We start from the raw sequence: 144,179 nt of genomic DNA on the forward strand, positions 1-144,179 counted from the left end.
TGCATACATGTTGAATGAATCAATGTTGTATAAATGTTTTAATGAGTAAAAATAAAACTCACTTCAGACCCCACTGAGGAACATCCCTGGGCTCCAGACTCCTCTAGCACCTTCCCTTTTTTTCTGAATCCCAAGTGATTCTCGGCCAGCAGTTCTATGGGAGACCCCTAGGGGTTTTTCCCCTCCATGTCTACAGAGCACTCTTGGCCACTTTTGAAGAGTGAGTCTCACCCACAACCTCAACCCTGCTCGTTCAGACTTAACCAGTTCCTTCTTTAACTGGTAACAAGTGCTCTAGGGTCTGGGCCAGTGGACCTTGTGTGGTACTGTCCAGTATCGACCTTTTGTGAAAGCCTCTATGTTCTTATCCCATGAGCCAGGAACTCAGGATGGGCTAGGCAACACACCTCAACTCTCCACCCAAAAGTGAACTCTGCCTCAGCGGCATGTCCACACAGCACTCTCATCTTCCCCACCCACTTCTCCAAAGCAGGTCCCATCTCCGGACCTGTGGTCAGGGCTCCTGTGGTCTCAGAGGCAGCTGGCTCCCCGTGGACAACCGGGTGGAAGCTGCATTGCATTTTCTTTCTGATTCAACCTCCAATGTCACTTCTCACTCTGCTACATTCCATTAGTGAGTCACTAAGATTGGCCCAGACTCAAGGGAAGAAAACACTCAATAACACAGTATAAGAATTTGCAGAAACATTTCAAAACCAACATACCCACTAAAGTGGAGTTGTCTGTCTTAAAGTTGTCTTATGATGATCAGACACTCAGAACTAGTAGTTGATGTTTTAGAAAAGCAAGAAACCTCTCATCATGTCCCTGGTGTACTTATCCTCTATAACCTGTCTCCGGAAACTGTAGCGGTGGTTTGGCAGGTGGAATAAGATGGGTAGAAATGACAGGGGAGGAGACAGTCACGACAAACGGTTTCACTCCCTAAGAAAGTTCACGAATTCCTTTTCATTTAGGCACATAGCAGCCAAATTGTACACATACAAGCATCGTTATTTATTTAGTGCCTGCTATGGGAGGAAAACAAGAAGTGTGGTTAGACAGAAGTAAGCAAGGAGAGCATCACAGATGTCAGGGAGATAAGGCACCATTCTAGAACTTGGCTTCCACTGGGATGGGAGCTGTGAGGGTTGTGTACAGAAATGGCATGATCTGAGTTGTGTGTTGAGATCCAGCTGGTAGGGCAGAGGCAGGCTCAGGGAGACTGGTGAGGAGGCTCCTAGAACAATCCAGTTGACGGTGGGAGGACTGGACCATGGTTAGCAGTAGTAGAATGGTGACAAGTGTTCTGGAATACATTTGAAGGTAGGCTTGTGTCTGCAAGCTTGCCTAAGTTTTCAGCTTGCAACCTGGGATTCATTTGATAAACAGATGTGACTCCTGAAGCAAGAGATGTTAAGAGGTCATATCTGGCCTTAAAATATAAGAAATGCAAAAGTACATTAATAACTTGGAAATAAAGCCACTCATTACTTATGTAAAGAATTATTTTTACACAAGTAAATCCAGAACTGAACAAATTTCGGTTTGGCCATATGCTTTTTCCTCTCCCTTTCTTCCTCTTTTTAGTACCGCATGGGGTTAATCCAACCAGATGTTCTTACTTATTTATAGAAGTTGCTCCCCAATGAGTTCTTCTAACTCCAGGTAACAGCTCAATGAAGTGCACATAACACAACATTTTTGCATATTCAGTCTTATGTGACAAAGGATGGGAAGAACATACCTAGGTGTGCTCCCTAATCTATTGAATCAATAAATGAAACACAGAAAAGATTTAGAGAATCAAGGGACTAGCAAAGCCTTTAAGGATTGCGCAGGTCTTGTGTAAAGGTCAGTGAGGATATAGACATAGAGGCTCGTCCCTGCCTTACAGAGCTTTAGGCTAGAACCAGAGCTGGTTAGCAGGTCCTTACCATGCACCTGTCAAGTCTCATGATGTGAGTCAAATCACGTGAGGGGTCCAGAAGAATGGTTTACATAAACTTGCAATTGTTCAAATGCAATTTTCCTGTCTGTGGCTTCAGGTATCTTGAATTCAACAAGCTGCAATCAGGCAAATCTTGTAATCACAGAATTAACTGAAAGAATTCACAGCTATGGAAATATCTGATTGTTTTCTATTCTTACCAAAACTTAATGTCACATTTATCTAATAAGGGAATGATACCTGTAATTCTGAAATGTTAAAATCATGTGACTGTTTTGTGACTTTATTAGTTGGATTTGATTTTCATGGTGGAGTCTACAGGCTATTTATTGGCTATTCTTTAATATTATAGGAATAGATGACAATCCCTGTTATGAGGTTAGATTTAGGTAATAGTCTCTTAAGAGTGTTACTAGTTTAACAGGCATACTTTAGAAGAGTGATTCCTTAAGTTATTTCAAATAATTAGCTTGATTTTGGGATGACTCTATATTCTTTTTTGCACATTAATGTTAATCTAGTTCAGATAAAAATAAAATTCACTTTCTAAAATAAATTTTGTAACAGTTATAAAATGACTTAAAATAGTGGAGTGTCATAAGATACAGATTAGGGATCACTGCTCTTCAGAATGCATGGGAAACGAATGATTGAAGTTACGTCATCACAAAAGCCACCTATCAGTGCCACCAGGTTTTCAAAAAATCTTTTTTATACTTTTTTGGTATTTTTTATTTATTTTCAGTTTCTTTTTATTATAATAAACATATTATTTTGAGAATGAGAAAAAAATAAAGCTTATCTCTTTAATAGCATAGTAAACGGCCATTCTGGTTTCCAAATCAACCTCTTACCAGTTAGGCCAAGAATCACTTCTTCTAGGTCAGAACTACCGTGTTTATTGACAAAACAGCTGTGAGGGGGAGACTGGGCCACAGATCTGGCGTCTCTTCATAGCTCACAGTGCAGGCTGAGAGCCTGGATGTGCTGAGCCACCTGACCCCAGGGCTTCATAAACTCCAAAAGAGACATCACCATCTGCCTCCCTTACATAACACACTACACACTAGCACATTAAGGCAGGTGGTATGAAGAAGGTGTGTGCTTCAAGTCAGACAGACAGAAAGACAGACAGGACCTTCTTGGTTTTCTCATCTGTGAATGGGGACAATAATGACTGAAGTGTTGCCAGGATTGAATAACATAAAGTCGGCAGAGCAGGCAGCACACCGAGGGTGCTAAACACATAGCAGCTACTATTATTGCCCTGTGTCCAGATCAAACAACAAAAGCTAAATTAAGCAACAGAGTAACAAGCAAGGAATATTTTATTGTACACATTTTCTCAGAAAAACCCCACAAAAACAGAACCCACAAATAGGAGCAAAGGACAAAGATTTTTAGCTCTCTGGGATCCGTAGGGCACCATATCTTATAGAAACATAGCTAGTACAGGGACAAAATGTACTATTCAACATTGCCCTGACTCCCCAGTCAAAAAGGCTATAGAGAAAAACACTTAAAGTGGTATATTCTAATGCAAATTTGTCGCACAATTAAACTTCAACTTACTCAAAGAGTTGCTGTATAATAAACTGCAGAAAATAGAGTAGGCATTCAGTAATCTGCTCACAATGAATAAATATAGCATGTCTTACTTATTTGTTAAGCCTCACATTTATAATGAGCAGATGGTTTATCATTAATAGTAACTGAGTTTCTTACATTTTAAGAGATATCAGATCCAGTAATGGAAGTAGAAACTAATTTTTAAAAAAACTGATCTTAGAAAATAGTTCCTTGGGTGTGAGCCACTATCGAGTTTATTACATACTTGGGCCAGTTTCAACTTAAAAATGTGGACATGAACAAACTGAATTCTGTACAGAGAGGACAAAGTGACACCGTCTAGACCAATATGTTTGTTTATATCCACCAGGAGCAGGACAGGACTAGGACATAGCAAACAGAGATTTACAATGAAATGAATAATGTTTCCACCTATTGCTATAGAGATATCTCCATCACCTGCACTAATAAAGGGCAACTTAAAAACATGTTTAAAAAAGAATCGGCATTTTCATGTCCTATACATACTAGGGCTAAGCATAAGGATCTTCTCTAACATTCTATATTTCTTAACCCCTGTTTGTACAAATGAGCGTGAGTATCCCAGGAATGGAAAAACCAGTAAACGTTACTTGAAGAACTATCTAAAGTGACCCGTTTAAGAGGAACACAGTAAAGTAAGGCAATAACTATACGCCTAGCTGTACTATCTTTATGTGCCCAAGTCAGTAAAATTGAGAAAATAATTTTTGCCCACCTCTATAGAAAATATGCCCTCATTTGCTGCTTAGTTTGTGACAGAGGCAAGACAAGGCTGCCACGTGTGTTTTCATACAGAAAAATGGTAACAGGCTCAGACGGAGAGAAGACAACACGGAAACATCTCCTTTCCTTTCCCGATACCACACTCTAATTCTTTCTTAAATATGCATTTCCTCCTTGATTTATATTATTAGCTTAACCCCTTGGGAGGCACTATCACAATCTTAGTCTCTATGGAGCATTGGGGTTCTTCATTAAAAAGTTTTTATAAAATAAAAAGAAGTTTGAAAGCTATGGCATATTCTTAGCAGCTGTGATGTTCTACTCAGTCTACCACAGACATTTAAAGTCACATTTTACAGAATAAAGAAAAATGGAACCACAGTTCAGTGCTCTTCATTGTGGAAAAGAATTGATCACATTCTATTTTCCTTTCAGGACTTCATAAAATCCCCAGGATAGCACCTTTGTGGGGCTGAACCCTAACTGAACACAAGTCAACAGTCAATGATGCCATTTAGAAGTTAGCATCACTCGATTTTCCTTCCAGATTATATTAGTAATGTACATTTTGCAGAAAGCCTAGGGAAAGTTTTTAGAGAAAACAACTTTTTCAGGTGATATAATACAAAAATTACAAGGAGCAACACACCCTTCGGTCTTATTTCTGAGGCAAGTCAACTTTCTCCGCAGATCATTCTAAAACAGGGTGTGCCTGACCCCATCCCTTTCCCGCAGCATGTGTGTCCCTTCGCCATTTGGCATTTCAGTTTAACTGCCTGTCAAATGTTACAGTTCCTCTGAGCTGCTGTTAGACACAGGGTGAGTCCCTTACTTGTATCGGGTAGAATAACGTCGTCTTCATACAAACCCGACAGAGTAACACAGTAGTGAGCCTCTATCAATATCCATCAGTCAGACTAACAAAAATATTGTTGCTATTTTTAAATTTATCCTTAAAAAATGTAGGCCTCTCTCCATTCACTTCCATAGCCATAAAGTGATAGATGCATGTATTATTGTTAAAAACAAACAATAAATATCTGAATACTAAAAGCAGGTGCCCCTTCTCCTACCTCTTCCCCCTTCTGGTACTAAGTGGCCAAAACCCTTTCAAACACCATTTGATACAACAGATTTTGCAAGTTGTTATGTAACTAATATAATTAATATTAGTTACAATGACTACAAGTCAACATTGTTTAAAAAGCTTTGGAGTTCTTGTCTGAGGTGTATATTAACTGCCACAATATCATGGGGCTCACCCTGAACTAGAAATAGAAAGTGTCTCTTAGGAGGACTGGGCTGTTCCATGGAACAGAATGATCATTCCCACCGCACACAGGCTGGTAGCTGGGTTTTCCATCAGTCATTACTAACTGCAATGACAAACAGTCAGGCAGCTGTGTGACTCCCATGGTAGTGGCAACACAAAAGCATTTTGTCCTCAGAGCATGTGTGAGGGGAAGGAAGAACTTGGACTGCTTGGTTAATAGAGGAATTCACTCACAACCACCATGAGGTTCGCCCATGGCTTACTGCCCGCAGGACAAACAAGTGAAGTGAGCCAAATACTAGGTGCAGATGGCACTGAAGAGAACAGATGTCTCTAATGAGTGTCAATAACTAAGTGTAAAGCAGGTGCCCGCCTGACTCCTGCTCCCACAGCAGCCACAGGGCTCGGAGGCCCAGCAGGTCCAGGGGAATGTGTGCGTGTACTCACAGTTGTTATAAGAACATTTTAGGCATCAACTCTTTAGTTCAATATTTTTTTCTCTAAAACTCTATTTGCTAGATCAATCTTGTCCACATCAGCTCACTGTTTGTGAGGAAGCTTTGCTGGAGGGATTCCATTCTTCGGGAACCACAGGTAGGTCCACAAATGCCCCAAAACACATCTTTACATTTTTTTTCCTTTGAAAAGTGTTGATCTGTGTTTAAGTGGCTCCTGTTTGTCCACGTGACGGTGACTGTGGTGCCACAGGGAAGGGTGGCGCTTGTACCGGCTGCCGCTGGGAAGGTGCAGACCTCGCGGCTCCCGGGTCAGTGTGGAGAGAAGCCGGTCGCCAGGCTGCAGCCCACCACGGGCGTCATGTCCCATATCTGCAAGAGAGAAGCCGCCGGGAGGCAGCACTGGTCACCTGGTCTGCCCGTGAGAGCCAAGACTGACACAAACAGGCGTGGGACTGGAGGGCCAAAGGAGCTCATTCTCTGCTTTCAGTGCAAAACTGCCTCCTGACACCAACAGTGATAAAACACTAAACGTGATGAAAGTTTCTCAGTAGTATCTAGACACCTGAAAATTACATCATAATGATGTTCTACTATAGTCTATACCTTATTATGAAATAATATATGTCATATTTTCACAACTCAAGAGTGGTACTAGAGAGGAGAACCAAGATGGCGGCATAGGTTAATGCCGGAGTTTGCTGCTTTGAACAACTACTTCAAAAGTGAAACCAAAAAACGGAAGGGACATCACCCAGAACCCCAGGAACGCTGGCTGAGTGGAAGTCCTACAACTAGGAGGAAAGAGAAACGCACACGGACACTCAGAGGAGGCGCAGTGGTGAAGTCAAATTCTGAGGTGCGGAGTGCGCGGAGCAGGCTGGCGGCGGAGGGCGCGGTTGTTGTTTTCAATCGGGAGGGAGTCGCAGACTCTGAGCACCAGATCCGGGCGAGTCTTTAGGGACCCAGACTCAAACGGGAGAAGCGGGACTGTCTGGCTTCGGTCAGAGCGAGTGCAGCTTTCTCTCCGAGCTTTGCAGCGGTTGCTGGGACTCAGAGAGGCAGAGCCCCTGGGGACAGGACTGAGAGCCGCCATAACTGCTCTCTCTGGCCCACCCTGTTGATCCTGTGCGACCCGCCCCGCCCAAGCCCTGCACACAGGCATTTGCCGGATAGCCTCAGGCAAAGGCTAGATTAGCACCTCCCTAGAGGACAGAAGTTCTCTCACTGCTGACACAGCTGATTCTCATAGCCACTTGGCCTGGAGGTCAAACCCTCCCTGGAATTAGCTACAACAATCAAGATTTAACTATAAGACTGCGAACAAAGACCACTAGGGGGTGCACCAAGGAAGCATAACAAAATGCGGAGACAAAGAAACAGGACAAAATTGTCAAAGGAAGATATAGAGTTCAGAACCACACTTTTAAGGTCTCTCAAGAACTGTTTAGAAGCTGCCGATAAACTTAATGAGATCTACACGAAAACTAATAAGACCCTCGATCTTATATTGGGGAACCAACGAGAAATTAAGCATACACGGACTGAAATAACGAATATTATACAGACGCCCGACAGCAGACCAGAGGAGCGCAAGAATCAAGTCAATGATTTGAAATGCGAGGAAGCAAAGAACATCCAACCGGAAAAGCAAAATGAAAAAAGAATCCAAAAATGCGAGGATACTGTAAGGAGCCTCTGGGACAGCTTCAAGCGTACCAACATCAGAATTATAGGGGTGCCAGAAGAAGAGAGAGAGCAAGATATTGAAAACCTATTTGAAGAAATAATGACAGAAAACTTCCCCCACCTGGTGAAAGAAATGGACTTACAGGTCCAAGAAGCGCGGAGAACCCCAAACAAAAGGAATCCAAAGAGGACCACACCAAGACACATCATAATTAAAATGCCAAGAGCAAAAGATAAAGAAAGAATCTTAAAAACAGCAAGAGAAAGAAACTCAGTTACCTACAAGGGAATACCCATACGACTGTCAGCTGATTTCTCAACAGAAACTTTGCAGGCCAGAAGGGAGTGGCAAGAAATATTCAAAGTGATGAATACCAAGAACCTACAACCAAGATTACTTTATCCCGCAAAGCTATCATTCAGAATTGAAGGTCAGATAAAGAGCTTCACAGATAAGGAAAAGCTAAAGGAGTTCATCACCACCAAACCAGGATTATATGAAATGCTGAAAGGTATCCTTTAAGAAGAGGAAGAGGAAGAAAAAGGTAAAGATACAAATTATGAACAACAAATATGCATCTACCAACAAGTGAATCTAAGAATCAAGTGAATAAATAATCTGATGAACAGAATGAACTGTTGATTATAATAGAATCAGGGACATAGAAAGGGAATGGACTGACTATTCTTGGGGGGGAAAGGGGTGTGGGAGATGTGGGAAGAGACTGGACAAAAATCGTGGACCTATGGATGAGGACAGTGGGTGGGGAGTGAGGGCGGAGGGTGGGGCGGGAACTGGGAGGAGGGGAGTTATGGGGGGGAAAAAAAAGAGGAACAAATGTAATAATCTGAACAATAAAGATTTAATTAAAAAAAAAAAGAGTGGTACTAAGTATAAAATAGTTACTTTCAGTTTCTGTGTTAGTGGGAATTAATGAAAAAAAAAAGTGTGGCTATTTCTTACAACTAGAAGCCTTCTGCCCAGGATGGAAGGAAAGTAGCACAGGAAGGAATGGCTTCAGCAAAGGATCAGCCATGGGATCAGCGGGGAGGAGAAACCCTGGGCTCGCTCAGCCAGATGGCGATGGGGGTGCCAGGCAGAGGGAAATGCCTTGGGAAGCGCCAAGGCCGAGTGCGTGGAAACTCACAGGCATGCAGTTTGTGACTGCGGATCTTCAGATGGCTATAGGTAGCTTATGAAAGGGGAAGATGAGCTTGCCAATCAGAAAGTGAGGCTGGACTAGAAATGTCATGCTCATTCGCAGCATGGCGAGGGAGCAATCTATGCTGAGATGTTAACTGGGACAATTATTCAGGTTACCTTTACAATGCGATCGGTCCCACAGGTCACCATCAGTCCCCTGGCAACATCCATGGACATGTGGGAGATGTTATGTTTTCCTTCATGAAAGGTTGCTAGAGAAGTCCGACTAACAAAGAGAAAAGGGACCATTCAGAAGTCACCTGACTGTACCTAGAGCTGAGGGACACGTTTTCTTAGCAACAGAAAGGAAATATAGCTGCTCTTGAACAACATGGGTGTGATGCACAGGTCCACTAATATGCAAATTTTTTCAATAAATACATCCAGTACTATAATGTATTTTCTCTTCCCTACAATTTTCTTAATAGCATTTTCTTATCTCTAGCTTACTTTGTTGTAAGAATACAGTATATAATACATATAACTTACAAAATATGTGTTAAACAACTGTTTATGTTATTAGTAAGGCTTCTGGTCAACGGAAAGCTACCAGTAGTTAAGTTTTTGAGGGAGTCAAAAGTTATTTGTGGATTTTCAATTGCCAGGGGTTCAGCACCCCAAATCCCCACATTGTTCAAGGGTCAGCTGTACTTACAGAGCCTTTCACGTAGAAGAGAAACTGCCTGCATGAGACCACACAGTGTGGGCACGAGACAGCTGCAGGCTCCCAGACCTCTCTGCTGCCAGGGAGTAGCACTCACCGACCAATGGTGCCCACTGGCTTTCCCACTCGGGCCTCTGCCAAGGTTTGCCCATCTACTACTTTCAAAGATGACTCACGGGAAGGGAACGAAAATGATGGTTCTGCCCTAGTGGAACTGCCTGAGTCAGGACAGAATGGGGGACGGACAGAAATGTCTGAACACAAATAGTTAAGAACTGATTTCTAGGTCAGATCTTGGTGGGGGGAAAAAACCATCGGTCTCTAGAATTTTCCCAGTAATTAAATTTCCACACACAGGTGAGCAAAGCTGAGAGCATTCAATGCTTCTGGAGAGAACCAGCTGGCCACTGCGGCAGTGTGCACATGGCCTTCACCCCACACAGCACCCGGAGTGCTGGGGGCTCAAGACTGGGCTGGTCCTAGCAACATCATTTCTTGAAGTTTTGGGGAGAAATCTATCTTATGTCGTAAAGAGAAAAGGGACCATTCAGAAGTCACCTGACTGTACCTAGAGCTGAGGGACACGTTTAGGATCCTCTCTTTAGACATCGCCTATGAAATTGGGAGACACAAACATGTGGGCAGGAGTACATCTATGTCACTTCCTGTTTCAGGCGCACAGTAAGATTGAGACATGCAAACACTCACTCCTCATCCTTGATGGAGTCATAGCAGGAGTCACACATGCGGACCTGGAACTCGAAGCCCATGACGGGGTAGCTTGAGCGCTTGCTGCTGCACTTCCCACAGACGGCCTGCCCGCACTTCCTGCAGTGGTGCTGCAGGAGGGAAAGGAGGAGTTTCACTTTTGCTTTAATGCACAGGGTTTCCCTTCAGAGCAGGGGAATGGATCGGAGTGGGGAAGTCTTGCCTTGACTTATAAACATTCCAAGTTAATGTAGCAGTTAACAGCCAAAAGGTGGGCAATTGCACTATTTGACAAGGATTTCCAAACAACCTTACTATATCGGTCAGAAACTGCTTTTTGTTCATTCATCTTGTGCCTCGATGTCAAGAAATATTAAAACCAAGTTCAAATTCACTTAGCAGCCCAACTGATTAGAGAGTTCAGGAAGGAGAAATCTATTCCTATGTCAAAGGAAAGTTAAGAAATAAGGTTTTAAATTTAATATGCCCTCATTAAGAAACCAACATGCATAACCAGACGTTTTACTATCTCTTTTAGTCTTTCAATTGTGACTCTGGAAATAAAGCTTCAAGAACATTCCAAAATAGTTCCAGTATTATTACTGATTCGGACATACTTTTTTATACTGAAAGACCTGTTCATTTCCTCTGCTATTAGCTGTTAATCATAAACGTAAAATTAACCTCTTCATGTTTTTAAAAGTAGGGACTTCTTCACCCATCAACTACATGCACTAGTTTCCACCAGACACGCATTGTTAGAAATAGCTAACGAAACAATTCAGGTACCATTTTCAGAGCATTAGAAAGTTTTAAGTGCTAAAATAATTCCTGCATTGCCTGACAGTCTCATATTAGACCTTGCAGGAGTACAATTTTGTAAGTAAAATCCAAGAGAGTTTATTACCACCCACAAGTTTTAGGCCAATGCTTCATAGCGGTGTAACCAGTAATAAAATGAGTACATTCAGCATTCCTTTTTACTTACTTGCACAAATTCATATTAAACCTGAGTGAGTGGCTACCTTCAAATCTGCCATATATATATTTGTAGAACTTTAGTATATGTGCATACCTAGTGAGAAGAACATCTTTGAAATCTATAGGCTATTTTTAATTTAAAAAACAAAAATTATACTTGAAAGATGCTTAAAAATATTACACATGCTTACTAAAAATATTCCAGGTAGATTTATGTGGAACAATTTAGGAATGATCTAACATTATTAGAGCCACAGTATTCCACTGAGGGCTAAATTGTTACTTTTTATCAGTTTGTGAAAGCATGAGGCTTGTATGCCCTAATTCATTCTAATTTGGTGTTCGGCTACTATGAAACAGTGACCTTAACAACAGTCCCAAAGGGAAAGATCTGTATCTATTTACCAGCAGGCTTGGGTTTTCTATGCATCCCCCTCTTCCAGTGCGGGACCAGCCATGGACAGTTAGGGGACTGTCTCCAGTGCAGGACCAGCCATGGGACAGTTAGGGGACAGTCTTCAGTGAGGGACCAGCCATGGGACAGTTAGGGGACAGTCTCCAGTCCAGGACCAGCCGTGGGACAGTTAGGGGACAGTCTCCAGTGCGGGACCAGCCATGGACAGTTAGGGGACTGTCTCCAGTGCGGGACCAGCCATGGCATAGTCTCACTGGCCCGAGGAAAGGTCTTGCTCATTATCACCAGTGATGGTCATATAAAAAAAAAAAAAAGTAAGAATTAACAGCACTTCTGGAGAAGAAGTGTGATTCCGAACAAAATAAGAATTACACAAAAGACAGAGTACACGATTAACCCGGTGGTGACTCAAAGTTGGTTACGTACCTGTCTCAACCCCAGTGTCTTTGTGTCCCACATCTGCTTTATGTTCCAGAAAAAGGGCTGCTCACATTTCTGGCAAGAATCACTTTCTAACCACTGAGGAGCCTGGAAGGAGAGAGAGAGCCAACGTCAGTGTGGCCGCATGTTTACACTGGCGTTTCAGAAATTCATACGATAGTTCTAAATATGGTCGAGGTTAGCATTTTTAAAAAGTCTCAGTATTTTATAGCTATTGCCATACTCACTACTATGTGTGTGTTCTGAGTAATCGTTATCATTTTAGTAATGTTTACAGAATTGTTCAACTTTCAACCTAGAGATATGAGGAAATTATTCAATTCTCATTTGAAGTCTTAGAGTTGTCTTTGTATATTTCTTTTGTTATGCCAAATTTGTTTGAAATTATTCAACCAGTTGAGCAAAAACCCCTTTTTACAGAATCTGGCAAACAACCACTTGGGGCAGCTGGTGGTACCACAAGGTACCTGACAGGGGAACCCCTCTCGCTGGGCACCAGGTCAGACAGATTTTCCACCCCCCGGCCCCCAGCCTTGCCCGCTTCCTCCTCTAACCTCTTCTCTGCTAACGTCCATGTTCCACACAGCAATCCCGCCGTCCGAGGAACAGGAGACGAGCTGCCTCGTGAGCTGAAGGTAGCACAGCGCCTGCACCCGGTCACTGTGGATGACACACCAGCACTGGCCTCAGTGTGGGAAACAGACAGCCTCCAGGGAGGCGCACCTCCCTCCCCCGTTGGAACCAGCCCTTGGCATGTCTCACTCACTCTGTGGGACGGGAATATGGACTCCGGTGTAAACTACCTGGCATTCTCTAACTTACCATAAGAATAATAGTTTCTACAAAACAAACACTACTTTCAAGTTAATCTTTAAGAACTGCAGGTCAGAGATGATGACTCCAGTTTTCTGGACCAATCACCATGATTTCCTTGTTAGGTGCACACGGTCTACCTCCTTGTTCAGAAACAAAGAACAAAGGAGGTGTAACTGCCTTGCCTGAACCCAACCATAACAAGTGGTCACACACTACAGAGGTTACTGGTACACTCATGCTCACACGTGCACACATATACGTGCTCACAGTGCATACACATGTTCACACATGCACACATACGCACATACACATGCTCACGTGTGCATACACACATTCACACATGTACACAGGCAGATACCGTGGAGGCTCTGGGGAACAATCTCCTGGCCTGTAGGCTTGAATGGAGACTGTTTCCGTGGCTACTTTTCGGCTTGACTCTGGTTATGGTGGACGGTGACAACCTAGCCAACAAAGGGGAAAGGGTTCCTTTTCCTTTCAAGACCAGATGGCAAGAGCCTGAGTATTACACCGTCATAGCAATGGCCAGACGACTACATCAAACCACATGTTCCTTCTTAATGAAATACATTTTATAATTTAAGAAAATGAGTTAGGCATCCGATTGGAGAATGGCTTAGTATCACATGACACACACTTCCGTGGTCAAAGTCCACGCCTGGGCTCCAGGCCTGAGCAGCTTATTTCAACAGGGTGACTCGCTGGGAGAGACATGTGGGAAGTGCCCTTTGGACCAAGGAGGAAGAAAACCCTCTGCTCTTCGTTTCCCTTTTGGCTACAGAACACCAGACACTCAGGACTATCAGAAAAGCAGTTAAAAGTGGTCCCGGTCAGCCCTCTCAAATGGCCGTTTTGTAAACAGTTTCCCGTTTTCCCCAAACTCGGGTTCTCTCCCCACCCCCGAACAGTCACGCACTGGTGGCCCTGGAGCAGGAGCGTGCGGCCCTTCCTTCCTCCGATGTCCCACATGATGATGCTGTTGTCAGAGGCTCCAGAGAAGAGTAACCGCTGGATGGGGTCCCACCAGAGGCAGGCGATACTACCTGGGGGCGAGGGAGGAGGGAGAGAAGGAGAGAGGGAAGAGGAGAGTAGGAGGGGCAGGGAGAGAGAGGATTGGTTAAGTTAACTCCATGTCAGGGCACACACATCTGACAGCTGAAGACCCAACTAGCACAGCTGAGTCTTTCAGGAAACATGTGTCTTCACTGTACAATGGGCCATTCAACGCTTCATCACGAGTCATGAGAAGACACAGCAATCCACTCTCCTGGTCGTAAGACTAAAGTCTTCAGCTGTACATCAAAGACGTACAAAAGGGCAAAGATGTTCCAATAAACGGTTCCTTGTTCCGTACCACAAAATTATAAAACAGCTGTTGAAAAGACTATAAAAAGCTTTTGAAAAATATAGCCATTGACATTTAATGAGAACAGGCCGTTAAGTTTACTGTGGTCATCTCATAGAAGCTAGAAAGCTAGACTACTGAAGATCTCTGGGACCTTGCAGGCAGTTTTACAGCCAAGATGCCTATGTTTGAGAAAATTATGTGTCTTGAAGGAAAGGTTTGCAGGTATTTCAGAAATTTAGGTAAAAAATCCAAATTGGCTAAACTTATCAAATTAGATAACCCTTGAGAAAATCTTTCTTTCTATAGATTTCTCTCTCAACAGAATTCATTATTCCAGTAACTTGCTTACCTAGAAGAAAATGATTAATAAACCTAATAAAACTGAACCAGTCACACGAGCCCATAATATTTTATATAATTCAAAGCAAACAACACAAGCGGTTTCTCACAGAAACTTAACAAAAGTGTGTGTGGGGGGAAGTATTCTACAAAACTGGCTTCAGGCATAATTTTGTATAAATCCTGACCTTGTTTAAACCTATGCCCCACACACTTTAGCTAGAGGCTTAATAGCAGACAAACATGATCTTTCTATACAAACATGACTAAGCAGTTGCCAGAACCCACTCTAACCTAGCAACCCAGAGAACACTTACGAGCCCGGAGTCATGAGACTCTTAGTCATAAACGGAAAGGGGTGTCCTCAGGGCTGTGCTTTCCTGCCCACGTCTACTCTAATTTACTGTTCTTTCTCCTTTTTTCTCTACAAGGTCCCTGTCTGACAAACTTGATTTCACCTAAATAGATTGCTTAGCGTGGAGAACATTTAACTTGTTAGACTTAAGACACTATTTTCATAAAAGTCCATCATTAATTCTTTTTAACAACCCCCAATTCTTCAATCTAAACCAGATGGCCTCAAAGCTTCTAATTTGTTACCGAATACAGCCAAGTGAGTTTTAAAACACTTTCTTGGAGTCTTGCCAACTCACTGCACTGTAGAAATAATGAAATTCCACCTGACCTCTTTTTCCTCAGTCCCTTCCCAGGGGAGGTTTCCCAAGTAGAGGATGACCCAGCCCATACATTTCTTTTCATTGTATTGATCTACTAGTCTTGTTCAGTGTCCTAGAAACTGACAATTTAAAAACACTAACATTCTTGAAAAGGTTTTACCATTTACAAAATTTTAAAGGTCTTCTGAAAATAATTTCATTGAAAATGGTAAACAAAGTAGAAAGTATGATCCACACAAGCAACCTAGGAGGGATTTTGACAATTCAAAACCCAACCCAGCACCCTTCCTTCACTTGGCCTTCACTCTTGGAGATCTAAATCCCCTGTCTGGCCAATCAAATTGCAATCTGACAGATCATAGGGAGGTGATCATTCATGAAACCACAGGGCTGAGAACTAAACTCATATGCTCAAATTAGGTGGGAAAGCTGCGGGTGAGGACGCAGACTACCTTCATGTCCTTTGAGGGTTGTGATAACTGAGCAGGTGTCCTGTTCCAGCTTCAGCAGGGTGATCTGTCCAGAATAATCGCCAACAAAAGCATACTGGGTATCAAAATCGTATCTGTGGGGAAGCAGTCAAAGATCTCCAACACAATCCATCTCACAGTTGTAAATCAGAAAATGTTCTCCTTAAAGAGAATAAGCACATGCTCAAACTCTGAGAAAGGACACAGCCGACGGAAAATCATGCAGGATTTAAACACTGAAGAAAACAGTTGTAAGCTGGACTCAAGGAGAAAATTAATATTTAATCATTCAACAAGAATTCATTGAGTATCTGTCATTCCTCTAAGCAATATTTGGAACTTGGCAATGAAAAAGATAACAGCTAACAGAGAAGACAGACACGAGAGCAAGTAGTTCTAATCAAATTAAACTAACACAAAAAGTGAAATACTCAATAATAAAAAAAGCAAGAAAGAATGGGAGGAAAATGGCTATTCATGAAATATCTCTGGAAATAATACGGACATGACCATCTTTCCTTTGGCCTAAAGCCCTAGACGATTTAGCTTTAAGTAAAGAGGATGGTTCACTTTAAATTGCTGTGGAGAGTTCATTCAACCAAAAGGCAGTTATTTGGGGCAATGGTAAATTTAAGTTTTAAAAATATATTTACTCATCACTTTCTCAGTGACATCATAGCCATAGAAATTTGTGGCAAATTGGTAGATGACACACAGTAGGATACTACTATTTAAAGGTCAGAAGGACAACGATGGGCTAGGCCAGTGGTTGGCAAACTGCAGCTCGCGAGCAACATGCGGCTCTTTGACCCCTTGAGTGTGGCCACAAAGTTTCAATCGCACTGTACGTGCGTGCCCACATGTGGTATTTTGTGGAAGAGCCACACTCAAGGGGCTGCAGTTTGCCGACCACTGGGCTACGCCATGACTGTGATTCTGTGGCATTTCTACCAGTCCATATGTAAAGCCTAACTCAGAACAGAAACACTTAATTAGCACATAACATACCTGAGTATTTTCCTTTGTTTGATTCTAAAGTGTACGGTTCTAATTTATACGCTTATTTTAAATATCTCATGTTCTATGTACATTCATTTGTAGCAAACATTTTTTATGAAGGGTTTCAATGGAAAAAAGGAATTTCACTAGGCCAGATGTCCAGCTCTGAAAGAGAACTACTGATGCCGACAGCCTTGATCTTGCCGGCACTAAGAAACACAGCTACCACTGCTAGCCTTAAGCAAGGGCGAACTCCACGTGAAAGGTTCCATTCACCAGTGAAAATATTTTAAAGCAGGAATTTCAGGGATGCTGAGGCACCTTTGAGAGTATTGTAAGAATTATGAACCCCCTCTATACACAATAAAACAACTATAAAACTTATAGCCCATTTATGAGCTCCAGAGTCATAAGCCTTACTGTATTTACTAGTATATTCTATTGTAGGGTCTGTAAATAACCAATTACTAGGAGATCAATTCCTTTTTTGTTTCTTTCTTTATACAAAAAGTCTTTTCTTTCACTTTGAAATGTAAAGGAATGAGGGGAGGGGTTTGCAATAATGAGGGTTAGGTTTTCCAAGATTTTGTATTAAAAGTACAGCACTGCCCTAACCAGTTTGGCTCAGTGGATAGAGCATCGGCCTGCGGATTGAAAGGTCCTAGGTTCCATTCCGGTCAAGGGCATGTACCTTGGTTGCGGGCACATCCCCAGTAGGGGGTGTGCAGGAGGCAGCTCATCGATGTGTCTCTCTCATCGATGTTTCTAACTCTCTATCCCTCTCCCTTCCTCTCTGTAAAAAAAATCACTAAAATATATTAAAAAATAAATAAAAGTACAGCACTTCCCAGCAGGGAATGGTAAGTAACTTAATTATTTTTAATAAACCAATTTTATAACAATAAAGCAAATTTTAGACTTTATGTAAAATATCAGGAATCCTTCAGCCTTTGGATCTCACATAACAATTTATTCCTTTTTTAATCTTATTTTTTGTCTTTTCCTTTCTTTTTCTCTCTCTCTTTTTTTAGTCTTTTTTACATTTTTTCTCTGTTTTGTTTTTCATTTTTTATTCTACTTTTTGGATGTTTTTGTCAATTAACAATTTCTGATCAGAACAGAAATTAATCATTGAGACAAGGAGGCGGAGGCCCAGCCCTTCAAAGGATACTGCAAACACGAAGCCCAGGAGGGGAAGAGGTGCCTCCCGAGCATGTCCCCGGTGCGGGTGCACATCCAGCTGACACACTTGTCGTGACCGGTGCTGACCACCCACTCCGTGGCCAAGCTGAAGATAATCGCAGACACCCGGTTCTGATGAGCTGTAGGAACAGAAACGGAAAGTCTGCGCCCTTCAGGAAGAAATGGGACCTTCAGAATCGAGTCTCGTGGGGTGAGAACTGAGGCTGGCCTGGGGATGCACAACATCCCATCATGGGAGTGCCCGACTGTGAGCGGGTGTCAGATAACCTGCCCTACCCCGACTCCCTATCACGGGCTTCCCAGGGCCCTGCCCGCTGCCTGCCTACGTGGCAGACAGTCAGAGGCTACCAATCGTTAAGGAGTAATGCTCAAGAGGGATTCCGATCATAGATTAGAGAACAGACTTGCACTTTGCTCTAAAAAGCCCTACCTACCAATGAGTTCCACACGGAAAGCAGGAGTCTTTTCTTAAAAGAGAAAATTTTTTTATTGTCCATAACTTCAGTGTTCTGGCCCTTTACAAAAGACTTTATAAACAAGAGCAACTATACTTTTCTGTAATTAAAAAGTAGTATAAGCAATTTGTGTGTAACTTTTTACTATTTATAGAGACAAAATATTGTGAAGTTCTATATTCCAAAATACCAAAATAAGAGCTGAGAATGAGGAAAGTGTTCCATCTGTGACCAAACCTGTGAAATATCTGAGTGTGCAGGTTAATTGTAAGCCACTACGGCAGTGACCTGTCTACTTCGTCTGATACAGCACCTTGCATAGAGCAGGTGCTTAGTAAATGCCCAGGCTGATGAATGGAGTCTGAGGCTAGACAGAGAAACTTCTAACTTGCTCTCAGCTGTACAGGCTGCTGCAGGAGCACTGAGGAACTCTTTCTTATAAATTAATTAGAAAAGACTCTGGGAATATGGGCAAAGCATGAACCAGATATGCATAAAAGATGACAAAGGGTTAACATTAAATATAGCTTAAATAATTTTTAACTTGAGAACTATTTTGACTATCAAACTGGCAAAAAGCATTTATAAAGAGTAACGTTGTAAACATTTAAAGAGCAGGCACTCTCAACCGCCATTCATAGGATTGCAAAATTTGCACAATTGCTGGGAGGAGGTTTGCAAATAAATCTAGAGCATTAAAAAAACATTTTAATGTTTGACCCAGTTACTCTACTTTTATGAATTTGTCTTAAATAGAAGTAATTAGAGTCAGAGTAACAGTAAAGGACACACACACACACACACACACACGTATATAGATATGAAATATATATACTCACAGACATATATACACATACATATACTACCATATATGTTAGTGAGTGGGCATTATCAAAAATTAGGAGCAGTACTCATGTTTAAAAATAAAGCAATGGTTAAATTAAATCTGATACATGTACCCAAATGGAATAGTATACAAAAATTTAAATATTAATAAGCAGGAAAAGAATGGTAACTTCAAAGAACTAATAGCCTCTTATTTAATTGGGGTGACAAAACTAAAAAGTTAATATGAAAACCTACATTTTTATTTTTACATTTTTTATAACTGTATTTTTAAAATCTTTATTGCTGAAAGTATCACATATGTCCCTCTGCTTCCTGCATTGACCTTTCTAGCCCATCCCTGCTCCCCTTCCCAGGCCTTCACCAAACCTACTTTTGATCATATGAGATGGTGTCCTAGTTTTGTGTATGCAGATCTACATGTATTGTGTGTGTGTGTGTGTGTGTGTGTGTATTTATTATAATTACCTGGGTAAGTCCTGATAAAGTTCATTTTATTAAAATCTTCAGAAACATGAAATTCCTAAAAGTAAACACAAGCAATAAGAATATAGTCATGGTTTTAAAAACAACAGGAATTTAACTTTCAAAACAAAGTGAAATCCAAAAATAGCTATCACCAGACCTGGGACTGAGATCAGCTAGAGGACAATAATGCGGACCTGTCCTCAGGCACCCTTTGTTTTAGGGACCAGATGGAACAGAGCCGCTGACCAGCACAGCATTTCTATCCAGTCCTTCCGCAGGGAAAGCTTTGAAGTCCCTCTCCTTCCAATTGCAAAGGAGGCAACCTGTTCATTTTTTCTCTTTGGGCTGCATCAAAAATTCCTCAGGATGATATATATAAAGTGAAAGTATAAAAACCCATTACTATCAGAGTTTTCAACTACAGTGAAAATAAAACATGGGGTATTCCAAGTAATGTAAGGGGGGAGTATACATATTTAATATACAAATACACAAAAAAGAACATTAAGAGGCTGTGGGTGGGTTTCTTCTTTCTTATATTCTTGTATTTTCTAAATTTTTACAGACTGTGTAATACTTTATAACTAGAAAAAAGTTAAAAGTATGAGCTTAATGAAAAAAATGAACTTCAACACAAAATAAAAAAGATGAACCTCTTTATAAAAAAAACCCTAATAAAAAATTCTATTGACCAATGCTAAATTGATAAGTTTTTAAGGCTCTAGGTAACATGGACTTTATAAATTGTTGACTACTCAGACTGAAAATATATATATAAATTCCTTGTTCTCCATCCTGGTTTTGCAAACTACAAATATGTCTTAGCGTCTTAAGGATACTCATCTGTTTTGGGTGGGAGATCAATAGATCAATAGCTAGCTAATGGTAAGTTGGATTTCCATTGCCCCTTTCCACTGGAGAGCTGTAAGGGTTCTGTAGGCTGTCCTATTACTGATATCCTTGAACCAGGAGCCACAAGAAGGGTCCCTTAAAAAAAAGAAACGCTCAACCACTGCTACCACTGGAGAAAGTATTTGAGGCTTGCAGTTCATGGCTCCTTGTTATATTTGTATATGCACATCACCATTATTTTCCTACAATATTTTCAGAAAAAGTAGAGTGAGAATGTTGGCTTTAACTACTACGTAATGTATTTACAGCAGCCCCAACTTCATATGGCATAGAACTCATGAAAGCCTAACTCTGTGGCCCAAGTCCTTACCACCTGCCCATTGCTGGATGGACTGTTTGGGCTGAGAACCTGTGTTTGTACTGGTTCTTCCCTTCTTGGCCCAGAAAGACCATAAACAACAAACATGAACTGAGGAAGAAATAGAAAATCTGTAACAAGTGAAGAGATTAAATCAGTAGTCCAAAAACTTTCCACAATGAAAAACCCAGGACATCAGGTGGTTTCTCTAGTAACTTCTTCCAAGCTGCAAGTCTGAGTCTCTTACTACTCAACAGTTAAAAAAATAAAAATAAAAAATGGGCAAAGGACTTAAATAGGTATTTCTCCAAGGAAGATATACAAATGATCAACAAGCAACTGAAATACTCGACATCACTAGTCATTAGGCAAATGCAAACAAAAATCATAATGAGATACCATTTCACACCTTCTAGGTTGGCCATAGTAAAAACAAAACAAAAACAACAAAAAATAACGAGTGTTGGCAATGATGGAGACAAACTAGAACCCTTACACGTTGGTGGTGGGAATGTACAATGGTACAGCCACTTTGAAAAACAGCGTGGGGGTTCCTCAATGAGTTAAAAACAGATTTACCATATGACCCAGCAATTCCACTCCTAGGTATATATACCCAATAGAATGAAAAACTTAGTTTCACACACAAACTTGCAAACGAAGGTTCAACAACCAAATGTTCATCAACTGATGAGTGGATAAACAAATTGTGGTCTACCTACATAATAAACAAAAAAAGTACTAATTCAAATTACGATGCAAAGAACCTTAATATATTACTCTAGGTCAGTGATGGCAAACCTTTTAGCTCAGTGTGTCAGCATTTTGAAAAACCCTAACTTAACTCTGGTGCCATGTCACATATAGAAACTTTTTGATATTTGCAACCATAGTAAAACAAAGACTTATATTTTTGATATTTATTTTATACTAGAGGCCCGGTGCACAAAAATTTGTGCACTGGGGGGGGGGGGGGTCCCTCAGCTCAGCTTGTGCCCTCTCACAGTCTGGGACCCCTCGGGGGATGACCACCTGCTGGCTTAGGCCTGCTCCTCAGGGGGATTTGGCCTAAGATGGCAATAAGACATCCCTCTGGCAGCCCCGCAGCCCTCAGGGGATGTCCACTTGCCAGCGGGGAGCAGACCTAAGCTGCAGTCAGACATCCTTAGTGCTGCTGAGGAGGCAGGAGAGGCTCCCACCACCACCGCTGTACTGGCAGCCATCAGCCTGGCTTGTGGCTGAGCAGAGCTCCCCCTGTGAAAGCGCCCTGACCACCAGAGGGCAGCTCCTGCATTGAGCGTCTGCCCCCTGGTGGTCAGTGTGTGTCATAGTGACCAGTCATTCCCAGTCCTTCTGCTGTTAGGTTCCGTTTGCATATTACCCTTTTACTATATAGGATAGAGGCGTGGTCCATGGGTGGGGGCCGGCTGGTTTGCCCTGAAGGGTGTCCCGGATCAGGGTGGGGGTCCCGCTTGGGTGCCTGGCCAGCCTGGATGAGGGGATGATGGCTGTTTTCAGGCTGGCCACACCCCCTGCAGGGTGGGGGTCCCCACTGGGGTGCCTGGCCAGTCTGGGTGAGGGGCTGAGGGCCGTTTTCAGGCTGGCGGGCAACTGAAGCTCCCAACATCTCCTTTTTTTCTTTTTTTTTATTCTGGGATTTATTTACCTTCTATAGCTGTCACTGGAGCTAAGAGCCGGCTTTAGCTCTGAGGCCCTGCTCCAGCTCTGAGACCTCGGCTGCTGAAAGCAGGTATCTGGGGTTTGTTTAGCTTCTATAATTGCAACATTTTTGCTTAGAGTGCAGCTCAGAGCCCAGCCGCGGCAGGCGGGGAACCTTGGCTTTCTCCATCACTGGGGCAACCAAGCCTCATGTTTGCTTCAGCTGCGTGGCTGCAAGCCGCCATCTTGGTTGGCAGTTAATTTGCATATTCTGCTGATTAGCCAATGGGAAGCATATTGGAGGTACGGTTAATTATCCTATTTGTCTTTTATTAGATAGGATATTTAAATGCCATTTAACAAAGAAAAGTCAACCAAAAAAATGAGTTCGCATGTCACCTCTGACACGCGTTATAGGTTCGCCATCACTGCTCTAAGTGAAAGAAGCCAGACGTAAAAGGCAACATGTATTATATGATTCTACTCACATAAAATGTCAGAACAGACAAATCTCTGGACTCAGAAAGTAGATTAATGATTGCCAGGAGCTGGGGGGAGTCCCAGGGGGGAGTGGGGAGTGACTATTAATGGGCTGGGGTTTCCTTGGGGGAGGGGGTTGCTGGGGTCCAACTCCAGCAGGTCCAGGGGTCCCCAAAGGTGTGGACGGAGTCGGCGAAGAAGGAATGACACGGAGGCAGCCTTCAGGTGATCATCATAGCCGGGTTCTCTTGTCAGGGTCTCCAGGTAGGTTCTGTTCAGGATCTCCAGTGAAGTTCTGGTTCGGATCTCCAGCCAGGTTCTGTGTCCATGTTCTCTTGCTAGGTTCTCCAGGTTCTCCAGCCAGGTTCTGTAGCCATGTTCCCTTGCTAGGTTCTCCAGCCAGGTTCTGTCCAGGTTCTCCAGCCAGGTTCAGTCACCAGGTTCTAGTCAGATTCTCTTGCCAATTTCTGTAGTCAGGTTCAGTCCAGGATCTTTTGCCATGTTCTCTCACTAGGTTCTGTCTCTAGGTTCTGAGGCCAGTTTCTGTCCAGGATCTTTTGCCATGTTCTGTCTCTAGGTTCTGTGTAGGTTCTGGTCTAGGTTCTGTGCCTCTTGGTTCTGTCTTCTAAGTTCTGTGTCTAGGATCTTCATCTAAGTTCTGTGTTCTAAGTTCTGTGTTGTTACATCTGTATTTATACCAGTTGATTCCAATCCTATCAATCTCTATTCCAAAGGTTAGGGCGTTTCTTATCTCCATTCCAGGGAGTAAAGATTATGTAGCTTAAGCATGATTGTTCGTAGTTAAAGTGGTTAACTACTTGCCTGGCACTTAGTTAAGGGGTTTTATTCCCTCCCTAACTTCAGGGGAAAATCCCTACCTGGGGAAACAACCTTTCTCAGAGACCTTGGTTAAAACACATAGTGCCAAGAAGGTGAGCAAACATATTAAGAACAGTATGCCATATATGCCAGGTCCCTTGAAACAGCAAGCATGGACCGGCTCCCGGCAGGGGGTTGTGATGAAAATGTTCTGGAATTAGAGAATGTTAATGGTTGCATCATCTTGTGAACATACCACAAAACCACAGAATTGCACACTTTAAGATGGTGAACTTTATGTATATAAATTATGTCTCCCTAAGAAAAAATGTATATATACATATACACACACACAACCTGACCCACAAAAATACCTATAATAAATTAAAAATGTAAATACCCGATCCTTCACTAAAAATGCTTGTGAAACACTGCTCTAAAGAGCTATACAAGTTGTTGGTTGAATGGCTAATCCCTAACTTGGTTCTCCTTCCCCTTCCTCTGTTACACACACACGCACACACACATGCACACACAGGCTCTCCACCGCACCCTCTTTGTCCTGGTATTCTCTGTGGTCCAGGGATAGGGGCTGCATGGAGACTGCACCTGTGGGCTAGCCTGTGCACCAACCATCCATCAAAACAGCATTCTGAGTTCCACGAAACTGGTTTAAAATTAAGCACTCATTAAAATTAATCCATTTTGCCCTAGCTGGTTTGGCTCAGTGGATAGAGCGTCGGCCTGTGGACTGAAGGGTCCTAGGTTCAATTCTGGTCAAAGGCACATGCCCAGGTTGCAGGCTCGATCCCATCCCCAGTTGGGAAAATGCAGGAGGCAGCCGATCAATGATTCTTTCTCATCATTGATGTCTCTCCCCCTCCCTTCCTCTCTGAAATCAATAAAAATATATTTTAAAAAAATAATAAAATTAATCCATTTTTAGGTCTAACACCTATACTGAATTCAAAAAATTTAATGCCAATCAGGCATTTATTGCTAACTTTATTTAAACTGTCCAACAGACATGAACATGGGGAGGTTGATATAATACATACATTCTGGAAAGTACCTACCATGACGGCTCCGTTATCCTGGCCCACAAATATCCGCCTGCTATCATGATGGTAAGTCATAGCCGAGCAAGGAGCTGCCAGAAAGACAAAGACCACATTATAGCAAAGCTAAGCACTGTGTCATTATGCAAAATTCATTATTAAAAGAGCTACACGGCCGAAACCGGTTTGGCTCAGTGGATGGAGCGTCGGCCTGCGGACTGAAAGGTCCCGGGTTCGATTCCAGTCAAGGGCATGTACCTGGGTTGCGGGCACATCCCCGGTGGGAGATGTGCAGGAGGCGGCTGATCGATGTTTCTCTCCCATCGATGTTTCTAACTCTCTATCTCTCTCCCTTCCTCTCTATAAAAAAATCAATAAAATATATTAAAAAAAAAAGAGCTATATGACTGAGGTTAAAAAGAGGGTAAAAAGGTTTTGTAAAAAAAATAATGACATAAATTGAAAATGCTAATAAAGTTCTTTCTGTTATTTTAGTTTTAAAATTCTCACATAAAATCAGTTTTAAAACTTTGGGTCAAGTGATCCAGCCTGAAGTTTCATCTGACTGAAACTCCTGCCTGTTTCTGGAAAGGTTTGGGGACCAGCACTTACAGTGGGTGATCTGCACCCCAAACTCAGTGGGTCATCCTGCCCCCACCCCCCTTCCCTATCACAGGTAAGAGCAGCTGCGATCTGTGGAGAGAGGGGTTCCCGGCACAAGAATTCCCATTCCAAGGCATATGTGAGAAGACTGAAAGAGCCACTTTGGAATTGCTTTTCCCCTCACTGGCCAAACAACGTTCCCTTGTGCAATGACATCCAACCCCAGTGTGTAGTCCGTGAAGTTGTGCGTATATTTTTCTTTGTCCACAGCAGTATCATGTGACTGGGTAGCACCTGCTACCCTCCAGGTTCTGGCTACCCTTCTAGATAGCAAGGGCCAGAGAATGAGTTTCAGAAAGGAGCAACTCCACCTGTCTCCTTCGGCTACAAATCAGAATCAATGTGATTTAGAAAATGGAACATTCGTAAAAAGAAATGTGTGGGTTCATTTCATCCTAAGAATTGTAATTGCCCAGGAAGGAACCACAACAAGGAAATAAATGCATGCCAGGAAAAAAAAACAAACAACAAACTTGAGTTTGCTTTGAAATAAAACTTCATATGAAAAAGGGGGAAAAAACCTTATACGTGAAGTCACCATTTGAAAATTGTTTAATTTAAAGTTCTCTCTCTACAATGGGCTGGTATTCTCCACCAAAAGCAGGCAATAAACTATAATATAGTACTGGATTGTACTCAAAGGCAAGAACACAGCTAACTGCGTGACCAGCTTATAGAAAGAAACTGTTTGAGCAGCAAAGAACCATCTAGCTGAAAGGCAGGTACTGCCTTTGCCTGTAAACAGAACAATGAGAAGTGGCAAGAAGCCTGTACCCCCTTAGCCCCATATTGCTGTTGAAACTGCAAAGAACAATCATGTTTAAGAACTGTAACCACAAAGATATATGTATCTTCATACACAGTGCTCTTTAATAACCACGCATAAAATTATCACCGACAAATCAAATCATATTTTGATCATTTCAAAGATTCATTGTCATTATTTTTACTTACTTTTCAGTTGGTACTAAATCTTAATGCTTTAAAACTTCCTTTCAATTTTTTTATGCCTAACCCTCTAACAAACTGCTCGTAAATATGTAAGAACCCTCCTCTGTGCAAAAATTACAACGGGCTGAGTTATTTTATGAGGCTATAGAATTCTTAAGTTTAAACAGAAAGCTTTCCTAGTTTATTTGTTTTGTATATAAAGATGTCCTGGCTCTTTTCCCTAGAAGACATGCTTCTAGTGAGATAAGCACTACAATTTTTTTAAAAAAAACTTTGGATACTGACATAGTTTTATAAACAAACAAAATACCTTTTTATAAACAAACAAAATACCTTAAACAAACAAAATACCTGTGGCCTTTTAAAAAGGCATCACTGCCATCCCAAACCATATGCTTCAAGTCTAGTTCTGTAAATAAAGTTTTTGTTTCTTTGTTTTTCTGAAACACAGCCAGGCTCCTCCTTTTAGCATTGTTTATGGCCACTTTCATGTTCCAAGGGCAGAAGGTTGAAAAGTTGCCATGGAGATTGTTTGGCCCGTAAAGTCTAAATATTTACTGTCTGGCCCTTTCAGGAAAAGCTCATGGACACACCCCATTTCTGTGGTGGGGAGCATAGTTTTGGAGTCAGACAGGCATGGATTGGAATTCCAACCACAAGCAACCCAGTAACCCCTCTGGTCTCAGTTTCCTCATCTACTAATGGTGGAAATATCTACCTTCTCAAGTTGCTGTGATGATTTCATAAAGTGACATTATTTTTTACAAAGGCATGAGGCACACAGTAGATTCAGGAACTAAGAGTTACCATTTCTCTTCAGCTAAAGCAGATTCTGAAAGTTATCTTTGTTATGGGAAGAAACATTCTGAAACATAATCGGACCACATAGAGCAATATGCTAAGGTCCGGCTCGCTGATCACAGTCAGGTCATAGGAAAAAGTCTTAATTGGTGGCTGACCACTAAAATGTCCTAAATTGGGTAATCTACAGATAGTTTTAAGAGCCAACATGGCACTTTTCTTCTCATATTTTGAATTTATTTTTAAAATGAAAGTCATCCTAAAATAGGCAAGCAATTATTTCTCATAATTCATTCATTGTTTTCTTCTGGCAATGTTCCTGCAGTTTTATCAGCAGATACATCTCCAGATGGATGCAATAAAGAAGCTTCCAGAAGCAACAAGCCAAATATGTGTAGGTATAAACATGCAGGGGTCAGCCACCAACAGCAGAGATGCTGGGCCTGTTTGCTCCAGTTTTTACTGGTCTCTACAGCCACAGTGTTCTGGGAGCTACTTCCAGAAGGTACCATTAAGCCAAGTTGGCAAGGGATGGCCAAAGCCTCGTGCCCAGGACCTAAGAGCCATGGAAGAGTACTCACTTCTGCTGCCACTGGAAGTCTAAAAGAAACCCTTTTTGGTTGGGTAGACGGTGGGCTCAGAGGCCCAGGATGTCCCACCCACCTCTGACCCCTGCTCCAAACAAACTCCCCAAGTAAATTTATCAAATGGCTCCATGAGCACCTTTATTAAGACACTGGTCCTTCATATTTCAGAAGAGTGACCAAGGTTATGCATCCACGGCATATGGAAACAGGAGATACTACTGCTTGCTCCAATCAATACGATTGGGTTTTCTTCTAGTGCACTCTGTATTATAAAGCTTTATGGTGCCTTTTACATAGTTATCTCTATAGCAGTAGTCCAAAAAGTCTACTTCATTTTCACTGAAAGATTACCAAGACAGGGGGGCTGAGGAGGCTGCCCAAGCTGCAAGTGGAAGACAGAACAAATGAAAATCCTGACAAACCACTCATGTTTTGTAGTAACTGACCACAGGGCCTGGACAATGCATGTTCATGGGAATAAAAGTGCAGGTGCCTGGGAGGGTGGGTGGCTCATGCAGACCGTGGGAATGTGCTGAATAACTGGCTACTCTGTGTGTACAACTCCACTGCCTCTGCCACAACTCTTAAGAAAGTTGTCACCAGTGTCCGGAACAACTGGCAAGAGGTCTTTTAGGAGAACTTCATAATGGTCTTCAGAAGTAAAACCATTAAGCATGCCCCACAGCCTTTCTTTTTTTCCCAGGGGACCCTCTAAATACTGGAACACTTAAATGAGGAAAATCCCTTATTCAGGACCAAGTCACAGGAAATGAGCAGCTCTGGATGCTTCTGTGTGGCCATTTGGGACAGGAGGGCTCCACCCCAGCTGGGCCTGGTGGGGTCCAGGCATCCTCCACAGGGCTCTCTTTTGCAGAAAGGATGGAGAAAGGAAGTGGGAGAGGATGGTGATGCGGCTTAGATCTGCATGACGGGCTAGAACTTAAATGTAACTTTATGTCACTTTAGCTCAGGGCTGTCTTAAAAACCTCAATGCAAAAGACTGATCTAGATTTATTTTTAGAACACATTTAGCTACTGAGAAAATTTTCTTTTTAGAATGTGCAGTACTTTGGGCCTAATCTCCCATTGGAACCCAGAGGTTTGTGAAAAGGTTGGGCACAAGGCTGGTTATGAGGGCACAGAAAGTCAGTATCAGCTATTACTAAGTACTAAGTCACTACTAGTTTAAGTTAGCAAAATTAAGGAAAACTGGGGGTGGGGTTGGGAGGGGCATGTCCTCCCTCCACCCCCTCCAGTTTTGCTCAAGGTTGCTTCAGTTAAGCCAGTAGACCCAACTTCCTGCAAAAGAAAAGCAGTCTTCCTGCAGTTAGGCACCTCCAGTGGGAGGGGTTAGGCAACTGGGAAACTCGTTCTGAAATCTAGCAGCACTTTTTAATAGACATTTTGAAATTTAAATCACCACAGACATTAGAGACATGTTCACTGAGTGAAACAGCTCCCTACTTACAGGCCATTGTGTGGTAAATGCTGGGCCAGTACTGGCCGCTGTCTCTCTTCAGCCATACTCGGATGGTTCTGTGGAGGGAAAAAAAGCACATAGTACTTTTATCTTCTTTATGCTCCTGTAAAACTTACTTATTTTTAATACTATGTCCCAGCTGACCTTGAACACATAGGTAGGCAAAGGTAGGTTTACCATTGTAAGTATGCAAACAGAGCTAATAGTTATTGTATTAATCAGAACCTGCTTGTCTTTTTCCATATGAACAACTGTAAACCTACTTTTGCCCGCTCCCGTACACACACACACACACACACACACACACACACTCACCCAGTATATAGTACGTTTCAACATAAAGTACATAACTACATATATACATATATATATACATACATATTAAATATGGTTACATATAGTATGACCATATGTGGTAAGTTATGTAGTAATTAGGAGTCAGGTTTGAAATAACTTTAACGTACATAAAATGCTCATGATATATAGTGATCAACATATAAAGAAAACTAAGCATTCACTTGCTTTTCTTGATAAAACTGAGTGTGAATTTGGTCGCCTGACACCTGAGCCAGTGAGGGGAGCCGTAGATCTGTGTGGAAGGGGACATTCCTGGAGAAGCAGGAGATGTGTGTACAGAGCAGAGGCCAGGCCTGGCTGGCTCAGCGGAACTCCCAGTCTCCATCCCTGGGAGGAAGCCATTCCACCCCAGGCCTCGGGGCCCCGCTTTCATCAGAGAACACACAGGAAGACCAGGAAATCCGGTGCATAAGGCAGGAAAATGACAAATCGCCAAAGTTAAATATTCCAGCTTATCACCTCAAGAACAACAGGGAATACTGTGACCCTGGCACCCTGGTTCGTCCCTTCACAGAACCGCCTCACAGCTCTGGGCCTCTTCCTCTCCTGAACCCGAGGCCTCCCGCTGCCCCCACCCTCCAGCACAGCCATGCTCTGTCTTATGTCCCTTGCTGTCAGCGGTGCCACAATCATCCCTGCATCCTTAACAGTAATACAGATCCCGGCACCCAGCCAGCACTGGATCAATGTTCACAACCTTGAACTAAAATACATTAAGATAAAGTTGACACTGTGTGTGTCCATTCGGATTGAAGTTCAAGACAAGTAAGACTGGTCCATGAGGATACAATGTTTGCTCCTGGGGAGCACAGAATGCAAAGGAATACAAAGGAACTTGCTAGGATGATGAATGGCAAGCTGTGGGGAGATGGTTACATGGGTGCCTGCATTTGTCAGAACTTGTCCAACCACACTGAGGAGCTGTGCAGACTACTGCATAGGATTAGGTTGTAATGAAAGAAAACAAAGACTAGATATTGACCTTCAGTCATCAACATAAATCAGATGATAAATCAGATGGCCCAGCAGCACGGTGGGCATGACGCTGTTTGGTATGTGAACTGGATCTGGCCTTCCTGTAGGAGCAGGCATTTGTACAGCACACCTTGGTCATAACAGAAACTTTGCCAAGCTGAATGGCTCAGAATTTTTCTTTACATCCCACACCTAATCACAATGGGCTAGACCAGAAATGGGCATCTAATCCCAGGTGGATAAATCGGTTCCTTCCCTGGGAAATTGGAAACCAGGAGAGAAAAGAATAGATCAGCGTGTCTCCAGTAGTTGAAATGGCTGTTTGTGGTCATATGTTTTGCAACTGGGACTGGAGGATTGTGTACATCAAAAAAGAGAAAGACTTATAGAGAGAAGCAGGAAAGAGCTGAAGAGTCGTGGTAGAAAATCCATCACGCTGACTGCTCCTGAGGCCAAGCTATGTCCCCCAACCTCCTTAGCAGAAACACCCACAGTGGCTTAACCCCGCCTGCATTAGTTCTGTTGTTTGCATGTACTAATATACTTTGCATGAGACACCAAGAAAAATCCCAAATAAAGCCTCTTCATTCAAACACCATTTAATAAGGTAAGATAATCAGGCAGGCTTTTTTTGAGGTACCCATATTGTGACAGGATGTTCTAGAAAATCCATGTTCACATCCAAAATTAAAAGAGAGAGGGCGATCAGACTAAAGCATGTATTAACAGACCTTTGATTTTTACAGTTTGTAATTCAACATCTTCATTCAAAATGTATCACTCTTTGAGGTAACGTTTAAACCACTCTTGTTACTTGTGGGTTCTTGGTTACTGTTCATGACTACTTGGCTTTCTTCTTTCACAAACCTCAAAGATTATAACTTTTTCATAATATGCCTTTTTCCAGTTTGGAACAATTTAAACCAAGTTATGAGAAATTCTTAATGGCATGGGAAAATATTCACAACACGATGTTAAGTGAAAGAAAATTGATAAATGCAGTATGATAACAACCTTATTTTAAAATGCAATCTGACCAAACGCCTAGATCCAACGACCATTTTATAGGAAATACAGAGAAACATAATAAACACTAATACAGGGGTGCATTTAGCAAAAATCAAGATTGCAGGAAAGTCTATGGATAAATGACCCAGTTTTTTCTGCAAATAATTTGCCAGGGAGGAAAAAGAGATGAAAGACCAGCCTGTAATTAAAGAGGTTTAAGAGGCATATCAAGCAACCACAATGCACAGACTTATCTGGATTCTGAGTCAATCAAACTGTTAAATACACGTATGTCACTATGAAACAATTGAAAATATAAACACTGACTATATATTTCCTTATTTAAAAGGTACTGTTCTTTAGGTGTGATAATGGTGTTGCCGATTTTTGCTTGTTTGTTTTTTTAAGAAGCAATCATTCCTAAAGAAGACGCTGGCCCTTGTTCTCAGCATGCCCAACACAGTGCAGCTTCCTCTCAGGTTGCCTGGTCCACCTTGGGCATGTCAACTAGCAGCTGCCTCTCCCAAGGAGCTGTGCATCCCATTGCCCTGTGCTCAGAGCCCACCAGGGGTTGGTTGCCTCAAATCAGGGGTTCAACAGACCCAGACCCTGCATCCCAGGGAGATATGATCCCCAAGTGGCCCAACAGGAGGAGCTCAGGTTATATTTCTAAGCCCACCTCGCCCACCAAGAACTTTCCTCCCCAGTGTATCTGGGCACATCGCAGGATGGGTGCTACTGTAGTATGACTCCCTCATCAAAAATAATGCAGTAGAAGCTCACAAGGATGATCCCTAGGCCTGAGCTACCAACACTAGATAACACTTTGTTGACTATATACTATGTCACTTCACATAGGATGCTTACAGATACATTTTATTACTTACGTTCAACATAGGGGATGAAGCCAAGGGAATTGCAGTAAGTGAAAAGCCAATTTCCCTCAAAACATTAACTCTGACCAAGAACTCTGCTCCATTTCCAGAGATGGAGAGGCCAACCAAGGCACTTGAAGGTCAGAGCGTCATGCAGTGCCTCATCTGCCTCAAGTTCACTGGCCTTCACTCACACAGGATCACAAAGGGGGTGAGCCTGTTAGTTACCTATCTGTTAGGTTTATTTAAGTGTCTACAGAGCAGAATGCTGGCGCACTGTAAAATCCTTCAAATCAACCCCAAAGTGTGGATCATGAATTCGCAGGGAGCTCAACAGAGGACTCAAAGAGATAGAGGACTCAATCGAGGGCACATGCTCTTCCCTGTGTCCCCTTGAGAGAAGAGCCGAATCAGACAATAAAGGAGCCCGTTGTGAGCCAGGAGTCCGCTCTGAGCTGGAAGCCTTAAAGGTTGTCTGCTCCAACCACTCATCTAACCTAGAAAAGTCAAATTTTAATTTCATGCAGCGTCAGAATATTTAAACTAGCCCAAGGTCAAAGTGGAACCTGCCTAGACCCCAGCATTTTTGAAACAGTATTATTCCCTTGGGACAAGCATCAGTACCACAACTTGGTCTGTATCCAGCTAACACACTAGGGAATTAGTAAGACTTAAATTATCTCTTGGGGTGTTTCATTTAAAGATTGTTAATCACATCCAGGCTGAGAGAAGACCAACCTTACTTAGGAACCAGGTTCCAAACTGGGCACTCGACCTTGACAGTCAGCTCTACCTCTGTATTCACACCTTCTACCTGGAATTCCCTTCCTTCAGTTTTTCAAGCCATAGTCTTTCCCTTCCTTGAACAATGCATTAAAATCCCCCACTTTCAAGATTAAAGCAAAACAATGTTAAATTTGACCCCTAACACTCTAGCACTCCCAAGAACCTACTTAAGTTGTGTAATTACCACTAACTAAAACAGGAATTCGTTTTGTGTTTTCTGCAGACTATGTTTCACTGGTTTACTAAATGGGTGTAAAAACAGGCTTAGGCTTGGCTGCTTATTAAAAAGTTAAATTTATTTAAGTGTCTAAAGAATAGAGTGCTGGCGCATTCTAAAATCCTTCAAATCAACCCCAAAAGTGTGGATCATGAATTCGCAGGGAGCTCAACAGACAAAAAAATTACTATTCAGATTGGAAGCAAAATCCCCTATTCAAAAAATTGAAAGCAACACAATAATACAGTCTAGTAACATTTTACAGGAGCAAACTATTAAAAACTCTAGGATGATATTAATAAACCATATAATCACTAAAGTGTCAAGATAAGATGGCTTCATTTTTACAAAAACCACAATATATTCCACCTTGATGAATATCTAAGCCGCTCTCGCTACTCAGATAAAACAGCTTAACTTTTCCTTAATGTGTTGACAACTTTACACCCACTCACCTAAACTCATTTTATGTTTTTCTTGCTCCTTATTCTATCCATATTTCTAGTGGATAGATTTTCTTTAGTATTCCAAGACGATGTCTATCTGAAAAAAAGTCTTCTTTTAAACCAAAACCTGAGGAACATGGTCATTCTGTGCCAAGCTCTATTTTTAAGTTATTTTAAAACAATAGTCTGATATTTTTCCAAAAGGCACTTAGAAAGGAAATGTGTCATTTCTTTCAGGGCCTACAGACATGTTTTCCCAACTTCCCCGTGCTGCTAATATCCCCGTGAAGGACTCTACCACCACCCTCCTTGACCTTTAGTCAGAGAAGGACAGACTCACATGTAGCTGCAGTATCTGTCATGGGTAGACAAGGAAAGGCATCTTTATGTAATGTTATGTATACACCAGAGACCCAGTGCACGAAAATTTGTGCACTCGGCGGGGGAGGGGGATATCTTGCAGTCCAGGAGCCCTTGGGGGATATCCCACCACTGCCGCTGCACTCACCAGCCGTGAGCCCGGCTTCTGGCTGAGTGGCGCTCCCCCTGTGGGATCGCACTGACCACCAGGGGGCAGCTCCTGCATTGAGCATCTGCCCCCTGGTGGTCAGTGTGCATCATAGCGACCAGTCGTTCTGCCATTCGGTCAATTTGCATATTAGCCTTTTATTAGATAAAAATAACTACAATGTACACCATCCCTTACTTGCCTATCGATGTTCAGCATGGGAGATGACCCACTCATTTTCTAGATAAATGAAATCCCAAAGTTAGATTGTAGTTCTTTATTTTAAATATTTCAGGTTTAAATGTTTTAAAAATGTATTATGGTGTAGGGATAAGCAAAGAAACAGCTGTAAACAATATCAAATGCCATTCCTAGGAGGGTCTCATAATTTTTGGCCAGTACTGTAAATTAGCACTGACTCTTGGGCAAGAATTTTTCAATTTTGTTCCATACAGTGAGAAACACATTTCCCCACCTGATAGTGATAATAATAATGATAATAGTAACAGTAATAACAACAACGATAGATTGATTTAGGAATTCCAGGTTTGGGAAGTGAGTCTGAAGACATTATTTAATAGGAAGAAAAAGAACTATACATTTACAAAGTTCATATGAACATCATTAAAGGACACACACATGGGTGAGCCTGGCTGTGTGACCAGACGGGCTCTCCGGCTGACCCACAGGCTCCTGAACATTGATCTTACTTGCTGGTTTTTTAAAATTTTATTGATTTTTTACAGAGAGGAAGGGAGAGGGATAGTTAGAAACATCGATGAGAGAGAAACATCAACCAACTGCCTCCTGCACACCCCCTACTGGGGATGTGCCCACAACCAAGGTGCATGCCCTTGACCAGAATTGAACCCAGGACCCTTCAGTCCACAGGCCGACGCTCTATCCACTGAGCCAAACCAGTTAGGGCATACTTGCTGTTTTAAGTCACTGAATTTAGAGCTGGTTGGTTACATATCAATAGCTAACTGATACAACATCATCTGTTCCAAAAAAAAAAAAAGTAGTATACCTTTAAGAATACTTGGGAATCTGACATTATGAAAAATAGCCTTTGCTTTAACTGAGTGCTAAGGATTCCAAAGTACTTAGTAAACAAACAACTCCACTTTCACTTTTAATTGAAATACAGGATCCTCACTTTGCACAGATGCTAACTGGAACCCCAAGAAACAGAAGAAATTTCTGTAAAAGCATAAATGAAGTTATCACTCAAATGTTGTTCAATATTTTTCATCCTCTCTACCTTAATTATTATTAAGGATAATAATTCTGTATGTTCTTTTACCTCACTGCAGTAGATACATGAAAAGTAGACTAAAACCCACAGTTCTGATTAAGAATAAAGTATTTATTCCAGGAAGATGAATCTTTGATCTGCTCAGAGATATGCCTGAGGGTCAGACTAGGTAGAGAGGCTCCTTAAATTTCCTCTGGCCCCTTTGTTTCACTCCCTCAAAGAGCTGACTAAAAGGAAGTTAAAAATACAGTACTTTAGGGAATCACCAAATCTATATAAAGCCTCATCTACTTAAGCTGAACACAGTGGGAGCCATGATAGATTTAAAGGATGAATTTTCTTCTGAAAAGCACTGTCTCTCAAGCCAGGAGGCATCTGTGGGTGTTATTATCAATCTCATTTTTAAACCTATAACTCTGTAAGAACACACATTTGGGTTCCGTACGTGTTACTTTCCAGTATGATTACGGTGAAAATCGTGCCCACACCTGAACAGACCGATTCCAATAAGTACACAAGTTGTCTGTAAAATCACAAGGCCAAGTTCCACCACGCCTGACGAATCAGCATTTCTAAAATCAGATATTTTTAAAATTTCTCAAAAAAATCCGAATCACCTCCAAACAGCTAAATGAAAGCAATTTAACCATATTTAAATTATAAACTGATAGAGGGATTATTCAATAAAAGAGAGAATACAGAGTAGAGCATTTGTTACAAATTAAGCCCAAGGACTGATTTCTTTTAAACTCTGAACAAAAATAGTAAGTTTGAGGAAAATGTATTTTCCAGTCACTCTTAGGGTTGCTGCTACTATTTCGTATCTTGATAAATCTCCAAACACTTCTGTTACCTACTACTGCAAAGGACATTTTTTTCCTAGTCTGACAAAGAGGTATAATTCTGGCAGCCTGGACGGATCCTATAACATCAGGATGTTAGCCTGAAAGGGAGAGGAACAGACAGGGTCATCAGCACAGTCTGCTTTTATCAAATAAACAGCAATTTCCTTCAGCCAAGTCTCCTGAACTCTGCCCTCTGCATTCTTGCCGCAGAAAGAAGGCTTTCTCCTTTGGCAGCAAAGAGGGGAAACACAAGATTTTTATTGAATCGGTTATCTAAATGGAAAGGCAGAGGGAAACTAGCCCCTTTTTATAGAGAATTAGATTGGCGATGAAAAATTAGAATTCCCATCCCTTCCACAGTCTGGGGAAGGAATCAGGCAGCTTGGAGGGCCCATGGCAATGAGGGTGCTCTGTGGATTTCCTGCTCGCAGATGTTTATGGGGGTGAAGGCGGTGGGGACCACTTTTGTGGCATCTGCACCAGAACCTAAGCCAGTAACTCCTCTCCTAAAGCCAGATGGCTGGTTATCTACCTGGAGACAAATGTGCTTTTTACTCGAGAAACAAATCCTGCTGTTACCTTTTCTCTTAGCAACAAAATGATTTCCTGTGAGCTCTTTGCCACCAGGAAGGCTAAAACCATCCCCATCTCTGAAAAGCAGGAGCCATCCAGATAGGACCGAGTCAGTGCGGGGGTCCAGGAAACAAGGTTTCTTAACTTGCAATCAAAACAAAACAAAACAAAAAAACAAAGTTCCAACTCTATCACTAGTCTTGAAACACAAGGTTAAACCAGCCAAAACGCTTGAGGCAGAAAGGAAGAGTAGCCTGTTTTAACTCCCACCTTCCACGCTCCCTTATTCCTACAGGTATGCTGGCTGATTCACGGAGTTAACATTTGAGAGACCGTGGAACACCGCTTTCCTGGTAAAGTCTGCAGTTCGGGCAGGTGCTAGTGGAGGGTGTCTACGTGACCAGCCCTGACTAAACCCTGGATCCTGAGAATCTCATGAGCTTCCTGGGATAGTTTTTCACCCATGTGGTCAGAACTCCATCCTGGAGGAAAGCAGCCCCTCCCGTGTGACTGCGGGGGGGGTGGGGGGGGGGTGAGGACTCAAGGAAGCTCCTGCCTGTTTTCCTCTGGACTTCACCCATACCTCCCCTCGCTGATTTGGTTTTATGTCCTTTTGCTGTAATGAATCATGACCACAAGGACCAGCATATGGTGGTGGTCTTGGATCCCCTAGTGCATCAGGGCAAAGATTTTACAAGGGAAAATATGACTGGCGTGACGTGTAAGTGAACAAATATGGAAATGATGAAAAGGCGTGACTCAGTTATAACTCAGGTCTGTAAGTGACCCCCAAAATGGTACTGTCCTATTCAGAAGGGAAATTTTTATTTGTGATGAAACTCCAGTAGTAAGGTAGGTGGCAATGAAAATAATAATAGTCAAAACATCAGTGCTTTCTCTGTGCTAGGCACTGTTCCATGTGCTTTACATAGTATATCAAAACCCTATGAGTAGGTACTATTATTATCTCCATTTTGCAAATGAGAAAACTATAAGTAACCAGCCCAGTGTCTCATGGGATTCAAACTCGGGCAACCTGGATGCAGAATCTTTTTTTAACCATGCCATAAAAAGAAAATGAATGGAACAATGAGGGACCACTCTCACAGCAGAGGAATAAGGGCATTCCCACCCAGGCTGCCTGACTTCTCGCTTTTTCACTTTACTTTATAACACAAATTAAGGGGTCTACTTTTCCACACTGGAGATGACATAAATACAGCCCTTAGCAGCCTGTTTGGTTTTTTTTTTTTTTGTACAAACTAGCAACTCCTAGCCCCCCAGGCTTTCTTCTGAGCATAACACTTAACCATCAAGTTGTTTATTTAAGATTGTTTCCATATGAACAGTTAGTAAATATACAACTTTCCCCTCAAACTGTCTAAGGCAGCGGTTTTCAACCTGTGGGTCGCAACCCCTTTGGGGGTCGAACGACCCTTTCACAGGGGTCGCCTAAGACCATCGGAAAACAGATATAATTACATATTGTTTTTGTGATTAATCACTATGCTTTAATTATGTTCAATTTGTAACAATGAAATTGGGGGTTACCACAACAGGAGGAACTGTATTAAAGGGTCACGGCATTAGGAAGGTTGAGAACCACTAGTCTAAGGGGTAAGTCGCTTAAGTTAAATCTCTGGCATAACAACAGAAAAGATGCTACCTGGATAGTTTTAAAAATTGGTTTTCTGTAATCTTGTTTATCAGTCTAAGTGCAATATCCTAAAATATTTTAACAAACACAAGGTCTGTCTATGTTTGACTTAGGCCAGGAAAAACTCAGTTTCTTCTGCAAGATTTCTGCAAATCAGTCTTGTCCCCAAAGGACACTCATATCCAAACTCTATTTTCAAACATGAAGACAGCCAGTCTACAGCCTTACTTATGCTGCTTTATAATTAAGCTTTACCTTTAAAAAATTCTATCCTTCAACCGACTGATGTCTAAATTTTTGGTGCATTCCGCAGGAAATAAGTTCAAAAGGCAAATGAGCCTCTGTCAAGGGAGTCGGTTCCTGCTGCCTCACCACATTCGTTTCTGTTCTGAAAGCAGAGTTTCATTGTCTGTTTCCCCACCAGGAAAATGACAGCTACCGTTGAAATTCTTCAATTTAATGCTGCAGCTATTTTATTTTTTCAGTTTCCTGACTAGAAAAATAGTCAGACTTTACTGGCTCAAGAATTTGTTTAAACTCTACAAATGTATCATTTTTATACTTTGAAAAGTATGCATGCTCAATTAATCTAGTTCCAAAGTGCATACAACTTAAAACTAAAGTTTAAAATACTAATTTAGGTGTAGCTGGAGAATGAAGTTCAAACAAAAGAGCTTAGGACATTAATAACTCCAACAAAATAGAATTGAGTGCATACAAGAGAGAGAACAAAGCCATTCTCAGTGAACCCTTCCAACATTTCTTTTTTAAATTAATTAATTTTTAAATTAAGTTTATTGGGGTGACATTGGTTAACAGAATCATATAGGTTTCAGGTGTAGATTTCTATGATACAAGATCTTTGGGCTCACTGCTCAAACCTTGACCAGTGATGGCAGCTATGATGGAATTAAGCTCAATATTCTGCACTGGTTGAATACATTTTGGGGGAATTATTTGTATTTAGCTCTGTCATGTATAGTTTGGTTTTACTGGGAAATAGGTGGGTACATGTGAATGACTCAAGGGAAATATATCCCAGAAGCTGACAAAAAAATAAAGTGTATAGCTTTGCCTCCCTGTGGGTCTGGTGCAGGCAAGCACAGTGGCCATTCACACGTCTTTCTTGTGGTTCTCACAGTGGTTCCAGGTTCAGCAGTATCAACATCAACATCACTGGGAACGTGGCAGACGTGCAAACTCTTAGGTTCCACCCCAGACTTACTGAATCAATCTCTGGGGTAGGGCCCAGCCATCTGTGTGTTATCAAGCCCTCCAAGTGAATCTGATGCTCGCTCAAGTTTGAGAGACCAGATAAGCATGTACATTAATTAAGCCTAGACCAGTTTCTCAGCCTTGGCACTAATGGCATTTGGTGCATGATTCCTTTTATGAAGGACTGTCCTGTGCCTTATAGAATGCTGAGCAGCATCCCTACCTTCTACCTACTAGGTGCCACCTCCTCCAGTGGTGACAACCCAAATGTCTCCAGATATTGCCAGATGTCCCCTGGGGGACAAAATCACTTCTGGCTGAGAATCACTGGCCTAGAGTTTAGAGAAATGGACACTAAATTAAGGACAACCCTTACATCTTCCACTTTTCCTCTCCAAATGCTATCAGCCATTCTCACTGCTTTTCTTAAAAAAAAAAAAAAAATACACACACACACACACACACATTGATTTCAGAGAGGAAGGGAGAGGGAGAGAGAGATAGAAACATCAATGATGAGAGAGAACCATTGATCAGCCACCTTCTGCACGCCCTACACCAGGGATCAAGTCCACAGCCCGAGCATGTGCCCTGGCCAGGAATCAAACTGTGACCTCCTGGTTCATAGGTCGACACTCAACAACTAAGCCATGCCAGCTGGGCCTCACTGCTTTTAACTTTATAAATGAATTAACTTCAGCTGGCCCTACTTCAATGGCTAAAAGTTATGTTACTTTTCTGAGCATTAAAGCAGAAGTTGTAGACAAAAGGTGTGAGCCAATCTTTTTAAACCCTGAAAACTAGTATAAAGGAAGGATAATTGATTCATAGCAAAAGGTACTATCCTAATATTTTACACTTACTGCCATAATAGTGAATCACTGACTGATATTGCCTGGACTCAATTTCTCCAAATTCGTAGAAAAACTGGATGCATAGCAGAAAGAATTAGAGCCTCAAAGTCAGACCTAGTTTCAAATCTCAGTCCTATTATTTACTAGCTACGTGACCATAGGCAGTTATTTCAATGTCTCTTGTACCTAAGTTTCTAAACTGTCAAATGTCCATTGCAATAGGATGTATATCCAATAACACTCCGGGGGGGGGGGGGGGGGCTGCGACAGACCCTGCAATTAAATGCATTGCTATTTCTGCAGTAAAACATAAATCCACATTGCATGGGATAAAGATTACAAATAGTCTCACCTATTCAGGTCAAGTTTTAGCACCAATGAGTTTTCAGGCCTAACTTACAAAAAAAAAAAAAGAAAACAAAAAACCAAACAAACCAAAAACCCCACACTTTTACCTTTTAAGAATGTACTGGATTTTGGAACTGCTGGTAAGGGAAGGTGACTGCTCCCGCCTCCTGGGGAGATGTGAGGATTGGATGTGGTAACCTACATAAGGTCCAATTCTGTACTGACACAGAGAAGGGACTTTTAAAAGGTTAGCTAGCTACTGTTATTTCAAAACTACAAATTCTACCATGGCATCTGCTTGCTTGGAACTCTGATGGTTCTTCACTGCCTACAAAATAAAGTCCAAATTCTGAGGAGTGGCCCACAACGAAGTAAGTCCCTTCCAAAACTGGACACAGGACGTTCCAGCTCACATTACTCTCCCTGCCATGGCCACCAATACACCTTTTGCTTTGGTCACGTAGAAATAACTGGTTCTTTATTCCCTCCTGTTCGTTCCCTCTGCCTGGAAGATAGATGTGCAACCTCCTTCCTTCACACTGACCACTCCTCCATCCAATGACACCTCCCCTAGAAGGCTCTCCTTGAACCCTGGCCCTCACCTAATGACACTCCTTCCTCCGTCTTCCCAGCACCCTGGATGCTGAGAGCACAGGGCCATCTCTTTACCACACTGCCCAGCCCTTTGGAAACAGCAATTTTGGAGTCAGGTGTCTTTTATCCCACAGGTCCGTACACAGTAAGTGTTCAATAAATGCTTGTTGGATGAATAAGGGCGGTCAGCAGTCCATTTCCTCAATATGTTGGTTCCATCAGGTCAGGGGCCATAAAAATCAATCAATCAGAGGTTACATGAGGGCAGGTTTTTTTGTGTGTTTTTTTTAATTGATTTTTTACAGAGAGGAAGGGAGAGGGATAGAGAGTTAGAAACATCGATGAGAGAGAAACATCGATCAGCTGCCTCCTGCACACTCCCTACTGGGTATGTGCCCGCAACCAAGGTACATGCCCATGACCGGAATCGAACCTGGGATCCTTGAGTCCGCAGGCCAACGCTCTATCCACTGAGCCAATCCGGTTAGGGCGAGGGCAGGTTTTTGATCCCTGTTGTGTCCCCGTGGCCTGGTACTCTATAAGCACAGCTTTTCTACATATATGAATGATTGAAGAGTATGATACATATTTATGACAATGTAAAACAAACCACCACGACCAACAACAACAAAACACAAGCCCATAGCATGTCCTTTCATTAAATCTCACAAAATGTGGCATTGGCTTAAAAGGTTGTCCCACCTCCAAGGAAGTTCCATAGGCCTGAAACACAAATCAGAATCCCAAGGTGCCAGCCCGCACCTGGTCCAGTCATCTACCAGGGCCCTCCAGTGCCCGAGTGGAAACATGAGCTGATCTAAGGATCCCCCAGAACATTTCTGACCCAGAGCAGCTATGGAATCACTTCCCATAAAACATTTATCAGCCCTGCTCCTGGCCAATAATCTCAAATATTCAGCAATTTACCCAACTTGCATGAGTCATAAATAAAATATTTTACTGAATAAAAAACCAGCTAACTTTTATGAAGTGCCTCCACCTATGTTCATATCATGCAAACATCATTCAGCCCTTTACCTTTTTTTACATTCCCCTTCTCTCCTTCGGACTCCTGCACCCCTCTCTCTCCCACACCCAGGTCCTACCAATCACTCCCCACTTTGTTTGGGGTCAGTAACTTGCAAGCTGGCGGCAAGAGGCCACTACCTGCTCACAATAAATTCACTCCAAAGCAAAATACAGAGGTCAAATAGGCGCTGGGAGCTTCCGGTTCTGGACAGGCTCTCAATGTTAGTTATTTCCAAACATATGATTACAAAAGGCCAGACACTGTGCCTTCGGCTCTCAGAGAACAGCAGTACCTCTGTCTTCCAAAAGAAAGCCTTTTAACTTGTGGAATATCCCCATTTAAGACCACTCATTGTACCAGGGGAATAGTTCAACGCAATAAACATAAGTCATTTCCTCCAAATTCCCACAGTTAAGCAGTAACCCTTCAAATGTTGAGGGTTTTTAAAAGCTCAAGTTCTAACATATATTTCTCCAATCAATCACACAGCCCTGGGAAGACCAGAGAGATGGAGTGGGGAGTGCTGGGTGGCATTTCTGGCTTCACCAATATCTCAATATTTCGGTGACTCTTCACGGGCCTCAGTTTCTTTTTGGGTAAAATGAGAACATCTGATCGGATGGATCAGTGTTTCCCAAAGAACAGTGGGCATTCAATGCAGGACGTCTTAATACAAGAAAGAACTGACTTCGGGTGCACACAGATGAACATGTTTTAGCTATTAGTTTCATTCTTTACGACAAGGGATGCTGGTTTTCCAGGAATGATAGGAATATAAAATTTCCTTGAAAATAAAAACATCTAAGACTTAAAAAAAAAAAAAAAAGAGTCCCCTTTAGAAAAAAACCTAGGCTATTCAGGAAATAAGAGTTCAGGTGGTTCTTGCAGCTGTGCAAAAATAAGTGATCTAGGGCCCTGGGTGCTGCGGAGGGACCTGAGAAGCCGAGGGAAGCAGAAGGGAGAGAGTGGCGGCCCTGGAGGCTCCGCGCCCTCAGGGAATCCCGGACACCAGGGCCCGCGGGCGGGGACCGGCCGCCCGTCCCCCGGCTCTCGAACAGGAGGCTTGGAACTGACCAGGGGGGCAAGGAAAGCCCCCTGAGGTCGGGCAAAATCCCAGAAAGGAGAGGCGGGGACTGGGGTCCCGGGAAGGAGGGGCGGGGTGCGGGGTGCGGGGAGAGGCGCGGCGGGAACGCGAGTCTCGGGCGCACGGGACGGGGATCCCGGGCTGGAGGGGCGCAGTGGGACCGGGACCGGGGGGTGCCGGGCGGGAAGGGCGCAGTGGGACCGAAAACGGGGGTGCCCGGCGGGAGGGGCGCCGGGAACCAGGGTCCCGGAGTGGAGGGGCGTGGCAGGGACCTGAACGGGACCGAGCGGCGGGGACGGGAACTGGAGGGCTGGCGGGTGGGAACCGGGAGTCCCGGCGGACAGGGGCGCGGCGGGCCGCGCGTCCTGGGGACCGGGCCGCCCCGGCGCGCAGAGGGCCGGGCCCGCGGACCCCACCGCCCCCGCACCCCGCCGCCCGCGGGAGAACCGGCCGCCCCGCCGCCCCTCGGCCCCGCGCCGCCAGACCTGTCCTCGCTGGCGGTGATCACGCCGTCCTCCTTGGGGATGAGCAGCGCGGCGGTGACGGCGTCCTGGTGCCCCTCGATCTTGCTCAGCAGCACCGGGCGGCTGCTCTGCGGCCTGGAGTGGATCTCGGCCGCCATGTTCGCGCGGCGGCGGCGGCGGCCTCGGGGAGGGCGGCCCATCAGCTGACCGCGGCGGGCGGGGCGGCCAGACCCGCCGGTTTCGCTGGGGCTCCCGGCCGCGTGGGCGCCGCGCCGTAAGCTCCTGAGCGCTGCGCGGTGGCGCCGTATTTCCTGGGGAAGCAGCGCAGCCACACTTACCAGGCCCTGGAGAGCCCCCGGGGGGCGCCCTTCCAGGAGCAGGGAAAGTTGTCAAGGTTGAAAAAGCAGAGGAAAGGAAGTCCAGCCTAAAGAAAAGCATTATAGGGGGTTATTTACGCCCAACTGAGGACAGTGTCCGGAAAGCAAAATCTCAACAGATGGAGAAAATCTTCCAAAGAATGGCAGTTTTGCATCTTATTTTATACGTTAGCATAACAGGAGGAAACATAAAGAGGGTCACAAGAAATCCATTGGTGGTAGAGTAAGGGGGCAGAAGAAAGCACTGTAGGGAAATCTCTAGGATAAGACAAAAAGTAAAACGGAGAGACATATATACGTCTTTTACATTGGTGGGTACAGCACAGCTAACATCTACAGCAATAGAGATGGTATTGGGGAGGCGGGGAGAAGATAATGTGGGATTCTGTTGTCTCGTGCCCTGTGGGATCTGGAAAAGGAGATTACTCTGACGTTTCAAAGTCTATTATTTAGATGCAAAAAGACAATAGACAAGCTCACCGAAGGTAAAGGTTGGCCTTTGTGTGACTACCCACCATGACTCACTTTTAGTCAGGAATTTTTATGTTCAACAATCCTATGTGGTTACTTTCCATCTCTGAGTTTGTAAGGCCTGACATACAGGCCTCCCCTGAGCTTGTCAGGTTTATTATGTGGCCCCTTTGTTCTGTCCACAAAAAGTGAAGTCCTTTATACAAGAATGGATTGAGCAGTTGGCAGGTAAGAGGACTTGTCCCCCAAACCAGAAAATGATACTAATACATTGTATTCATTCTAAAATGCCATTATTTGGAAGGCACCTTCATTTCAGAGATGTTAATGTGAAAAAATATAGTGCCATTGAGAATCTTTGGCAGATAGTAGGTGACACTAAGTGGTGACTACATAGACACTGACCCAATTTCTTTACATGGAGTATCTCCCCTAATACTGATGACAACCTTAAGAAGTGGAGAGATCATCGCTCTTGCATTCTCATTTTAGAGCTAAGACCACTGAACCAAGGAGAAGTTAAATCGCTTGCTTACGGTCACATCGCTATGAGAAGCAGAAAGGCAGCCCTGACCTCCAGGCGCTGGCCTGGTACTATCAACCAGGGTTGATGTTGCCACGAACTGCCTGGGTGCTCACAGCTCATTCCTATGGAACATAACAGCAGACAAGGTGGCTTCATAAGCATATTTAAACAGCAAGAACATGAATATTGTCCAAGCCACAAAAATGACCAAACATCCCCTAATTCTAGCTAATACGAGTGACTCCTGGTTCTTTACCAATTACAGCATTAGCCTCAGGCTAGTCTTGCTACATCTAGACAAGATTTATTAAGATATCTCTATGTATAAAAGGCTAATATGCTAAGTGTCCCTCCCTCTATCTGACCAGTCACTATGATGCTCACTGACCACCAGGGGGCAGATGTTCAACGCAGGAGCTGCAGTGACTTGGCAGTGGCGGTTCTTGGGTGACATACCCCAGAACCAGAGTGGAGGGAGCCCGACTCGTCACGGGGCATGCGATTCCACCTTCAGCCGTGGGTTATGTTGTTGCTGGGCACTGTTGGCCCCGAATGTGGTTTACTGCACGCTTGCGTTTGCGTTCCACACCATGCACGACAGCAGCTTTGCAGAGTGCCCTCTCGCACTCCAGGACCCCAGCTGCTGGAGGGACCCTGCTCACTCCACAGACGCCTTTCGAGCCACAGTGCCACCCCAGGTGCAGCTGGCTGGGGAGGGACCGTAGGAGGTTGGCTCCAGGGTGTTTCCGGCCCATCTCGCCCAGTTGGCCACCTTCTAATTCAGTGGTCGCCAACCTTTCAGAACTCAGGGACCATCAGTGGTCCATGGACCAAGAGTTGGCAACTGCTGTAAATCTAATTAATTTTCTTTCAATGTGCACGAATCCGTGCACTGGGTCACTAGTCTAATCATAAAATTTATCGCCACTTCCTGACAGTATGCAATCCAGAGGGAAGCCCCTCTTCCTTAAACTCTCCCCAAATCATCTCCTAACACAAATGTGAATCCTTTAAATCCTTCCTTATCACTGACTCCCCTCCAATAGGCAATCAAACCAACTTTTTCAGCTACAGATTGTGCGGAGCCAATATAGGATTAAGCCTCGGACTGACCTGTTGGCCCACAACAGATGTGTTCCTGGTGGCTTTTAGCTGGACAACATCGACCGCAAGTAAGTTAACGAGACATGATTGTGACCCAAGAAGTCATTGACTCCAGAGACCTCCCCTTTCCAGCCCTCCCCACATACTACATTATGTTGACTCCTAAACTGCAGAATTCTGTTAGATCTGCACTGCACAGCTGGGTACCCAGCACTTGAAATGTATCTAGTCCAAACTGAGACATGGTATGAGTAAAAATTTTGTGCAGAAGCAAAAGGATGCAAGATATTTCATTAATAATTTTTATATTGATTACATGTTGAAATGATACATTTTAGATATATTGAACTAAATTAGATATGAACATTAATCTTACCTGTTTCTTCTTATGTTTTAATATGGCTAACAATTTTAAATTATATATGTGGCTCACATAGTATTTCTGCTGGACAGTGCTGTATTGGTACTTACTTATGATGCAGCTAATTTCCATTCATGGATATATTTATTCATCTATGCAACAAAAGTGTATTGTATACCTACTATGTGCCATGCACTGACAAGATGAAAAAGATGTGGTTCTTGTAAGGCTTGTACAGTATAATGGCTAAACAGGCTAATGAACAACTTTTTTTCCCCAACAAAAAATACTTATTTATTATTGAATGTGGGCTGTGAGCCTGGCACCACTCTAAACACAGCAGTGCTTACGTGAGGCCAAAATCGCTTTATCCTTAAAACTTATATTCCAGTGACAGAACCAGATAAGAAAATAAATAAGTTACCTAGTATATTAACAGATGTCAAATGCTGTGGAGAAAATAAAACTGGCAGGGTGAAAGGAACTCTAGGAGGTGCTGCAATTTTACATAGGCTAGTGTGGTAGATCCGGAGATACACTCCCCAGGTGTGACTTCTTGGAAGGAGGGTGGTCAGCAGGTAGTCCCTAGCTTTTCTCTCTTTCGGAGTCTGCCTTAGCTGCAGAGAGCCACTACGGCTCAGCCATGTCCTCCACAGGCAGCCTGAATTCGGTGACTAAATGAGACATGAATGTAAAGGCTTGGCCATTTCAGCCAGACCCAGGACCCACTGATGGGCAACACTGGCTCCAGAACGCTCTCCTGGGTTGGATGAGGCTTTGCCAGGCCTGCACTGCAGCTGACTTTGTAGGCCTACTCCCGTTACACCTCCTTCCTTCACAGCCATGGATCCTAATAAACACTCTGTGCGCCAACCTCTGTGTCAGCATCTGCTTGCAGAGAATGCAACCTGAGACAAATGGCCAGGAAAGGCTTCGTGGAGAAGGGGACATTTGCGCAAAACAGGAGAGGAGGGAGTAGCTGTGTGGAAAAATGGGACAAGTGTTGTCCTGGGAAAGGGAAGAGCAAGTGCTAAGGGCCTGGGGTGAGCATATGCCTAGGGTTTTCTAGGATTGGCAAGACAGCGAGGGCGGCTGGAGCGGAGTGAGTGAGGAGTGCCGAAGGAGGTGAGGACAGAAGAGTCACCAGACAGACCATGCTGAGCCCTGCGGAATGGTAAGGACTTTGACTGTAAGTGAGATGGAAAACCATTGGAGGGTTTGAGTAGACGACTGGCCTAATCTGCCTTCAATTTTATTTTATTTTATTTCTTTTTATTTTTAAGGAACAGCTTCATTTATTTTTATATTTTTATTTACTAATTTGAGAGAGAGGAAGGGGGGCAGAGAGAGAAAGAAACATCCACATGTTGCCCACTTATTCATGCATTCATTGGTTGCTTCTTGCATGTGCGTGACCAGGGATGTAATCAGGACCTTGGTGCGTCAGGACGATGCTCTAACCCACTGAGCTACCTGGTGAGGGCTTTGCTTTAGTTCTGACGGCAACTCAGGGCCATGCTTATTTCAAGAATAACCCCACCTACTGCCACCCTGATTATTTCGAAAATCTGATACCTTCTTTTTCACAAGTAAATATGTCAGTGTAACTCTCTAAAAGTTAAAGATTTAAAGAAAAACAAAACTAAAATACCGCCATTGAGGACCCCCCCCCCCCCCCGCCATAATTATCTGATATTACTTAAAAGCTTCTCAGTATTCAAATAATCCACATCTCATTTTTTTCAGTTGATTTGTTCCAACCAGGGTCCTAACTAGGTCCATACTTGGTTGTGTCTAAGACCCTGTTTGTCTATAGATCCTCCCTCCCTCTTCGTCACCCTGCAGTTATTTGTCAAAGAAAACACAGCCGCCCCGCCCACTGCGTGCTGGTCCCGGCCCGGCCCGGCCCGGCTCTGCGCTCGGATTCCGGGGGGACTGTGTTACCGCGACACTGACCCGCCGCTTTTCCTTCCGCCCACCGTTGCCTTCGCCCCTGCAATGGCTTCAGGGCTGGGAAGGCTGCTGCTGCGGGGGCCTCGCTGCCTCCTGGCCCCGGCCGCCCCCGCTCTCGCCCCGCCGGTTCGGGGAGTGAAGACCTTCCGTGCAGCCGTCCGCTTCCAAAAGGAGCTGGAGCGGCGGCGCCTGCTCCGGAACCCGCCGCCGCCCGTGCGCCGGTAGGAGCCGCCTCGGGAAGGGTCCGGGTGGCGGTCGAGGACCCGGGCCTCCCGCAGGGCTTCGGTCCCGCGGCTGGGAGGGTAGGTGGCCGCTGATGGGCCCCTGGTTCGAGCCTGGGAGGTTTGCGATGGAGACACTCATGTTTGCGACGAGGACACGTGGACCGAGCCGGAGGAAGCGGGTTTCGGCCGCGCGTGGAGCTGCCCGGCGCGTGGGAACTCCCCGTGAGACGCAGGGCGCGAGCTGTGGGCCGTGAGCCGGCGGAGGGCGACCTTCCTGTGGCCTCGGGTGTGGGGCCCCTGCTTTGTAACGTCTGAGGTGTCTGTGGGTGCGGGCAAGAGGGGAGACAACACTCCACAGCGATGCGGTTCAGAGGGAGAAAAAACTAAGTGTATTCCACCACAACCCCCTGTCCAGCGTAAAAGGGAAACATTCTGGCCTTAGGTTTTTCCCTCATTGCTCTTGCTCCGGAACTGGAAGGGCCGTGGAAAGGGACGTAGATCTTGTAGGTCCCAATCAGATCCGACTACACACACATGCTGCGTCTTTTTCTCTTTAATCATGTGTCTGACGTCGTCGTGCCACTACAAATAGATGCACTTCACTCTTTTATGGCTCCACTTATGTGTATTTAAGGTCCATGTTACTGCTATTACAACCGACGTAACAAATGAATAGCTTTGAACTATTACTCCTTTGAGGATTTAATATGGAATTTTGATAGCTACTTCAATATTGTCCTTCCCTTCCCCCCAAAATACTTAATCCAGTCTATATGCCTACCAGTAGGAATAGACATGTTCATATTCCTATACTCTTTGAACACAAATAGTTCTTTTTCTAATAGGCAAAAGTAGCATTTATTTTAAATTCACATTTCTTATGTAGTTATCTTAGGCTTTTATAGTTGGAAGAAACTTACAGGTTATATATCCATTTTATTATTTATAACCCAGGTCTTTATATTTTGCTGCCCTCTTTTATTTAAAAGTTTTATTTTGGGTGCGTTGTCTTTAAAAAAATATCTTTTAGTCATTCTTGGGTATGGACTTTTAACCTACTTAGAATGGTACTATACTACTTAATTGCTAATTTAAATGAATGTTTTCAAAACTTAATAAAATATGAGACAAATACAAGGTACTTATTGTTTATGGCGTGAATATGTGAAATTATAATTTTTACTTCACACCTAGACGTTAAGTATAGTTCTATGGTTAGAGCACGTTACTGTAGCAGTTGGCTCACAGGGAAAATTAATCCAACAGTGTAGCTAGCAAAGAACAGGTAATCGTCTGGCTTGAATTTTAACTTTTAGGAAATCAAAGTCTGGCATTAAAAATGAAAATCTTTTTTTTTAAATATATTTTATTGATTTTTTACAGAGAGGAAGGGAGAGGGATAGTTAGAAACATCAATGAGAGAGAAACATTGATCAGCTGCCTCCTGCACACCCCCTACTGGGGATGTGCCCGAAACCAAGGTACATGCCCTTGACCGGAATCGAACCCGGGACCCTTCAGTCTGCAGGCTGACGCTCCATCCACTGAGCTAAACCGGTTAGGACAAAAAAAAAGAAAAATTTTTTAAATTTCTTATATAATTAACAGCATTGCAACACAATGAAAAATTTTTGCACGATAGCAACATCTTGTCCTTTTCTTTGCCATGTGTTACTACTGTCTTCTGTTTTACATTTTCAGTTCAGAGAAGCCCAACTGGGATTACCATGCTGAAATACAGGCCTTTGGACACCGGTTACAGGAAACCTTTCCCTTAGATCTTCTCAAAACTGCATTTGTTAATAGCTGCTATATTAAAAGTGAGGAGGCCAAACGCCAGAAACTTGGAGTAGAGAAAGAAGCTGTTCTTCTGAATATTAAAGATAATCAAGAACTATTTGAACAGGGGTCATCTTTTTCAAAAGCTTGCCTCACACAGTTTCTTGAGAACGCATTCCCAGACTTGGCCACTGAAGGTGTTCAAAGTCTTGTTGACTTTCTCACTGGTGAGGAAGTCGTGTGTCACGTGGCTAGAAACTTGGCTGTGGAGCAGCTAACGCTGAGTGCAGAATTTCCAGTGCCCCCGACTGTATTACGGCAGACTTTCTTTGCCGTAATTGGAGCCCTGCTACAGAGCAGCGGACCTGGGAGGACTGCACTTTTCATCAGGGTAGGTCATGATTAATTGCACATACTGGGACATACCTGAAATAGAAAGAAAAATTTCTTTTTTTAAAAAATGTGTCTTTAAAATATATATATATATATATATATATATATTATTAATTTCAGAGAGGACCAGAGAGAGAGAAAGAGAAACATCAATGATGAGAGAGAGATTACTGATGGCATATAGTGAATAACCATGTATCTATACTAGTAAAAGGTTAATATGCTAATTAGACTGGACATCCTTCTGGACAAAGCCACGGTAGTGGGGGCAGGGGAGAGCAGTTAGGCACAATCAGGCCAGCAGGGGAGGACAGTTAGGGGCGATCAGGCAGGCAGGCAGGTGAGCGGTTAGGAGCCAGCGGTCCCAGATTGGAGAGGGTGTAGGCTGGGCTGAGGGACACCCCCACCCCGTGCACGAATTTTGTGCACTGAGCCTCTGGTGTCTTATAAGGCATCTCTGTACATTAAGATATTCAAAATCCCCAACTGAGAATGGACTTAGAAATATGTTTTATTAATGAAGCTGAAATAGAGGTCTGGCGCTTGGGGAAGTGTAATGAATTGACTATTTTGTGAACTGAGGAATCTCTCTTATTTCTCCCATTTGCCCCCATTTATCCCTCCTATTACACTGTGTTTGTTCACACAAGTTAATTGCAGTGTACTGTGAAAATTAATGTTTATTTCTATAACTCCATACAATATAATTTATTGCCAAAAAATTCTCTTGTGCTTTGAATGATCATAATTTTTTCCTCAGTTTTTTTTAGTTTTATAAACTGAAAGTATGTAAGTCATAAACACTTAAAAGGCAGTTCATGTGAAATTATTATGTTGAGGGACGTAAATCAAAGCATTTTACTGAGGGTGTTCAGGGGCGGTTCGATGCCTGGGAGGGCAGTGAGATCCCATGTTCTCAGCCTGGCTGTCATCTCCCAACTTCACAGTTGCCGGAATCCTGAAATCATTATTTCAATTATTTTTTAAAATCATAAACTTAGACAAAGTAGTACTGTTACCCAGAAGACCTTTAGTGCCTTTTCATAAGAGTTTCTGCCAGAAGTTATTAGTTTATTCATTAATTAAACTCTTTGTAAAAATATTTTTCTTATTGATAATATATTTCTAAATTATGAGACAGGATATTACCTTCAACCATGATTTTTGGAATAAAGTTTATATGAGAAAACTACATGCAAATGTAAAGGAATAGTACATTTTTTTTTCATTTCCCATTCAGTTTTTAATTCAGGTTTTAAAATTGTACTTTGAATTATGGTCTTTATTTTCTTTACACTAATTTAAATGTGTAAATTCTATTTTTATATGCAGGACTTCTTAATTACTCAGCTGACTGGGAAAGAACTCTTTGAGATTTGGAAGGTCATCAATCCCATGGGGCTACTGGTGGAAGAATTGAAGAAAAGGAATATTTCAGCTCCTGAACCGAGACTTACCCGGCAGTCTGGAAGCACCACAGCTGTGCCTCTGTATTTTGTTGGCTTATACTGGTTAGTAACATTTTAATCTTAATTTCATTACATTGATTGAAAGCCTTAAAAAATGACTTTCACAGTTCCTCAGTAGAACCTCTAATTGTACTAAAAACTATTTAAAATCTCATTCCTGTGATTATGTACTACTTAGTCATCTGTGGATTGCTAATAGTATGTATCATTCTTTCCACCCTGGATTTTCTTTCTCTTTTTTAAAATATATTTTTACTAATTTCAGAGAGGAAGGGAGAGAGAGGGGGGGGGGGAGAGAGAGAGAGATAGAGATAGAGAGAAACATCAATGATGATAGAGAATCATTCATTGACTGCCTCCTGCATGCCCCTTACTGGGGATCAAGCCCTCAACCTGGGCATGTACCCCAACCAGGGATCAAACTTAGACCTCCTGGTTCATAGGTTGCTGCTGAACACTGAGCCACAAAGGCCAGGCTCTTTTTCTAATTTTAATTTTATTTTTCAATTACCGTTGACAATATTGTATCCTGTTTTCAGGTGTACAGCATAGTGGTTAGACAGTTATGTAATTTACAAAGTGATTTTTCTATATTTCCAGTACCCACCTGGCACCATGCATAGTCATTACAATATTACTGACTATATTCCCTATGCTGTACTTTATTATTAATATTTTAATATATTTTTATTGATTTCAGAGAGGAAGGGAGACAGGGAGAGAGATAGAAACATCAATGATGAGAGAGAATCATTGGTCGGCCGCCTCCTGCATGCCTCACACTGGGGATTGAGCCCTCAACCCAGGCATGTGCCCAGCTGTGACCTCCTGGTTCATAGGTTGATGCTCAACTGCTGAGCCACGCTGCCTGGGCTGTGCTGTACTTCACATCCCGTGACTATTTTGTGACTTCCCGTTGGCACTTCTTAATCCCTTCACCTTTTTCATGCTAACAGTAGCTTTTGATAACCAACTATTACTGTAAATTTCATGGAATATATGTTAATCTAAATATTTCTGTAGAAAAAAGTAAAAGTTTTGATTCAAGTTTTGCAGATTTAACAGTAAGCCACACTTGTAACAGTTTCAGCTGAGCCAAGAACTGGAAAAAGAAAGGTTTTATTGTCCATCAGAATGTATAAATCAACTCATGTTCAGAACTTTTTAGTTTTCTTAGGGAACAGTGACCTGCCCCAAATTGATTTCAGGTGGATTTGAGGGTTAAATGTAAACAGTGAATATTAAGATAACTAAGAAGTTAAGTGAACATTTTTCTAATTGTATATGATGTAGGGTTTTTTAGCTATAAAAGCAATGGAGGACATCACAGAGGAGAAAATGGGTGGTGGTATAAAGTTTCACCTTTAGTTTTAATTAAAGTGTAAAGCAAAATGTAAGATACTCCTTTGCTCCTCAGATGGGCAACCCTTAAACACATCCTGTATCAGCATTCCATACATTATTGCTGGTAGAGAGAAAAAATGGTACAATGTTTCTATTCCTCTGGTGGATGATTTTGCCAAAATAAGATCTACAAGGCAAACTGATGTGTGGATGCACCAGGTAATTTCGGACTGCTGTTGTTTTTACTCTAGTGATAAAAAGTTGCTTGCAGAAGGACCTGGGGAGACAGTCCTGGTTGCAGAAGAAGAAGCTGCTAGAGTGGCACTGAGGAAACTCTACGGATTCACTGAGAACAGACGGCCTTGGGACTATTCCAAACCCCAAAAGAATTTCAGAGCAGAAAAGACCATCACCGCCGGCTAGCCAGCCAAAGATGTGGGAACCTGAAAGTTGTAAGCAAAACATTGAGACAAGAGTCAGATGTCCAAACCTTTACATTTTTCAAATTGTAAAGAAATATGTTTTATTCCTTATACCGAGTTCCTAAAAGTAAACAAGTATTCATCAGGGCACAGGTTTTGTTTTTTTTAAAAAATAATTTTTGTTTCATCATCATTTTTGATGTTTTCCCAATAAATTTTTTCTAGGTCCTTGGTTTTATTATTGTATATTACTTGTACAATTAGATGTATTTTATTCTCTTCTAGCTTTGAGGTATAATTTGAATGTATTTTTTTCTTTTTCTTTGTTTTATGTGAACTTCACTGTAATACCAATAAAAAAGGTACTCTTTCTCTAATTGTTTCATTGTAGTTTAATTTGATATACTGCTGGGGTCCAACCCCAGCAGGTCCAGGGGTTCCCAAAGGTGTGGACGGAGTCGGCGAAGAAGGAATGACACGGAGATAGCGTTCAGTTGATCAGCAGCCTAGCCAGGATCTCTAGCCAGGATCTCCAGCCAAGTTCTGGTCTGGATCTCCAGCGAAGTTCTGCTCTGGATCTCCAGCAAAGTTCTGGTTAGGATCTCCAGCCAGGTTCTGTGTCCATGTTCTCTTGCTAGGTTCTCCAGCCAGGTTCTGTAGCCATGTTCCCTCGCTAGGTTCTCCAGCCAGGTTCTGTCCAGGTTCTCCAGCCAGGTTCAGTCACCAGGTTCTAGTCAGGTTTTCTTGCCATGTTCTATCCAGGTTCTGTAGCCAGGTTCTGTGGCCAGGATCTTTTGCCATGTTCTCTTGCTAAGTTCTGTGTAGGTTCTGTGTTCTAAGTTCTGTCTTGTTACATCTGTATTTATACCAGTTGTTCCCAATCCTATCAATCTCTATTCCAAAGGTTAGGGTGTTTCTTATCTCCATTCCAGGGAGTAAAGATTATGTAGCTTAAGCATGATTGTTTGTAGTTAAAGTGATTAATTACCTGCCTTGCACTTAGTTAAGAGGTTTTATTCCCTCCCTAACTTCAGGGGAAAATCCCTACCTGGGGAAACAACCTTTCTCAGAGAGGTGACCTTGGTTAAAACACATAGTGCCAAGAAGGTGAGCAAACATATCAAGAACAGTATGCCATATATGCCAGGTCCCTTGAAACAGCAAGGATGGATCGGCTCCCGGCAATATACCCAGATGAGTGAACTTTGCCTCTCTAATATAATTTTAGCTAAAATAGTAATGTTATTACTTAACCTTTAGAAATGTAGGGTGCATATTATAGCAATTAGGTATTTACTTGATCTCTAGATTCTAGGTTTAAAAATCTGTATAGTAATTCATAGCTATTTAGTTTCTATAATGTAAATGGCAGAAAAGATACATTTTATGTTTTTAAAAGAAAACACGAAGATCAAAAAGCAGCTTAAAGTATTGATGCCAGTGCTAATGGAAAAAAAGTATGTATTTATCAATTTAATATTTCATAATAATACTCATAGTTACTATGTGCCAAGCACTGTTCTAAGTATTTTACTGTAACATTTAATTTGATAGAGGACAAATCTTAAGTGTGTCCCCTGGCTCTTTAATCCTTTGTGTTCAGTTCTGTAATCCATCTGCAAACTCCCTTTGATTTATTTCTTTTTAACTTTTTGGCAGCAGTAATACTTTTCAGTTTCAGTTTGCCAGTAGTCACTCCCAGGGGTTAACAAGAAAAGTGGGACTGGGGAGTCGGGAATAGAAAAGGTAAAATGTTTAAACCGATAGCACTGTTGCTATGAAATCTTCTTTATAAAGGAAGATGAAGGACCTCGGACACTTTCCTGAGACTGGTTAGGAAAGTGGGACTTAATGTCACATGTATGCGGGTTTGCAGATATCACAGCTAACACAGACTGGAGTGGAAGGTTTGAGAATTGCGTAGTTGGTTGAACTGGTGGGTTAAATGTAAATTATTTCACCTTTCTTTTGAGAGTTAACTAACTCCTAATAATTGAACCAGGGACAGAGGACCAAACTCAGTAGTAAAATGCTGCACATAAGTGTGTCACCCACAATAAGCAAACATGATTTGACAAGCAGCTCATTGACACCAAAGGAGAAGAGAGATTACAGAAGGTTTCTTGGAAGCAAAACATGATAAATGTCCTCTAACCGCTTACTCATCCATCACATGCAAAACTCGGTTTTCTAGTTGAGTGTTTGAATTTTATTTTAGGTGAATATTTTTTTCAAAGCCTTTTAAAAGAATTTAGTTGCAAACTCAGTAAATCTCCCCTGCCCCCCCCCCCCCCCCCCGAATTAGTAGTGCTGATAATGTGATCCCAAAATTCTGTTCAGGGCAGTTTGCAGGACCTTTGACCTACAAAGCCAGAGGGACGTATCCTCACCCGTAGGCTTTCAAGCTTTGAAACCTTGAATGCTTCTGAGTTTACATATGGAGCAAAGCTAGTTCTGGTTCATAAAAATTATTCTGCAAGCAAAGAGATCCAAATTCCTTATGGAAATTGAGCTCAACATATTTCTAAGTAAAGTCTCCTTTGAACCTGAATTAGGTTGTACCTTTTAAAAGCACCCATGAACATATGAAGGGCTGGAAAGTAGAAAACAAATTATTAACATACTTTTGCAGTTCTATATGAAATAGCTTGAAACTTGGAACCAATCTGGACAATAATTATAAATCCTGCATGAGTTTGATGTGTGGGCAAGAGGAATGTGTGGGTTACAAGGATGTCAAAATGGGTGTGTAACCTAGAGCATTCAGTGAGCATTTGGAGAACTAGGTTTTTGATTGTCTAATCCAGCGGTTCTCAACCTGTGGGTCGCGACCCCTTTGGCAGTCGAACGACCCTTTCACAGGGGTCGCCTAAGACCATCCTATATATCAGATATTTACATTACGATTCATAACAGTAGCAACATTACAGTTTTGAAGTAGCAACGAAAATAATTTTATAGTTGGGTCACAACATGAGGAACTGTATTTAAAGAGCCAGAAGGTTGAGAACCACTGGTCTAATCCGAGTTGCGAAGATAGTTACTATGACCATGGGAAATTGGTGGGGATATAAAAGTACTGATACTTGAACTTGGCACAGGAGAAAGACATTAGAATTATTTACTTTGAAATTCTGACACCCTTTCTCACCTCTTTCCACTCCAGCTCCCTAAGCCCAAAATATAATGGCACTAAAATAAGTTCCTTAGCCAAAAATGTAAGATTGATGTCTACAGACTAAATTACATAAGCCTTATTCTTTTTAGTACATATGCTCTTACTATCTATATATATATACAATAGGGAATATTATTCTCAAAATGGTTTATGTGATCATGAGAAAGTGAACTAACTATATTACTAAAAACAAACTCCCAAGAGTGAAATAGGGGCTGTTTATTGTGTTCAGCATGTTATATATATACTTACTAGAGACCCGATGCATGAAATTCGTGCAAGGGGCTTGGCCCTTGCAGCCCTGCTGCCTTGAGGCCCCTCCCACTGGTCAGAAGGTCATTCTGCCACCAGGTCTAATTAGCATATTAGCTCTTTATTTTATAGGATTTGGCCACAAGATGGTGCTCTAATCCCACTTCATAGTTAAGTAGTATGCAAAGTGCCATTATGTGAGATATTGCCTTTTATCTCAATACAGGAGACTAGTATGTACGTATGTATGTATAGGATATATGATTACAGTGGCACATGACTTTTCTAGGCCCCTTACAGCTCTAATGAATACGTGTGCAGAAGCTAACTTACCTCTTCCCTCTGGATGTAAAGTCGAGAATTTTACGTAAGATCCATTCATGCCAAGGTCTGGATGTTTTAGCTCTTATATTTACTGGAAGAAGGAAAATGGCAGAGCTTCCATAGATAAAACTTTTTAAAGGCTCCCCCCTGCCCCCCCCCCCCCACTTCTTACTATATTTTTTCTACTTTTATTTTATGATGGAAGAAAACACTGGCTGCAGTGTCCATCTTGACAGTTTGTAAAATCAGATGTGGGCATCCCTCTTATCAGGGGTCCAGCTCACAACCTCCCCAGCTGAGGGGTGCCCAGCTGGCAGCGTGCTGCCCACGTCTGCATCCTTAAGCCCATTCTGTTCTCCCCTCAGTTGTCTCCAGACCTGTTTGTAAAGCCCCCTACCATTGTCCCCTAGGACCTACAACTGCAGCTCCCAACTTTGGCAATCAGAGCACTTGAAAGCCCTGGCTCTCTCTAAAGAATACCAGGTGATTGCTAAATTGAATCCCATCTTGCAAACGACGAACTTTTCCAGGAAAAAATTCATGCAATCAAAAATTATAATCACAAGCACATATACTTCTGAAAAAAAGCAAGCCGTTTGGTGTCGGAACTGTCTGTGCTTTCACTAACACTCGCTTGCTCTTGTTCATGTACCTGCCTGTCAGTGCTCACTAGCAGCAGAAGACTGACGTTTTCAGAAAAATCTGAGAGAAAATCAATTGAGAAAATGAAAAACATTAAATTATTTCCCCTTTGGTTGAGGAAGAGCTCCATTATATGATTATTCACATCTCTTGTACATGAACATGGCAAAGAACTGATGACTCTGACCTAATGAATTTTTCCGAAGAGATGAGTAATGAGGTCTCTGACAGGTAGAGAAGGCTATTTCCAGTCAGAGGATCTGACAACACTTCCTCCACGTAAGTTATAGCGTTGTCATCTCCACAGTCAGAAAACAGTACGGGCCAGGGGATACCATCAGTACACAGTTTAGTTAATAAGACCAATACAGTCAAGGATAGGGGACCATCCTTAGAGTCACATGACAATGATGTCTGTAGGGGTCCCGACAACCTGCCAGTAGGACTCACTTCTTAGTCCTGGGGTTGTTTTCCTGTCTAGCAAAGAAAAGCACAAGCGATATCACCCTTCTCTTTGCCTTTGGTAGCTGGGATTATAAACTTCAGACAGAGGAGGTATACTACTAAGAAATTTAAAAATTCACTTTTATTTTTCTATTTAATATTCAATTTAATCTGCAAACACTAACAATGTACCTGGTAACAATGTACCATGACCTCCTGGTTCATGGGTTGACAACCACTGGGCCACACCAGCTGGGCCAGACACGCAATTTTAATGTGCCCAGTAAAATGTGACCGATTTATATTATTGGGGAGCTGCCCACCTGTGTCACATAACAGGGCTACTCTATTGGGCAGTAATAAAAAGGTGAACTCTTCTGGTCTTTGCTGGAATGAGCAGTGCTGGAGTCAAGAGCCCAGGGAGCTAGTCTTGGCTCTGCAAGTGTTTCTTTTTGTCTTTTCTCTTGGACTAATGCCCATTGGGTCTTCCTTCCTATCATGTAAACACACTGCAACAGTCAGATACCTCAATGTGCTAAGATTCTCTCTCTCTTCTAAAATTAAACTATGTAGAGAAATATTTATCTCTGTACCCCCTGGTACTTGGTACCCCAAAGGTAATTGAATGAATGAGTGAATGGAGTGCACAATTCTTGAATTACTGATTATCCTATTCTTATTTTAAACTATTTAAAGTAATATAACTGAATGGGATCAGAGAACTGGAAAACCAGTAAAACTAACTCTACAAGGCATTAATAACTAACTGTACCAGCATGTTTGCTAGAGTACAAGTGTTCTGAGGTAACCCTTCAAAATAATTTTTTGGGGCCCAGCCAGTGTGGCTCAGTGCTTGACATCGACCCATGAACCAGGAGGTCATGGTCAGGGCAGTGCCTGGGTTTTGGGCTCAATCCCCAGTAGGGGGCGTGCAGGAGGCAGCCGATCAATGATTCTCATCATTGATGTTTCTATCCCTCTCTCTGAAGTCAATAAAAACATATTTAAAAAATAATTTGTTGGCATCTAATTTTAACTAAGGAAAACAATCCCCTCTTTCTCCCTTCTGTCAAGGTTAACCAAAGTACCCAAACTTAGGCAAAGCTCAGCCCACTTGACAAATAAGAATTATAAATGGCAAATTGGTGGATTGTTGAATGTGACGTTTTAATATATAAAGAGTATAGTTCATGGGTTAGAAAAAGGTTTTTAAGTTTTGATAAAAAAATATTTGAAACCATTCTGATTTAGATAAGACTACCCAAATCTTGGAGAAATTAGTGGGAAGAAAAAAAACAAACGGGCAACTAAAAAAATGGTAACATTAGAATTGTGACTAGTTCTCCAAAAAACCAAAACAAAAATCTTTCCATTTCACAAAATAAGTGCTCCAGCCTGTCACCCAAAACGACACATTGACACATCCACCGTTCTCTCTGATTTCCAAATTATTTGAGTCCCCAGTGGCTTCTTTCTGCGCTGGCTACCAAATCCCCACGTTAGCTGGTAATACTTGGCCCTCACTTGAGTGAACAGGCCGCTGAGATGAGAGGTGGGTTTAATGAAATAGTTCTTCCTCTGAAGGGATCTACAGATGAAGGGGTGAAGCAGGGAATAGTGTCTGATTGCCGCGTTTAGAGGAGAAAGCCAGGGGCTTTGGGTTTTCTGCAGTTTACCAAAGTGCAAAGGTTTATTAGAAGAGGTTGAAGTCTTTTCAAAAGGCTCTGTTTCTTAAAAGGTATATATTTTCACTGATTTCAGAGAGTAAGGGAGAGGGAGAGAGAAACATCGATGATGAGAGAGAACCATTAATTGGCTGCCTCCTGCATACCCTACACTGGGGATCAAGCCCGCAACCTGGGCATGTGCCCTGACTAGGAACTGAACCGTGACCTCCTCATTCATAGGTTGGTGCTCAACCACTGAGGCACGCCACTCAGGCAAATCTCTGTTTCTTGTGTTGTGCTTTAAGATAGTAGACAAATAACTTTCTTTCCTTTTTTTTTTTTTTTTTACTACTCATAACACTTTATTTTTACTTTGTACAAAATACAAAAATGCAAATCCAAAGAGTACAGAAGACCAGTAGCGACAGGCACACTGCACAACAGCAAACCTTGTCTAGCAAGACATTAGTTTTTAAAACTTTATTTTAGTGAATACGTGCATTATATAAAACAACAGCAACAACATCATCAAAAACACAAAGAGGCTAGAGATTTCACTATTTCTACCCCCCAAATAATGCTTACTATCAAGACTTTGGATGAGACCAAAAAAAATTTAAAAGGCCAATAATATTTTTTTTCATAAAAATGTAAAAGCTACGATAAAATGTCTTTCCCCCCCATCACACTGATTCAACGTCTTCTGCAAAGCCATACATTAAACAAAACAAAACAAAAATCCTGAACTGGACAGTAAATACTCAAGAGGGTTGTTACCTAGGTAACCACTCAGTAGTTTAAAGACTCTTTTAAACATTTGGAAGCCCTCTAGTCATTGCTCAGTACAGGGTTCCAGCCATCCTGCCCTTTTCCCACCTGTAACACATCTTGGAATAGAAATGCTTACATCATTGAGTCTGTTCCTAAGAACTAGTTTTGAAAAAGAAAGGAATGTAAAAAAATATTTAACAGAACTATGAGAGATATAGGCAAGGAGTCTTCTCTTCATAGCAAAGTTGGGTTTGCTTTGCATGGCTTCTTCTGTTGGACCTTTCAGGGTTTGTTGATCTGCCCCATGAATAAGAAGGCACCTACAGAATTGAAAGAAAACAATGCATGACTGTAAAGAAGTTTTAAAAAGAAAAGATGGAAGACACATTTAAGGGAAGGTCCCTGGGGTAAGTTTAAAGTTAACTGCTCTCAACAGAACTTTCTGCAATAATGGAAATGGTTTATACCTTCACGGTCCAGGATGGCAGCCAGGAGTCACATGTGGCTACTGAGCTCTTGAAATATATTTATATTTCATGTAAATGAGTTAAAAGTTGAAGTGAAATAGCCACATGTGGCTAGAGATTAGGGTGCACACTAATTATGACATTGAACTTGCAATGAGACAAGAGGATAAGGAACTAGCTTATATTATTGATTTAAAAAGGGTAAGAGTTAAAATGTATTAGTTTCTACTCTGTACCAACATGAACCCAACCTTTCCACAAAGACACTATTATTTATTCTTCAGAGTTGTACTAAGGGGTAGGAACTACTGTTACCCTTAAAGATGGAGCTAAAGTTTGAACCAATGACTCAAAGAGCCAAGATCCACTGAATTAACAAATCTTAACTGTGGAGTAGGCTTACAGAGGTTGATGGCATCTAGCTTCTTATAAAATTTTACTGCATTTATTTAAAAGAAAATCAATAGATGTTAAAAATGGCTCTACATATTAAAAACAAGATAAAACAATCTTGTCCTTGTTTCAAAGATTCCATCACACGTTATAAACACAGTCTGATTTTTGTCTCTCTCCAATGTGTGTGGTTATATTATTTAAAGTGCTTGCGATTGTTGCCACATGGGAAATAGACTAAAAGCAGCACCATTGAATGTAATACAAATCCACCTTTCTGAATTCTAACTTGTAACCAATGGAAGAGGAGAATCACTTACCTGTAGGATTATGTCGGATGAAAAATAGAAAAGGTCTGTCCACTATAAACCAGGGAGGAGATGACCTTGCAATTAGAATCGCAGCTGTGGGAAGAAAAGGAAACATGTTGTGCACCCAGTGTGTGGCCACAGCTGGCCCCATGGAGCCTTGATGCTGGTGTTTGGGGACACACTTAATTCCTGTTCCATGGGCTGGATGTATCATGAAAGGCCCAATGGTCCCCATGTACTGAATAGCCACCATGGGCCAGGCCCTTCGCCTTTACCATCTTATTTAGTCTACACAAGTATTACCTTTAATAAAAGCACTTACTCCTTGTAGGGTTTCTATGAGGGTTAAGTGACATAAACATGTTATGGGTCTTAGCACAATGTTTGTTCACCATCATTAGTGGCTGTTTTCTATTTATTTCATCTTCCTTTCTGATGAAGGCAGCTGGTCCTTTCAGCCGATTTGAATCCCTTCTGTGTATCAAAGCCCAGCTTCATGCTCAACCTCTGAGTCTGTGCCTCTTCCTCTGGCACGATCTAGGTTTTCCTCCCATTGGCAACAGAGACCACTCGTTGGGACCTAATGTGCTGTCCATCTCATCTTGGTGTAGACATTGGACTTAGAAAGCAAACTTCTTTAGTTCATGGTCTTAGAGGTGCTTACTCTGCCATGCTTACCAACAGCGGCTTCAATTTAATGAGCCCGAGGTAGTGCCAGGTGTAACTGCCCCATGCTTGCTGTATTGACCCGGTCTTCTTGTTCAAGCCCCAGAAAGCATTAATGACCTGGGCTTGATATTACAAAGAAAACATCTGCAGCTATGTTGGGATACAGCATTCAACCCAGGGTTATTAAAAACAACTCAAGAGCAAGTGTTAGGACTAAATCGAATACCCTCAAAACATATATGCTGAAGCCTTAATCTCCATCGTGACTGTATTTGGACATAGGGCTTTTAAGGAGGTGTTTACTTAAATGAGGGCATGAAGGTAGAGCCCTAATCCAATAAAACTGGGGTCCTTATGAGAAGAGAGGGAAACACCAGGGATGGACACCCACAGAGAAAAGGCCTATGAGACACAGTGAGAAGGCGGACATTCACAAGCCAAGGAGAGAGGACTGAAGAGAAACCAGCCCTGCCAACACCTTGATCTGGACTTCAGCCTCCAGAAGTGTGAGAAATGAATTTCTGTTGGACTTGTTATGGCAGCTTGAGCAGACTAATACAGCAGGGCTGGGCTTCATGAGGATTTGGCCTGAGCAGTTACACAGGGCCCCACACTCACAAAGTCCCCGCATGTGGTTTAGTGACCTGCTGCTATCTCAAATTCTCAATCAGTTTTGAACGAGGGGCTCCATATTTTCATTTTGCGAAGAACCCTGCAAATTATGTAGCCAGTCCTGATAGTTCTGCTGTTGGCAAAACGGGTCAATAACTTGGGAAAAACTTAGATGTCACTTATAAGCACCCAGAAAAGACAGGAGGCATTTACAAAATTCCAGCCCCTCTTATTCTAGGTCTTTGTTTCAAATTCTATTTTAAAGAAATACACATTAAATGTTTATTTTAGAAAGGCAATAGTGTGTCCACTGTGGGTATAAATGGTACTTTTAATGACCAGAAATACTTGACCCAGTTACAAGTGTAGCTGAGATATGATTCACTTTATGAGCTCACAGGGCTTGGTCATATCTATTCAAGCAATCTCATGGGGATAATCAAGGGGTAAAAAGGAAACAACTGAAGATTGTTCCATTTCCTCCTTCATTATATGAGCCGTCAAGGAGAAAGCAGATGTGGATGTTCAAATGACCAAGAAAGGCTGCACAGCCATCCTGTTCCAATCAGCAGCTGTGTGCTAGTTCTTCACTTTGTCCTGGGTAAACCCGACTGACTCGTTTCCTGTGAATTAAGTGCTATTATGCTATGTTTCTATCTGAAGACTGGTCTTCTCTGCCCATAGAAGCCAGAATACGCTCTGTCCTGCTAAGAGCAGGTCTCGGCACACTGCTGTGCTCAGGCCGTGTGGGGACAGATCCTGCCTTCATCAAGTTTTGTAGAAACAGCCGGGCCCTCTGGCTTGCATCATTTCTGCTGCTCTGTCGCTTCAATGGCAGAGTAGCTGCTTTGGAGCCGGTAGGGCCCACAAAGCAGAAAATACATAGTTTACAGAAAGAGTTTGTCGACTCTCGTCCCGGAGGAATTTTCTCACTGAAGTGCTTCCCTTAATGATACAGACTCAGAGGCCCATGGGCACAGGTCTTCAATCTGTCTCATTTCCCACCATGTCCGGACAGTCACCCCACAGCACCTGACCGGAAGTCCACGAGGGAGCTGGGGACGCCTGTCACCCCTCACCCCTCACCCCCACCCCTCACCCCGGCACCAGGACCAGCCCCGCCAGGACCCCGGCTTACTGGTGACTGCTGAAGCTTTGGTTCCGTCTTCACTGACTTCAATTTTTGCTTTTTGCAAGATGTGAGAAACATGAAGGTTTTCTGACCCTGTTTTCAGAAAATAAGACAAAAAACAACAGCATTTGTTTGCTATGCAGACCATCTGTGTCGCTGGAAAAGGAACCTCAGCCATGGCCAATCCCAGTTCTTAAACGGTGTCAGTGGAGAAGCAACCTCTCACAGTCCCAGTGACTGAAGGCTGTAGGCCTGCTACCTGCCATGTCTGCTCAAAGAACTGGGATATCACTCAAGAGGAGGGAGTCGCAGACCCCAAATATGTTAGTGCCGCTAGCCATCCAACTCCGATCACTGAGAATTTCATAAACAGTAAAAAGAGCGGAGCTGTAAAAAGGAAGCCCAGTTACCCAGAAGCAGCAAGCCAACATTATTGTTCCCTTACAAATGTCAGATCCAGAAGGGATTTCAGGTGGCACTGACAGGTGGGGAAACCGAGGCCCAGGGTGTTAAAGAAAGTCTGCCCTTCAGTCACATGCAAGTTAGTGGCAGAATAGGTGCTGGCTTTTCACAAGAAAAGCCACTCATCTCGTGGGTGTATCAGTAAGAGGAGAGGGTCAAGCAGGAGACCAGTCAGACTGTTGTGAGGGCCAGACTCAGAAATGCAGTTTTGTCCCTGGAACCTTTTAGTGAATTCACTTTCCTTCTCAGCAAATCCTTACCATTCCAGCAACCCCCACTGGGGGCAGCTTTCAGGGGCAACACAAACAAAGGGTAATGGTAGCCTTGACTGGACATGGGTCAGGATGCAAAGCGAACTAGTGCTTCTTGCGTCATCTGGTTTTATTTCATTTTAAATTTATCGGGGTGACATTAGTTAATCAAATTACATATTGTATTTCAGGTGTACGATTCTATAATCCACCAGCTGTACATTGTCCTGTGTGCTCACCAACCCATCTGGTTTCAAATTGGCTGCACCGATGCTTGGCTCTAAATGTGACCGATGGTGAGTGAGGGGCCCCTTTGCAGGGCCATGTCACCTGCAGGGTTAAACAGAAGGTCTCAGGAGAATTTGGAGAGCACGGTTTCCCTCTGAACACCTGTGAACTCCCTGGGGACACTATGAAGTGTTTAGGCTACATAGGATAACCCGGGAGGGGAAAGTGCATATTCAAACTGTGCTCCTCAAATGTTATTGGGCTGAGGAATTTGGTAAAGAGAAGATTCTGATTCAGTAGGTCTGAGCTGGGCCCAGCATCATGTATTTCCAACAGGCTCCCAGGTGATGGGGCCGCCGCTGGACCGGGATGAGCGTCTGGCTCACAGGAGGAGACCATCAGGACAGCCATGCGCTGCCGTTTCCCCAGGGGGGTCAAGTGTGTGCCCGGGACAGGCACTCAGGTGTTCACTAGCAGGCACCTGAGGCTGGTGATGAACAAATGCCTTTGCATTCAAGGGAAAAAATACAAAATGGAGTGCAAGTAGTGTTTAAACCAGGGGTGGGCAAACTTTTTGACTCAAGGGCCACAATGGGTTCTTAAACTGGACCGGAGGGCCGGAACAAAAGCATGGATGGAGTGTTTGTGTGAACTAATATAAATTCAAAGTAAACATCATTACATAAAGGGGTACGGTCTTTTTTATTTTTTAGTTTTATTCATTTCAAACGGGCCGTATCTGGCCCGCGGGCCGTAGTTTGCCCACGGCTGGTTTAAACCATGACTTTCCTATGGGAAGAGGTTGCTATGCCCCAAATTAAAAAAGACAAAGTACTGACCATTCACACATAGCTCCAGGAAAAAGTACCTATGTTGGCTAAGAAGGGATGTCATACCAGATGTATCCTAGAAGTTTTGGCAAAGAAAAATTCTAATCGGACTTCTTTGAATTTACATTATTTCAGATTAATGGGCATGAATTTCCAAAACACATATCTGGATACTGTGCATGCCTGCTGTTGTTTGGTGGGAATAAGTATTTGAAAGCCCCAAATATCTTGATTTTTCAAACATAGGGGACAAGTGTGCATTTGAAAAAATAACAACTAATACCTAAGTAAGGGCCAAATTTTTCGGTAATAGAGACACTACACAAAATACTTCTTTACCAGTGTAGAGTTACGTGGGCGTCACAGAAAAAGTACAAGTGAAATGCAGGGATGGCTGAACTTCTAATGGAAATGATTAAGGATCAACAGCAACACTGGGCCATATATCAAATTAAACCTTGGAGAGTTTTAGGTCAACACATTTGTAATTTTGACCTTTCCTTTCTGAACAAATCAGAGACTCCATCTGTAACAAAGTCTTCAAGTTTAAGAATACATTTTAAACTGAACATACTTGTTATTTTAGCAAAATTTGCCTTTGATGGGTCAAACATCTCGGTGATGCCAAGAACTTTCAGCGGCTCCTTCAGATCCATTTCTGCTGTGGCTGTGAACCTAGCATGAAAGCAGAAAATAGGGAGGAAAAATCACTAGGCTATGAATGATATACAATGATATAATCAGTGCCAGTGGGAAAATGTTTACAAACAGCTTCTTTTTAAGCACGCTCTGAACACCAATCTAATTGCATTGTAAATCTTAATCCCAAGGTAATTAGAGAACAACTCATCCCTGAGACCCTCAGCTGGCATTAGCAGCACATACAGTAACAGCAAGTGGCGGCTCTCTCATCCTCACTTGCAACAGGCTCCCTGTTCCAGGCTCAGGGAGATCCACAGGAGCACCTTCTCTTGTGTGGACGGGAGATGCCGGGTGTTGACAAGTGTCTACACTCTGCAATGTCTACAGTCCTTCCCCGCATCCAACCAAAGAGCCACCATCCTCACCGGGACTGGGGATGGTCAAAAGAGAGGAGATGCATTCCTGATGGTTCATGGAGAGATTCTGAAAGCATCTCAGAATGTTAAAATGAGAGCAAACGTTGGGAATAGGGGACATGGTAATGGTATTGTGTTTGGGTGTAATACTGGTTTCTTGAATATGTGTAGGCTATCTGGCCTTATAGCACCCACATGTCAGCTATTCAAGGTGCCATCAGGGGATATTTTACTAGATTTGATCACATCCTGTGGGAGAGCAACAGAGTAGGTGAACGGATTCTCACCACAGATGGGTAGGAATGGCAATTAGCCATTAATTATCATTGTAATTTACCAACAATGTCACCATCTCATTCCTTTATATCAAGCATTGCCTATGTAAAGGCTTATTTTACAACAAAAAATAATCTTGGGAAGATTACTAATACTTATTATAGACATACTTCTCTGATTTCTTAACTCAGTGACTGGAAATTAAAAGCTATTAGAATGGGAAGTTACCACCACACTGAGGTCTGGGTGGTTAAAAACCCAGAGACAGGCCAAACACTTATGTTAAAAAGTTCGTAAAAGGAAGACATCATTGCCCCCCTTCACAATCTAGGCAAAACAAGGCATTCTCTGATCTGTTAGAAATTCAGGATTCAGAGAGAATCTGGGATGACTTTTCCCTTGGATTCAAGTCTCAACAGCACAAATTCCATCTGTCTTATACTTTCAGGATATAAGAGAAAAACTTCCCTAGATACTAATGTATAGATTCTGCTTGGTGGTTTCAAAATACTCCCTTACCACCTACCTTCTGGGCCTTGGTCTTCAGTAACTTCCAGTTAAAATATAAATAACTAAAATGAAGCTCCTTATAAAAAAAACCCGCTACTAAACTTTACTGTAATTTCATCATATTAACATGATGACATGCATGTGTTTTCCAGTTTTTTGAACAAATGAGACATGTTTGGAGCTTGGGGTTTTGTGGAGGCTCAGAGGCCATCTGCCTTCTCTCCTCCACTGTCATGAGCTGGCCATATCAGGAGCACAGGAAGAACAACAAACTTTCCCACAAGCACAACCTTGCATTCTGACCATGTGATTTCTGCACAATAAAGTGGGCTTCGTGATGGGCCAGATTTTAGCCTCGTGTTGTCTGGTATCTGGCATAGTCACCATCAAAGATTGAGCACTTCCATTGTTTTCTCCTTCAGGGAAAGGAGCCACTTACTTGGGCAAGACGACCTGCACCCTCTTGGGCACCATCATGCTGGTCCAGCTGTCTATGGTCTTGGTGCTGATGTGAGGGATGATGGCGGAGAGTGGGGTGGAGCTCTCACTCGGCAGCGCAATCAGCATGCTGATGCTCTCCCCGTGGTAGGGCAGTTCAATGAAGTTGTACCATAAGCCATTGGGGGTGCTTGCTGACCCTAAAGAAATCAGAGGCAGGTTCAGTAGGCCCTTGATGACTTCCAAACATGGTGGGAGTGACCGCTGGTCACCATGGTAGATTCAGAAGAAAGAGAGCCATACAAAATAGCTTCCTTAGGACAAAGACACTTAGAATACAGTGCTTTGCACGAAGTTGATTCTTATCATATGAATAAAGAAATGAATTTGAGCTGCCAGAGAAGGATTCTTTTGGCCAAGACTATGTGTGCATGTTGAAGAGAAGGGAGGGAAGGAATAAACAGCTTCCATTGTTTAGGGCCCAATCTGTGCCAGCCCAAACCAACCATTTCCACACAGTTGCAATCAGTGTCCCATAAGGTAGGTATAAGAGGTCTGTGTTACCACTAGGGAAGCTACCATTAGAGGAATTCGGTAACTTGCCAAGGGACACATGGCTAAGAAGTGGAGCACCAGGACCTGGGGTCAGTATGTCTAATGCCAAAGACCATCTTCTTACTTCACTACCCTGACTCCCTGCTCACTCTTCATTCATTCCAGTAACTATCATTAGGGCTCTTAGATAATTTGTGGTACTCGTGCTTACTAATAACAAACCAAGAATGACTTAATCAGTATTTGTCAAAATGTCATGTAGAGAACTCTTGCAACTTGCAAGATGCTCGGTGGACAAACTGGGGATAACTTTAGTTATCCCCAGATCTCCCAAACTAATCTGATCTTAGAACCTTTTTATCCCATGTAAAATATTCAAAACATTTAGCAACTGAGCAGCCTGCCTGAGCATCTCGGATGAGAGTGAATAAAAGTGTAGTCACGATGGGCACTGGCGAGAAGCCCAGCTCATAGGGACGGGCCCAGAGAGGCTACCAGCTCCCTGGGGAAAGTCTTAGACAGAGCACTTTAGGATCCCATGGAACCTCTACATTCGGCATGTACTGAGTTATAAAAATAATGTGGTGAATGGAAAACCAGCATTTCTAGACTTATAGTAGATTTCTGAAAAGTTTTATTAAACATATCTGAAACTTTTTAAGAAAAACTCGGCAACCTTGGTGAGGTTATTTAACCTCTGTGTGCCTCTGAGCATGGAGGATGGAGACACCAGTGCAGGAGATCTGGAGTTACAGGACTTGGATTGAAATCCTGGTTCTGACACACACTAGTTCTTGGACTTGGGCAAACTCCTTATCCAGGGGTTGTTGAGATGATTAAACGTGAAAAAAAAATACATGTAAGGGACTTAGCAGGGCCAGACCCAGGGTGAGTGCCCACTGAGCAGGGCCCCTTCTTCCTCTTCCTCTAAATGACCTAGAAGGACACCATGTTTAAGGAAGAGGAAAGAGAAAGTGATTTCTCTCATGATTGCCTTTTCTTTGAGGAGGACCTTTGCCAATCACTGCACTGGAGACAGATAACATCCAGTCAGGTCTCCACAGATGGGGGAAGGGTGGCAGAGAGACAGTGAACTTGTCTTTGTTACATAACAAACACTTTTAACTATGAAATGTGATGAAAATAGTGAAGCAATTAGAATGGCTGACACTACAGGGTGACATTGCAGGTTCCTCTTAAGAAAGAAATATGTGGCAATCTGTGCATGTGCAGGCTCAGGCTGGCCCGGGTTTGTCTTGGGGCTACCGTTAATGAAACACGGGACCCTCGTCTCTGCTTTTACCCTGCATAACACAATGGTCTCAGAAGAAATGGAAAAAATCCATGGGAAAGTGAGAAAAAAAATCACTTCCTAATAATCCCTTTAATCCTCAAAGAAAACATTAGGTCCCTCCTCTGGCAGAGCTAATTTTTAGAAACTGAAATGTGGGAAGCAGTTAATAAATGATTACCCCAGGGCGAGGAATAAGCACCTGGAGGTATTCATTAACCACTTCTAGAAGTGTTTAGTGTTCAGATAAGGATTGGGGTCATGAATAATAAAAACTTATGAGCTGAGTGTGCTTGAGGCGAGGAGACAGCGTCTATTTCCGCCGGTTAATCCAGCCTCGACTGGAGACATCATTAACTAACCATTTATATCCAGTCACTCACGTCTGCCTCATGATTCCTTTCTCCCTGGCTCTGCTTCTGCTTCTGATCACAGGGGCTGATGACAAATGTCAGCTAGGATCCCTCGGAAGAAACCCCTTCCATGCTTATCTTTACTTGGCAGCTTGAGGAGCCAGGAGACAAAAATAACATATGTCCTCTCCTCCCACTCAGTCCCGAAAGCACTGCTTTCACAGTGTCGCCTTATGGAAGGCAAGCGCAGAGGTCAAAGACATGAGATCTGGAGTTATAGGACCTGGATTCAAATCCTGGCTCCGACACACACTAGCTCTTGGACTTGGGCAAATTCCTTATCCAGGTCTTAGTTTATTTATCTGTGCAATGGGATAACAGTGTCTACCTTACAGAGCTGTGAAAATGAAATGAGAATATATCTGCACACATCTACTGATGTCAGCAGTTTTGTAAAACACTTCCCTTCCTAAGTGTTAGGTTGCTGCTCAAACAGTTGAAACAGAATTGATCCACCAAGAGAAAGCCCGCTTCTGGGCAGGATGAATCAGACAGAGAAAGGGTATTTGGGAAGCTGGTGTGGGGCAGCTTTAAATCTTTTGGGAATGTCTGTGGAATTCCTTGCATTTTCATCTTTGACTACTGAAACATACAGTAAATGAGGTCCCCTCACTTTTTATTTTGTTAGAATGGGGAATGTGTGCAAAAATTGGCCTTAAGATAACACAGCTGCACTTTGGCTCTGAGCTGATGGCCATGCTAGCATTCTGCTAGAGTCTTCTTGATTCCAACTTTGGGGCAAAAGAGCCTTTTCTTATCCTCAGTTGCTTCGCATGATATGTTTCTGCAGGAATTTTTAAATATATGTTATCTTTTTAAAAAGTTTATTGAGTGAATGGCAACATTTTACCAAGAAGGATGATGAATAATAAATGAGAGGAAAGTGACTTTGTTTATTGCATCCCTCATATAAAGCATTCCCTAATTTAAGAATCGGGCAGCTAGTGAAATGTTGAACAGTGCTTGAAGCTAATTCGCACTGAATATACAAAGAAAATACATGGAAAACACACGTCCTGGTATAGGTTGGAGATGTCAAGACTAACTTATACAGTGAAAAGAAGAATAATGTTAATCGGACCACCAATGCTTTGATAAAACCAGGTTTAAAATGCAAACACCAGACTCAGTTATCTATGCTGTGGTAATGGCAGCAGAAGTGGGCCATGTTTTTGTTTCCTGATTGCAAAATGAATACATATTTAAAATTTAAAGTTGAAATAAAGAAAAAGAATAATTTGAAATACCACCTCTGCTAACATTTAATTGAACATCCTCCAACACAGGTCTCTAGAGACGTATGAATATATAGCAAGTATTTTATACAAATGGGATGAATCAGCATCTGTTGCTCTATAGCTTACCTGAAATCAACCATGTATTAGAAAGGAGCCTTGCACGTGTGAACTTACCGCTCCGGAACAGAGAGAGCTGGGCTAGCATGGGCACTTGGTAGGACTTCCCGTCAGCTGCCACAAACGGACGTTTCTTTGTGTTCTCGGGTCGAAACCGTGATTTCCACAAACCCTTAAAATACAGGGCGTTGACCAGGACCATTCTGGTGAGCACGCCGTCGATCAGGTCAGGGGAGAGCAGGTTGTCGATCTTACCTGTGAAGTCATAGAACACACAAGGAAGAAACTCAGGATTGGCAGAGGCAGCTGCTGGATCAGGAGAATGGGAAAATCAAAGGATTCTTAAATGACTTAGAAAAGCAATTTTTTTACATCACCCTTGTGTACTTTCTGATTCTTTTTCTCACTAAAAAGTAAAGCTGAAAACAAGTTAAAAATCAGAGATCGGGAAAGACTTTAGAGATCCTCTATGTAGGGATTACTGAACTTTTCATCAAGAAATTCTTTTATACCTAGTCCCTATCAGCCCCATGCTTTAGAAAAATTTACTCATCCAAATAAGCTATACAGCAGTGATGGCGAACCTTTTGAGCTCGGTGTGTCAGCATTTTGAAAAACCCTAACTTAACTCTGGTGCCATGTCACATATAGAAATTTTTTGATATTTGCAACCATAGTAAAACAAAGACTTACATTTTTGATATTTAATTTATATATTTAAATGCCATTTAACAAAGAAAAATCAACCAAAAAAATGAGTTTGCATGTCACCTCTGACACGTGTGTCATAGGTTCGCCATCACTGCTATACAGTATTTAATTATTAATTAAGTTCCCTATTTTGGCTATAATAATGGACACGTGTGATGACCAGTGAGGGGTTTTGGTCAGCACAAGATAAGCAGTTGGGCTGTTTGAACCACTGAGTTGATTTAATCACAGTCAAAATAAAGGAACACTTTATCCTGCACAGTGTGAGAAAAGGTGAATGCCTAAGTTCTCGTAAGATTTTTAGAAATGTTGAGCATTGGTTTGTAATCTGGTTAAGGAAGAGTGGAAGTTAAAATCGCTGCCTATATTTATGGGTCAGGGATCAAGCTAGGTGCTAATATTAGAGAGATGAAAAGAAATGAGTTCTCTCCCAGAACTCCTAATTTTGAAGGAAAACGCTCTTTGCCAGACGTCAAGATGTGGGGAGGGTCCACCCCGCTTGTGTCAGGAGTGAGGGAGCAGCCACTGACGTTCTGGGAGGCTCCGTGAAGCCACAGGATCCTGCAAAGTGCTACCTGGACTTCACACTTTGGATTTTTTCATTGGCTTCATATTTGAAGATTCAGCTGAGTGTGTGTGTGTGTGTGTGTGTACAAGTGCAAGAGAGATCACTAATACTCAAGGCTATTAAAAATTAGTTCAATGCAGCCTGTTTAAAAAAAAAAAAAAAAAGAGTGCATAATGTAAGTGCAAGTTATAATGTATTAAATGACGAGTTTATGAAGAAGCAACAATGTCTAATTCAGAAAAGAGATTTAAGTCCTTTTAAATGAAACGCATGAGGATTCTGGTGTACAATAAACAAACATAAAGAAATCACCGGAGAGAAGCAGACCCAGGTTTCCCTGACAGTTTCACCATTGCTCCCTACTTCCACAAGGGGGCACCAACGCCGCCTTACCTTAGGATCTGAAGGAAAATACATGTTTTAAATAGCCATTATTCATACAAGGCCGGCCTCTGCCAACAGACTGTGGGAAGGAAGTTAGAGCTTTGTGCTCCAGCGATAGCAAGCTCCTTAGAGCTGGTCCCCCCATAGTGAATGTTTCTTGCCTTTGCTGGGAACATCACCCAGTGCAGCCCGTACCTGCCTTTAAAGACGTAGCTCCATGGTCCCTCTTGTCCACCTTTCTGAGCCTCCCACTCATCTCCCAGGAGTTTCCATAAAGCCCGGTGCTCAGCACCACCATGACACTGAGGGATTTTGTTCCAGACAAATGTAATGTGTCTGTCTCCCCCAACTGAACCACGAATTGTGCAAGAACAAGGACCCTGTCATTCATTTCCTAAAATTCTGCCTAGCTCTGTGTTCAGTGTATGGTCAGTGCTCACCAAGTGTCTGAAGAAATCTCTTCAGGCTTTTTTTTTTTTTTTTTTTGCTAAGATAAATAAAACCTCTGATTGCCACTGGTAGGACTAAGATATTGTAAGGAGACATGAAAACAAAATAAACAGAAAAGATAAAGAAAGGCAAGAAATGCATAGCTTAGAGGCAATGAGGCACACGGGGTACCTGCCATCAGTAACTGCCATAAACATGCACCCATTGTCCATCCACGTGTCTTCCAATACACTCACCATCCACCTACCTATTTACCCTTTTTAAAAATATATATTTTTATTGATTTCAGAGAGGAGGCACCTGCTTCCTGAGATGACAGAACCAAGAGTCAGGGAAGGTGAGAGAGACCAATCCTGAATATTAAAGGCTGCAAAGGACACTCCAGGCAAAGGAGAAAACAGATACAAAGGCAGGAAGAAATGAGCAGCAAAAATTTCAAAACAGACAAGGGCCAGTGCATGAGGTTTCTGGGGATGAGATGCAGTGAGGAAAGAAGAAGGTCTGCAGGGCTGTATTCTGCTCTGCTGCCTGTGCTACAGGGGAAAAAAATCCCCAAGGGACACGAGTAGGGGCACGAAAAGGGAAGGAAGGCAGCCCGAGTTGTGGGGCCTGCTCAGAAAGAAAAGACAGACCAGCCAGTGAGGTCTTGGCGTTTGCCAACAGAAAGGCCACTGGACTTGCAGACACGTGTTAGGATCTTAGAGTCTAACTCACGCTTTCATTCACAAAGTGTAAAATCATACAAAATGTTGCCCAGGGAGCCGTGACCACTCACCCCTGGTTTCATTTTTAACCCACGCGTTGATGGAATCACAGGCGGAGGCTGGATCCTTAAAGTTCACATTCCGGACTTCGCACTGAAACACATCTTTGTTCCTGGTAATAAAAGGCACTTCGATTTTAGAGCCATTCTTCACAAACATTGCATTAGCCACCGTCACAATATCTTTATTCTTCTTGGAGACGATGGCCTTGTTGATCTTCTTTAACGTTTTACCAGCTCCTAGAGGGGAAAGGAGAAAGCATGGCAGTATTTCCACAAGAATTTTGAGAAGTTATTTTTCAAAGTATCTTCTATCTTATGGCAATAACAACGGTATAAGCAAGATAATACGAGCAGTGTTCTGTGTCCTCGTGTTAAGAAAAGGGGGGGGGGGTGTAATTAAATAAAGTACAACTGTTAATAGGTCTTAAAAATCGGTCATGCTTTGAGCATCGAATCAGGCACATTGAAGGCATTTTCAACACCTTTCCCATGTGGACCTCATTCTCCTGGGGGACTTTCTTGGTACCAGGTGGACAGGAAGATTGGTAGGCGCCTCAATTATGTAGCCATGGAGGGATACATGAAAGGAATCTTCCCAACCCATTCTCTTTCTCACTTAACAATCGTGACTGCTATTTCCTTTCCTGCCAAAGATTTAACAACATGATTACCTTTTTCTATTTTGGGAAGAAAAAAAAAAAAGAATAAAATAAGCATTTGAAAGACTATAAAAAAAATGGCCATGTGCCATCATCCACGAACAATGATTTTTACTTGATATCAAGCTCAAAAAGTAAAGGGATTAATTTTATGGCAACATAAGCTTTATTTTACACAAGCCATCCATACATGCTCCACTCAGTTTTAGAGCATGGGAAGGAGGAGAATAAGTTATAAGGATGCAATGTGTTTCTGTAGAGAGCTTGTATTATAGATCCTTCTCACTCACTCTGCAGAATGACACTGTCCTAAAACGCCCTGCAAGTCTTGTCACTCTGAGAGCATTTCTTCTTCTGACTCTTCAACAAAAATTTTTTTATTGATTTTATTAGAGAGAAAGAAAGGGAGAGGGAGAGAGAGAAACATCGATGAGAGGGAAACATCAACGTTGACTGGCTGCCTCCTGCACGCCCCCTACTGGGGATTGAGCCTGCAACCTGGGCAGTGCCTGACTGGGAATTGAGCCTGCAAACTCTTGGTGCATGGGATGATGCCCAACCAACCGAGCCACTTCTTCTGACCCTTTAAACCAGGGCAGGGAAGAGGCGCCCAGGCTCCATGAAGAGGTGATCCTATGGCCTTTGTCAGGTTTCTCAGGACTCTACCCCTCACACTTTCTGTGGGGCAGGACCGGATGGAGGGGGCTGGCCCATTTCATAAGTCAGGGAGCAGCAAACGTCAGAGGCCACGTCCCAGCTCTGTCCTGTTTAGCCATAAGGCCTCCTCCACACGCCCTGGTCTCCTGCTGGGAGAAGATCAGAGCAGATCTCTCCTCTTTTGCCCCACACAGTCCTGCCTTCGTCCTCAATGAGAGCGTCACTATTGTGAGCTCTCAGAGGCGGAGCCGGAAGTAAGGCGGAGCCTGAATAACCACCCGGGCTCCCTGGGCTCAGTGTGTCATGTCAACAGACGTCACAGAGGTTTGGGAGGAAGAAAAAGTGGGGTGGGGGGTGGGAGGTGGGCGCTGCCCACAGGCCAATATCCTCAAAACTTTATAAGTACTGTTTAAAATGAGTGTGGCTTAACATCAAAACCAACAACCAAAATCCAGTTGCTATTTTGGAATTGGACTGGCACACAGACAGCCCTGGGGAAGGCCCTAAATTCTAGCCGTGACTCACTGTGAAGTTCTAAGCCACCAAGAGTCCCCGAACTCCCGGGCGAGGGGCAGAACAGTGTGTCCCAAGTATTATTCTTTCCCTGCTCCGGCAGGTGAACAAACTGCAAACTCGTGCAGAAGGTTAACGCTGTGTCACTGGCAGGGGGTGAGGCATTCGGTACTGGGAGCGCTGGAGGCCACACCGAGACCATCGCCAACGGGACCCGAAGTGCACAAACCCCACCTCACTCATCTTCCTCTCCAGCTGAAGGCGTCAACTCAGTCAAAGCCAGCAGAGGGTGAGGAGCAGGGGAAGGGAAAACGGTCACTTCCCAGTAAAGTCACTACGCTGTGAGAAGTGACTGGCTCAGGTCACTTGCCTGGAAGGCTCTGCAGCTGGCCCTGTACCTGGCCCCCGGCAGCGTGGAGGAGGCAGGTAACCTTGTGAGAAAACCCGAGATAAGGCAAAACGACAGCGCTGGGACAGAGGAGCTCTAGGTTAGGTTTAAGTCCGTCGTTCAAAACAGGTAAAGAAAACTATGCTTTTTCCAAGAACTGGGCCTCACTTAAAAAAAAATTTTGGGAGCCTTTTATTTTGAAATAAGTATAACTTCACAGGAAGTTGCAAAACAGTGAATAGGGTGGTCCCACATACCTTTCACCCAGTTTCTCCATTTGTGACATTATGTGTGGCAATGCCACCACCAGGAACTTGCCATTGGGACGGTCCACAGAGCTCATTCCGATGGCAGTGTGTGTGTGTGTGTGTGTGTGTGTGTGTGTCTTTATGCAATTTTATCCCCCAGGTAGATTCATGTGTCCATCACCCCAGTCAAGACACAGAAGGGTCCCATCACCATAAGACTCCTCGTGCTGCCCTCCACAGCCACGCACAACCCACCTTCCCAGCTGACATTTATATATATATATTTTATTATTAGTTAAGGTATTACAAATGTGTCCTCATCCCCCCCATTAACCCCCAACATCCCCCTCCCCACCCCCTACCCCGCACACTCATGCTCCCATCCCCCTGTTGTCCATGTCCATTGGTTTGGCTTATATACATGTATACAAGTCCTTCGGTTGATCTCTTCCCCTTACCCCCGCCCTCCCCTACTTTCCTTCTGGGGATTGATAGCCTGATCGCTGTTTCTCAGTCTTTGGGTCTGTCCCTTTTCATCAGTCTATGTTGTTCTCTATAATCCACAAATGAGTGAGATCATGTGGTATTTATCTTTCTCTGACTGGCTTATTTCCCTTAGCATAATGCTCTCCAGTTCCATCCATGCTGTTGCAAAAGGCAAGAGTTCCTTTCTTTTTTTTTACCGCAGCATAGTATTCCATTGTGTAGATGTACCACAGTTTTCTAATCCATTCATCTGCTGATGGGCACTTAGGCTGTTTCCAAATCTTAGCTATGGTGAATTGTCCAGCTGACATTTTTAAAAGTGCATTCACAGCCATAAGGCATTTTTAGCCCTGTACCCCATGAAGATGGGGGGGATGGGCAGTTTCTCTCCAGAGATGAGAAAACTGAGAGATCGAGGGTTTGACCCAAAGCCCCACAGCTACGGGCTAGAATCCAGCTCTCCTAACTTCCAGCACCGCGGCACCTGTGCTTTAGAGCAGAGGGCTTAAGCCCCAGATGGCACCGGGGCTACTCTGCTGGCTTCTGGGGCTTTCAGAGAAGACCCAGCAAGGGATCCCCAGACTCCAGTCAGGCCCTGCGGCCAGAGCCCACAGCACTCACCTTTCACGCCGTATCGCATCACGGAGGTGAGCTGCGCCTTGGTTCGGCCATCAGCTCCCAGCTGCAGCATCCCCAGCACAGACGCGATCCCATGGGGGGAGATGACGATGTTGTCCTGAGGCCGGGACTTGACAATCTGGTGGAAAACTTGGATCCCTATGTCAGAGCCTAGTTCCTCCAGAGGCTGAGGATTAAACTGGAGGCACACGGAGGGCAAAGTCACTGTGACCACGAGGAAGAGGGGGAAATGCCAAGACATGGTTCCTGCTGGCAAGGCCAACCTGAAAATTAGATTAGAAAAAGATCATTTAAATGCTACTGAAATGGGCACTTTGGGGACTACTTTGTGCTCAACCTGATGTGATTTACCTTACCCAGCATAACTGAATACCTTCTTAATAAAGTTAAGGAGAACAGCACAGATTACATTGGTTTTGAGTGTATGTTGTTAGGGGGATGGGAGGGGACAAGAAGGGAACTTCTGCTTGGTGCGTCCCAACTAAGCGCCAGACACTATTCTAATTGTTATTTATTACTCATAGCCACTGTCCACCCAACTAAACCAACATTTACTGAGTGCTGGCTGTGTGTCAGGCCCTCGTCTAAGCGCTGGGCATTCAATTGTAAAAAAGGTCGGCAAGACCCCTGCTCTCATGGAGTTTCCATTCCAGAGGGAGACAGAAAATAAACCAGGAAGCAATAAAGGAGTCAGAGAGGGATCAGGGCAGGGACGAGAAAACAGTGACGCCAGAAAATGACAGGCTGGTGCGGGCCACATTAGACAGAGCAGTTATCCGAAGAGCCTCCTCTGCAGAGGGAACCCAGGTGGCGAAGCCTAAACGATGGGAGACCCAGTAGGGCAATGAGCAGGGAGGGTAGGGCCTGTCAGGCAGGCGGATGGCAGGGCAAAGGCCCTGAGGTGGGAACACACCTGGTGGTGGAGGTAGGGGTGACTGAGACATAGAGAACTTGGAGGAGGTGAAAAGAAGGAGGGGCAGGTCCTGAGGGGCCTGCAGAGCCTGATCCGGCTCTTGGATTTCATTCTAAGGAAGAAACCACTCACATGGCTGTGATTATCATATAACTACATACCGTATACCTGATTTCCTCACATGAACATATGCCTTTCTTAATTAAAGAATTGCGGATTAAAATAAATTTAAGGGACATCCTTAAATCTACAATGGGGCAGGTCTTCTCGATACGGTGATTTTATTACATGGATATTCTCAATGATGGTGATTTTATTAATGTGCTTTCTTTCTTGATTACCCTTTACTGAGCTCTCTTGTGCCGTGAAAAATGAGGAGTGGTACATATGTTTATGGAAAAGCAAATACTTTCACTCAATAAGAACCTCAAAGTGGCAGCCAGTAAAACAAAAGCAAAAATCGTGATATGGCTAATTTGTTTCCTCCCTCTGGACGAAGCTCCTGCTAAGCACAAGCTCCCACGAGGAGGTGGGGAGTGTCTGCAGAGAACAAGACAGAGGGGAGCCTCTTAGGAGATAGGTGCCAGGAGTGAAGGGGAAGTTACGTCTCTGTGCTCCAGGGAAAAGAAGGGGCACTGGGCCCATCAGTAGACGAGTGGATAAAACAGCTCGGCACATGAAGACAATGGAATATTACTCGCCATAAAAAAGAATAAAATCCTACCTTTTGCAACAGCATGGATGAATCTAGAGGGCATTATACTAAGTGAAATAAGTCAGAGAAAGACAAATGCCATGCAACTTCACTTATATGTAGAAACTAAAGAACCAAATAAACAAAAAATAAAACAGAAACAGACTCGCCCTAGCCGGTTTGGCTCAGTGGACAGAGTGTTGGCCCACGGGCTGAAGGGTCCCAGGTTCCATTCCCAGTCAAGGGCATGTGCCTTGATTGCAGGCTCGAGCCCTGGCCCTGGTCGGGGTGCATGCAGGAGGCAAACAATCAATGTGTCTCTCTCACATGGATGTTTCTCTCTCTCTCTGTCTTTCCCCCTCCCTCCCAATCTCCCTAAAAATCTATGAAAAAATATCTTTGATGATGAAAAGAAATAAACAAACAAAAAAACTGAGACAGACTCACAGATACAGAAAACAGACTGATGTTTGCCAGAGGGAAGGGAGGTTGGGGGGCTGGATGAAAGAATTAACTACCAAGTACCAATAGAACAGTCACAGAGATGTAAATCACAGCACAGGGAATATACTGGTAGTCAATAACATTGTAATAACTATGCATTGGGCCAGGTGGGTACTTAAAATATTGGAGGGAAGGGACCACACTATAAAACACACGATTTTCTAACCACTATGCAGAATAATAGTGAATGTAAACTGTAACTGAAAAATAAAAATAAAGTCTTAGAGCTAAAAAGAGCTTTAGAGATAGAGAGAAGAAAGAAAGAAAGAAAGAAAGAAAGAAAGAAAGAAAGAAAGAAAGAAAGAAAGAAAGAAAGGGAGAGAGAGAGAGAGAGAGAGAGAGAGAGAGAGAGAGAGAGAGAGAGAGGAAGGAAGAAAGAAAGAAAGAAGAAAGAAAGAAAGAAAGAAAGGAAGGAAGGAAGGAAGGAAGGAAGGAAGGAAGGAAGGAAGGAAGGAAGGGAGGGGAGGGAAGGGAGGGGAGGGAAGGAAGGAAGGAATAAATTAGGGCAGCATTAGGCAAACCAGCATTTGGTGTTTCCTCACTTTCCTTTCTATGCATGTGTCTCCTTCACCTCTAGATCATAGTAGATGGTCAATAAATACATGTGGGATCAAACCTGCTGGCTTACATACTTCCTGTTTTTCTAATTATTTTTCATGGCATCAAAATCATATTTATTGAGTGTGACTGGGAAAATGATTGTGTTGAGTCACTGTTAGCGCCCAAAACTTTCCAAGGAGGGTAAATTCTTTGGGGTGGGAGAGGGCTGGCAGCCAGAGATCCCGCCTACCACCCCCACACATAGGGCCACAAGGTGAACACCAAGGCCATCATTCAAGGTGATGTTGCAATTTTTTTCACACATTTTAAAAAATTTAGAGCATTCAGAGTTTCTTCAGAGCTTCACAGTAAAATAATTGCAGAAAGGCAGCCTGTCTACATTCAAAACAGCGAACTGACCTACATACGCTCCTTCTGGGGGCTTCCCTATGGCCAGAGTGGCCTACTTTGACTTTGGCTCCTAGGACTGGCTCTAACACCACTACAATCCCGAGTTTCCCTCCGCCTGTTGGACATCGGGGAGCTTCCAAATCCTGATTATGGAAGCTTTGCTCCTTTTATCTAAAAATTAGACACTTTGTCTCCCTCCCTCCCTCCCTTTTTTCTCTTTCTTTCTTTCTTTCTTTCTTTCTTTCTTTCTTTCTTTCTTTCTTTTTCTTTCTTTCCTTCTTCCTCCCTCCCTCCCTCCTATCTTTCTTTCTCTTTCTTTCTTTCTTTCTTTCTTTCTTTCTTTCTTTCTTTCTTTCTTTCTTTCTTTCTTCCTTCCTTCCTTCCTTCCTTCCTTCCTTCCTTCCTTCCTTCCTTCCTTCCTTCCTTCCTTCCTTCCTTCATTTTTCTTTCTCTTTCTCTTCTCTTCTCTTCTCTTCTTTTCTTTTCTTTTTTTCTTTCTTTTCTGGTGATAAATTTCCCCTTTAAAATGAAGTAGACTAAAACCCTGTGGGGAACTGATGGCAAAGTCACAAACAAGTCCCAGCTTAGAGGGCACAGTCCTCTTAGCATAATTAGGCTTGACCTTATAATAGTCTCTAGATCTTATCTGGGAAGCTAATGGGCTGAGGGAAGTGCAGGAAGTGTAACTATGGTCAAAACAAGTGAAACTCACAAGAACTGTGTAACTATGGTGACCACTGCCCTGTTTACCTCTCACTATAAAAGGTTGGTGGCCTGAGCACAGGGGAAGTCCTTCCTCCTGAGTGGGACTCACCCGCCTGGTCCCCTGATATTCCCAAATTATCTCGTGTCTTTTCTTTTTCATTTGTGTGAGGCTCCTCTTCCAGATCCTGAACGCTGAACCACGCGGGGCATGGAGGGAAACATTTACAACAAAACCCATGCTAAGTATAAAACAGTTTGTACAATCTTGGTTACAAATGGCCAAATTCGGTGACTGGCGCCAACTTCATCAATCTAAATTGTTGACCCCTGCATTGTAATCTATTCTGGCTTCCACCTTCAGCACGCCATCGAATTTATACACCCAAGCCTCCCAAAGAAATCCTCCTGGATTAGCAAAATTGGAATAAATGTTTGAATCTGCACGCTCATAAAGGACATCAAATTGGGTTTGCCCCTTCTTGCTTACAGTTGATTCACTTAAATGTTATGGATTTCTGTAGAAGATTGTAAAACGGGTATAAAGGATCAGTAACAGATGGAAATTTAACAGCTCCAACGTCTCAGAGTTGACAAAGACAATCTTCCGAATAAATTGCCATCTTATTTAGCATCATTTTGCTTGGTTACGAATTTTTTTCTAAAGGAACAGTTCCATTATGAAGTGGGGGAAGGCTGCCATCGGTGTTTTGCTTGGTTTCTTGGATTTGGGACTTCTGGGAGATGACAGTGCAGCAGGACAGTGTCAGAGCCGCGCAGAACTTGGAATCAGAGCTATTTTTGATTGATATTCTGGGCATCACTTCTTGGCCTCTGTTTCCTAGGCTAAATGCTCACTCGTCTGAACTCACCTGGCATATGTACATGTCTGAGACCAAGCTTTTACTTCTCTCCAAAGTTCTGTAGCCAGGAGAGTGGATATTGATGCACGAATACTTTAGGCTTATAAAATTCCTACTACAGATCCCTATTCATGTCCAAATAGACAATCTTTTACATGGAATAACTGGTTGAAGTTCAGGCTTTGAAATTCTTAGCCTCTAGAGGACAAGGAGATTCTCATTATGGGAAGATTCTCAATAGTAACCTCTTGTTTATTTTTAAAAGAAATTACACTTTAAACTTTCAAGTAAGAGAGAAAGAATAAAGATGTTGCTCAACTGTATTACATAGCATCCATGTTTCCATTTCTTGAGTATTCTTTTCATAACAGTAAAGAAAAAGATTAAGTGTAAGTCATCAATGGAGGAAGATCATAAACCTGTAAATAAAGCCATGGTTATAGGCATGTCCTTCCAAATGTGGGTTTCTCCTTCCCCACAAACTTCTGGTTTCTCTTCCTCCAAAGCTTTCCTTCTCCGTGTGGGCAATGTTTTTGATATAACTGGGTACTGCTTTGAGTTTTAAATGAGATTTAGCGTAGTGAATAACCATTGGTAGATTTGCAGATGCCAGACTCCTGGCGCATCCCTGTGTCTGTAAATGCACCACCTGTCAATGGTAGGCAGAGCACCACTCCCAGAGACCCCATGACTTCAATCGTCACTTCTACCAGATGATGCTCCAATCTGTAGTTCAAATCCTCAGCTGAATTTCAGTGCTATACTTCCAACTGTTTGCTGCATATTTTCACCTGATTGCTCAGAACAATATCTTGGCCTGTGAAATCTACCAACCCTTACAGGGTGGTACGTCTTGTTGCTAGTCCTTGGTCTTGCTCACGTCCAGGCCTTTGCTTTTCTCCCTTACCCTCTACCTACTAAGCACCAGAGTTTCCCCGATTGCCCAGATAGGGCTATTCACGCTCTTTTCGGAATTCCCATAGCATTTCCTATCTGCCCTCTCATTTTGTTTTTTCCAGTATTTTTTTTCCCTGCCAACTAGACTGAAAGCTCACAGAGAGCAGGGCTATGGGACTTTAGAATCCTAATGCCCACAGGGTCTTATTCAGGGCCCTACCATTGGTAGATACCAAACCAGAGGTTGACCCATGGTACTTGCAGCTGCTCCAGCTGTTTGGTTTGGAATACACGGCGTTATAAAAATATTTCAGCAATTAAAAGTTAGAAAATGTCACATACCATCTAGATTTAGAGTTATTCTCAGGAAAAACGAAAATGAATGGGAGTTCCAGTAACTCGGAGTTCTCATTCCTCAGGCAAACATCCTGCACAGCAACCACTCCTCAGGGCTGGGTGCCTGCTTTCCTATAAGCCTCAGCTCCCTTCACTCCCTGTTACCATCACTGAAGACATCCCTCTAGGTTGGGAAAGCACTGTGGCCAGACCCCTGCCCTGAATGAATGCCACTCCATTGACCAATGAGAGACTAGGAGAGCCAGTCACAAAGGAACCTTAGTTTCAACCTAATAAATTCTTGTTTACAAAATAAAATAAATTTTATATGTGACATATGAGCTAATGAGATATCTGTCAGCTCTATTTACTATAACAAATAAGATGTAAACAGTTTGGGGAGAAAAAACACTAGAAAGACTCTTCAGGCTCCAACTCTTAGCCAGATGACTCACATCTGTTTTAGGCGGCCCAAGGGTGACTAATAATGGAAAGTACTACATGCCTTTCATTCTCTAAAACTGTCTAAAGCAATACGTTATTATACATATATATAATTAAAATCTTTATGTCATGAAAGATTTCAAATATATGCAAAAATAAAATACCCCTCCCCCTAGTACCCAATATCCAAATAAAATAATTATCAACTCATGGCCTATTTTATTTCTTTTAAAATCAAAGGCTGTTTTGAAATAAATTCTAGACACCATATAACTTTAAATATCCAACACATACTCTAAACCTGAGGAATATATATATATATATATATATATTAAATATATACACACATAATATTATTACCACACTTGAAAATTAATAATTTTTTATATGTTAAATATCTAGTTGGTATTCAAATTTCCCTGATTCTCTTCTTTTTAAAAAAAATAATTTATTTGAATTAGGATCTAAATAAGGTCCACACATTGCAATTGGTTGATATGTCTCTGTCTTTTAAAAAGTCTTCCTCTAGTTGCTTTATGCTTTATTTTTAATTTTTTTGTGTGGAACTTTTGGTTGAAGAAACCAGGTTACTTGTCCTGGTGAGTTTCCCACAGTCTAGATTTTGCTAACTGCATTCACGTGATGTGTCTTCTGTACTTCCTGTAAATTGGTGGACCCGGAGCAGGGGTCTGCATGCTCGTGGGTAAGATGGGGCCACACTTTGATTTGTCTGTGGTTGCATTTAAGCCTCACTACAACAGAGACTATGTGACCAGCAAAGCCAGAAACATTCACTACTTGGCTCTTTGCAGGAAATTTGTTACCTCTGCTCTAGGGGCTAATCAGATTCAAATTTCTTTTTTGTTAGGAATATTTCATTCAGGTGTTGGACCTGGTGCTGGAAGAAGGAAACAATGCCATTTTTCTTTCTTTCTTTTTTTTTCTTTCGTGACCTTAGCAGCTACTCACAATCATTGCTTAAGTGCATTGTTTTATTAGGGATTGCCCAATGGTGCTATTGTAAGTCTGTTCCCTCTGCATTAGTTGGAACACTTCTATAAAAAGTAAATTTCCATAACCCATCACAGGGTTATCCAGAGGTTCAATGTGTACAGCAAAGGCAGGATAAATGCTTGAGTCATTCCCTATATTGTTCTCACACAATACATTGGTTACCCAGCATTTTTAGAGTTAACCAGAGGGATTTTTTTGTTTGTTTGTTTTCTTAGTATAATTACAAATTCATGTTTTTAAACATATTTTAAGGGCCTCGATCCACTGAAATTGTATTATCCGTATTGATGTTCAAGATGAGCTTCCTCAGGTTGGCTCCTGAACCTTTCGTATGACCTGTAGTCTCATTAGATTCGTTTCCTGGTTTGACAAGATGTTCCCAGCTCATTTTGCCCATTTCTGTCCCAGGTGGAATCAGCCACTTTTCTAGGGGTCTCTGCTTCCTTTTAGAGGGAGACAGACTTTAGAGACCACAATCTGAGTATGCTCACCTAATAAACTCTAAATCAGCTCTGGGAATACTGGGCATTGCCAATGGGGAAAGTCCAAAATGCATTTGCATCACTCTCTGGACTATATCCAAATATTGAAGTTCAAATCATGAAAGATAGACTGTTTACTTATGAATTGCTTTGCCTCCCATGGCAATACCACCCAGGGGAGGCACACTGGATGATGAAAAGCTGCAGGAGTGAGTTGGGCATTGAAGTTGGGCTGGAATATCAAATAGAAAATCCTCATGCGAAGGCAGTGAGTCTTATCCTAAAAGTGGGATGCCAACAATGCAAGTGTCTGAAATGAACAACTAGCACACAGTATGACAAGGAAAGTCCCCTAATTTATCTCGGGGGGGGGGGCAGGGGGGGGCCATGCCAACCAGCCCCTGCCCCCATCAAGCACTGAAAAGGCTTTGATATCCTTCTGGTCTCTGTGATTCTAGGATCCTCATTCTTAGTACCTAGAACCCTGTATTATTCTGCCTTTGGGCTAACTCTTCCTTCTAGAGGGGCTACAGGAGGTAGAGAAAAAACAGTACATCAGATCAAATGAGAATCATCAGATTCCCCAACAGTTTTTTTCATGACAGTTTTTCTTCTCAAAGAAATAAATGTGAAGGAAAGGTATCGGGCTGCCAAATTGAGACTTAGTGGCCTTACGTAGGATTGACCTGCCCAGCAGCCATGCCAAGTGTTTCTCACCATACTCTTACCAACAGGCAAAGGTCTAACTCTTCAGGGTGTCTGGCAAGGGGCATTCTAGAGACCTTCGGGGGTTGACTTGCAGAGATTAAGGCTGATCGGGAAAGTGACAGGAGTTAATGCACAAACAATTGAGGTTGAGCCTCAAATATGGTCCTGGAATGGCCAGAGGACTCTGGTCTCTCAGGCCTCTACAAACATCCCTGAGATACATTCACCCAACCCTGTCTTCATTTTCCAAACATCTTCCGCATTCTCTTAAGGCGGAAAGTTAGATGAACAAGCAAAAGTAAAGTGCATTTTGATACCTTGGGAAATGTACTGAGTGGTATCCGAATGAGTCAGCATCTTTAAAACTTCAGAGAAGAAACAGGAAATACTAACTGATCAAAGTGACTGCAGCCTGGTGGTTTTAAATGTGCTCTTTCAGGTTACTGGGGAGAGGCTTAGAGACCTCAAAGTGTGTACTTGATCTATGATGCTAATTAATGTAGAAAAAATGAACTTTAAAAGACTCAGGAAAGAAATGCTCAGCCACAGAGGTGTATGGCAACAATGTTTAAAAGGTTCCTCCAATGAAGAGGCATGCATTTTATTAAATATACTTGAACTGACATCCAAATGCCTTTTATCCACATTTATTTATTTCTCTCTTTCTATTTAATTTATCTTTATTGTTGAGAGTATTACAGATGTCTCCCATCATTCATTCTTTTTTTAATAAAGAATATATATATATATTTCTTGATTTCAGAGAGGATGGGAGAGGGAGAAGGAGATAGAAACATCAATGATGAGAAAGCATCATTGATCGGCTGCCTCCTGCACTCCCCACACTGGGGATCGAGCCTGTAACCAGGGCATGTGCTTTGACCAGGAATTGAACCATGACCTCCTGGTTCATAGGTCAATGCTCAACCACTGCGCCATGCTGGTTGGGCTATCATTCATTCTTAAATCTCTACTGGGCTGGAGGAGGAAAGCTATGAGGAAGAAGGTAATTGGGCTTTGTTAGTTGCCTTTTAAAATGCAAGTTTATGAGACATTTATTCTATTTTCCTCTAAGTGTCAGGGAAAATTAACCTAAGGTTCAAATCCCATTCTATCAACTAACCAAGAGATCCAGGGCAACTCACAATCCTTATCGGCCTCAGCTTTCTCTTGTACCATATTAGAAATCAATTTTCAATGGTGGTCATGGGAGTTTCATAAGCACAAACAGAAAGTCAACCCTAAGGTAGTAACAAAAAAAAAGATTTGGGTGTAAACATGTTCACTGTATAGTTATATCTAGATGCAAAATCATTACAATATTCTTTGCAATAAGTAATTGCATAGCAATTATCGTTGCAACCTCAATTTCCAAGGGAAGGAACACTGTGGGTGATCTTTCACCAGCTTTGTGCACTTCTCCTCTAGCTTCTGGGTGTTCTGACACCAATAATTTGCACCTGTCACCTTAGGAGAATTGCTACTGGGAGTTGCAGCCCATTTTCTTGGTGGACTTTAGGTGGCTGGGAGTTGACACATACCATTCCTCTACCCCAGAGGCCAACAGCCACTGACTGACTACTGGTCCGGGAGTCTGAGAGCCCAGCTTCTTTGCCTCAAGGTGGCACAGAACTCTCCAGGATCAGGCTGAGTGTGGGCCTTCACTTGATATCCCCCCACTTGATTGGCTGATCCCCTTTCTAATACCTACTCCCCCACTCTCTTACTCTGTCACCTGGGAACTGTTCCTCAATGAATGGTTTGCACTTTATTCTTGGCTCAGCAATTCCTCTGGGAGACCATGACCTCTGACATCCAACAGTAAGGGTCAGTTCATGACATCCCTCTAACACAATATCACAAATATATGGTAATATATTCTGCATATATCTTAATTGAAAAGAAAGCTATGCTATAATTAACTATGCAAAAATTCTACACAGGCACAAAAAAGTCTAGAAATATGGATATAAGATATTATCTCTATATTTAGTTCGGATGGTGGAAATATGAATATAATTTATTATTCTTTATACTGTTCTGGATGTTTTACAAAATATATACAATGAACACATTACTTAAAACAAGCAGCCCTTTTCTGGTTATAAAAACACAGCAGCAGGAACTCAGATCAGCTGAAATGTGTAGCAAGGAGGAGCAGAAAAGGCTACAGAGCACAAGAACCGTGGTTCAATAACAGAATCATAAAAACTGGAATAAAAAGTGCAGTTGCTGGAAAAACAGAGAGTTGAGAAATAATATAGTGAGAGCCCTTTATATACAGTAAAATGAATGTTACACCCCTTACAACCCACAGACCACTCCACATTGAGTTTTTTTTCAGTAAGTGGTGGTTCTATTTTGATGCACATGACTGGAACCATTCATGTGACTACATCTACACACTAGATGTTTAATGGCAAGGATTATAGTTCATTCATTTTTTTTATGCCCTGAGTTTAGCAGAGTATCTGGTATGTAGTAGAAACTCAATAATGTTTATGAAATAAATTGTAGTTCAGTGGAAATGAACTGATTTCATTCTTATTTTAAGCAGCAGCAATTTTTATTGCTAACTTAAAAAATCCCAACTTGCTTAAAACTTGTGGAATGCATTCTCAAGTACTCAAAATTAATGGCCACCGTTTATGGAATGTCTACCATGTGCCAGACCCTGTACCTGGCGCTTTATATATTCAACATCTAGCTGAACCCTCGACTTAAGATGTAGGCATGAGTATTTAGATGCTAAAGATGTTGAAAACAGAGGTCCGGAAAAATTAAATAACCTGCCCAGACCATACAGATCGTACAAGGTGAAGAGATGTCTGAATGGACTCTTAGCTGGTATGTCACACTGCTTCTTGTGATGGAGTTTAAAGGGTTGACCGAAGCAGAAGTGAGGAAACACTGCCTTCTTTCTACCTCTCTGTCCTGTGCTTACATCACCAGTGTCTCGGAGTAAACAAGTGACCACAGCTTTACAAGGAACAAGAATGGAACAGAATGTTTGTTACTCCAGTGCAGTGGTTTTCAGCTCGGAGGGGGCTCCGCGGCCCCCAGGGGGCATTTGGCGATGTCTGCAGACGTTCTGGTTGCCATACCTGGGAGGGAGTGCCACTGGCATCCTGTGGGTTGAGGTCAGGGTTGTTGCTGAACATCCCACGATGCACAAGACAGCTCCTCACCACAGGGAATTATCTGGCCCAAAACGTCCGTCAGTGCCAAGTGCCAAGGATGAGAAACCCCGCTGGCCCACAGGAAGGTGCACATACCAACTCTCCCCCCAGGTGGCACACGGAGGTCCCATGGACTTTCCTTACTTTAGAATCCAGGCTCCAGTCTGAAGTCACACACTGCTTCTTGTCAAAGCAGCTACTGCATTGATGCCAACTGTCACCATGGCTCCCCCTGGAATTTCCACCCAAGGCTTCTCTATGTGGGAGAGGAAGGAATCCAGCCCATTCCCCTTAGTGGCTCCCAGAAGGGAGGGTTTAGTGACGAGTAATGAAAGCTCTGAGCGTCAGCCCCCCTTATCAAATCAGGCTCCTGGACAGCCTGTTGGAAGAGGTGGGGATGCCTGCGCTACCCGGAGCTTCTTGTGCGGAGCATCAGGGCGGGTGTTTGTCCACACCAGGCCCCTCGTCAGACAGCTGTTCCTCGCAGGAGGAAGCCTGGCCCAGCCTCCGGAGGCTGCGGATCCTCCTGCACCGCTGACATCCTTCCCATAAAGCAGCAGCAGCAGCAGGGAACGGCTGACACAACCAGTCATCACCTCCTGTGGGCCCTGCTCCCCTCCCACCACCTGGTTGCTCTCCCAGCCCCACCATGGCTTTGTTTTTGTTTTCTGAACCAAAGCTAGCTTTATCACTCAGGTTCAGGGAACAGAAATGCCAGGTATAAAGAGAAAACCCCAAACATGCTCATATACCCTCCATTATTCTTACGTCCACTGTACTTACTCCCTGGGAACTTTCTGAACTAATTAGTTAAGCAAAACTGAGCCCCAATCCTACTTTCCTCCCTTCCCTGGTGAAAAGAGGGCAAGGCCCAGCGACAGAGGAAGGACACTCAGCAGGTGAAGGCTGACTATCACCCTGTGCCAACATCTCCAAAATGCCACCTGCGGGAGGTCCCCTTCTGCCTGCTGCGATGCCCTCCTTTTCTCAGAAGGAGAGCTGGGAGTCGGTGGGAGCCTGTGCATGACGGAGGTTCTTCCTCTAGGTGGGGAGGGCCCTTGCTTGGCAGTTAAGGGGAGGATGTGGGCTTTATCAGGCAGGAACTCCAGACTCAGGGAGCCTCCCCCATCGGCCAGGCAGAAGAAGGTCGAGGGCACCAATATTCTACTGTGTCGACAGGGACCAGCATTTCTAGGGCTGAATTCACAATTAAACTCACTTGGTTCTTTTGAAATCGGGGTGCTATTTCCAAGGCTGCCATGTGAAACACTGCTGGGTGGTAGGTACAGTTTGCCCATTTATCTATTTCACAAATCCTAGTGGAGCACCCATGGGTCAGGCACGGTGCTGAGGTGGGAGCGTGCACAAAAGTGGACTCGGCCCCACACTCCTGGAGCGGATGGTCTAGAGCCTGGCTTCTCACCAGGGCAGGTTCGTCCCTCAGGGAACATCTGGCAACATCTGGAGACATTTTGGGTTGTCACAACTGGTGGGAGGATGCTACTGTCTAGTGAGCAGAGACCGGGATGCTGCTCAACATCCTGCAAGGCCCAGGAGAACGCGGCCCAGCAAGGACGGTCTGCCTCACAACATCAACAGCGCCGAGGGGGACACTGGAGGAGGGCCACGCAGGTGGACACGGAGGATGAGCTGGATATGACTGGACAAAGGGGCAGAGGAATGGGGACAGGGCCCAGTGTCCCAGACGGAGGCCTGGAAACAGATTCTGGAAATGTGTTCATTTTAACATTATACCACCTTACGGTCTTTCTAAGACAAGGTCCACTCTGTCTGGGGACAAACAGCGCATCGTGACACACACCAGAGTCCAAACGAGACAGAAGCCGAAGAATCATTCACACTCATGTCCACCCTGCCCCGCGGCTTCTTCCTCAACCACCAGGCACCGCACACTAGAAGAGGCAGGAAGTGAAACCCATTTTAACTAGCTTAGTCATGATACTAAAAGCATGACCCAAAAAAGGAAAGACTGGTAAGTCAGACCTCATCAAAATTACAAATATTTGCTCCACAAAAGGCTGCAGAGATGATGAAAAGACAAGCTGCAGGCTAGGGGAAAATATTGCCGCCCACCTATCTGACAAAGACTAGTAGCTAGAAAATACAAAGGACTCTCACAATGCAACAGTAAACAGAAAACAGCAATCCAATCAGAAAATGGTCCAAAGACACGGACTGACAGTTCACTGAAGAGGGTACACAGATGGCAAATAAGCCCATGAAAAGATGTTCAACATCATTCGCCATTAGGGAAGTGCAAATTAAAACCACTACACACCCATCAGAATGGCTAAAATAAAAACTAATGATAACACCAAATGCTGGAGAAGATGCAGAGAAATTGGATATCACACATTGCTGGTGGGAATGTAGAATGGTGTAGCCACTCTACAAAAACAGTTTGGCAGTTCCTTAACCATATGATCTAGCAATCTTGGACATCTACCTCAGGGAAACGAAAACTCATGTTCACACAAAATCTATTCGCCAATGTTCATAGCAGCTTTATTTGCAATAGCCCCAAACTGGAAAATATCCAGTTGTCCTTCAATAGGCGAATGGTTAAACAAATCATGACACATTCACACCATGGACCACTACCCAGCAATAAAAAGGAATGGACTATGGATACACACAGCAACTTGGATGGATCTAAAGGCAATTATACTGAGTGAAAAAAAAGTCAATTCCAAAAGGTTACATACTATGATTCAATTTATAAAACAGTCTTAAAATGACAAAATTATAGAGATGGAGAATATATTAGAGGTTACAAGAAATTGGGGAAGATGGGAGGGGAAGGGATGGATGTGACTGTAAGGGTGACATGAGGGGGCCTTGTGATGGAACTATTCTGTGTCTTGACTATGGAGGTGGCCACACAATATACAGGTGATAAAACATCACAGATGTGTACATACACACACACACACACACACATACACATACAAACACATACACACATGAATGCATGTGAAACTGCTGAAATCTGATAAGGTGGATGGATTGTACCAATGCCAGTTTCCTAGCTGTGGTATTTATTGTTGTGTCCTGTAGTTATGCAAGGTATTACTTTGGGGGGAACTAGGTGACCAGTAAATGGGATCTCTCTGTATTATTTTTTTTATAACTGGATAGGAATCTATAACTCTGTTAACATCAAAAGTAAAAACAACAAACCAAAAAGAACCCTTATTTTAAAATTGTAGTCAGCAAACAAATGTACCTTATGACAGATCTTTTATTCACTTTAATTCCTTTCCCCATCCTGCAACTCCACTAGAAATGTCAATCTTCTAAAAAACATACCAATAATGTTTTTGCATAATTGTGCCTTTTCATAATTTGTGACAGCCTCAATTCTTAGCTTCTGTAGGCTCCTGAGACAAACCACCCAAGTTAATACCCAAGCTCCACTACCAATTTACTGTGTGACTTCGACAGGTATATAACTTCACTGTGCCTTAGTATCTGCATCTGTAAAATGGGTATAATAGTAGCCCCTGACTTTCAGACTGCTGAGAGGCATAAAAAGGAGGAGTCTATCTCAGGTTCCTCCACCTTCGACTGAGGGTCACTCGAAGCTGACTCTGCCACTTACTACCATTATCATGGAGGGTTGAAGCATCCTTGGTCTCTATCCTCAGCCTCTTAGGGTTTACACACCAACCCATCTGAACAGTTCCCTCAACTGCAAAATGTCCCCAGATTCCAAGTTCTAAAAATTGAAAGGAATTTAAAAACCTGCCTTTTCTATTTACTTGTGGTCTTTTTTTTTCCCCACTGTGGCCCATTCCCTTCATTTCTTTGTTGTAGAAGAGGTTCAAGGCTCTAGTTAGTTTGTGACTTTATCACAGTTTCACCTCTAGTCACAAGTCCTCAGGGAAGGTGGCCTTGCCCTCGGGGGAGAAGCAGCAGGGCCCCATGGCCCTGGTGATGGGACCAGAAAGTGACTCATGGTCACTGGGTGAATTAGGAAATGGCCTCAGGCTCTGCTGATTTTCCTTGTGTTCTTTCCAAGCCATGGCCAGGCTCACGAATGAGGAAAAGTGTTTCCTAGCAGCATAAACTTAAATAAGGCATGATTAGACTAAAGCAATTTTTAAAACGTTTCAGTACGACAAAGCCCATAAAAAAACCCTGTCTCCGTGGTTGAGAGACTCAATGGTAGACTCTGGATTGTAAGCCGAGGCTCATCACTGTGTTATTTGCTTAGATGGAGGAAATATCTAACACAGAAAATGCTTGATGACTGCACAAGGAAGCCCCTTAGAAATAACTGGAAAGCCCATTGCAATGGTAACTGAAAAGAAGGGGCAATCCAGGAGAAAATAGCTTGAATTTTAGCAAGTAGAGCAGACTCTAAAACCTTGAATTTCTTTTTCTGGAAAAAAAAAAAAAGATTGGGTAGAAAGATATCAAAGTCCCCTTGTCCATTTTCACAGAAATATTAGGATCAGAGAAAAAAGCCTCCTCATCTCTGTGCTTATTGTTCCTGCCGTTTCTGCATCTCAGAGAGTGGGCACCCCATCCACCCAAGAATCGAAGCAGAAAGTCTGGGTGCCATCCTTCATCCTTTCCCGGCCCCATTAGAACCACTGCGAACTCTTTCATTCTTCCTCTGAGTGCTCCTGCATGGCCTGCTCTTCCCGCCTCCTCTGCCCTCAGTCCAGCCACCAGACTTCCTGGAAGAGGGCATTGGTCTCCTCTACCCAACTCACAGTCTGCTCTGCCCGTGACCTTGCCGATAGGAAAGGCTGACCATGCCCCTTGTCACCGGGACCTGCTTCAAACCCTCCAGTGGCCTCCCTAAGCTCTTGCAATGAAATGCAAACCCGCTCCCACAGCCTGTGAGTTGGCCCCCTGGGCTGGATTTCTTCCTTCTAGACATGCACTCTCCCCTTGGGAGGTCGCAGAACCTTTCCAGCCTCAGCCCTCCATCTGTGCATTCCTTCTGACTAGAGCATTTGTCTCCTCCCCCTCTCTTTGTACCTGAAGGTGGGGCAGGGAGGGACCTTGTCGGTCCTGTCACCACTCTTCCCCATCATCTAACATGGCACATGGGACACCGAGGTGCTCTCTATGTAATCAAGGCACTGATGAAGAAAGCAGGCTTCAACAACCAACATGATTCACTTTAGGTATTAACCTTGATTACAGAAGCCACCATCTTTTAAGCAGGTTGGGATCTAAATTATTTGGGGAAGTCATTTGTTAAAAGAAGTTCTAGAGCAAGCTTTCACAGTATTGGATCTACTGACATTGGGGGAGCGGGGAGGTTGTGGGCTGGGGGTTGTCCTGTGTATTATAGGATGGTTAGCATTATCTCTGGTTAAACCAACTAGATGCTAGTAGTTCCCCACTCCCCTCATTGTGACAACCAAATTAAATGTCTGGAGACATCAACAAAAGTTCCTGGAGGAGAGAGGGAGAATTACCCCTGGTTGAGAACCACTGATCCAGAGAAAAATTAAAAACTAGTGGTTATGATTTTAATTCTGCCCACAAAATGCCTGATTGATTAACCTGTTTCTGAATCACTTGAGCAATAATGCGGTAATACAGTATCACCTAATATCAAGTGTCTATTGACCACTGTTACAGCATCATTTCAGTGGGAAGATGCATTCCAAACTCCTAGATATGTTTATGAACCACCATGGAGGGCATGGTTGGTCCATCCCAAGACTCAACTTAGCTTTCGGCATCAGTAATCTCTCTTGGTGATGTCTGATGTGAGACAGGTGGCAAACAATGGTGGGGTGCTGGGGGGGGGGGAGAAATAGAAAGTCAGAGAAGAGCTGGGGAAAGGATTTGATCTTTCGTCTGTGTCTGGTACATGAAAACAGGAGAGGGAAATGGAGAATGCCCAGTGCCTCTGGTCCTTCCTGAGAGCACCATCGCACAGAATCCTCAGGCAGTTGAGCATTCTCTTTCTGATCACAGTGTGGCACAACCCAGGAATGAAATGTGAAAGTCTAAATCTCAATACTGCTCTAACCCCTTGGACTAAGGGTATATTGAGCTCGGAGCACCTCTTCAGGAATGCAAAATAACTTCCTGGTTTTACCTGCCACATGGCAACAATATTTTCAATTGTTGGTTAAATTGCAAATGCCCCATGAATCATTTAAATAAATCTCACATGTATGAAATAGTCAATTGTGTTCTCCGAGCAATTCCCAGCTGTAAAAATAGAGCCACACGGAACAGATTTCTTTTTCTGCAGCTAATTGAAAATACTGCACATATAATGTATGATTTAAAGCTCCCAGGAGGAATTTCAATTTGTGTTCCCCATTTTAAAATGTACAATCAAATGCTGTCTTAAAGTGCTCCACACATTTAAGTCAATATTGCTTGCCTGAAGCACCCCAACCACTCCTAAATTTTCACACTATGAATTGATGACCTGAGATTTTTAATGCTCTGGGTGACTTTCAAAACAATGGCTTTAACAGGGCTGTGTTTCCTGAGAAAACAAACACTCCTAGAATTGACTGATTCAAATGTCTGTGGCCCAGAGAAAATCTCCAAAACAGCAGCAAAATGCCTGCCAGCAGGAAGGGACTATGTAGAACATCCTTCACCTGGGAGCCCAAGCAGTGATCTCAAGTGCCCACAGCACCTCCCTAGAGTTAGAAAGGCTGCTTCAATATTCTTGACCATTGATCAAATGGGAAATGGCAGAATGTGTGACAATGAGGAAGAGACTGTCAAAGTAACACGTGCCAAAGAAGGAGTGCCCAGGCTCAGGGCCTGGGGGCAAAGGGGAGTTAACAGATTGAAGATCATTGTCCATGTCTAATAGAGCGTTAGAGCTTGCTCAATACTCAGATTTCCTGCTTAATGCGACAGCTGAGGTCCTGCACCACAACTCAAGCACATGGAAGACATTACAGGATGAAGGGAGAGCACGGGCTGACATTGAGCTGTAGATGAACAGAGGATAGAAGTACTTAGAGGACTAAGATACAAGGTAGAACATGGCAGGTAGCATTAAGCGTTCCAGGTGAACAACGAAATTGTCAAATTGCCTTTACTTTACATGCAATCACATTAAATTCGATCATTAGTGTTCCTCTATACAGCCAATTAGTAAGAGGTGAAAATCTTACCCTACTAGCCAAGACAAGAGAGTGATGAGCAATTCTGGCAACAGACAAATGATAATCAAACTAGCAAAGAATTCAAAGCATCAGAATTTAGAGTCAAATAACATAGCAGACACTTGATGCATATTTATCAAATGAGTTAAAGTACCACTCACAACCCTTAGCTTTTGTTCCACAAATTAAGAAATGGAATGATAGAACTCAGAAATGATCCGTTTCAAAAACTTGACATCAAGGGCTAAGGTCTTATCTATAACTAAGGCGTAGATATCCCCAACATTTGGGGATGAAGGCACCTACTATTGGTGGAACTCTTTTGACATCTGACTAGGAACTGCCCTACAGGCCATAGGGAACTAACTCAGGTTGAGGTCTGTGACTTGAGCCATAATCTCTCTCAATCACTTTCATACTGTACTTATCAATTAACCCAGTAACAACTGAGTTTCCCATGAAGATCTTAATGTGGGAACGTGCTAACTGGCCAAGGGGCCATCTTCCAATTCTGTCTCTTGTGTGTGGTAACTGTTTGTCTCTCTGACCTGTAACAATCCTGGGGGTCCTAACAAATCTAGTTTATCTTCTGTGTTTTGTGCTGTGGATGCCCCTCAGCAATGCCATCTCCAGAGAGCCCACCTAAGCAGGCAGCATCTCAGACTTCACACAAATAAAATGCAGCACCATTTGATGACCCAGCCTACGGTTTTTCTTCTCCCTTGGGCACCACTGACTATTTATTTACAACCTTTTCCCCAGGGCAAATGGAGGGAAGGCAGGACTGAACTTGTGCTTCATAACCTGAGAAGGAAGAAGACAAAGGAAGAGCTCAGTGTAGTTCAGTCAGCTTCCTAACACACCCATGTCCCCAAGTTCAGGGATGAATAGTTCAGGGAAATAAACAGACAGAAAACATCCTTCCTACCCCCTCTCCAAATATATTAAAGATTTCACATTAAAAAAAAAAAGGATTCCATTTTTTCATTGGATGACCAGGGATGCTTTGGACTAAGTTTTGGCAGCCACAAAAGTGATTCTGTGGTACCTGGGTATACTTTCATCTCTTCTTTCTCAGTTACCCATTCTGGTTCATGCAATTGAGTCCCCTCTCTACTCGGGTGTAGTACAAGAGACGCAAACAGGTTTAGCCCATCCGCCTCCTTCAGAGTAAGTTTTGGGTACATATTACAGGTAAAATAGTTACACAAAGGAAGTTGGGAATGGGAAATTATATGAAACATCCTCCTATGTAAATTAAACAAGTAAATAGAGATATATGTATCTTTAGGCATAGGATCTAGAAATATTCTAATGTAGGAAGAGAGAATGAGGGATGGGGAAGATAACTAGTAACCACTTTAAGAAGGGCTCTTCAGCTTTTATCTCTGGTCCTTTGCTCTTGCTCTCTTCTTTCAGTACAAAGAGTTTGTAAACAAATAAAATCCCAAAGAAATATTTAAGAAGATGACCACTCTACAGTTACATTTCCCCCCGACAACCATTGGAACAGCAAAGCTCCGCAAACCTTAGAAACCACCTGAATTGATGGGAAGCACAATTCCAAACGTCTTTAGTCACCCAACACTGAGGTTCTCCCTTTAGCTTGACTTAGTTTCTTTTCTTTTTAAAAAAATATATTTTATTGACTTTTTATAGAGAGGAAGGGAGAGGGATAGAGAGTTAGAAACATCGATGAGAGAGAAACATCGATCAGCTGCCTCCTGCACACCTCCCACTGGGGATGTGCCCAACCAAAGTACATGCCCTTGACCAGAATCGAACCTGGGACCTTTCAGTCCACAGGCCGACACTCTATCCGCTGAGCCAAACCGGTCACGGCTTGACTTAGTTTCTTTGCTGACGTCCCGCTGATGCCTTTCGAAGGGATTTGGTGGGGTTAGGAGAGCTGTTCAGCTATTTCCCAGGAAAAACCTGTGTCTACTTTAACACAACTGTGGAATAGGCCTGTTGTCTAGTCCTAGGCCTGCCTGCCTCAGATACATCACATACCTGCTCTGTGACTCAGTTTCCTCATCTATGAAATCTATGATAATCCCTTCTCCCATCCTGTACCTCAGAAGGTTGCTACGAGAATCACATGAGACACCGTCCTGAGAAATGACATAAGTCTCAGACACCACAGGACTTTTCCTCACAGGACCGGCCCTTTCACTTTCCCACATCCAAAGCTAAGGCAGAAGAACATGAATTTCTGGAATTAAAAACCAATGACTTCATGAAAGTTCTTGTCACCTTTGTCTAACCTCTGCTATAAGCTACCAACGGAGGAATCTTTAGGGATGGAGGAGGCCCAGCCTCTTTTTGTCAAAATTTTATAAGGAGAGAAATATTCTAAATTTCTCCAATTTCTCATAACCAGTTATGGAGAAGATGTCCTATCCATCAACAATGAAGCTGGTGAGTAGCTGCATTGGAGATGTGAGGGGGGACATTTATACAGCTCCTACTCTGCATGCCATCTCACTGAATGTCACTTAAGCTTGGGATATAGTTGAGGTAACAGAGATGCAGACAGAGTGAGTCATCTGCCCACATCACATAGCAAGGAAGAGATGAGAAACCACATGGATATGTCTCCCGAGAGAGAGCAGAGATGCTTATGCTTCTGTCACCTGCCTCTCCCTATTCAATCCCTCCAGGTCCTTTTCCATTCCCTCAGTCGGCCCTCAGGATTGGCACTGATCCCATTCTGGAACTTTTGCCTTCCCTTTAGTTCCCAGATGCAGAAAAGAGTTTTCAGTACATCTGACCATCCTTTCCCACACTGTAAGGGGCACCTCTTCTCCCAGGATGAAGTTCTTTCTTTGATTAGGTTCTAATTACTTATGCTTCAATATATGATGATAATTCCCAAAATGAGACGGCCTTCCCTTTTTCCCAATGAGAAGATCTCCCACAACCCTTCTCCACTCCCACCCAAGTTTTGGTTAACCGGACTAAAAGAACTTTATGACCAATATGTAAAAATCACACATATTATGATTTGGAAATAGTACTTTTCTTTCCATCCCCACCTTCCAAGAAGCAATTTAATTCAGAGTTCTCCCAGGCATCGTCTACATGCCTGTCATCACTGTTTGAGTTGTCTAACAGTTTGTCTGAGCCCATCAGCTCCTTCTCATCCAAGTTGTTTCGGATACAGCACTTTGCAAATCTCTGTGTGACACTGTCACGGGAAAATCCATCCTAAGCCACAAGAAGCCCTGCCTGGAGCATCAGGACAGCTGCCCTCAGAGGTAAAAATACATTCCGGATCCCCACAGCGGATCACTGACCATGATACTTTTGAACAGTCCTCATAAACTTCATTTGACAATAACACTTTCATTGTTTTTTCTTCAGGGATTGAATCTCTTCCCTGGAAGGAGTTATTTCCTTGAATTTAGCCATAGAGAGTGTGTGAGAGACTAAATGACCAACTCTTTATTATTGATACAAGTCAACAACAATCCTACAAAATTTAGGGCAAAAAGGGTTTTGTAGAGAGCAATGTGAAAAAAAAATGACTGCATCACTCATGAGGGCTGCCTGGGCATTCGTGTTTACCAGCGACCCCGCTGACAGCACACACAGGGCACACACAGACCTCCCTCTCACACACGCTATGGTGAGTGAGGACGGACATGTGAGAAACTTCTATGTGTGAGGGGCTTTGCTGTTAGCATTGCTGAGCCTCCTGGACTCCTGGGAAGCAGGAATTGCAGCCCTGATTTCATGTGGGAGGACGCTGAGACCTGGAGACGGTCCATCACTGGCCCACATCTACAAAATGAACTTGTGCCGCCGTGAGGATGCAGGGAGGCAGTCCCTGTAAAGAGCTTTTGTAGCCCAAAGCTCACGCTGGCCCATGACTGCTCCGTCATTAGGGTCACACACTGCTCCCCCTGAGTCCTTTCACACCAAGAGGGAAAGGAGAGACTTCATGCAGCTTCCAGGGATTCAGTCCACACCGACCACCCCAGTCTGACCCCCTGCGCATCTCATCTGTAGCACTCACTCGGCAGAGGATTACTGAAACAGTGCGGTACTGAGGGTCAGGGTCACTGTCTGTTCTGGTGGAGGCCTAGGTCATCACATGGCACATGACAACGAAAAGCAAACCAATTCCGATGTTATTTCACTATTGAGTTTAACTCCTCTGCAAATAATACACTTCATAATTTCTCCCTCACTCCACTATGGTATGCCACTGTTCTAGACTACGTTGTATTGTTCAAGTATCACAGATATGCCTGTTCTACCTAAATATGTAAGATCCTCAAAGGTCAATCTGTTTTGTGGATACTTCTGTGTCCTGCAGAGCACCTGTTAACACAGTAAGTGCTCAAAAGCTAGCTCTTAAACTGAATGTCACCCAAATACAACAGGGCTGCAACTTTCCAGTCCTTTGAAAACTGGTGTGGGCCAGATTCATCTGGAGTAAGTCTTGGGGAATCTCTTTACTCTCTGGGAATAATCCTCTTTGAGATTACGGAAGTGAACAACACGGAGAAAAGTAGACATGAATCAGCCAAGTGGCTTTAAGGAATGGATGGTAACTGTCCCCAAGTCAGTGGGGTACTCTGAGGACTAATCAAGGGTGGATGACAGGTGGTGGCAGGTCTGTCACCACACTGTACCCTGACTTGGCATCTGGAGAGGTGACAAATGACAGGAGCAGAGACATGAGCTCTCAACCTGCCACAGCCCTGACCTTGCCAAGTGACCTAAATCGCTGTCCTTCCTACCTCCCCGTCTGTGAAACGGGGACCACTCTGTCTTTGGCTGCATGGAAGGTAACAGCCGTATCATCTCCATTCTCTGGCTATGGAAACGGGGCACAGATTGGGGTGTATTTCTGTGTCCACAAACTACTAAGCATAGACCTGGGTTTAAACCCAGGTTCCTTGGACTCTCAAATTCATCCTCTGTGCAGCAATGTCCCGACCCTTCACCTGTGGGTACTTGGAAAAGTTAAATGACTGCTTTGCCTCAGTCATCCACTGAACATAATGCTTCAGAATAAAATATCTCCATGGCAGAGACACATGGGGGGAAGTCTCAGCAGGGTGCTTCACACACCCGAATCTCAGATTTCTCACCTATAAACTAGTACCAATCTCTACGTTACAAGGGCTGTTAGGATTCAACACAATCATATATAAAATGTGCCCAACAGTACTCGACACACTGATAATCCATCATCTTTCCTTTGCTTCTCCCTTCAAGCATCTTTGGGCAGGTACTGTGGAAGGAGCCCAGAATGATAAGACAGACCAAACAATCCTCAAGGGCTCCTACCAGTGCAGAAAAGACGCACACATAAGTAGAACACAAGGTAGAGAGTAAGACAAAAGCATAATTTTGCCCATGGCATATGTGAAAAAAATACTATCCTACTCACAGAAATTTTAGGCTAATAAGTGATAAAATATACATGCATTGGAACAACTATGTTGAAAGGACTTGCTGAATTAATTCACATTAGTATGACTAGCACTTGAATATTCATAATTTACCTCCTGGCTGCACAAGAACAGGTTTACTATGAATACTTTGGCATCTCTGGCCAATCTTCCAAATGATTATTTTAATTAACATGTCATTAAGAAATGAACACAGGTTTGGCTTAAGATGATATGAGTCTATCGGTAAATGAATTTCAAAGCGAAAATCCCCACCGTTAGAAAGAAAGCTCTCTTTATAATTAAGTCATCACACACACTCCCTGACATCTACCATCCCACTGTCCGAGCAACAATTCAGGTGTGGTTGTGCACTGAGTGCTGTGTAAAATCCCAAATGAATATTTGCCAGTAAATTCCCCCCAAATCATATTAATGGCAGCATAGAATACATTTCCTATCTCGGTACGCTTGCTGAAGTTAATTGAATATTCATAGAACTCTTTTGTATACTGAAGGAATCAAATCATAATTAAATGACCACATGTTTTAAATACATTCAGCATGTGTTTCAAATGGTTATTACTGGGTATCTGGACATCACTGGATACAGTAAGAATGACATTTTCACATCTGAAAAACAGAAAAAGAGAAGACTCTGGATGCTCTTTATTATTTGGTTTAATATTGCAAAGACAGGAATGTTAAGCCAAATAGAGTATCTTCTACTCCATAGACCTTTATTCATTCTTTGTAACTAACATAAGAAAGAAAACACACCTAGCCTGACAGGGTTAGCCTGAAATGTGCCCCTAGAAAGACCTCCTGGGAACACAGCTCTCACATTTCCTCACACAGAGGAGTAAGAGGGAGTTTATTTCATGCACAAACCATCCTTTGCTCCACAGCCAGTCCTGGAAGACCTGGAAGCCTGCGGGAAGGACAGATGACCACTGATCACTGGGAGTACTGCCAACCAAGAGTGCTACAGGAAAGGAGTCTGGAAACAAAGCACGTGAACACACAGAGCAAGTCACTCATTCTCCAGGTCAAAGACAGAAAGGAAACATGAGTTCCAGAGGAATGAAATGCTCACCAGGACAAACGGAAGCCCCACCACCTCCACGTCATGTCCTAGAAGTCAGCTCCATTCTAACCCCTGTGCTCAGCACCTGAACTATACTCTCTACCTCATCCCCATGAGACTTAACACATGATTACCTTCATGCCCAATTCACAGATGAAGAAACTGAGGCTTGGAAAAGTTTAGCAAATTGGCTATGATCTCCTGGCCTCCAGCTAGTAATTGATCAAATCTAGATTCAGACCAAAAACCTCCCAATCCTCCACACTCCAGATTACTACATGAAACGAAGGAAGGGGAGGAGGAGGGGGACTAAATATACTACTTAGATGTGACAAATTTTGAAATAAAGGTAACTATTTAAAACAGAAAGAACAATAAAAATTAGGAAAAGTTAAATCTCAAACAATAATCTAAGCTAAGTCTTCATAGGTTTGTGGAGTTCAATTAGGCATCTTTTAAAAATCATGCCCCACTTTTCCTTTGGTCATGTTGAGTCTGACCCAGCTCAGTCTAAGTTACTCCCTTGGAGTCTGGGTAAATGCACTCTACCTTTTCAACCCAAAAGTCAGTATTAATTTTAGAGTTTGAGTCCCATGAGAAAACAAGTGTCAAAGGAACAAACTGGGGCAGGTGAGGTCCAAGGCATAAAAACATTACTTGAAACATAACACAGAAATATTAGTCTCTCCCTGTCTCGAGTGTTTTGGCTTGTGGTTGAAGGCTATTACCTGTACACAGCAAAGGGAGAAGATGCTCTTTTGAGAGGAGGCATATTGCTTGACAGGAATTTCTTTTTGAGAAGTTATGAAAATTGATGGGATATAAATCTTTGAACATTCGTGGTATCAGCTGACAGTTCACACATTTACAGACCTGGGTTCAGGCTCTGGCATTGACACACCAAGGTTGTATGTATGACGGAGGACACTCCGGCTGCTCCACACTCTTTCCCAGCTGTTCCAGTGGAAAGGAAACTGCCTCTGTCCTCCAGGCAAACCCAAGGCTCCGGGAGACAGCACAGAGCCTCTGCCAACTGGAAACAAACTAATGGCAGTTGGGGTAACTTGCCTGTGCAGCACACCTCTCTCAGTGCTCCCTCCCCTCTTGACCACAGGCTTGAACATGTGACTCAGACTCTGGCCAATCATAATATCCCATTCCTCTGACCACAGCCATTGGTCCAGGGAAAGGCACATGATCCAAACTGAGCCAATCGGAGTGCCTCCCTAGGATTTTTCCAATTGGAAATGGCAGAAAGCCCCTCTTTCCTCTTTGATCATGAGGCTGTAGGGAGGTGAGCCTGCAGCTGCCTTTAGTCATGGTCCCCGAATCAAGAAAACCTCCAGAGACAAGAGGCAGGGAGGGAGAAAAGAGAGAAGCAAGGCCCTGAGTCTTTGGTTCCAGTCACCTCCAGGGCCAGAGGCATCTCTGCCATCCTCAGGGGTGGCAATGCAAACCAGTAGCTCCACCTCACACTCCATGTTTGTGTCAATTATTTTTATTTAGGTTTCTGCACTTTTAAGAAAAGATAATGCAGTAGTTGATAGCTCATATAATCTAAACAGTAACCAAATCCTCCATAAACATAATTTCTTCCTAAGTGGATTTCTTATTTTAAAAATGAACAAAAAATTAGCAGAGGAAGCAAACACTGCATTACTTATACAGCATTTTTTTTAAAAATAAATTTTATTGATTTTTTTACAGAGAGGAAGGGAGAGGGATAGAGAGCTAGAAACATCGATAAGAGAGAATCATCGATCAGCTGCCTCCTGCACATGTCCTACCGGGGATGTGCCCGCAATCAAGGTACATGCCCTTGACCGGAATTGAATCTGGGACCCCTCAATCCCCAGGCCAACGCTCTATCCACTGAGCCAAACCGGTGCTGGCAACACAGCATTTTCTTAAAATAAAAAAAGAAAAATCTATTTTCATTTACAATCACCTTACTTATTTTAAGTGGACTTTGTAGTTGGCGTTAAACTCTCTCACATACCCAAACCCACTTTCAAAATTTGGTCCATTAAAAACTTTGGCTAAAATCAAGCAGTTATTTTTTTTTTCTAGAACTATATTAGTTGGCACTAAATGGAAAGGAAAGAACTGATGCTAATCCTCCAGGTTACCAGAGTTCTGACTGCAGGGCTGAGGAGGGCATTACAAAAACAAACCAAGTATATTTACCAAGATTCGCAGTCACTACAACAAATCCTTCTGCCTTTGCAAAGGATTTTTTTCTTCTTTTACACGAAAATCACCTCCACATTATCTCTGTCTCAAGGATGAACTGATAAAAACAGAAAGGCACTGTGGATTGCAATTCTGGAATTATCTTCTGAAGCAAAGGACAAAGTCTGAGGTCAAACTGAAGCAAGAGCATAAGGTGTTCCGGATCTAATCTTGAACGAGGGCGTGTCCACCTCAACCTTTGAAGGAATTCAAGGATGAAACAGGGGACATGTTTGTCAATATGCATGAATGGAATTACAAATAGAAGGTTGCCTAGGCTCAGTAGCCATCCACATGCACAAAAAGCCCCAGAGGGAATGCCAACTTCTCCGGACTGGGCTTACATCCAGACCTAGAAATCTAACCAGGATATGGGGAGAATCATTGACTGTGTAAACAGACTTGGCCTGCTGGGTGAAAGGCGGCATTTCTCAAAAGAGAAATAAAATCTTACTAATCTCTCAGTGTTCATAGGCAAACTGTGAACTTGTGGATAACAAATAACTTAAAGATGTAGTTTGCTGCATCTTTGACTCCATTCTACACCAAAGGGTTTTTTGTATGTGTGTGTTTTTAAACCCAACACTGATTTTTCAGGTCAGACCTGTAATCTATTTACGAGGAAAGTTGGTTTTGGAAAGAAAAGATGGGCACATTTATGGATGAAGATAATGGTTTACAAAGAAGAGCCAAGTATATGGGACACAATTTACTTAATATGTTTTATGAATCCATCCAAGTAGGAATACAAACTAAATAAATCTTCATGTTGGCCCTCAGTGCTATTTCTGAGTACTAAAGAGCCAAGCTGAATGATTTCATAGGTTTAAAAGAAAAAGAAGAATTTCATGTAGATAAACATGAGACCAGGCAGACAGCTCTTTGTTCATGGGGGGATGGAGGGTCAGATGGAGGGATTGAGCAAAAAGGAAAAAAAAGAGAGAGAGAGAATTTATGGGCATGGACAACAGTGTGGTGATTTCTAGGGTGGAAGTGGAAGAGGGCATAGAGGGGATAAATGGGGATGGGAAAATAAATTAAAAAATACATTTTAAAAATTTCCTCTAGATCTGATATTTATGAGAAAGTTGGATCAGACAGAAAAATAACTCTAGAACTTACATTTCTTAAAAAAATAAGACACCTTTCTGATAATTATTTCAACATACCCATTGAGCCATTGTATAGACAAAGAAATTAAGTTCTAGGTGGTCAGCTATACAAATCATTGTAGGCACAGCCCAAACCCTCTTCCAACCCAGGACTCTTTCCATCGCACTTGGCTGAAGACATTGGCCAAAAACTACTATTGGGGGGAAAAGCCAGCAAGAAGGCATGCATCACCATCATTGAGAAGATTAATGGAAATAAAGCAGAAAGCATTCTCCTACCTTGTACAAATCATGAAATAGAGCACAGCCCAGCCAATGGACCTCAAGGAAGACAGAACCAAGCCAAGAGAAGTTCAGATGAGGATAACTGACCACAGACACAGAAGCACTTCTGTATTAGACTTCTGCTTTTTTTTCTCCTGGCCTTTTTTTCCTAAGTAATGCTCACTTTCAGAAGACATGGCTGATCAAAGATTCCCTTTAACATAAAGATATACAGGGTGGGGCAAAAGTAGGTTTACAGTTGTGAGTACACGAAACAGTTAACAGAGCTATTGTAATAATCCTAACCTGCATGTCTTTTTCCATATGAACAACTGTAAACCTACTTTCCCCCCACCCGGTAATATTACGTAAATGCAGAAGTACCAGAACCAGAGGTGGAGGTCTGGGGGCAGAGCTCCCTTTCAGCCTGAAAAACAAGCACTCTTTCATGAAATATGTAGTAAACTTATAACAAAAGGGAATACAGTTTAGTTCAGAAATCCATTAAATACCTTTGGGTCATGCACCCCTGCAGGTGCAAATGAAACTAACATGCAGGCTTGGTGGGTAAAGCATGTTGCTATAACACAGCAACTGCCATCAGGGTAGGGTGTGTGTGTGTGTGTGTGTGTGTGTGTGTGTGCACAAGCACATTATAGATCTGCCATAGAAGGCGGGGGGTAGTGATTTTCAGGAAGGACTTTTTGGAATAGGTGATACTGGACCTGGGTCTTGAAAAGGGGGGAAGATTCCCAGACAATCAATGCAGAAAGAAGATGAAGAAAAAGAATTCTAGGCAGCGGTTCAGTATTGGCAAAGGCAAGGAGGGTACGAGGAGTCTGCAGGAAGTTTTTGCAAGAAAATAAAAGTTTTGGGAAGCACAGGAGGCAGGGAGGTGGGAAGGGATTGAAGAAAGCTTAGGCTTTCAGTCATTACAAATGGCTGGCATCCTAGAGTGTCCCTGTGGGGGACAGTGGCGCACTGTGGAATGTTCCCTGGCTGAGTGCTAAGGAGTTGTTGAGCCAGGCCTGTCCAATGCAACTGAGTGCCTCTGGGAACATACTGTCTGACTCTGGGTACCATGTGTTAAACGGGGCCTTCCATGTTCCAGACGCTGAGAGTAGGCGGGGCAGCCCATGCTCCCATATTTAGTCCCCCACTGTTTGGGATGTGTAATCCACCATGCCCCCCTTCCTCCCAGGGAGGCTCTGAGAAAGCGGCAGGGTGGAGAGGTCTGTGGAGATGGCTGTAAACAGCAGAGACTGCATCCCAATTCATGTATCAACCATGATCCTTAAAGAAACTTGGGTACAACGCCATAGAAAGATGCTAGAGCTCACCTCTCAATCTGAGACACCCAACCTGTCAGAGTTGGGTTTGTCCCAAAGACAAGAGGGAGGCACTGGGTTTCTTTTCAGGAGGGACACAGCAGATTTGGATTTGAGGGGCAGGAGGAAAGTCATCCCAGGAGTACATGGAAGACGTTTGAAAGGGGTGCAAAACCAGGTGTGAGAGAGCAGGCAGACCGGTGGTGAGCCACTAGGGAATCACAGGCTGTCATGGTCTCCCAGCCTGTGGCCACTAGCTCAGAGCCCCTGGGAGCCAGCAAGCTACTATAGTGAGGGCCACAGGTCCAGGGGAACCAAAAGCAAGCAACCTCCAGCGTGGCCGGGCACTGGAAAGTCCATGCCAGCCAAGTGTTGCCACATAGGAATGTTAGCCTCATGTTCCAGGTCTTCTGACTTTTAAGAGAAGCTATAAATCCAAATGACATCTTAATACTTCTAAATATAACTCAGTGTTTGTATACTTGTCCAGGCCAACAACACATCTGCCAGCTGCAGATGACACACTGGCCACCATTTTGCCAGTTCTACACTCTGAAGCAGGGCAGGCCAGTGTGATCCAGCAGAGGTTTCCAGGACTTCACAGCATGAAGAAGCAATGCGACTTGGCGGCTGTCTGGATGTGGAAGAGCTGGAAGAGACTAGCATCACTGTGAGGTTCCTGCTTTAGCACTTTGGTGAATGGTTGAGCCACCATATTAAACAAACAAACAAACAAAAACCCCAAAACAAAAACACAGCCCTACTGGTGTAGCTCAGTGGTTGAGTATCGACCTATGAACCAGGAGGTCATGGTTCGATTTCTGGTCAGGGCACATGCTTTGGTTGCAGGCTCGATTCCTAGTGGGGGGTGTGCAGGAGCAGCCGATCTATGATTCTCTCTCATCAATAATGTTTATTTCTCTCTCTTCCTCTCTGAAATATATATAATTTTTAAAGAGAGAAGGACAAACTTGGGCTAAGGATGAAATGAGTCTGGAATGGATGGTGAGAACTAAAACCAGTTTTGGATTTATTGTAGGTTTTCCCTAACGGGCATGGATAAGTCCACCAGCCTGTAGGTCACCAGCTGGAGACTCACTTTGTACTTGGTGAAAGTTGGAGCTGTGGGCACATGGTCGCCCAAAGGCTACATAAAGAGTAAGGACAGAACCCTGAGTCTCCCCAGGAGGGAGTGGAGAAGCCAGGGAGGCAGAAGGAAAAGCAGGAGGAGATGGCAACTATGGAAGGAAGAAAGCACCAGGAGGAAGGAAAGATCACATCTAATTCCACAGGGAGGTCAGGTCTGCAGAGCATCCGCAGGGTGACCCATTCAGGAACTGTGGGTCTTCTACTTTGGGGAGACTCTGGCCAGCTTGCAGAGAGCTCAGAAGGAAGGGGCAGTGTTAACTCATTTCAGAAGCCCGGGGAGACATGGTGGTAGTTGGAGATGAGGTGAGGATACAGAGATAAGGGAGGTGATGGGATTGTAAAAAATACCTTTAAAAGGGAAAAGAGTTCATAGGGGAGACATTAGGCACTGCCACAGGGAGGCCTTCTCTTTAACCTTCTCTATGTTCCCAGTTCCAACTTGACTTTTTCTATTATTCTACCCTATTCATGCTTTATTATCAGACATTTTATGGTAGCATAATTCAGTTTGCTCTTTGTTTCCTCCCACAAGAATGATAATTCAAATAGAGCAGGTACCTGCTATCTTTCCCATACTTTAGTGCCTGGACACAGTAGATGCCTAAGGAGATTCCTGGATGACTCGGTAAAGTTTGTAGGAGGGAAATGGGGTAGGACATGGAGAGATTTTAATCCAGTGGCCCCTACTGTAGGGTAGAGTGGGCCATGAAGTCACCTGCCCAAAGGGAAGGAGGAAGAGGAGAGATCTCTTGTGTTGAAGAAGAGTTGCAATGGGAAGGCTAGTCAGCAACCTGGAAGGATGGTTCAGAGACACTGAGATGCTGAAGTGTCTTATTTCACAAGCTGAGCATCTCTGGGCAAGGGCAAGACTTGGATGTGGAGCACTAAGTAGCTAGAGTGGGTGGCGGTCACTGGATCTGAGACGGTCAAGGATCGAGAGCAGCCACACAGAGGAGAAGCAGGGACCTGGCCAACTCACCACCTCACTTCCAAACTCTGCCACCTCAATCTGATTAGTATCTAATCCCTTCTGTCTGGATCGGAAAATTGATGTCCTTTTCAGACTGAGTCATTTTTGTCCTTTTAAAATTACACCCATATGGGAAGCTCACGGGAGGCAGAAATTTTCTGTACATACTCATTTTTTAAAGGATAAAAGATAGATGACATCCTGATGACCTTCAGTAATTGCCTCACGCTGTACAATCTCTTCAAACACTATTTTAATAGAGAATCAAAATGTAAGGGTTGAAAGAAACCTTCGATTATTTAGGCTAACACCTTCGTTTGCAGAGCTGAAGAAGATTATTGCTGAAATACTGCAAACAGCACATAATATCTGATTGAGATCCGCAGAAAGCCTGGAAAGTGTCTTCGATTTTGGAGGTGCGCTTTAGATAGACAAATTAGCAACGTTTACGTTTCTTTCAGTTATCTGTGTCCAACTTTGGATGTAAAATCTCCAAAGTAAAAAAATTATCACGTACATTGTTCCTGAGCAGTTCAGAGAAGTAAATTGCTCCCTGGCTTGAAAGAGGAAGTCAAACCTTCAAACACCTTTTCATGTGGATGCTAAATAGAAGAATGTTCTCTGCAAAGTAGTCAAAGCAAGACACGGCAGCATTTGAGATTTCTAAGAGACACACATGAGGACTGTTTTTCTTTCCCTAAAACACGAAAACCTCCGATGGCACTTTCCACAGTACCGCAGGTACAGTGAGTGCTGTCTTATGTAACCGGAGCCTTCCCTTCCCAGTCCGTTTGTAGGCAAATACCCAATTCCGCCCGGAATTTCGGAGTACTTTTCATCTTACCTGTCGTCACTAACCAGCATCGCAATTCCCATGGGTACAGAAGGTGAAAATAGCAGAGACCTGCTCCATAGGATTAAAACGGATGGCAACCGCCAATTTAAGCCCGCACCCACATCCCCATCCCCAAAACCACTGGTCACCCCCACCTCGTTCAGGCAATGGAAACAAGAGTCCGTTTGTCTTTCCTTGTAAGGCGGCGCACATGCAAACTACAGGGTAGGGGATGCCCAGGGAGTACCTGGGCACCTCGGGTTCAGGGCTACGGGGCCAGTTAGGATGGACCCGCAGAAACCACGCGTTCCCCAGGACTCCCAGCTGCGGGCACACCTGGACGCCCCAGCGGCGCGGACCCTCCTCGCCCTGCCCGGGTTGGGGGCACAGGGGCCGGGCGCACAGCAGTCCCGGCCGCCGCAGCCTGAGGGCGGCTGAGAAAGTTCCTCCGCCCCGACGCCGCCGCCCCCCGGCCCCGCTCGCCCCGCAGCCTCCCAGCCGGGAGCAAGGTCGCAGCCGGGAGCCGGCGGCGCGCGGAGGGACAGTCCCCGGCGCAGAGGCATCGCCGCTGCTCCCCTCCCGGCCCTGGACGCCCACGACCGACCGGGGCGCGCACCCCGTACTCACCGCCCCTGGTTCGGGATCCCGGGTGGGCGAGCCGAAGTCGGGTGGCGGCGCGGCGGGTGATCGGAGGCCGGAGAGTGGCGGCGGCGGCGAGGAGGACGATCCGAAGAGGAAGAGGCGGTGGCGTCTGCAGACTTCGAGTAGCGGGAGCAGCCAGTGCACCCCGGAGCGCTAGCCTGGAGCCGCCGCGGCGGGGGCTTTATCGCCGGCCACCCGGCCCCCGCCCCTTCCTGCCAATCCCGCCCCGCCCCGCCCCGCCTTCCCGCCGCCTCCTTTGTGTGCCAGCGGGCCGCCGCGTCCCCGCGCCCGCACGCTGGGACGCCCCCACTTTCTGCGCCGCCTCGCGGATATCGCCCCCAAGGGGTCACCGTCGTGTCACTGTGCCCAGAAAGCGCCAGGAGACGCGGCGACCCCGAGGTGCGGCGCCCGCTTGGGCCGCGCTGCACGTGGGTCGCGCGGATCCGGGTGTAGGTGGGAGGAGGAGGGACCCGCGGGCTCCCGGCGCGTCCCTGGGACGCTGGGCGAGTGGTCTTAGCTGTCCCCTGGGAGAGACAGGGGAGCGCCTCGGGACAGTGCCCGTCGGTCCGGGTGATGGGGATAACGGTGCCAGATCGCGGCCGGGAAGGGGTAGATCACCCCTCGAGGTGCTTCTCAGGGTGCCCCAGAGCCCACTGCTCCAGCCACGGGGACGAGGAGCGGCAGCTCGTCGCCTTAAGCGGAAGGCAGACCAGGGAATTCAGAAAACTGGGTCCCTGGCTGCGGTGACAGCATGAGGAACCTCAGAGTGCTGGGAATCCAGCCCTTCCCAGCCGAGGGGACTGGACCTGGTGCGCAGCGAAGTGCAGACCCTTGAGGCCCGTGACAAATCACCACCGTCCGGCTCCCAGCTGTGCTACCCAGATCTCTCCTATTCAGCCCTCCTTTGGTCAATTTAGGTTTGTGGGGACCCAACTTAATGACATAATTATGTTGCCCTTAGACAGCGCAGAACCCTCACCAGCAGGCCCTGGGCCCCAGCTGTGCGAAAGAAAGGTGGTAAATCTAAGACACAGCCTTGAGTTGAGGCTGTATGCACAGATTAGAGCAACTTGGAATCTGCAACTGGCGCATAGGCAGCCGTGGGCGACCATGCTAGACGGTGTGTGCATGTGTTAGGGTGAGAAAGTCGCTTTTAAGTGTAAAATCTGGGCTAGCTGAAGGGTATTCACAGCCTCTCAGAGCTATGGGAGGTTTGGCCCTTAAATAAAAAGAAAACAGTCCACAAAAAGAAAACCTGTCTTGTTATTTACAGCCATGCCTAATATTTATATCCAATTACAGAGCAGGATTTAAAGCCCTCTTCTTATTCCCTCTGCCTGAAATGCTCCCCTTCCCCTGCCCATGATCTCATGATCTTATGACTGCCTCCTTACACTTCAGGTCACAAGTCAAGTGCCACCTTCTTAGGAAACCTTCCCTGATCACTTGCACTAACTTTCCCTGACCACTTGACCACTTCCTTCCTTCTACAACCTATTGCTTACTTCATAGACCTCATCATGATTTGATTTTTTTTTTCACTTGTTTCTTGGCTAGTTTTCTCCCACCCTTCCTCATGAGAATATGTGCTCCCAGAAAGCAGGGAAGAGAAACCAGTTCAGCATGGTTTCCAACTCAGCCAGTCCCTAGTGCCTAGAGCCAATTCTACAGAGATAGTAGTTGCTCAATAAATGATTGTTGAAGGTTGGTGAACAAGTGCCTGGTGGCTACTGACATGATAAGTACTGCTCTGGAGGCAGTCTCATCAGGAGGGTGAGCTGGAGCTGGGAAGAATAAGGGGGTGGTGGAGGGGGTGGTGAAGGTTACAGGAGAAGAAGCCTAGAGGTGGGTATGAACTCTGTGTGTTTGAGAATCTAGGAGTAGCCTCTTCTTGATGGAAGGAAGTCATTCAAGGGACTAGTGAAGCAACAAACTAGAACCAAAAAGTGTGGGTGAAGCCAGGTTATAAAAGCCTGCCTGATTTCCCATGTTCATTTCTATCTCAATCACTTGTTTTAATTGAAAAATTTTACAGAAATAATCATAGGTTCACATGCAGTTATAAGAAATAACACAGAGAGGTCCCTTGTAAACTTTGCCCAGTTTCCCCCATCGGTAACATTTTGGTAAACAATTGTACAATATCACAATCAGGATATTAACATTGCTACACTGATGAGTATTGCAAACACCTTGGTTAATTATTTGTAATTTTAAATTTTTAGTAAAGTTACTCTAAAGTTAAAAAAGTAAAAGATACTCTACATTTCTGAAAGAAATGCACAAGTATTATTTTAAAGAGGTTCAGTCTCTTGTTTTAATGGAACCAACATTTTTTAGGGAAAAATGTTTTATTTTACCAATTAGAGTGTATTTAGATTCCAGAGTCTTCATATATAAAAGACCATCAGGCGTCTTTGGAACTTAATCTCTTTTGTTTACATCCAGTACCGTCAAAGGAATGTTTTGAGCAATACTGTACATGACTTGTCGATTCTGAAATCAGACAGGATGCAGTGTTAACTAATATGCTAAACTAAGCCCAACCACTAATGTGCCTTTCTCTCTCCTTGGACATTGGATGGGACTGCCAATGAGTGTCTCCCAAAGGGAAATGATTCGAGACAAAGACCCATTCTGCCTGCGGTATATGCCGGGAATACCAACTATGCTTATTATGGAATGAGCATGGCTGGGGTTGGCCGGCCTTCCTGATGCCAGTAAGAGGATACAGAAGCAATCTCCCAGGCTTTCAAGTGACATTCAAGTCACCAGGCACTTTGACTCCCATCATTAGGGGGCTGCTCCAAAGAAGCCGTGTTCCTACCTCTGTTGGTGCCCAGGAGAGCAGCTCATCTAGGGTCTGACCCTCTTTGAAATCTATTTCTCACAGATGTGCTCTTTCCAGCAGCATGTGCCTCGCCTCTCTACCTTGGTCTTGTTTGAGAAATCCAAATCATTAAACGCTCCTACCTGCCTCTTTCTTTCCAACTTTACATTCACTGCAGAATTTCATTTTGTCTTTCAATTGTGTGGCTTGCCTTAATCCTTGGAGAGAGCTTCAAATTGTTTATTCCTTTAAAAAGTAAAAAAAGTGACCTGGAGTTTAGCCAGCTCCAGTCAGTCTCTCAGTTTGGCTTTGTGTCCATAAGCCGCAGTTGGGAGAAACGCAAGAAATGCCCAAACAGAATAAAACAAATGATCTATTTAGTCTCGTTTCCTCTCTTGGAAGAGGTCCAGTGTTGAGTGCTTTGGAAGAAGATGAAAATCCCCCTGCCCCACCCCCCTGCTCCCCCAAACACCCTAACAGTATGGCCTTGTATTTAAGTAAAAACTATCCTTAACTTCCAATGGGTGAGGTGTATTGTCTGGAAGAATGACTGATGTTTCAATAATAAGATAATAGTTGCTCCTCTTCTATCTAACCCCCATTGAAAACACATTACCCCGCAAGATGCCTTGTTACACAACATTATAGATGCAAAGGCTGTTATGTAAGACTGTTTCAGCGAGGGGAAAGGAGACTGGTTATAGCAGTTCACTTAGACAATTAGTTTCTGGGACTGTTGCATTGTTATGATTTTTTTTAGCTTATAAAAGGCATTTTTATTTCCCTTTCAAGTTGGCTTTCAAATAAATCCAATTTCTTCTCTCTGTAACTTCTGAAACATTAAACCAGAGCATCAATTCACACTTCCCCATTTTCGTCACTACCTTTCACCAAGCGCTTCAGAGAAAAGACATTGACTAAGTACAGGCCTAAGTATTATTGTCTACTTGCACTATTAGGTCAAATAGGGATGGGAACCCCTGAGGGTCATTGTGATACTGACCCTTCAAACAACAACCTATCTTTTCTCCCTTTTACACTCAAGGAATAGATGTTGTCTCTCTACTTCCACATAGGTCTCTGACCTACCTTCTTATCTGCATCACTGACTGTGTCCCTATCGCTCCCTCCCTTCATCCCGCCCCCACCCTTCTCTCAAAGCTCTGTTACCAATCACTTCCAATGCCAGCCCCAGGACGTTGTCATCATTCTTCACCACCCTTGATGTCTGGGCAGCATTGAACTCTGGTGTTTTGCCCATTTTTTTTGGAACTCCTTTGTCTAGTCCAGCCATGGGCAAACTATGGCCCACGGGCCGGATCCGGCCCGTTTGAAATGAATAAAACTAAAAAAAAAAAAAAAAAAAGACCGTAATGATGTTTATGTAATGATGTTTACTTTGAATTTATATTAGTTCACACAAACACTCCATCCATGCTTTTGTTCCGGCCTTCTGGTCCAGTTTAAGAACCCAATGTGGCGCCTCGAGTCAAAAAGTTTGCCCACCCCTGGTCTAGTCTCTCTCCTCCAATTCCTTACCCAGCCTTTATCTTTTGCTCATCAAATCCTCCTCCTCTATATGTGGGCGCTATGCAATTGCCTGCCTGCTGCTTTATCTCCTTTCCTCCTCACACTCTGCATGGAGGGAACATTGACTGGCTTTTGGCCACCCGGCATCTATTCCCCAGTCTTGATCGCAGAATCTGGTTTGCTTTGGAGAATCACTTGTCGGGCTCTATGTGCCTCTCTGTCAAAAATTGGAGTCATGGTGTCTTTCCTTCCTCTAGCCAAGGGGTGAGCATATGATCCCCTCCCAGCACCTGAGTCCTGAAGGGAGTGGGGAAAGTCATTGGAACTGATTCGTCCTAGCTTAATGAGATTGTGAATTCTTCTCATCTGGGCCCCCAGAAGCACTGTGACCCCTGGCCCTTTTGAGTAGATGTCCACAGCAGATTCTTTTGAGCCTCAGTTTCTGTTCCTTGCAACCAAGGATCCCCTCCCTGACACACCTAGATGTGTAGCTTGGTTTAGTTCTGTATGAATTCCAAGCCTGTGTCTACAGATGGCCTTGACCACTGCCCTAAGTTCCCACTCACATATCTTCAAAGGCCTGGTAGAAATTTCCACTGAGTACCCCATCATCACCTCCCATCTAACAAATCTAAAGCCAGTTTAGTCTCATCCTTCCCAAAGCAATTATTCCTCCTGCATCCCCAAAGTGTCTGGCAGGGATGACAGTGTCTCCATCATCAAAGCCAAGAAAACGGGTATGAGCTCTGACTCCTCCCCTTCCCTTGATTCATTCCATAGCCACCCTGGGGCAGTGGATTAGTTTCTTTCCCGCATCCTTCTTATTCACCCCTTTCCCATTATTTTCCAGAAAATTGTAGATCCTTACCATTTCATACCTCAGCTACTCCCATAACATCCTAAATAGTCTCTCAATTTCCAGATTCTCTCCACCCCTGTCAGCATAATCTTCCTAAAATACTGCTTCAATCGTGCCACCACTTGCTTAAAATAATTTGAGGCTTATCACTTAGGTCCGAATTCCTTGGCTTAGGCCAATCTTCTGTAGACATTATGGTCACAGGCTCTGGAGTTAGATTGCCTGTGTTCAAATTCCAGTCTCACACGACGTAATTTTTTCCAAGTAATTTAACCTCTGGGCCTTAGTTTCCTCATCCGTAAAATGGCAGATGATACTAGTACAACCTACTCATAAGCTTATATAAGAATCAAGTAGTTAGTCCATGAAAAGGGTTTAGCTGAGAGTCACCTAGTAAGTGCTCAATAAAAATTTATCACGATGAAAGCTCTCCACAATCTAACTCTAATCTATCTTGCTAGCCTTATCTTCTCATTTTCTCTGATATGGTTTCCAAAGTTTTTACAGATCAGAATCACTCCTATTGTAGTGTTCTGCCACTGTGTCACTGTTCAAACTATTCTCTCTATTCTGAATACCCTTCTCTCAACCCACCTGTATGAATAATCTAATTTTTGAATTGCAAACTATCCCAATCTGAGTGGCTTCAAGTGACCATTTTATTTGTTTATGATGCCATGAGTTGGCCAGGCAGGGTTCAGCCCAGATGGATCCCTGCTCCACCAGGTCGTCTGACCTCACTTGAGCAGCTGCAGGATCCAAGATGGCCTCACCCATGTGTGGCCCTTCAGCGGGATGCTGCAACTCGATCTTCTCTCTCCTCCAGCTTTTTCATCTTCACTGGCTTTTCCCCCTTGTCATATTTCAATCTGAAAGGCTTCTCCCTGCATGGGTTGTCCAGCAGTACTCAGACTTCTTTACATGATGGCTCAAGATAATAAGAGGGTGAAAACAGAAATTAAGTCACAAGACCTCTTTTTTTCTTCTTTTTTTTAAAATATATTTTATTGATTTTCCACAGAGAGGAAGGGAGAGAGATAGAGAGTTAGAAACATCAATGAGAGAGAAACATCAATCAGCTGCCTCCTGCACATCCCCTACTGGGGACGTGCCCACAACCCCAGGCACATGCCCTTGACCGGAATCGAACCCGGGACCTTTCAGTCCGCAGGCCGACGCTCTATCCACTGAGCCAAACCAGTTTCGGCGCAAGACCTCTTAAGGACTAGCCATGGTTTGGGCACAAGGTCACTTCTGCTGCATTCAAGGGAGTCATAGGGCTATCCACATTTTAATGAGAGATGTTGCAGTCACCTTGGGCTGCCATATAAGATACCACAGACTGGGTGGCTTAAACAACATACATTCATTCTCTCCTAGTTCTGGAAGCTGGAAATCCAAGATTAGTGTACCATCAGGGTTGGTTTCTGGTGAGGCCTCTCTTTCTGGCTTGTAGATGGCCACCTTCTCATTGTGTCTTCATATGGCCTTTCCAAGAGCACAGTATGAGAGAGAGATCTCTGGTGTCTCTGTTCTTCTTATAAGGACACCAATTCTATCAGGTTATGAGCCCATTCTCATGACCTCATTTGACCTTAAATAGCTCCTTAAAAGCCCTATCTTCAAATAGAGATACATTGGGGGTTGGGGTTTCAACATATAAATTTTGAAAGGACACAATTCAGTCTATAATACGAGGAGTAGGGAAAGTTACATTGCAAAAGGGGATGCCGGATGGAAGGGATGGCTGTGCCCATTTTTGGACACAATCTGCCACCATTCTCTGCCACTGAAATAATCTTTATCCTTCATAATTTTCCGCTCAGCCAGGCCAGCGTTGATGTCTCCTCCCTCAGCACTCCTGTAACTCTAAGTATGGGTTGCTTATTTCACATGACCACATCCTGCCTCGGATGTAAGAGTTTGGTTTAGGCTCTAACCTCAAGGCCATGGCCATATTTTTTTTTATATCTTTAAGTTTTCACAGAGTGCCTTACACAGAAAAGGCCATAATAAATGTTTGTTATTTTGAATGAACAAAAATGCAATTAATTTTACTGCTCTAGCAGACCAAGCTAGATTTGGTGCCTGGGTATCTTTCATGCTTCGCTGCTTCTTATATGTCCCCTGTCCTCCACCCCCTCCAGCTCTCTAGACCAGTGTGTGTTGGAAGAACTCAAAAGGCTGGACACTGGGGGCCAGAAGGCCTGGTTTCCTGTCCCATTTATGCCACCTCTAAATTGTGGTCATGGGCAAGTCCTGGATTTCTCAGGGCCTAAGTTTCCCCATCTCTAAAAGAAAAATAACAATACTTTTATGGGATTATTGTGAGAAAGGAATGATTATCTAGGTTAAAGCTGTTTGTGAAGTCCAAAGAGCTTCACAGGTATTACCTGTATTAGTCTGGTTGGGTTGCCATAATAAAATACCAAAGACTGGATGGCTTAAACAATAGAAATTTACTTTCTCAGAATTGGAGGCTCTTCCCTTGGGTTGCAGATGTCTGTCTTCTCACCATGTGCTCCATGTGTGAGCATTTGGGGAGAGAGAGAGAGAGAGAGAGAGAGAGAGAGAGAGAGAGAGCGCGCTCTGATGTCTCCTCTTTTAAGGATACTAATCGTATAGAATCAGGGCCCCATCCTCATGACCTCATTTAACCTGAATTACTTCCATAAGAGCCCCATCTCCAAATTCTGCCACATTGAGGATTAGGACTACAACATATGAATCTTGGGGTGGGGTGGGGGGCACAAACATTCAGTCATGATTCTTTTATAGTTAATTCTGAAGCACACAGTTAATTTTAATTGGTCTAGCTTGGCTCCTTGCTGATTCTGCTCTATGCACCTTCTGATGCACCTTCTATAGTGCCTGTCACAAATTAATAAATGATAGCATTTATTTTAGTAATTCCCAAACCCTATTAACAGATGTTAGGGGAGTAGAAAGTGAAGATAAATATTTGAGATTTTTAGTTCTAAGTAGAAGGAAAGGATTTGTTCTCTTGGGTTTCTAACTTCATAGCAGATTAGAAAGCTTTCTGAGAATTGTGTTGGGTTGTCTCCAAATTGGTTGTCTCCAAATTCTCAGGAATGCCCCCATTCCAAATTATCAAAGCTCATCCAGACTCCAGAGTGACAAAAAGTAGCTTTAAACTCTCAAAAATGGCTCCTCAGCTAAAAAATAAAAATTTTAAATGCGGCTGGCTGCCTAGCATGCTCTGCACCTGGTCACAGGGGAACAGCTTCTATGTGCTGCTATGTTTGTGCTGTGGTTCCCAATGTTCCAGGTCACCAGCGTCTCCGTCAAGGAAAAAGACCCACCTCCCACATCTGCTTCCACTTATCACCTCCCCTTACACACCATTTTAGATTTAATGAGGATAATGATACTCCCATCCTTATAAGACCTCAAAAAAAAAGACTGGCTTTTATTAAAGAATAAAATTCAGTTATTAAGTTCTACCAGACACAGAGATCTAGTGTCACTTTTAAAGCAATAATCCCATAAAGTACCACTAGAGGACCCTCTTCAGCTTTGCCAATCTATACTTTGTCTATATCTACCCTAAAGGATTTAGGAACAAGAAACTCAACAGTGAGGGGGTCTGCAAGCCTGAGCTTTGACTGACGCTGTCTATTGACATATGCTGTTAATGCCAACATCATCTTAGCCCTGAACATATCTTCAAAAATTTCTAGAGTGAGGAAGAGACCTTATAGATCAATAGCCTAGCATTTCTTAAAGTGTAGTTCAAAGATAGCCAGCATGATCATCTTTAAGATTCTTATTAAAAATGTACCTGGGCCCTGACCAGGTGGCTCAGTTGGTTGGAATATCATCCCATACACCAAAGGAGCACATACCTATGTTGTGGGTTGCATATGGGAGGCAACTGATCAATGTTTCTCTCTCATATTGATGTCTCTCTCTCTCTCTCTCTCTCTCTCTCTCTCTCTCTCTCTCTCTCTCTAAGACATATCTTCAAGTGAGGATTTTAAAAAATGTACCTGGTAATCCATTCCAAAATCAACTTTTTTGGCATTCATTTGATTCTGAGTTCTCTAACAAGCCTGCCAAGAGTCACTTATACACATACATCTAAGCACTGAATTAGCCCAAGCCCTACTTCTGAAGATGAAGTCCTTAGACAGGTAGTATCAACATCACCCAGGAGCTAGTTAGAGATGCAGAGTCTCAGGCCCTACCCAGACCTCTTGAATCAGAATATACATTTTAACAAGATCACCACTTGAGTCATATGAACATTAAAGTTTAAGAAGACTGGTCCAACCCACCTATCTACAAGGCAGCTGGGGTCCAAGAACCCAAATAACTTGCCCAAGGCCACATAGATACACCAGAAGAAAATGTGGATAACTGAGTAAGAGCACATGCTTGGTGTCAGAAAGACCAGTGTTTAAATCTAGGCTTTCCCCTTTAAAATCTTGGGGAAGCCTCATTATTTGTTGTTAAAGTAGTCATACTACCTCAGAGGCTTGTTGAGAAGATAAAATGAAAAAGCATAATAATAGCAGCTAGAAACAGATCTTAGGACCATGATTTCAACTTATATTTCCAGATTCTGTGCTGCCTCAGAGGTATCCCATGTTGCCTATAAGAAGTGGGAAATAGTGCTTTAGATAAATTTGGTCTTTTTGAGACTAATATGTCCAATTTAGATCCTAGGGTTTGAAAAAAATGAGGACAAGGGTGGGGGCTCTCCAGTGGAAAGTAAACAAAATGTGGCACAGCCGCCGTGGCCGGTTTGGCTCGGTGGATGGAGCGTCGGCCTGCGGACTGGGGGGTCCGGGTTCGATTCCAGTCGGGGGGCATGTACCTTGGTTGCAGGCACATCCCCAGTAGGGGGTGTGCAGGAGGCAGCTGATGGATGTTTCTCTCTCATCCATGTTTCTGGCTCTCTGTCCCCTTCCCTTCCTCTCTGTGGAAAATCAATAATATATATATATATATTTTTTAAAAATGTGGCACAGCCGAGAGATTTCTCAGTCTCCTGCTAATCCCACTCCTCCTAGCTTGGGTGGCCCATGATGACCCGCAGAACCATGATAACCTGGAAAAACATCCAGGACAGCGAGACTTCTGCCAGTGCTTTTCCCCAGCTTTTGGGTTCTATTCCTCTCTGTCCTCACAGCTGTGGGTTTCTGGCCCCTTACAGCCTTCTCATGCGGGCTCCTTACAGCCTTTCTAAGAGGGGCTCCTTCTTTTCCTGCTTCCTGAGACACCTGATAAATTTGGGGCCTTCCTTCCACACCTCCAAAGTCACCTGCTCTGTGCCTCATTCTAGAGGACTATCCCTCTAAGGTGATAAATCAAATTCAACACTTCACTTCCTTCCAAATAATATTTGCATTTTAATGAGATCTTGTCCTGTCTTAAACCCTAAATAGTAAGCAATGGATCACTCAGTGATGCAGATATTTTTGAGTGGAGTAGCACTGGGATTCCTCTAGCACTCCTCAAACCCTGCAACTGTGAGCAACAGCCAGCACCACCTTCAATTAAAACAGTCTTTAGAGGTCTACCGTCTCTCTATCCCTCCCACTCTCCTCATTTTACAAACCACTTGATATTATGTGGTTAAGAACAGACTCGTTAGACCTATGTCTCCATTATCCTGAACTCTTACTTTGATTTACTCACGAGAAAAGGTTTTTATGTGCTCAAGGACACACACCTTGGTAATATTTGATGCCTTTTGCCCCTTGTTCATGGGAAAATATACACTGTACCATACCACAGCATACAATCAGTTCAATACAGCATTTCTATCGATGCCTATTAACATATCAAGATGGGCATTCATATAATAAATTCTATGCTCGGGTCAAAATCTGGCAATACGCCTGTGGAGGGCTTATGATATTCTACAGCACACTGATTGCCAATCAATGTATAGTGGGTACAGTTGTTCATCTGGAGAGGCCATTTGCCTTTCTTGCTAAAAAAAATTTGGATTTTTCTCAGACATCTATCCATCTATCTCTCTGGTACTTATTTTAGGACAAATTCTCGATAATCTTGGCCAATTATGATAATGCTATTCTCTTAGCCAATGCTTGATTTAGAGGTAGAAATGTTTTGCTGAGAAGTCAACTGACAGAGCTTCTGAGAAAGGTTTCCTTGATGATAAAAAGAGATTTTTTTCTGAAAGAAGAGATCACTTTTTCTACCTGTTGCCCAGCACTACAGCAGCCACCTGTGACCATGAAAGGAACTAAGGCACACGCTGAGGATGGAAGAGACCAAAGGTGGGAAGAACCTGGTTCTTTCATGGTGTCATTGAGGCCCTTACCGAGGAAACCCTTCCTTATAGATAATAATTAATCTTTACTATCCTGTCATTTTTGAGTTATTCTTTCTTTTATTTGCAGCTTAAAAGCATCATATTGAATATGTCCTTCTTTAGAATATTTTAAAGCAATTATTAACTTTTTGTGACTCAAGGCCCTTTATAGAATTCATCCATTCATTCACTTATTTATTAATTTTTTTGTAAATATTTACTGAGAAAGGGTAGCAACACACACAAGATCTCATAATCATATGCACATATAACAACAAACTATGATAAATAATAAGGGAAAGTATAAGGAACTATGTGAGAATAACTGAAGGATACAATTTAGACTGGGAAAGGGTGAAATTGTAGATAGAAAAGGGGCCACATACTAAACCTGATAAGCTCAGGGAAGGCCTGCATGGCTTATAAGCTCAGAGACCAAAAGTAACCACATAGGATGGTTTAAACATAAAATTCTTAACTAAAAGCAGGTCATGGTGGGTAGTCACATCCTAGACCTGCAGCTCCTTGATAAAGGTCAATCTTTACCTTAATGAACCTGTTCATTCACTTTTTGCATTTAAGATAATATACCTTTAAAATGTCAGAGTAATCTTTTGTCATTGTTATCTTGTTTGCCACATACATCTCTATGTGCTATAAATGTTAATTATTAAAAGCAATATAAAAGAAGTATGTGTCTCTCCATTTTACTTCTTATCTAATCACAGAGATTTCCCTGCTTTGCTTTCTCCTGCGTCCTTAATCTAACATCAATGGATTTTATGTAACTCTCCTTACATCTCCTTTAATTCTAATGCATAAAATAAGTGGAAAAACTGCCAGTCTCTGGAGCAGTGGTTCTCAACCTTCTGGCCCTTTAAATACAGTTCCTCATGTTGTGACCCAACCATAAAATTATTTTCATTGCTACTTCATAACTATAATGTTGCTACTGTTATGAATCATAATGTAAATATCTGATATGCAGGATGGTCTTAGGCGACTCCTGTGAAAGGGTCGTTCGACCGCCAAAGGGGTCGCAACCCACAGGTTGAGAACTGCTGCTCTGGAGCATTTTCTCAATCTGTTGAGATCTTGCTTCCAGTCAATTGTTGTTAGTTTGGCTAAAAAAACTCATAAAAATTCTCTGCAGGTTTGGATATTTTTACATTGATAGAATTAAGGTAAAACACTACCCAGCAAGTGATGTGTGAACTGACATCCTAAAGCAAGTGTAGGAGTAGGAAGGTATTTTAGGGAGGGGAACAGAGTGTGCGAAGCTGCTGGGTGGGAAGCAGCAGGAGGCCCTGGAGGAGCCTGCAGGTGACCTGTGGGCAGGACAGAAATTGGGAAAGAGAATGTCACACCTAAGTCTAGAGAGGTCAGCAAGGTCCAGAAGACATAGAACCCATCTTGGAGACCATAAGAAGGATTTTTCTCTCTCCTAAGAGAATAAAAAAAGGTCTATAATCTGGGTGTGACATGATTATAAAGCCCAAACCAGTGTCTTTTGGCCACTTTGGGGCTCAGTCTTGCCATAGTATTGCATTCAAATGCAAAACATTGTCCCTGAAAGACAAAAATTTTTTGATCATTATATGTGACTTCTAGAAAGGGTTCTATGGCAGAGTATTATTCTCAGGAGAAACTGATTTTCTCATAGTTCTGGAGGCTAGAAATGTGAAATCAAGGTATTGGCAGGGCCTTGCTCCCTCCAAAAGGCCTAGATAAGAACCCTTCCTTTCCTCTTCCTAGCTTCTGGTAATGACAATCCTTGGAATTTCTTGAGTTGCATCTCTGCAATCTCTGTCTCCATCCCTGCCCAGCCTTCCTCTCTGTGTTTCCAGATGGCCTTCTTATAAGAACATCAATGCTGGATTTAGGGACCACCTTAATCCAGTATGACCTCACCTGAACTAGCCACATCTATAAAGATCCTATTTCCAAATAGGGTCACATTCTGAGGTTCTGGGTGAACATTTGTGTCGGGGCACCATTCAACCCACTGCAATGACTAGCACACAATATAATTCATAACAAACAGCAGCACTTCTTAGAACCACCATTTCTATCCAACCCAATTCAAGAGCAGCTCTGGAACCTCTCACCTCTTCATCCCCCTCTCCCTCTTTCACCCTCACTCTTCCCCAGCTTCAGCTTGCAGGCCCATTGTTTTATCACAACCTCACCTTCTCTCCCATCCCTCTCTGTACCATCTCTCCAAACATTAGTCTTGATTCAGGATCACAGCATTTGTGGAGACTGGGCTGGTGAAAGCAGAACATGCACAGAGGGCAGAAAAAAACAAGAAAGACCATACAGCCAAAGCAAAATATTTTAGTGGATGAGAGGAGGGTGGAACACTCTCAAGTTAACAGCTGCCCCAGTTGAACCTGAATTTTAGTGGATTATTCTGGTTGTAGTTATAGTGTGATTATTGGGGGTAGGCAAGCGCACATAAGCCAGGAGGCCAGAAGGAGCTTGTAGCCGTTTTGAGAGCTTGGATCAAGGTAATGGGGAGGAATGCAGGTGCATATATATTCCAGGTACAATACTAATAGGATGTAGAAAGGGTGGGTGAAAAAGAGAATCTGATCAAAGCTATGGAAAAGGCATATTTAGGAAAAGGCATTTTTTATACATATATAATGACTCCTGAAAACCATTCTCATTCTCAATGAACAGTCTTGGCTCTCTGGGAAGAGTTGCAGACTCTGGAAATACTGCTCCTCCTAGCCGAGCTTCTGATAACTGTTGAGCAGCAGCCAAGCTGAGGTTATTCTTGTGAGGCTTGCCTGGAGGGTTCAATGCTGCCCCAAATGAGTGAAGCCATCACTTTAAGAGCCCAGTGCCTGAGGGAGGAGAGCTCCATCTGCATGGAGATGGGCCAAGGGGACAGCTGCAGAAAGAACCTTCACAGCTACTTTTACCGCCCCCCCGACCCCCCGCAAAAAAAAAAAATCAGCAGAAAAGAGATGCAATTTCAAAATGGGAAAAGCCAGTGGATATTCTGGGGAAACCTGGGATAGAGGTAAGAGGAGGCAGGTCCCCCACAATAGAACATCAAGTACAGACGCTGAGAAGTAGAAAGCAAGAGGGAGAGGGGCTATGGCAGTCCCCATGATCTCCAGCTCTTCTTGTATGAAGTCAGGCAGCTCACAGTGGCCCAAATCATGGGAACTCCCACTGAAGTGAGTGCTGTGAATCTGTGTGAAAACAGCCTTCCCCACACCATGTAGGGCTGGTTAATAAAACCGGGCTTCTGCTTTGCAACCTGTTGTGGTGATATGTTCAAGCTTGTTTCCCAAGTATGAGGGGACTCCACCCATAGGCTGGGGAGTGGTGGGGAGTAAGCTGACTCAGACTGGTCTGGGACCACAGGTGCTGATACAATTGGGACTGACTATTTGGAATAACGTCCCCAAGGAAGGTAGCCAGCCATCTAAATTACCGGGTAAGATTGCATTTAATCTGGCCTGGCATCAGGAGCCAAGTGGTCCAGTTTGGGGACTGAAGGTACAGTAGTAAGTTCTCTGTGTAGTCATGGTAGCCAGCATCAATGGATGTCTTGTGAATCTAAGGAGGACATATTTGGAATGAAACAGTGTTACTGATAAATGGATTCTGGGTTGAGAAACAGGGATCAGGTCAATGGAGAGGGAGAAGGAAAGGAAGGGGTTGAGCAGGTTTGAAGGGTTCTGGTCCAGGAGACAATGGAACAAAGGCCTGGATGGATACAGCGACTGCGCATGCACAGTACTGGTTGTGAGAGGGGCTGCTGTGGGGTAGAGTATATAGGTTCTGGTTCTGTTTCATTTCAGGGACTCTTGGGTGATCATTTATCTACACTCAGGACCAGGTATTGAGGGTGGCCCTAATGGTTTTCAACTGCTAACATGTTGCCATTGGCCCCGGGCTCCATCTGACTGACCTATTAAGTAACAGGTCACTCTGTTATTTTTTTAAAATATATTTTTATTGATTTCAGAGAGGAAGGGTGAGGGAGAGAGAAAGAGAAACATCAGTGATGAGAGAGAATCATTTATTGGCTGCCTACTGTAAGCTCCCTAGTGGAGATTGAGCCTGCAACCTGGGCATGTGCCCTTGATCAGAATTGAACCCAGGACCCTTCAGTCTGCAAGCCGATGCTCTATCCACTGAATAAAACTGGCTAGGGCTGCTCTGTTCTTTATATTGGGCATGTCTCAGGCAGACATTGTTTCACACATGGGTTGCTGCTAAGACTTGAAACCAGGCCTAACTCCTGGCAGGGCTGGGCAGGCTTGATTGGATTTCCCACATCCTGACCAGCTCTTGTCAAATTCCCTCTCTTGGGGTGCTTGCCTTACACCTTCTCCCAGAACCCTCAGGCTGGTTGCTCCGTCTCCACCTCCAGCATTGGGTGTCTCCCTTGGGAGGACAGTGATTTCTAGTCTGAACCATGGGGCCAGATGACTTGGTCTGAATGGCTCTGACACTTCTTACAAGTGTAATCTTAAATAAATGTTTTCAACTTCTGATCTATTGGCTTTTTATCTGCAGGTAAGAGAAATAACCCTAAATCAAGAGTGGATAAGGCAATTAAATGAGATCATGCATGTGAAGTACTTGACCTATATAACTATTACCTGATATTATTATTATATTTCATGATTGGTTGATTTGGTTGTGGGCTACGCCCTGACCTTGCCCTGTCTCCTTCTTATTATGACTTCCATCCCTTCTCCACCAATCTGATTAGGTGACGCTAGCATATCTCCAGGTTGAGCTGCCTTAATGTACTCATAGGAAACGCTGCTATTGCATTTATGTGGAAAGATATTCACATGCATTTGGAAGGAGGGGGATCAACCTCAAGTTAGGCCAATATAATTCTTCTTTTAAAAAAAAAATCATTTCCACTCTGTGTGGAGAACAAACAGACATCTGGGAACACAGTGAAGGTGACATCTTTCAGAAAAGCTGGTTAAAAGGCTGAATACATAGGCCTGATGGGAGAAGGTTGTTTGATTATTCAGCTTGATTCATAGCAGGATTGGGGATAAGTTTTAAAAGGGTAAGCAAACAACATATATTTATAGAAAGGGTAATGACATGTTATTCTCCACCAGCAGTAATAATAGTACAAGATTAAATTCATTATAAGAGGAAAAAGTCAGTTTAGGTCCAAAGGAAAAAAGACAAAGATAGTTCTAGTAGAACCAGCTTTAAAAATACAAAAATTAGAATTGTTCTAGGTACCTTAAAGTGGCATTTAAGATGTAGAAGGCTGTGGTGATAACATACATTCTGAGTCTGTTTAGTCTATATTGTTTCTTAGGGAAGTAATCATTACCATGGCGTTTTCCCCCTTGATAATGTATTTATTTCCTTCCCTTTGCTGTTCATTGTCTGTGTTCATTTTTCACTGCTCCATGTCCTCTATTCCATTTTTAACCTTACTTTAGTGACTATAACAGCATCTTCTCTATGCTTAATTACACTGAACTAATACCCTCTCTCCTTCAAATACCCTTAAAATACCTTATCTCCCACTTTCACCCCAGACCTTGTGCATAGAGTGTTGTTGTATTTTAAACCTCATCTGAGGATGTTTTTCCATTGATTTCTAGAGAGCATGGAAGAGAGGGAAAGACAGAGAGAAATATCAATGTGCACATTGATTTTTCACCTCCCGCATGTTCCCCGACCAGGGCCCGGCCGGAAGGAGCCTACAACCGAGGTATGTGCCCTTGACCAGAATCGAACTCGGGACTCTTCAGTCCACAGGCTGACACTCTATCCACTGGGCCAAACTGGCTAAGGCTGCATAGAGTGTTTTATGTGTTTTTTTTTTTAAACAATATTTGTAAGCTACTACGTAGAGCAGAAAATGATAGAGGAATTGGGGAAGGGATTTTTACTTTTTTTTTTTTTCTTTTTTTTTTTTAAATTAAATCTTTATTGTTCAGATTATTACATTTGTTCCTTTTTTTTTCCCCCCCATAACTCATCCTCCTCCCAGTTCCCGCCCCACCCTCCGCCCTCACTCCCCACCCACTGTCCTCATCCATAGGTGCACAATTTTTGTCCAGTCTCTTCCCACATCTCCCACACCCCTTTCCCCCCCAAGAATAGTCAGTCCATTCCCTTTCTATGTCCCTGATTCTATTATAATCAACAGTTCATTCTGTTCATCAGATTATTTATTCACTTGATTCTTAGATTCATTTGTTGATAGATGCATATTTGTTGTTCATAATTTGTATCTTTACCTTTTTCTTCCTCTTCCTCTTCTTAAAGGATACCTTTCAGCATTTCATATAATCCTGGTTTGGTGGTGATGAACTCCTTTAGCTTTTCCTTATCTGTGAAGCTCTTTATCTGACCTTCAATTCTGAATGACAGCTTTGCTGGATAAAGTAATCTTGGTTGTAGGTTCTTGGTATTCATCACTTTGAATATTTCTTGCCACTCCCTTCTGGCCTGCAAAGTTTCTGTTGAGAAATCAGCTGACAGTCGTATGGGTATTCCCTTGTAGGTAACTGAGTTTCTTTCTCTTGCTGTTTTTAAGATTCTCTCTTTATCTTTTGCTCTTGGCATTTTAATTATGATGTGTCTTGGTGTGGTCCTCTTTGGATTCCTTTTGCTTGGGGTTCTCCGCGCTTCTTGGACCTGTAAGTCCATTTCTTTCACCAGGTGGGGGAAGTTTTCTGTCATTATTTCTTCAAATAGGTTTTCAATATCTTGCTCTCTCTCATCTTCTGGCACCCCTATAATTCTGATGTTGGTACACTTGAAGCTGTCCCAGAGGCTCCTTACACTATCCTCGCATTTTTGGATTCTTTTTTCATTTTGCTTTTCTGGTTGGATGTTTTTTGCTTCCTCGCATTTCAAATCATTGACTTGATTCTTGCGCTCCTCTGGTCTGCTGTCGGGCGTCTGTATAATATTCGTTATTTCAGTCTGTGTGTGCTTAATTTCTCGTTGGTTCCCCAATATAAGATCGAGGGTCTTATTAGTTTTCGTGTAGATCTCATTAAGTTTATCGGCAGCTTCTAAACAGTTCTTGAGAGACCTTAAAAGTGTGGTTCTGAACTCTATTTCTTCCATTGACAATTTTGTCCTGTTTCTTTGTCTCCGCATTTTGTTATGCTTCCTTGGTGCACCCCCTAGTGGTCTTTGTTCGCAGTCTTATAGATAAATCTTGGTTGTTGTAGCTAATTCCAGGGAGGGTTTGACCTCCAGGCCAAGTGGCTATGAGAATCAGCTGTGTCAGCAGTGAGAGAACTTCTGTCCTCTAGGGAGGTGCTAATCTAGCCTTTGCCTGAGGCTATCCGGCAAATGCCTCTGTGCAGGGTTTGGGCAGGGCGGGTCGCACAGGATCAACAGGGTGGGCCGGAGAGAGCAGTTATGGCGGCTCTCAGTCCTGTCCCAAGGGGCTCTGCCTCTCTGAGTCCCAGCACCCGCTGCAAAGCTCGGAGAGAAAGCTGCACTCGCTCTGACCGAAGCCAGACAGTCCCGCTTCTCCCGTTTGAGTCTGGGTCCCTAAAGACTCGCCCGGATCTGGTGCTCAGAGTCTGCGACTCCCTCCCGATTGAAAACAACAACCGCGCCCTCCGCCGCCAGCCCGCTCCGCGCACTCCGCACCTCAGAATTTGACTTCAGCACTGCGCCTCCTCTGAGTGTCCGTATGCATTTCTCTTTCCTCCTAGTTGTAGGACTTCCACTCAGCCAGCGTTCCTGTGGTTCTGGGTGATGTCCCTTCCGTTTTTTGGTTTCACTTTTGAAGTAGTTGTTCAAAGCAGCAAACTCCTGCGTTAACCTATGCCGCCATCTTGGTTCTCCTCGGCACTATGTCGGGATTTTTACTTGAATTTTACTCAGCTTCCCCAAATCTTTTGAGCATGGACTTTTGTGTAAACTTCTGTTGTTTTATTTCCCAGCAACCTCTTTTTTAATAAAATATATTTTATTGATTTTTTTACAGAGAGGAAGGGAGAGGGACAGAGAGCTAGAAACATCAATCAGCTGCCTCCTGCACACCCCCGACTAGGGATGTGCCTGCAACCAAGGTACATGCCCTTGACCGGAATTGAACCTGAGACCCTTCAGTCCACAGGTCGATGCTCTATCCACTGAGCCAAACCGGTTAGGGCCCCAGCAACCTCTTTTAATTCTTCAGGTTATGGACCCTGGTTTTGCCTGGGGAACTACTCCTTGACTTTCACAAACACTCTGCCCCATTGAAAGCAGTCCTGGTGGATAGCCAATTGAGATGGCCCAGCCTTTGAGCAAGATTGAGTATGTGACACAAATTAGGCCAAGTAGATACTCTCTTGCTGGAACTGGAATTGTAGCAAAATGGCATAAAAAGCCTGCAAATAGCTTAAGATTGTTAATCATGACAAAGGCAATTTGAAGAGGTGACACCTCATACCTGGAGCTATTATGTTCCTTGTCCTTTCTGAAGTCTGTTTTTCACTTGTATTTTTTTTTTCTATTGTTATTATGAAAGCCATCCCATATCCTTCCCAATAAGTTTCTTTTTTGCTTAATTTAGTTACGGTTGATTTCTGTGTTGTAAGCAAAGAACCCCCAAAGACATTTTGATACACTGTTTTTTTATGATATTATTAAACACTACAGAACAATTCCCATATGTTCTTTTAAAAATTACCTTTTTTGTTTGTTTTTGCTGTAAGGTGTTAATAAAATGTTGATTATTGGTATGGAGATAGTTGTAACATTGTGAGGGAGTCACCAGATGGTGACATTATATATTATTTCCTAATTCAATTTATCTTGAAATGTGTGTGTTTGTTAAAGCCCAAGGAAAAGCTTTATCATCATTATTATGTTATAGCTCTGCTTTTTAAAAACCAAGATATAGAATATCATGTAGGAACAGAATTTGGTGTGATAAAAGCAGTTCTTCGGCAGGATCTCAGAGGTATATACCTTAACTTCAAAACAATTTAGGTCCAAATTGTCTGAAGGCTAACAAATATCTTCAGAAGAGGAATATATCCTAAGTGGCTGCAGCCAATATGTGGATTTCATTATAGCTCTGTCAGGAACCAATGACTTACACATTGCTGCTGCTCACACACAAATCTTTCACGGATTATGATAAATACTTCTTTGATATGTAGGCACTGCTCACAGCAAAATCCTCAAGCAGTGGACTCTGACCAGAGCCATGCGTTGGTAGAAACAGACCTTTGCTTTAGATTATAAGGGAGATTGCAGATTACATTCTTGTGATCAAACAGGGGCTAGGAAAAAAGTTCTACATTTGTAATAGGAAGCTCATGGGTAATTTTTTCTTTTCTTTTTAAATTTTGACCACAGTTATTTTGTAGATAATATCAAAAGAAGGCAATGATAATATTAAATACCAGTATTACTGACTGCTGGGAACAGTCACTGATAAATATCAGCTTCCACCAAAAGGAAAGAAAATGTATGTTTAAGTGAGTATTTTGCTATTTCTCCTCTCCTTCCACTTCTGATTTTCCCTGTTTCACTAATGTATCAGTTAGCGAGTGCTGCGTGACAAACCAATCCAAAAGATGGTGGATTAAAACAGCCAACATTCATTAACTCATGAGTTTGTGGGTTGGCTGGGTGGTTCTTTTGCTCTTAGCTGGGCTTGCTCATGCATCTCTGATGAGTTAGAGGGATACCTGTGGGATCAATGAGCCTCTTCTCTACTCATCTTATAGCAGGCTTGAGAGATACAGAGGAAGTGCAAGAGAGAAATAGGCAAGGCATTTTTTTTTTCAAGTTTACGCTTGGAACAGACATAACATCACTTCAACCACAAGGGAGAAGCCACAAAATTACATTGCAAAAGGTATAGATTCAAAGAGGCATGAAAAGTTGTGGTCATTTGTTATTCCCCACGCTTAAGAATATCACAACTCTGCTAGTCTTTTTTGTATGTGTAATTTCAAATAAGAAGAATGGTGGAGAGAAATCATGAACTAGAAAGGAGAGAAGTGGAAGAGAAAGAGTTCATGTGGGTTAAATCTCAAAGAATTTGAGGGATTTCTCAAATAAAAGGATTTAAAACAAAGAAGATAAGTGGGTGTGAGAAGAAATAGGGTTTGATTTGTGTTCTCATGGTTTAAGAATTTGATCCCTTTTGATATGCTATAAGGGATGTAAGTAAAGTACTTTTTTGACTCTTGAGCCATACATTTTTCAGTGTAAGATGGAGCTATGTGGGGTCCCAAGGACTTATTTGAATTAAGCATTTAGATTTTGAAAGGAAGACCTTAAAGAAAAAGCTCCACTAAACCACAAGAAAAATAAAACATTGATTCCCTCCTCCCAAAAAGTATAATCAATCATATTTAGGTGTTTAATATTTTCTGAGCACTATCAAGTTCAGCATGTCAAGTTTTTGAACAAATGTGGTGTTCGCTGAAGACTTTGTGGTTTTAGTGTTTTCAAATATCCATGGAAATGTAAAGAAATAATGCATTGACTAATTCTTAGCTGTATGATGCTGCCAGTTTATTTGAACACTTGATAAATTGCTCCTCTGAACACACTCTTTTGTTCACCCCTTTGTATCCTAATGGTGTGGGTGCTTGAAATCTGTAATATCTATGGAATGAATGAGAGATGCCCTGGAAGCCAAAACTCAAGGGCTTGAAAGTCAGCTCAGGCTGTATTAAATCCAAGCGTCACTGTTTGCTATATGAACTTGGATTTTTTTTTTATGTGACTAAGGTTTTTAAAAGTCTTAACATGAGGATAACAACCATTTGCATAAGTTTGTTGTAAGGATTGGATGTATCATCAGTGATGAGCACATTGATGTTTACTTTTGATTTCTCAAAAAGAAGCTATAGACCAGCCTTTTTGCCAGCAACAGGATACTGCAGACTCCCCAAATGAAATAAGCTTGTCCAATGCCCACTGTCAGGAAGCCATTGAGCCAACAAAGACCTCATCCTTTTTATTGCTCATAGAAGAGAGCCCAAGGTATAGCGACCAACTTAGGTGTTGTTGTTAGGTGCTCTGCCACTGGGGGCATTTGAAAATATATTAATCATCAGATTTGGTTTTGATTTTCCATATAGTTATTCCAGATCTCAAGGCACTTACAACTTAGTTGGGGAGAAAAGACAACAGCAAACTTTAAAATGCAGCAAGTACATAATCAAATGCTATATTTGGAATGTTAGGACCTTCAAAGAGAGGTAGATACAGTAAAGGCTGATGTGGATAACTGAAAGTGAGGCAAGTTTCTGGTATAGAGATGGCTAAGGGAGCATTCTGAAAGAATAGTTGGAGGTGGATGCAGACTAGAAAAGAAGGTAGAAATTAGAGAGTTGGGTGGGGGGAAAGTAGATGATGAGGGTTTTGAAAGCCAGGCAGAAGCCATTGACAGGGCTGAAGCTAGAGTATCACTAACAATTTCTGAACAAATGAAAGAAATTGTGAAGATTAGTGCCTGGCAGGGACCTCCAGATTCCCAAGGCAGGGCCTGGAATCAAGTGTTGGTTGGCAGGGAATCAGGCACGTGGTGATGGAGCCTAGCCAAATGTGGTAGTAGTGGAGGGGCAGGGGAGAGTCACAAAGATTCTTCACTACTAGAGTTTTGGAGATCTCTAGGTCCTTCTGAGCACCATTTAGTTTACACTGACTGGTACTATCCTGGCTCAAGCATCTGCTTTGGGCAAAGATTCAGAAGGCAAAAACCGCCATGTTGGGTACTAGATAGGTGAGCTCAGATTCCTTTTCTTTGTTGTCAACTTTGCAAAAACCAGGGTATTGTCTATTAGAGACTTACAAATAATGCCTCATCCTTCAAGTGCTTGAGAAATAGGAATGAGAGGAGTTTGCCACACTTGGTGGTTTGTGCAACAACTACAATTTCCTTTCTATCTGAACTTCATAATAAAACAAAGGCCAATTTCTCTCCCTATCCCTGGGCAAGGAACGCATAGAAAAATGAAACATGGAATGGAATAACATTGGTTATTCTCTCAATTACTAATGTCCATTTTTGCCTTCCCCAGACTGTCAATTACAGAGAAATTGGCCCACACATCATCTCAGGAAAAACTCAAGGTTAAACAAGTCCTCTTATTCAAGTATCAGTGGGACTTCTGATGTTATACTTTCTGCCAATTAAAGGCTGAGAACTTAAATGTTTTTCTCTAACTTCTAAATAAATGACATCTCTGTCTTCAAGCTGGCATTCATCATGGAACAAAGGTGGGGAAAGCTTAACAGGAGAAGCCTATGAGTCAAGGTAAATTCCCTTCTTGTTTGAGGTGTTTTCTTAAGGGAGAGTTTGTCATGGTGGGTGAAACAGAGGATAAGAGGGGATATTACTCCTGAAGGAGAGTGATATTAAAATTTAAAACTTGGATATTTACCTACAAATAGTCTCTATAGGAACCAACAATTTAAAGCAAGTTCTAAGCCATAAATCTATTTATTAAACAAGTAGTTACTAAGGGCCTAGCCTGTGCCAGACTCTGTCCTAAGAATGAGGAATGTATCAGTAAATAAAACAAGTCCCTGCTTGCATGGGGTTGCAATGCCAGTGGGGGAAGATGGACAATAGCCTATAAAAATAAACTCTGCTAGGTTATTATAAGTGCTAGAATTAGTCTGGGAATGGGGACAGAGAGGGGCAGAGTTGATGATGGTGTTGTGCTCTTTTGGACAGTGCTAAGGGCAGCTTCTCTAAGGAGGCAATATCAGAGGGAAGTGAGAGCTGAGCCATGTAAAATCCTAGGGCCAGAATGACCCATGCAGAGGGAGAAGCACAAAGTGTTGCCAGGTAAGACACAGGATGCCAGGTTAAGTTAAATTTCAGACTTAAAAAATTGTTTAGTATAAGTATGCCTCACACATTGCATGGGCACACTCAAACTACCAAAATGTAATTAATCTAAAATTCCACCTGAACTTGGCTTGGTGTATTTTGTTTGCTGAATCTGGCAACCCTTGCCAGGTCTTGAGGAATGCTTGGTGTGTTCAAGGAACAAAGAAGGCCAGAGACATGAGCTAAAGGGGAAGACCGAGAGAAGCTGAGGTCCTGGAGGTGGCAGGAGGCTGGGTCGCAGAGGGCCTTGGTGGCCACAGAATAACTTTGGCTTTTCCTCTGAGTGTGATGGGACTCCATTGCAGGCATTGAGGAGAGACATGTCAAGATTCATTCACTTTTTCCAACTGTTGATGAATTTCACTCAATACTCATTTAAACAAATTATTGAATACCTGTTAGATTTACTGAGCGAGGACAATGTTAAGATCTTTTTCTTGCTTTCCAGGTGCTCGTCCACTATCTGGGGAGATAACACTTAACACATCGGTTAAGTAATAATATAAATGTTTGGTCAGCATGGGTGATTCAGCCCATAGTACCATAACTGAGTGGATTACTTAGCTCAAAAAAGTCTGGGAAGCATTTTTTGGGGGGGGCGGTGGGGGAGGTATTTGTTAATCCTCACCCGAAGATATTTTTCATTTGATTCTTAGGGAGAGTGGAAGAAAGACAGAGAGAAACATTGATGTGAGAGAAACACAACTATTAGTTGCCTCCTGCATGAGTCCCAACCAGGGCCTGGGCCAGGGAGGAGCCTGCAACCAAGGTATGTGCCCTTGACCAGACTCAAACCTGGGACCCTTCAGTCCACAGGCCGATGCTCTATCCATTGAGCCAAACCAGCTAGGGCTGGGAAGCATTTTGGAGGAGGATGGACTAACTGGACCAGGAAGGATGCAGCCTCTGAAGTCAGTGTTTCCTGGAGACAGTGCTCGCCCCTGACATCATGTCTAAAGAGGGCATTCAGAACCTCGTGGATTGCAGGATGAGCTGCAATACCCCAAATAAAGGGTCAGAGGGTAGAACTCTGAACAGAGTCATAGCAGATCATCTCTACCCTGACATACCATAAGCAAAGCCCTTGTCTAGAGCAGGAATGTGGACCTCAGTCAATGTGCATTTTATAAAACAACCATTACTTTTCCTGAGGCATTCTTACCTCTCACAAGTTAGCACCCAAAAAAATTCCTGGCACACCAGAGAAGATAATAAATGTGGAATACATAGCCATCGCTTATGCATCAATTTGCAAAAAGCATTTTGAAGTGTTTTTAATGATGTAATTAGCTTCGCCAAGTAGCTTTAATTTAACTGAATTTTTTTGTCAGGCTGCCTAAGTGAGTACAGAAAAGATCTCATGTCCCGTGGCTTCTCTGGAATGGCCAGAGAATCTCAGAGAAGGGTTATGCTTGCAGTCTGGAGCCAGGGAACCAGAGGCAACCTGAGCCTGTGGTGACCTGGGCATCTGCCAGCCTCAGAAATATAGTCAGAGACAGTCAGGTCTTTCAGAGTTGTCCTGCCTTGAGCAAAGGGGCTGATTCTCTATACCCTTCCAGGATTGTCCAGGCGCTGGATGGGGGCTACTAACAATAAGAAGGCATGACCTTGTGTGAGGTTGCTCTACATAACATAGGGCAATTTTTGGAGGAAAACTCATCTGAAAGACTTCTATTGTCAACGCTCCCAGCAACTGGAAGAGTGCATGCTTTACTATTGAGAGGAAGGATCTGGGTGGTGCCCTACTCTCTACACTTTACACTGTTTGGATCCAAGTTTTTCATATAATACCTTCTGGGAACAACTCCCCAGGATCCTGGCCGATCTCTTTCCCTGGGTAAATTTATAAGAAAAGGTTAGTGGATAAATGACAGGCCCCACTACTGTAGCTGGTCTCAAAACTGCAAGTGATCTGCCAAGTTTACATTTATCTCACCCTCAGCTGTCATTTCTGCTGGTTTCAGTGGTTTACTTGGTGAGATAACCAAGAACCTCAACCATGAGGGTTCTGAACACTGGTTAATATGCCCTTCGCAGGCTATGGCTGCCATATTCATCCAGTCACTATCAAAATTGGACGGGGGAGTATCGAGAGAAGTTCAAGTGGATCACATGGGTGCCAAACATAGTCTTTCCTTTCCAGTAGCCTTAATCTCCTCCTGATGAACAGAATCAATCACTCCTGCCACGTTGGAGACAACTTGCTTGGCTTTCTTAGTCCCTTGGCATAAGAAGATGGAAGTGACTGGGTATAGCCTAGCAGCTTAAAACTTAATGAGTCTACTGTCTTACCTCTTGGAGCTAGTGTTTCCTTGCTGGGAACTAGAACCTTTAAGTCCATAGAAACTACAGCTATTGATACCAAAAGCACATTACCAGACATGATGGATAGAACTATTCCTACTCCCACCTCTTGATTCTGGTTATATGTATTCTACCTTCTGTGGACCTAACCCCATATAATGGTCACTGATTTATGCTGAATCCTTCCTTAGTTGTGGAGACCAGCATCCTTGCAGGGTCTCATCTCCAAGCTGGCACCTTAAATGCACCTTCAACTATGTATCCCATTGCTCTATCAGGACAGCAGCTTCTAAGTTGGTTCTTTGATCCAACATAACATTATATAGAAACCATGTCGGTAGTTCAAATGCTCTATACCAGCCGTGGGCAAACTACGGCCCGCGGGCCGGATCTGGCCCGTTTGAAATGAATAAAACTAAAAAAACAACAAAAAACCGTACCCTTTTATGTAATGATGTTTACTTTGAATTTATATTAGTTCACACAAATACTCCATCCATGCTTTTGTTCCGGCCCTCCTGTCCAGTTTAAGAACCCATTGTGGCCCTGGAGTCAAAAAGTTTGCCCACCCCTGCTCTATACACTCTCAGATAGTGCTGCTGGCTGAAGCCCAATGAATGGAGAGGAAAGTCAAACCCAGATCCCCCAAAATGTGTTCCTGTGTCTGTCAGAATCAAACACTGTCCCTTCCATGGTGAAAAGAGTCCAATGTGGTCCTCATCAAGGGATGGTGTCATATCATGGCAGTTGCAAGAAAGGTTTCAATAGGTTCCACAAGGAGCTTGAGAACAAGGATGGCCCCTCAGGGTTATCTTGATTTAAGATAAGGGGGCTGGACCTTTATACTTGCTCTCCTACTAACCAGTTATTGGATGCTGGCTGTTCCCAGAAAGGCACAAGACTTTGGGAGAGATGGCTTCCTTCAGCGGACAGGAATTCCCAAAGAGCAATTCAGCTGAGAGCCTCCAGCCCCCAACCATCCCAGCAGCGGGGGGCGGAGGGGAGGTCTGGCAGTACAGCATCCACTGAGCCTCCTTCACTTTCCACGAGCGGGACCATGCTTGCCATTGTTTTTCTCCCTGGAGAAATGGATTGGCCCTGAACAGTCTTCACTCAGGACGGTTAGCAGATTGTTGGTGGTTTTAGCAGGAATTATTTTAATGGAGTGTTGGGAGGAGGGACGAATCCAGACATTTAGGAAATAACTCTGAAATAAGGAGGCAGAGCTAATGAATCTAAAACATCTCTTGCTAGAAACTTAGTTGAGAAGAAAAAAGATTCTGTAGATTTGGGGAGAATGAATTAGAATACCCTTCCTTCCCCAGTGAGTGTACTTCCAAAATAGATGGCTTGGGGCTGTGAAGGAAATTTGGAAGACTTTTTTCCCTCTGTGTGAAGCTAATTAGTCCCCAGGGGAACTGAATCTGTAGCTCCAGCTTCATTAGTACCATTCCAGCAGAATCACTGGCTGGAGAGCAACCAAGATTTGGGCAAGTTGTAGCAGTCAAATCCAAGATTATCTGAGAGGTCAAGTTATTTACTAAGTCAGACAGACAGAATGGGTTTACATTCATTATCTACAAAATGTATCATAATGTGTGAGGTCTAACACTAGGGAATCTAGTGGAGGTTGGCTAAAACTTTAAGAAGGTATTATTATTTACGCCCCAGAGGGAGCATAAAAAATGAAAGAAAGATGAAATTCGTGGCTCTGAGATATTTTTAATGGGACAGATTTGAAGAAGACCAACGGAATCAGATGTGATTAGGACCTTCCATGTCATCATATCAGGTGGCTGAATCCTACTATACTTTTCAGTGACACATCTGTTTAGCATGTAGAATATGGAAAACGGGGCTCATCATGATACAGTATAACTTATGAGGGCAGGTGGGAATTCTCACCCGTTCATGAACCATTTGACAAAGCTCTGTTCTCATCCATAAACCAGAAAGTCTATTTTTTTCTCAGGCTGAGAAACAAGCATAAATATTTTTTTCCCCATTTCTTGGGTTTGAAAAGAAGAGTCATAAATTAAAGAGGTTGGTGGCCTGTATTTGTGATTTGTACTAACTACTTCCGCTTATTCCTGAACCATCAAACGACAAATTATTATTGAAAATAGCGGGTTGCTGCCATACCACGTAAGCCCATCCTGAGGATGAGTCATTAGATTTAAACCCCAGGAAGTGAAGACTCAGAAGGAGAGGAGTTGTGCCCATGACCTCCTTATTCGTCTTCGTTCCCCACTAAAAAGAGAGAAAACTCAACACATGGATAAATTGGAAACACGGAAGGGTGTCTAACTTCACACCTACTTCTATCACAACTAAGAAACCAAATAATAAAGTTTGTTAGCCTCTCCTGGTTTCCCTAGCCACATGAGACTGTCTCAGGGTTCTGATAATAATTTCCTAAAAAACCTTGGGTTGGTGAAGCAGCCACAGTCATCTTAACACTCAAAGGCTTGACATGACACTTAAGGAAAATGCAATGAGTCTCTGGGAAAGAAATTACCATTTGGCCTTGGAATTCTAACTGTATTTGTGCAAAATCAGGTGGGCCTGGGAAGACCAGGAACTGTTTTACAGAGCAGTACCCCCTTTTTTGTTTCCATTTAGGAATTTAATGAAAATTGCCACATAAGATTTTATAAAGCTTTGGGGGAAAGCCAAACCTATTCAAACTGGAAGAGCACTTAACGTAGTCACTTTCTCAATGAAGAAAGACTGGTTCACAGCAGTTCTGTAACCTGCTCAAGGTCACAGAGAGGTCTGATAGTTTTTGTTTTAGTTTTTGGGTTTTTTTTTTGGGGGGGGGAGGGTGGCTCAATCACCAGGATGATGTGGAAGTGTTAAGCATTTCTCACAAATTCTGCCCACCAGTCAGCCTCAGCCATTCTCAATGTGCCTTGGAATACTGGTGAACAGATGTTCTGCGCACAAAGATTTTGCTAGACAAATGAATTTGGGAAATAACATGAGCTGTTGCTCTTCTTGGAGCATAGTAACAACCCAGATGTCCTAATTAAAAAAACATTTACCTATATTTATTAGAGAGTTGGCCCAGTTTATATGACAAAGGAACATTTATTCTGGGGAACACCTACCTATTTGAGTAGAAAAGCTTTCCATGTGGGAAAGACTGATACGTTCGTTTGGTGTTAGCTCTGCCACATGAACTCAAGCTTCTGGGAACACTTTAAACTCTGTTCTGAGATTTATTGGGCCAGATTAGATTCTATTTAAAATTTTAAATTAACAAATAAATATTTTGCTGAGGAAAATTTTCAAGCATATTGTTTCTGGTATTTTTATAGCAAAGCTTAGGAAATACCAAATTCTGTAACTCAATGAAATTTAGCATGTGGTTCTTGGAATCAAACAATCTGACAATTAACTGCCTGACTAAGGGTGAAATATAAAACCATGCGTCAGGATTACCCAGCCAGCTCCGCATGGGTGTGCCTACCAGACTATGAGTTATTAGTAATTCTAAGTGAACCTGTTAGCCAATCCTACTGAACATCATCAAATGACATTGTTACATTTCTTCAGGGCTCACCAATTAAAATGCCTTTAGGCAATAACGTAAATGGATAAAAATGCAATAGAGTGGTAGGGACCATGTTGAACCAGGAAGCACTTGATCCCTAAAAGCAAAAACTCCCTCCCAAACTCCCCAAGCAAGTT

At 43.2% G+C, this 144,179-nt stretch overlaps 3 protein-coding genes across 3 annotated transcripts; 1 reads left to right on the top strand and 2 right to left on the bottom strand.

Annotated features, from left to right (window-relative positions):
- Window positions 1-3,261: 3,261 nt before the first annotated feature.
- Window positions 3,262-44,811, bottom strand: WDFY1 (WD repeat and FYVE domain containing 1). Its single transcript, XM_059703332.1, has 12 exons — window positions 44,578-44,811; window positions 29,451-29,518; window positions 24,999-25,072; window positions 19,755-19,809; window positions 17,954-18,104; window positions 15,766-15,878; window positions 13,866-13,992; window positions 12,670-12,775; window positions 12,101-12,202; window positions 10,279-10,409; window positions 9,024-9,132; window positions 3,262-6,385 (listed from the first exon to the last, which is right to left on the bottom strand). The coding sequence occupies exons 1-12, from the start codon at window positions 44,754-44,756 to the stop codon at window positions 6,326-6,328; spliced, it is 1,275 nt and encodes a 424-aa protein (XP_059559315.1). The 5' UTR covers window positions 44,757-44,811; the 3' UTR covers window positions 3,262-6,325.
- A 4,540-nt stretch (window positions 44,812-49,351) lies between these two features.
- On the top strand, window positions 49,352-55,356 carry MRPL44 (mitochondrial ribosomal protein L44). Its single transcript, XM_059703325.1, has 4 exons — window positions 49,352-49,569; window positions 51,274-51,742; window positions 53,077-53,255; window positions 54,809-55,356. The coding sequence occupies exons 1-4, from the start codon at window positions 49,394-49,396 to the stop codon at window positions 54,978-54,980; spliced, it is 996 nt and encodes a 331-aa protein (XP_059559308.1). The 5' UTR covers window positions 49,352-49,393; the 3' UTR covers window positions 54,981-55,356.
- Window positions 55,357-61,936: 6,580 nt separating this feature from the next.
- On the bottom strand, window positions 61,937-113,940 carry SERPINE2 (serpin family E member 2). The gene is made up of 9 exons (XM_059703326.1): window positions 113,807-113,940; window positions 79,960-80,240; window positions 76,397-76,624; window positions 73,566-73,763; window positions 69,896-70,094; window positions 68,187-68,287; window positions 65,848-65,934; window positions 63,438-63,521; window positions 61,937-62,577 (listed from the first exon to the last, which is right to left on the bottom strand). Exons 2-9 carry the CDS (start codon window positions 80,216-80,218, stop codon window positions 62,540-62,542), a joined length of 1,194 nt encoding a protein of 397 aa, XP_059559309.1. The 5' UTR covers window positions 80,219-80,240; window positions 113,807-113,940; the 3' UTR covers window positions 61,937-62,539.
- Window positions 113,941-144,179: the final 30,239 nt, after the last annotated feature.

This window comes from Myotis daubentonii, chromosome 7 (assembly GCF_963259705.1).
Source record: "Myotis daubentonii chromosome 7, mMyoDau2.1, whole genome shotgun sequence".
NCBI lineage: Eukaryota > Metazoa > Chordata > Mammalia > Chiroptera > Vespertilionidae > Myotis > Myotis daubentonii.

Bases quoted from the DNA above. Each gene is read 5' to 3' on its own strand.
- MRPL44 (XM_059703325.1), top strand. From the start codon at position 49,394: ATGGCTTCAGGGCTGGGAAGGCTGCTGCTGCGGGGGCCTCGCTGCCTC. The intron at 49,570-51,273 runs GTAGGAGCCGCC...TTACATTTTCAG, and splicing joins CCGCCGCCGCCCGTGCGCCG to TTCAGAGAAGCCCAACTGGG. The intron at 53,256-54,808 runs GTTAGTAACATT...TTTTTACTCTAG, and splicing joins TATTTTGTTGGCTTATACTG to TGATAAAAAGTTGCTTGCAG.
- WDFY1 (XM_059703332.1), bottom strand. From the start codon at position 44,756: ATGGGCCGCCCTCCCCGAGGCCGCCGCCGCCGCCGCGCGAACATGGCG. The intron at 18,105-19,754 runs GTAATTATAATA...CTGTTCCTACAG, and splicing joins CTTTATCAGGACTTACCCAG to CTCATCAGAACCGGGTGTCT. The intron at 9,133-10,278 runs GTGAGTGTTTGC...TCTCTTTGTTAG, and splicing joins GACTCCATCAAGGATGAGGA to TCGGACTTCTCTAGCAACCT.
- SERPINE2 (XM_059703326.1), bottom strand. From the start codon at position 80,218: ATGTCTTGGCATTTCCCCCTCTTCCTCGTGGTCACAGTGACTTTGCCC. The intron at 76,625-79,959 runs GTGAGTGCTGTG...TTTCCCCTCTAG, and splicing joins GATGCGATACGGCGTGAAAG to GAGCTGGTAAAACGTTAAAG. The intron at 63,522-65,847 runs GTAAGCCGGGGT...TTCTTCCCACAG, and splicing joins CAAAGCTTCAGCAGTCACCA to CTGCGATTCTAATTGCAAGG.